Raw genomic sequence first — 119,530 nt, 5'->3', positions numbered from 1 at the left:
GTCACATATAGGCAAACTGAGTAACGTTTAACACCTTTATCATTAAAAGGGCTAAGAAAAAACATCCATATAAAGTCTGACGTGCTTAAATCAAATGCGTTATTTCCCATTATCGATATCTAACGATATTAGAACGATATATGTCGTCCGGAAGGCCAACTTGCCGAGCACACATCGATGTAGTTGGATCATAGGAATATAAATCGATACATCGATGTAGTAGATGAATCGTTACACCCCTAATGCAAACCCTTACCATCAGAGAGGCAGGCTTCTGAACCGAGTGCTGATAACAACTTGGGTTGTCCTTGTCCTCTTTAGTCCGGATGACATGGCTTCCCAGTTTTCCAAAAAGAACTTCAAATTTTGTTTTCCACATTGTAGCAGTCCATTTTAAATGAGCCTTAGTCATATAATTAGAATATCAAAAAGTTGATTTATTTTACTAATTCCATTCAAAAAGTGAAAACTTGTATATTATATTCATTCATTACACACTGATATATTTGATATATTATACTGATTTATTTTTGATACTGATATATTTCACATTTTAATTTGTTTTAATTTTAATGATTATAACTCAAAACTAAGGAAAATCCCAAATTCAATATCTCAGAAAATTAGAATATTGTAAAAAGGTTCAATATAGAAGACACCTGGTGCCACACTCTAATCAGCTAATTAACTCAAAACACCTGCAAAGGCTTTTAATGGGGGGGTTGCATGGGATTTCACTTTTTTATTTTTAGTTAGTGTGAAATGTTGCTGCTTGAGCATAAACAGTATCTGCAGTTACAGCGCTGGAAGTTCAATGCAAACGAAGATATTGTCTTTTAAAGTTACGGCAGTTTATTGCCTACAAAAAAAGGCCGGTTTGGACTACAAAGAGCTTCTTCCCGGGTTGGCGGCATTCATAAACCCTTGCTAGTCGTCGCAGATGTGACTTCTGCCCGTAATGGTAAGGGGTGTGGCGTTTCCAGACAACCTGTGCTTGGCACTTCAGCCAATAAAAATACATAAAACTACATTAGCCATCTAACAAATCTAAGAAAATTGCATTTTTTGGAGGAATGGGCTTCATAGAAGCAGGAAGCAAATGAGACGTTCAAAGGAAAGTGGAGACAGCAGTGTGAAAAAAGGTAAAATATAAGAAGAAAAAAAAGGCATTAAAAAAAGAAGTATTAAGACATGTTATACTGCGCCCTATAAACACAACCAAGCCTAGAAAAAAACACGAGACCACCCCTTTAAATTGTCTCTCAGTCAAGTTCTGTAGGCTACCCTATCATGGGGAAGACTGTTGACTTGGCAGTTGTCCAAAAGATGACCATTGACACCTTGCACAAGGAGGGCAAGACACAAAAGGTCATTGCAAAAGAGGCTGGCTGTTCACAGAGCTCTGTGTCCAAGCATATTAAAAGAGAGGCAAAGTAAAAGTAAAGATGTGGTAGAAAAAAAGTGTACAAACAATAGGGATAGCTGCACCCTGGATTGTGAAACAAAACCCATTCAAAAATGTGGGGGAGATTCACAAAGAGTGGACTGCAGCTGGAGTCAGGGCTTCAAGAGCCACTACGCACAGACATGTGCAAGACCACTCTTAAACAACAGACAGCGTCAAAAGCATCTTCACTTTCCTAAAGACAAATAGGACTGCTGAGTGGTCCAAAGTTGTTTTCTGATGAAAGTAAATTTTGCATTTCCTTTGGAAATCAGGGTTCCAGAATCTAGAGGAAGAGAGGAAAGGCACACAAATCCATGTTGCTTGAGGTCCAACTTAAATTTTCCACAGTCAGTGATGGTTTGGGGTGCCATGTTGGTCTACTATGTTTTCTGAGGTCCAAGGTCAACGCAGCCTTATTCCAGGAAGTTTTATAGCACTTCATGCTTTCTGCTGCTGACCAACTTTATAGAGATGCATATTTAATTTTCCAACCACTTTCTTAATTGGCCAGCAAACTCGCCTGACATTAACCCCATAGAAAATCTATGGGGTATTGTGAAGAGGAAGATGCAACAGGCCAGACCCAACGATGCAGAAGAGCTAAAGGCCACTATCAGAGCAACCTGGGCTCTCATAACACCTGAGCAATGCCACAGACTGATTAACTCTACATTGCGGCAGTAATTCAGGCAAAAGGAGCCCCAACTAAGTATTGAGTGCTGTACATGCTCATACTTTTCATGTTCATACTTTTCAGTTGGCCAAGATTTCTAAAAATCCTTTCTTTGTATTGGTCTTAAGTAATATTCAAATTTTCTGAGATACTGAATTTGGGATTATCCTTAGTTGTCAGTTAAAGTCATCAAAATGAAAAGAAATAAACATTTGAAATATATCAGTCTATGTGAATAATACACAATTTTCACTTTTTGAATGTAATTATTGATATAAATCAACCAACTTGTTGATGATATTCTAAATATTTGACCAGCACCTGTACAAGTTTGAAAAGCCCTGAAATAGATTATGAATTTAGAATTTGGATTTTCACAACAGATTCATAGGCATAGAGGATTTGTCATGAATACATACTCAAAATATTGTCAGCTCATACAATTACTTGTGTTTGATATTAAACATACAACAATACAAATTCAGTGTATCATTTTGTTTCTTTCCACAGGAGATGAAGAGGAAGCTGCCATGGGTACATTTCAAGGGTCTTTAAAGGGTTCACACATGGAACTTGCAGCCTGGCTCAAGAAAATGCACAAGTACGTTTATTAATTAATTAATTTGAATATATTATATATCACAGAGCCATTTCAAGTTTTGCAGAATATAAATATTATTGTTCCGTTTCTATCTGAGGTAACTAAGCCTAGAAATCTAGACGCACCCTAGAGGCAGCAAATCTAATCTGCCACGAGTATCGTCCAGCAACTCTCAATACAGTTCTGAGCTATAAAAACCAAACTCTGGTCAGGCCAATCACATTGTGTATAGAGTCGGTGGACGGGCTAAACATAATGACGGCAGAGTTGCGCTTGAGTGCTACTTAACACAGAAACTGGCGAACGGCGGTTTCGAATCAGCTTTGACCTTGACTAGGGCTGGACTGGGGCTAAAATTCGGCTCTGGCATACCCAGCACATCCGGCCCATGATTTCCCCGTGAATGTTTTTGTTGGGGTTGGGGCCTTAGATTGGAGTATATAAATAAAACTAGGACAAGGACAAATAATCGATATTATCGAATTTACTGCAAATGCATAAACATAATATTGCTTTTTTTTGTCACACAGAAATGCCCTTGGCAGTAAAGCACTGATGATTTTGAGCTAGGATGCAGTAAAGTAAATGTACTTCTTTTATATGCTGTCATCATTTACTCACTCTCGTGTCATTCCAAACCTGTATGACTTCTGTGAAACACAAAAGAAGATGTTTTGAAGAATGTTGGCAACCAAGCCATTTAGGTTAGGCTACCATTTGAATATTGTATGAACAAAAAAACAGACTCAAATTATTTTATTTTATGCTACAGAGAAATAAATTCATTTAGGTTTGGAATGACATTAGGGTGAGTAAATGATCACATTTTTGGGTTGAACAATCATATTTTTCAAGAGTTAACACATAATTTAAGTAAGACACTAATATCTATCTTTCATGAGGCTATTACATTTCATTAAATCTATAAAAAAAAGTTAATAAAACTTTTAAAGAGGAAAAAAAGCTTTGTCCTTAAATCATGGTAGTCACAGGGTAAAAACATAAGGCATCTTTACACAGCAAACGCGGCACAGAAACCGATTCTGAAGCGGCATAAAATCCCAAAAATGTGCATTTACACAGACCGTTTAATGCTTCTCTGAAGCGGCATAAATGCATTTACACAGGAATTAAAATCGCGGGAAACAATGCATTGAACATTACTAATTTAAAAGGACAGTTTTACAAATTGTTATGAATAAATAATAATAAAAATAATGAAATAATAGGCCCATATTAAAATAAAATAAAAGTAGGCTATATAATGTCCACAATAAATTATCAATGATAGTGTTTCAGGTAGGACAGCAGATTTATCAGCAAATATCAAATATAATATCAAATATCGTTAAATAAAGTGTAACAACAATGACTCATGAGTTTAATGTCTCGGGGAATAATTAACTCAAAAGGGATTTAATATTCAATATTCACGAATTTATGAATATAATTTGCCAGTCATTCATTACGTATTAAAATTTTCCGATAGGGAAAATTGTTTAATTAAATACAAGCAACCCTTTACGGAATTGCTTGAAATTATCCTACTAAGTTTGTCCTGCAAATTAAGTATAGACTTTTCAAATCAATTCTCAATAAGGGATTACTGCTTTACGAGCGCATAAGAAACATTAACTTTACTGATCAGGACAAAGTCAATATTTCAAATGGTCATACAGTTTACTTTACTAACATAGTAGCATAAGCAGTTAGGTAACGTTAGATCGTAAGTTTCATTGACTTTGTGTATGTGGCAGAATAACAGATTCAACTCATTAAATGTCTTTTGAAGGTTTAATAAACACAGACTAAAAATAACACTACAATTCACACAGAAAGTACACACTAAATATGCATCAAGAGAGTAGAAGTATAGATATTAACGAAAGAATACATAAAAGAGAATAATGAATAGACTGAAATTAGAGAGAGATAAAAGAGAGAGAGAGAGAGAGATGAGAGAGAGAGAGAGAGAGAGAGAGAGAGAGAGAGAGACAAAGAGAGTGGGGGGGGGATAAGAAGCAGCTTTCCTTCAGTTCATCAAATACGACCTTCACGGAGTTAACTTGTCCCAACGGGAAAATAACACACCCTCTTTACAGCAGTTTGAATTTGGAAGATAATACTTGCTCGAGTTGTGGCTTCTCGCGTGTGTGCGTGTTCCGATTTCAAATGCCCTGCGTGTCCGGTGGTTTTTTTTCGAGGTCGAGAGGGAGCGGCTTGTTGCTTTCTGGAGACGCTCCGTGTCCTCCTTCTGAAGAATGCCCTTGGGGCTAGTAAGTTGATGACTCAGTAGGGAAGCGAGGAGAACAGGATTGTTGAAGATCGGATTGTAGAAGAGAAGAATTTTGGAAGAGCTGAGGCCTGTTGGCCCCATAGTGTGGTGGGCCTCGGTTTCTGGTCCCACACAGCACATGGCTCTGTGTCTGGAGCCCCTCCCTGCTTGGGGGGGGGGGGGGGGGGGGGGGGACCTGGTGGTTCAGCCAGGGAGAGAAGACGAGAGCATTTCGGAAGAGACTTTCAGAAGAAGAGAGCGAAGTAAGAGAGAGGGAGGGCATCCGAGGTCCTCCTTTTATGGTCTGGGCGTAGTCCCACCCTCCAGGGTTAGACTTAACCAATGAGATTGTTGGGATTTCCAGGCGGGAAATTCCTCAGAAGATTTTATGGCCCTTTGTTTCAAAGCTCGACTCAGTGGGTCTCTGGGCATTCATCTTCAAATTAATGCAACAAACACACACTGCATTTTCTGAATAAGTGATATACATGGAAGTGTAAGTCGTGAAGTGAGCATTAATTTGATAGGAGACATGACATATATGAGGTTATCTGAACTAGTACTTTGTTAAGACAAAGACAAAAAGACAGTTATGTGTTTACATATAATGTCCTGGGGGTGCATGTTCATTTATAGATGGTTTGTCTATAATTTGAGGTAAAAGCTCTGTGTCTTAAACTCTCTGTGTCTGAAACTTCATGTGGCCAAATTCTTTTGGGCCATAAAACATCTTATCAGATGGTTTCCAGGGTAACGAAGAATCTTTCTCTGTTGTGTTGGGGGAAGGTCTGTTCCTCAGCACAACGCATTCAAAACATATTTGTTGAATGTAACTGGCGATTGTGTGTTTGATTCGCCTGAGTCGCTACAAAAGACTATTTGTGGAAAATAATGTTACAATGCACAATCACGGTGTCGCTGACTGGGTTAAGAGTATTTACCGTATCTGAGGGGAAATGTTGCAGTGTGTTGATTTCTTCAAAGGAAAATTACAAACGTGAACGCCCATGAATTACACACGACGGTGGTTTGCTTAAGTTGACGATGTGAGTATCCTACATGATTTGTTTTACTTTAATTCCTATGCTGGTTTGCCTCCTCCTTCTTGACTCGCACCACGTGAGCTGACGCTGACTGGCGCTGCGGTTGTCATGTCAACCATTTCCTTCCTTTTCAGCTACAGTGTATCACTCGCTGGGTTTGTCACAATGTTTACTTCTGTGTTATTGACCGTTATTTTCTTTTTCTTAACAAAATTGCTTCAATTGGAAAAAACACTTCAAAGAAATTATGAATTATTACATCGGGTACATCGCCGCAAAATGAAAAGAGGCCGAATTGAATTTCAAAGAGCCAGGGAAGGTCACTCTGGCGCAGACACAACAAACGAAAATTGCTAATAGCGTTGGCTTTCCAGGCGAGACAGCAGATGTCACCAGACCGTCGTGTGGGTGAAATGTCGTCCACAAGGAGATGTTTTTTGGAATGTAACGATACACAATTACAGTGACACTGATTGGGTTAGGCATTTTAGAATGACTCGAGATACTTTTATGTCCTTGGCTAATGAACTCCAACCAGCTCTGCAAAGGACGACTACAAACTGGCGAAAGCCAATTGATTACAGGCGACGACTCACTCCTGGTTTGCTACACCGTGTGAATACAGGACTGTGGCTGAATTGTTCAGCATTGGCGAGGCGACATTATGCGAGTTAATTCGTGAAGTTTGCAGTGGAATTAAATGACTGATGCTTAGAATATACATACATCTTCCATGGCCCTGAACTTGAACACACATTATCTGGTTTTGCCAACCGAGGAATGCCATACTGCGTGGGTGCTATTGACGGTACACATATCCCCATCATATCACCAAGAGAAAACCCCGCGGACTATCATAATCGCAAAGGCTGGCATTCAATAATACTACAAGGCGTAGTAGATCACAAAATGTTGCAAGTAGCCTAACTATAGAGTAGCCTAAGCTTTCTTTACTTTTGGTTAATTTGTTATTTAATTATCATAATTTGTTGCACTTTGTTTAGTTTCACAGATGTTTACGTTGGGTGGCCTGGAAGGACACACGATGCTAGGGTATTGGCAAATTCGGATATTTATAGTCTTGCTGAGCATCGACAGGGTGGTTATCTTTATGCAAGAGAGGTGAGAGAAGTGCATGTAAACATAAGCAGGGCAGGAACTAAGGAACTCTGGGCCCCCAACAAAGTTGTATATAAATTATATCCTACTGAAGAATGGTATTAAGCGATTCATATTTTTGTTTGTTATTAAACAATTATGCAAGGCAACAAAATACAATACATTTATTAAATTATATAATAGGACATGTTATATAGTGATGCGTACAAAATATTGGCCTATACCTTTAGCCAAATTAGAGAATATATATAGGCTAAATTCTATATTTGCACTGGATGCTAAACGTGTCCTAGTCTAACGCCCGTTTCACACTCCGTCTGCAGTGCGTGTGCGTTGCAGGATCCGTACGCCCTGTTGTGCTTTCACATATTCTGCGTTTGCAGTCCGCAACTGATCCGCTGTTGCATACCACAAACATAGCATTGATTCATTATTTTTTATTTATAATCCAAAAGTTTTTACTGAACATGCCTCGCCAGAATTCCAATTCTCTGTTTACTCTTTAATAGAAGTCAGGTTACGTAGCCTACTACATTTAAACATCATTTTATTAAATTAATTTATTCATATTCATATACTTTAGATTTAGCTCACACAAGTGGCAAAACATTTAAACATAGGTTATAGCCTTAAATCACAAACATTTTAAATTAGAAACGTAATAGTCTATTCAAAAACAGCCGACTCTCGTCTTTTCTTTCGTTTTTACACCCTTTTAAAAGAAATCCTGCAGGTCAAAAAGAACTTTGCTTTTCACCTCCAAGAAAGTACGAATGCTATCCATTATGGCATTTTTTTTTACCTAAATGCCTGCAGGTAAGGTCGTTTCCTTGCTTAACTTGAGAAAAAAAGCCATGTGTTGACTTTGAAACAAGAGTATATTTTAAATGATATGCATCTGTGGTGAAATTGTTAGATTTTCGCGTCAGTACATGTTTATTTTAATGCGAACAATGTTCTGTCGCTTTAATGCAGCAACGCAGCGCAGCAAAAAATAGACTCGGTACGAAAGCGATCCGTGCACTGCTGCAGACGCTCCTGGAACGGACTGACGGACCGCACCCGCGTGCAGTGTGAAAGCTGTTATCTGTTTATTATATATTTTTATATGCGTATATGTAGTAATTCATTCATTCATTAATTCATTCATTAATTCATTTTTAATTTATGCAGGGTTGGTCCTCCATATGCGTCACAGAAATTTTCAACATTTTGATAATTACCGGTTTGCTATTTCGTTATTGTGACTTGAAATTTCATTTTTTGTAAATATGAACTGAATTTAGGAATGTTTATGAAAATTATGAAATTAAAAACTTAGGGTTTAGTAAACTTTTTTTGTTTTTTTGTTTTGCGCATGCAAAGTAATCTATAGAATCCACAACCTTTGTTATTACTGTGAGTATAGACAAAAAAGTAGACAGTTTATAGTTTATAATTATGTCTTGAACTTATCTATATTGCAAAAAAACGAAAGAGTAGCCTATGAGTTTCCGCTATCATATCATCTTTGTCGGCCATGGTTTCTATGTTTAAATATTAGCCTACAATCTAATATATTAGCTATTATTATTAGTTTATTTCCTACATTGATTATGAAAAGCGAGCAGCATAAGGAAGGTTATAAGATATGTCTGGAGCTATGGAGGAGTCACACATGTTTTTTTTTTTGTGTGTGTAAATTCCAGACCAATCAAAATTCTGCTTTTCCTAATAGACTGTCATTTACTAAAATATTGCTATTTAAGCTTAATATTCTGTTATTTTTAAAATATAATATTATATCATTAAAATCCCTTCAACATCCCTCCCGTGGCGCCGGCCCTGCTGTATATAGGCCTATACATATTTATGTATTTATTATTTTTATTTATTTAATTATTTTTGTTTTGCTTTAGCACTCTGGGCGCATTAATGACTTGGAGATTCCTCTATATGTTATTGGTGACCCGGCCTATCCCTTGAAAAAATGGCTGATCAAAGCCTTCCCTAACAGCGCTGCACTCAGCCATGAAAAGCGACACTTCAACCATCGAATTGAGCTCCGCAAGGATAGTTGTGGAGAACACATTTGGGTGCCTTAAAGGAAGGTGGAGATGCTTGCTTAAGAGAAATGACATTAACACTAAAACTGTTTCAGATGTAGTTATAGCATGCTGCGTTCTTCACAATTTCTGTGAAATTCATCGTGAACAATACCTGGAAAACTGGGACTCTCCCGAAGAATGTGTGGAAAGGCCTGCAGTTGACAACAGGGAGGACAGTGCATCTGCTGTTTCTATTCGCGATGCATTGCTGACCTTCGTTTGCAGGAACTAATTGTTGTATTCATATAGTAAATACAAACTGTAAACGTGTATCATTAATTAATTCATAGAGAATGTTTAATTTAATTGTTACATTTGTTTTGTTGTTACAGACTGTTTTTAAATGTAGTAATTATTATAATTATTTTAATTTATTTTAATATACAAGATTAATACAGACAAGTACAATAGAACAGAATTCAATTAAACAAATGCTACAAATGTGATTCTAACAGAACAATAAATAATACAGAAAGATAATTGCAACATATTGTATATATATTATATATTAAATACACTATATATAAATAAATAATTATAAAACTATTAAAACATTTATTTCAATTGTTGATAACAAGTAATCAATTTTTTTATACTTTAACATTTCATTCTTCAGAACTTAACAAAACAAAAATCGGAAATTTTACCCTCATATTGTTTCAAACTGTATCTAAAATCATGCAGCTTTGTACATGACAGTGCGTAAACGACCACAGAATTTTCAGTTTTGGGTGAAATCCCACAAATTTTATAAGTAGGTCATCACCCTTTCATAAGGCTCCTCATCACTATAACTGTGTGGCACTGTGGATGGTGCAGCATCTGGTGAGGCAACATGAACTGATGATGTTCCAGACCTCCATTGGTGAGTAAAAGGATGGCGAACAGTTGACTGGGCACCACCTGGAGGAAATATACCCGTTAAGATATTGCCAAACTGGCTAATAGCCTCCTGTTGCATTGCCCGCATCTCCCTGGTCATTTCCAACACTGTTTCTCTTTGCTGGAGTTCTGCCTCCTTCTCCCACTCCCTCTGCATTTGCAACAGTTGTTCCTCTCTGGCGAAGAACTTTTCCTCTGAATCGTTGAGGTGCTTTAGGAATGCAGAGCTCATTGCCTGAACATGGTGTGGCTTTGACATTTGTCTTTTTTTCGCAGGGCGATGGCTTGTCATTTCTGGTGTGCCTGCAGAAAATTTAGACAGTGGTTGTATTAAAGTTATTTTTTTTTACTAAAAAGAATACAAATAGGCTAGAATAGCCTACATGCAAGAATATCATGAACTTGTTAGAGAGACAAAGAAAATATAATTTAATCATTGTAAAACAAACATTGATATATTACCATTTTCATATAATCGAACAGTAATAAGAGACTGAAATCAGGAAACTTACTCCTTGTTGACGGACTTTCTTCTTCATCATCCCCATCTTCAGTAGCACTGGCAGTTGGAGATTGTGCTCTTTCTTCTGTCTGTGTCAAACATCCAACGGCATTTACCGGCAAAGCACAGGGACGATGTCCCCAGATAGTTTCGCACGTATCGTAAAAAGAGAATGACTTGGGAGTCATTCCACTGGTATTGTTGTGATCTTTTATTTTAAGATAAAAACATTTTTTCAGACTTTTGAGCTTAGCCGTAACCTGTTTTTTGTCTCTGTGCACTCCGCGAAGTCGAAGTCTATCTGCAATTGTACAGTACACATTGCTATCTCTTACAGTTCCGTCAATTTGCCGGTTAATCTCTTCTTTCGATCTGATTAAAAGAAGGTCTCTTACTACTTTGTCGGACCAGTTGTTTCCTCTATTTGTAGCCATTTTATTATTATTAATGACTGTTGTTATTATTATTATTATGCTGTAATTCACGTAAAACAAACGGAGCTGTATTGTGGTTTTGGCGTGCTTTTGGTTGTCATGACAATCACATAGTTTAGGGTACAAGTATATGTATACATACCGGTATCTATGGGTACAATTTCGCATCAAAGGCTTCTCATGCCGACTGAGCTGACGCTGACAGGTGGTTGTCATGCGTCACGCTTATATGTCGCCTTTGATACTAGGGGGCGAGGTGGTCAGACCCGGCATATTTTAAGTCTGCTTTAATGCGGCATCGCGTCTTTACACAGAATTTTGAGCAGACACAGACCCGCGTTAGACCCGCCTTAACTCGGCTGTGTAAAGATGCCTTTAGACTGTAAAAACCTTGCTCCTCATTATATGGCTATATGGGCTATTATAAATAGATAAAACATATATAACAAACTATTTGTGAGTAAAAAAATGTAAACACCTGTAGAAAATACGAAAACAGACTCTATAAAAGTGATTTATATTCTGCAATATTAATTTAAGTAATATGGATGTTTCTTCCAAAACACCATATTTCTTCGCTGTTAGCTGCAATGTAAATTGTGGTTCTGCTAAAGTGAAACGTTTGTGTTGCCGTTTTCCACTTTACCTCGTCATGAATACATGCTCGCGGCTGTTTTCAGCTGATTCACCACAGAACCTGTAATGTTTCCATATCATACAATTGTATAAAACAAAATTCGGAGTCAAAGTGCCATATAGAGCAGTATTTAAACGCAGTGTACGTTGGTCAGCGGCTGCGCTGTGCGGATATTCGCCTTTGCAGTTCCATGCGCTCAAATACTAAATAAATAAATAAATAAATCGAAAAAAGCGCCTAATATGGAGGGGAGGTCTCTCTCTTGCTTCGGCTTGTCAATTCAGAAGACAAACCAATAAGCTGCTGTCGCTGCATGTTGTCAGTGGTACAAAGTGTTTAAAAAACCACTACCGGCCCCAAAGTGCGTGGGCCCAGCCCTGACCTTGACTCTGGAAGACTTGGAGTTAAGCTTTTCTCTGAGAAAAGAACAAAGAATGGCACTGAAGTCTTAGAAAGGGAAGATGTGTTCGGAGTTTTGCCGACCGGATACGGCGAAAGTTTAATCCATCAACGAGCTCCGCTTCACCTTCGTTGCTCTGGTTGGTTGTAGCGCTATCCTATCGCGTGCAGAGGGAGTTTGAAAGACAACCGTTTATCCCTGGACAAATGGACTGATTTCATCATTATAGATAAATTTATTATTGTACAGAAAAAAATTACATACAATCTTACACCTCTTGGGTCTTTAGCGACCCTATACATTTTGACAATAAACTAGTGAAAAAACAGACATTCAATTATAATTTCTTTTTTGTTTTTTGTTATATTGTTTAAAATGGATTATTTGAGGAATACTAAGAAGGTTGATGTCTAACTTTAAAAAATGAATGAGGCCCCTCCTAGTGAATGACGTTCCAGGTTGCTAAAGTCCCACAGTATGCATTTAAGGGTTAAATCATTATTTTATCGTTTGTATGCTAAAATATTTGTTCTATTTTCACATTTAGAGAACTTTAGTTCTTATTGTGTCTTAACCCTCTGTCACATGGCAAATTCATGAATTGTTTTTTTAATTTAATTTTTATTCTGGATACGTTGTATCATCATTTTATTTGTTTATGATTTATTCTCATGTATGAGGTTTAACACTATTGATTTTGAAGGATCAGCTTGGCTAAAGGTCTCAGGAAAAACATCTGAACATGATTGAGGAAGAGGTTTGTTGAAGTAGTGCATCACTAAGGTGTATCATACTCTTCGCCACTGCTGCATCACTGCCATTCAGCAAGAAAGGAGGAGAAAAAAAGATGAGAATTTGTGATAGACATGCTTTTTTCGCATTGATGAAAGCAAATTCCGCCACAAAAGAAAAGGTACAACAATGCATGCCAGATGATATTGACAAGCAAGATAAAAAAAAAAAATTTTTTATATCATGTTCTTCAAATAATGAATAACATTTTTATCATTTTGATTTGTCTATTTGTAGGACAACTGTGGACGATTTGGGAGAACCTAGGAAAGAAAACGTCTCGGTTACGTATGTAACCCTCGTTCCCTGAAGGAGGGAACGGAGACGTACGTCAGAACTGAACCGACGAATGGGATCTTACTTTAGAGACCAATCCTACTTCGAGCATCTAACAACGAGCCAATGAAATTTGGCATGCGATCACGCATTCCACGCTCCGCCCCGCAGCGCGGGTATAAAACAGGAAGTGGAATGATAGATCAGCGCTTTTCCTGCTGAGGAGCCGAAAAGGTGACCGGACTCCCAGCGGAAGCACAGCATCTGGCGACGGGACGTACGTCTCCGTTCCCTCCTTCAGGGAACGAGGGTTACATACGTAACCGAGACGTTCCCTTTCAGTCGGTCACGTTCGACGTACGTCAGAACTGAACCGACGAATGGGATCCCTATGGAAAACGCCAGGATGCTGGCCCTTCCAGCGTCCTGCTTGAGCGCACTGCACCGTCTAGTATGGTACGGAAGTCAGGGCTCCAAGCAGGGAGTACAGTCACTGCTGTTTCTGCAAGACCCACTCAGAATGACTATTGGATAACGCTGGGAAAGCATGCCTACCTCGTTCTTGAGAGAGAGGGTACGCTGCGGGGCCACGTCCTTCAGGGAAGGAGAGGTGGCAGAGTACACATAAGGACTAACCTGGCAGGGTAGTGCAACATATGGCAGTCTCTGGGGTGGTTCCAGCCTGACTGAAGGGGGGAAAGAACACGCCCAGAGATGACAGAGCGGGCTCTGTCGAGGGAAAGACACGGGGCTAGCCCGAAGGGTAGCTGATACCGTGGAAGAATACACATATGGGGTTGCCGTGAGGGAACCGCTACATATGGAACCCAGCCTACAGCCACGTTTCACAAGCATACGGGTGCAGGCCTGGCGTCAGACGGTCCGCAACGTCTGACACCGGAGGGGTGACGGAGGAGCTCGACAGGGTTAGCCGGTTTCCCGGGGAACACAACTGGAGACAATAGACGCACGTATCCGGCCCAGAGGGCGGGAGTGGCGTTTTGCAAGCCGACACTTAGAACGGGCACTTAACGCTCCTGGCCACTGGGGGCGAGGATGCGGGAAGATACCGGCTCTACACGTAAGCTATAGAATCTAGCAAACGTGTTAGGTGTCGCCCAGCCCGCAGCTCTACATATGTCTGTCAGCGAGGCGCCTTGAGCCAGCGCCCAGGAAGAAGCAACACTCCGAGTGGAGTGAGCTCTTACACCGAATGGGCAAGGCACGTCTTGGGACTGGTAGGCCAAGACTATAGCATCCACTATCCAGTGGGCTAACCTCTGCTTGGAGACAGCCTTTCCCTTCTGCTGGCCTCCATAACAGACGAAGAGTTGCTCTGAGGTCCGAAGGCTTTGGGTCCGGTCAATGTAAGCGCGAAGAGCGCGGACCGGACACAGCAAAGCCAGGGCTGGGTCTGCCTCCTCCGAAGGCAGCGCTTGCAGGTTAACCACCTGATCCCGGAAGGGAGTGGTAGGAACCTTGGGCACATATCCGGGCCGGGGTCTCAGGACAACGTGAGAGTTACCTGGCCCGAACTCTAGGCACGATTCGTTGACCGAAAGTGCATGCAGGTCCCCTACCCTCTTGATCGAGGCCAATGCGGTCAGGAGCACTGTCTTCATTGACAAGATTTTCAGCTCACAAGACGCCAAAGGCTCGAAGGGAGGGCTCTGAAGTGCTCGGAGCACTAGAGCTAAGTCCCAAGAGGGTATCGAGGATGGACAAGGAGGATTTAGTCTCCTCGCACCTCTGAGGAACCTGACGATTAGGTCGTGCTTCCCCACGGACTTACCTTCTACTACATCATGGTACGCTGCTATTGCTGCTGCATATACCCTGAGGGTGGAGGGAGACAGCCTTCTCTCCAACCCATCTTGCAGGAAGGAAAGCACGACACTGATCGAACACCTTCGGGGGTCTTCCCGGCGGGAAGCGCACCACTCAACGAACAGGTTCCACTTCAGTACATAGAGGCGCCTCGTTGAGGGGGCTCTAGCTGAAGCGATGGTGTCTACGACAGCTTGTGGTAGTCCATCTAGAACCTCCGCGTCCCGTCCAGGGACCAGACATGAAGATTCCAGAGGTCTGGACGCGGGTGCCATAGTGTGCCCCGTCCCTGAGAAAGAAGGTCCTTCCTCAGGGGAATCGGCCAAGGAGGGGCTGTCGCGAGGAGTGTGAGTTCTGGGAACCAGGTCCGGTTGGGCCAATACGGCGCAACTAACAAGACCTGCTCCTCGTCCTCCCTGACCTTGCACAGAGTCTGTGCAAGAAGGCTCACTGGGGGAAACGCATACTTGCGTAGGTCCCGGGGCCAGCTGTGCGCCAGTGCATCTCTGCCGAGGGTACCCCCGGTCAGGGAATAGTACCGCTGGCAATGGGTCGAGTCCAGAGAGGCAAACAGGTCGATATGTGCGGCTCTGAACTGGTCCCATATCAGCTGGACCGCCTGGGGGTGGAGTCGCCACTCTCCCGGAGGTGTCGGCTGACGAGAGAGCTCGTCGGCTGTCTGGTTCAGCACACCAGAGACATGAATGGCCCGAAGCGACCTCAGCTGCTTCTGACTCCACAGGAGGAGGTGGCGGGCGAGTTGGAGCAGACAACGGGAGCGTAGACCACCCTGACGGTTGATGTACGCAACGGCCGTGGTGCTGTCCGTACAGACCAGTACATGCTTGCCACGCAGCGGCCCCTTGAGGCGGCGGAGTGCCAGATGTACTGCCAGTAACTCGAGGCAATTGATATGCCAATGCAATTGCGGCCCCGTCCACAGACCAGCAACTGCATGCCCGTTGTACGTGGCCCCCCAGCCTGTGGTGGAGGCATCCGTGAATAGCACAGCATGCCTGGACACTTGTTCTAGGGGCACCCCGGCCCAGAGAAACGAAGTGCTGGACCACGGGCTGAAGGTTTGGCGGCAGTAAGGAGTCACTGGGACCCGGTACTGACCGCTCTGCCACGCCCACCTCGGGACTCGGCCATTGAGCCAGCGTTGAAGCGGTCTCATATGAAGCAATCCGAGCGGCGTGACCGCGGCTGCAGATGCCATATGCCCCAGGAGCCTCTGAAAGAATTTCAGTGGGACCGCTGTCCTGCTCTTGAACATATTCAAGCAGTTCAACACCGACTGGACTCGCTCCTCGGTGAGGCGCGCCGTCCGGTTGACCGAGTCCAGCTCCATACCGAGATAAGAGATCCTCTGTGTGGGACAGAGTTTGCTCTTCTCTCGGTTGACCCGAAGGCCCAACTGGCTGAGGTGACTGAGCACCAGGTCCCTGTGTTCGCACAACTGGTCCTTCGACTGGGCTAGGATCAGCCAATCGTCAAGGTAGTTGAGAATCCGAAAGCCGCGTTCTCTGAGTGGAACAATGGCTGCCTCCGCGACCTTCGTAAAGACGCGGGGCGACAGGGACAGCCCGAAGGGCAGGACCTTGTACTGATATGCTTTCCCCTCGAACGCAAAGCGTAGGAACGGTCTGTGTCGAGGGAGAATAGACACATGGAAGTACGCGTCCTTCAGGTCGATCGCTGCAAACCAATCCTGGGGACGGATGCATTGGAAAATGCGTTTCTGCGTCAACATCCTGAACGGGAGCTTGTGCAGGGCCCGATTCAGAACTCGCAGGTCCAGGATTGGCCGTAACCCACCCCCTTTCTTGGGCACAATGAAGTAGGGGCTGTAGAACCCCGTCTTCATATCGGCTGGAGGAACCGGCTCGATCGCGTCCTTCGCCAGTAGGACCTCGATCTCTGACCGCAAGACTTGAGCATCGCTGCTTCGCACGGAGGTGAAGAGGATGCCCTTGTACTTGGGCGGCCGGCGTGCGAACTGAATCGCGTAGCCGAGTCTGATGGTACGGATGAGCCAGCGAGACGGCCTGGGGAGACCTAGCCAGGCCCCCAGAGACCGTGCAAGCGGGACCAACGGCACCACAGACGTGCCAGGGGTGGGGCAGCGAAGCGGAGTACTCTGGCCCGACTCGGGAGGCCCGGAGGCGGCCCGTAGTGTTGCCTGAGCACTCCTGGTTTGGACAGAGAGTGGGTGAGAAGGCCCGGGGGCGTCCTCGGAGCCCACTCTGCTGTCCACTGCCCGGAGGCAGGGAAGTGAAGCACTCAGCCCCGACCCGGAAGGCCCGTGGGCGGCCCGGAGTGTTGACTGATTGCTCACGAGAGAGGCAGTGTGTGGGTGAGAAGGCCCGGGGGCGTCCTCGAGGCCCACACAGCTGCCCCCTGGCGACGGGAGGGTAGGAAAGGAGTGACAAGGCCCGTGGGCGTCGCACACTGCCAACCTGACCCTCTTGGGGCCCAGAGAGAGAGGAAATTGCTCTTTTGGTGAAAATGTGGGTACCGCTGGACTCCGGAGAGCCAGCGGCAGAGATGTTATGACCAGTGATGCCCCCCCGGTCCTCCTCCGGGGGGGTGGGAGGGATGCGGACATCATCTCCCTCAGAGCAGCTCCTCTTCTCCCTGGGCTGCCCGTCTCAGGGCCGCTTCCACTTGTGCTTGCCGGCAGGTTTCGCGGGCCCTTGGACGGGTTGGGCGGCCCCCTTGCGTCCGGCACCCTGCTTCGCGGGTGGAGGCTGCTGCTTGGGCTTGGCAGGGGCGGAGGCGGACGCTGGAGGACGCCCTCGGCGACGAGCAGACTGGGGGGCTGCCCCGGACGGCTGGGTGGAGGCAGCAGCGGGCCGCCGGGGCAGGATATTCTTGATGGCCTCCGTCTGCTTCTTGGCCACCGAGAACTGCTGGGCAAAGTCCTCGATGGCGTCGCCGAAGAGGCCGGCCTGACAGACAGGGGCGTTTAGAAACTGAACCTTGTCCGAATCCCGCATGTCTGTCAGGTTCAGCCACAGGTGGCGTTCCTGGACCACCAAAGTGGACATCGCCCGACCCAGGGAGCGTGCCGTGACTTTCGTCGCCCGGAGGGCGAGGTCCGTCGCGGCCCGCAGTTCCTGCATAACTGCCTGGTCGGAACCACCCTCGTGCAGTTCCATGAGCGCTTTGGCCTGGTGGACCTGCAGGAGCGCCATGGCGTGCAAAGCTGATGCTGCTTCTCCACAGGCTGAGTAAGCCTTGCCCGTCAAGCCGGACGAGAACTTACACGCCCGGGAGGGGAGACGCGGGGCGTGCCTCCAGTCCGCAGCGGTCTTAGGACACAGGTGCATCGCAACCGACCGCTCGACTGCAGGGATCCCCTCGTAGCCCTTAGCTGCACCACCATCGAGAGTGGTGAGGATGGAGGAGTCAGTCGATCGCTGGCGAGCGCTATACGGCGCCACCCACGACTTCGTGAGCTCCTGATGCACCTCCGGGAAGAATGGCACCGGGGCGGGACGCTGAGAACCAGCGCGACCCGTCCCGAGAAACCAATCATCCAGCCGCGAAGGTTCGGGACGTGGTGGAGGGTTCCACTCAAGCCCGACACTTGCGGCGGCCCGGGCAAGCATAGCCGTAAGTTCCGGGTCAGACTCGGGCAACGCTGTCACACCCGAAGGGGGCAACGCAGCCGAGTCTTCATCCTCGGAACCCATTAGCTCATCCCCCGATGCAGCGACCGACATCTGGTCCTCCGCCGGAGCCCCAAAAGAGACGACTGGCGCTCCACGTGGGAGGTCAGCGTGCCCTTCCGGAAGCTCCACCGGTACAGTGGAGGGGGGAGGGGCCCGAGGAGCCGTGAGACCCGTCGGGTTTACCCTGACCGACACCCTCAGGTCCCCACCAAGGTCATCAGCCAAAGTAGTAGCCCTCTGCTTTGCAGCTGGAGGACCACTAGATCGGGGGATGGACGATGGTGTTCCACCTCTTCTGAGGTACTGGAGACGGGACCGCAACACTGCAATGGACATATTCCCGCAATGGGAACATGTCTCATCCACGAACGCAGCCTCAGCGTGCTGTGCGCCCAGACACGAGAGACAACGAACGTGTCCGTCAAGCGGAGACAGAAATCGACCGCATCCAGAAACACACGGCTTGAATGACATCTTGAAAAAGACGCAGGGTCAAACCGTGTTGCTCTTTTGTGAATGGAAGTTGCTCTTTTAGTGCTGAAGCACTCAGGGAGATGACCGCGGCTCCACGCAGTTCGATAGTGCAAGCCTGCGTGAGCTCTCAGTGATATGTATGTGTAGCGCCCAGCGAACCAACTGTAATGTGTGTGTAAGGAAACGCTCAGCGAACCAACAGCTCTTTGTACACTCTATCACTGATGTGGACGGTCTCTCGCTGACGCGCCGTATCACCCGCACTGGCAAACTCTTTCACAGGAATGTGTTTTGACTCGTAGTCAGAAAGCTCTTCGTAGAAACAGCAATGAAAACTGTTCGGCTCCGAAGTAGAAAGCGCTGATCTATCATTCCACTTCCTGTTTTATACCCGCGCTGCGGGGCGGAGCGTGGAATGCGTGATCGCATGCCAAATTTCATTGGCTCGTTGTTAGATGCTCGAAGTAGGATTGGTCTCTAAAGTAAGATCCCATTCGTCGGTTCAGTTCTGACGTACGTCGAACGTGACCGACTGAAAGGGAACATTCATGGATCTTTGGAATGCTGGAGGTGAGGGCCACACGTTGTAGACCAGTATTGAAGTTGGTCTAACACCGTTCCAGAAGGTATCTGCTACCCATCATACAAAAGTATGTAAGAACTGGAAGTCAAATTCTTAGCGAATGCTGGAGGGCATACAACGCCGTGCAGCAGCAGGGTTACATTTATTACCAGGTGAACCACAGACGCTTCTTTGTCTATCCAAAATGGGGCGCCCACAACCAGCACATGGAGTGTGCATGGCGCACATATAAAGAAAATATATATCGCTACAGGGGAAATCTCACCAAACGTTCATTACAAGGGAATCTTTGTCTCATTGAATGGAACTATTGGCTTAGGAAGGATCACAGACATGGACCCATTGGCCGCTTAATTCATAACATTAAAAAAAGTATATACATTTAAATGAAACAAAATGAAAAAAGAAAAGTCTTCATAACTGGAAGAAAGTTCTTCATCCTTTTGTGATGTTCTGTTGCAATACATTCATATACTGTACAAAACTCTACTCACTCCACTTAAAATGTTCACCTATTTTATTATTATTTATTTTACTGTTATTATATTTTGACCTTTTTTTGAAGGTTTGTAAAATGGCAATTTACATAAAAGGTGTGTAAAGATCAGAATTTGAGTTTCATTTAGTAAATCATACAAACCTTCCACATATTGTGTTTTATTTCATTTTACAGTTCAGAACCGGCCAAAAAAAAACAATTGCATTGCTGTGCGATTCACACATTTGTGGGGCAGGCCTAAAGGTTGTGGGTGAACGTTTATGGGAAAACAACGAGGAGAGAAACGTTCTGCATTTTCTCATCAAAGTTAGTTTTCCAGGAGCTAGTGGTGAGGCTGTGATCCCCGTACTCAGACCCACAGATATTGAACTATTGAAAGCAGGTAAGATGTTATTTCTTCACATAACTTGTTTTATGTGCTCTGTAATTTTGCTCGATGAGAAAAAAAAGTAATGAAATACACTTATAAGTAATATATACTTTTTAGAAAAAGGCAAGCTAGCCAAGTTGTTATGCCACTGCAACAGAAGCACTTTGCGAGGCCCTGCTGGTTGACGACAATCGGTGAGTAACATAAAATGCTAGACTTATGTTACGACCCCGTCTAGGGTGAGGCCACAACATAAACTGGAATTGGAAACCAAAGATCCTTTGTACAATTTTACTTACAGGACCACAAATGAAAGCACAACTTCAGGGATGAGCAAAGGCCAAAATAACAAACAAATAACAGAATCACCTAACAGGAAAACGAAATTCCCTAACAAAAGAAAACATAAAAATACAACAAATTACCCAATCTACTTATCTAATGAAAAACAGGAGAAAATGGCATTCACCCCCTAGAGCTTCCAAAAGTGGAAAAGATATTCAAAATACTCTACAAAATATACAAAAATGACATGAGATTGAAAGCTACTTATCAACTCAGAACTAAAATTCACACTGCACACACTAGGCTAGCTAACAGTAGCAACAACACACTATAGCAAACAAACAACAGCACATGGGCAATTGAACAACAGGAAAGCACAGGTTGAGCAGAGCTCCCTCTTCTTCTTCTTTTATATTTGCAGCAGACTAGATGCATCATTGGCATATTGCTGCCCTCCTCAGTTCATTTAAGAGAATGCATAGAATTACGGTATTAAACTACAGGTGCTGGTCATTTAATTAGAATATCATCAAAAAGTTGATTCATTTCACTAGTTCCATTCAAAAAATTTAATTAATGATTAATTTATTCATACATTTAAAAGACAATTAATTTATATTAATTTTGATGATTATAACTGACAACTAAGGAAAATCCCAAATTCAGTTGGCTTGTTTGAGACGGCCTTGGCTCGCCTGAAATAAAGGCGAGACTAGGCAGCTGCAGTGAAGGGAGGAGTGAACAAAGTTCCGGCAAGATGGGCAGTTCCCTCTTCTCGTAGTGGATCAGACACCTACGAGTTCAGTTGCGGATATCGCGGGTTTTGCTCTGTGTTACTGATAAACTGGATGTAATTTAAGTTCTGTTGCTTTTATATGAAAATAAATATTATGAACAAGACACCGAAGGTTTTTGTTATTTATTTCCATTCGAAAGACATGTTTATCAATTATTTGTCCTTTAATTACATACATGTTAGTGTTGTCAAAAGTATCGACCTCGATACCAAATCAATACTGAAATGTAAAAAATGTGACGCTTCGAGCGCTGTTGAGCTGGAATCGGATGTCACAATACTCAATATATTATTGAACCGTTCGGTACGGCATTCATGGTTCCATACGCGCTTGTAAATTGCGTTTTTTTTAATTAATTTAAATAATTATTTCTATTTATCTTCGTTTGAAATATTCGCTGTTCAGTTGCTTTAGTTGTAGGCCTAGCAGATGCGCCTTAATCTGATTCAGATAAACGGGATACAGCCTCCTGCACAAGCACCTTTGATCGACACTGTTCTGTTCCCTATCTCGAGGGAACTTCGAGCTGCGTCGAAACGCTAGGGGACGCCTCTGCGTGCCATGTCATGAAGCACTTGTGTAATCAGTCCAATAGCGGGACGATACGTCACGGGCGGGTGACGTCATCGACCAGGAAGCTATAAAGCATGCCCGGACCAAACAGTCACTAGCTTCTGTGTCTTCACAAAGCGCTCTGTGTGATATTGTATGTCCATTTATTGTGTGTGTGTCAAAGAAAACGAAAAAGAATGTCGAGTCAGTTCAGGCGATGTGTCACTCCCTGCCCTCGTTACATCACGGGTGGGGATCCACACGACCTGTGTGTAATGTGTTTGGGGCTCGAGCATGCCCAGTCAGCTCTCAAGGGGGTTGGCTGTGAGCATTGCGAGAGTCTCCCAATGCGTACATTAAGATCACGCCGGGCACTCTTCGAGGAGAGTGCTTTGGCTCGCGGTCCTCAGGGCTCGGGTCCCGCTGCTGCCGAGGCACAGCGAAGGCTCGCGTCTTGGGGATCGCAGTTAGATCTAGTGGCGGGGTTAGAGACGGGTGATCCCCTATCTCTGCCCTTACCCGCTGGATCTCAAGCCTCAGCTCGCGAGTTGGAAGCACGCTCTGCGGTTTCTTCCGCTCGCGCTGAGGCACAAGATCAGCTGCAGCACTCCAGTTCCGAGGAACTGGATGTTGTAAGCATAAATGAAACTGACGAGTTACTTCCACCATTACACACACACGCACAGGAGGAGCTTATGGAGGTTGTCACTCGCGCCGTTGCCAGATTAAGTTTAGACTGGCCGGCCGAGCGCTCTGAGTCACACAAACATACAAGCAGGCTAGACGAGAGATTTTTACCGTCATATACACAACCTCCTAGGCGGGGCTTGCCATTTTTCCCGGACCTCCACACCGAGGTGTCGAGGTCCTGGGCTAGACCAGCATCAGCCAGAGTCTTTAACCCGTCCACGTCTGAATATTCCAATATAAACGGGTTGAAGGCTCATGGTTATGCGGCGATGCCGCGGGTGGAAGAGACGCTCGCGAGCTATCTCTCCCCCGAGTCGGCATCGTCGCTGCAAGCCCCGCAGCTGCCCACCAAGCCCGTGAGAACAACATCAGCGCTGGTGGGCAGGGCGTACTCGGCAGCAGGGCAGGCGGCCGCCTGTTTACATACGGTGGCCGTCCTGCAAGCATATCAAGCTGATCTGTTGGGGGATATTAATGAAGAAACAGAGGAAGTGGGGAGAGAAACGATCGCTGAAATTAGGCGGGCGGCAGATTTGTCTCTTCGTGCCACCAGGGAGACGGCCAGATCCATCGGCCGCTCTATGGCAGCCCTGGTGGCCACGGAGAGACATTTATGGTTAAATTTATCAGATATTAAAGAACGTGACAAAAAGTTCCTTATGGATTCGCCCGTCTCGCCTACTGGCCTCTTTGGTGACGCTGTAACAACAGTCGTCGACCGTTACCAGGAGGCCAGGAAGCAGGCGGCGGCATTTCAAAAATTTCTCCCCCGCAAATCATATCCCCCAGGGGCTGCCGGGCGGGGGCAGCCCCAGCCGAGTACGTCCTCCTCCGCAGCGCATCGAGCGCAACAAAAACAGACAGAAGAGAGAACGGGGGACCGGGCGATGCGCTCAGCCGGGACCTTCCCGCGGTAGGACGGATCTGAGGACCGTCCTTATCGCTAGGAAGGCCTCGGCTAAGAAGTCCTGACGCCAAGAGCGCAGGGCTTCCGATGGCAGTCCCCTCCGGGAAAGTGCGGCTCGCCGAGGCGCCCGCTCTTTCCCAGTGCCATCGGGGGGCCGGTCTGCCAACCCTGCCACCATTGGTGCTTCAGGGCGCGGCGGTCCCCGGCGAACGCATATCTCCATGTCCGCCCGGAAACGTAGCGGCTTGGGGATGTTCGCGCCCCTGGGCGGTCAGTTCGATTGCTACCTGCCGGTTATCCGTTACAGGACACCGGGCTGACCACACAGGAAAATCCAGAGACCAGCCTCGAGAGGCTGGTTCCCTTAGTAGATTTTCTGGCAGCGTGGAAACTTCTGCCGAATGTCTCAGAATGGGTCCTGCGTACAATAGAAAAAGGGTACAGAATTCAATTCGGGTTACACCCGCCCGTGTTCAACGGGGTTACTACCACGGTAGTAAGCCCCGAGCAGGCTCTGGTAATGGAACAAGAGGTACAGACTCTTCTGCGAAAAGAGGCTATAGAACGGGTCCCTCCCCACTGCAGAGAGTCGGGGTTTTACAGCCGGTACTTCATAGTTCCAAAGAAGGATGGGGGGTTAAGGCCTATCTTAGATCTGCGTCATCTAAACAGAGCAGTAAAAAGATTAAAATTCAAAATATTCACGATAAAACAGATCGTGTGTCACATCAGGTCCGAGGACTGGTGCGTCACGATAGATTTAAAAGATGCGTACTTCCACATCTCCATCCTTCCGCAGCACAGACAGTTCCTCAGGTTCGCTTTTGGGGGAAAAGCGTACCAATATCGAGTGCTGCCATTCGGTCTAGCTTTATCGCCCCGCACTTTCACGAAGTGCGTGGATGCAGCTCTGGCTCCGCTGCGACTCCAGGGCATCCGCGTGCTAAATTACATCGACGATTGGCTAGTGTTAGCACAGTCAAAACAACTGGCGGTTCAGCATCGAGATGCTGTTCTCGCCCACATGAAGGTGTTGGGGCTAAGGTTGAATGAAAAGAAAAGTATGTTGGCGCCACAGCAGAGCATTACTTTTCTGGGGGTAGTTTGGGACACGAGAACGATGTCGGCTCGGCTATCTCCGCCCAGGGTAAAAACGATCCTGAATACCGTCAGCCAGATAAAGCTAGGCCAGTCACTCACTGTCAAACACTTTCAAAGAGTGTTGGGTTTGATGGCAGCAGCGTCCAACGTGATACCTTTTGGCCTGCTGTACATGAGACCCCTGCAGTGGTGGCTCAGGACCAAGGGGTTCTCCCCGAGGGGAAACCCTTTTCGCCTAATCAAGGTCACGCGGCGCTGCCTACGTGCCTTGGTGAAGTGTAAAGATCCTTGGTTCCTTTCCCAAGGTCCAGTTCTGGGGGCTCCTTGTCGTCGCGTAATGCTAACGACGGATGCCTCCCTAACTGGCTGGGGAGCGGTCATGAGTGGCCGCTCGGCCCAAGGTCTGTGGAGGGGCCATCAGCTCTCCTGGCACATAAACCAGCTGGAGCTGATGGCTGTGTTTCAAGCACTCAAACACTTCCTCCCAGACCTACGGGGCCGCCATGTGTTAGTTCGGTCAGACAACACTTCGGTGGTCTCGTATATAAATCACCAGGGGGGATTGAGATCGCGTCGGCTGTGGAAGCTCACGCATCACATTCTAATATGGGCCCAAGGCAAGATGCTCTCGCTAAGGGCGATGTACATCCCGGGGGTCCTGAATGTAGCGGCAGACTCCCTGTCGAGGCAGGGAGTGGTGCCGGGGGAATGGAGGCTCCACCCCGAGGTGGTGGAGGAGCTGTGGATCCGCTTTGGGCGAGCCCAGGTGGATCTGTTTGCGTCTCGAGAGACGACACACTGTCCAGCATTCTTTTCCCTCACGCATCCAGCCCCACTGGGGCTGGACGCAATGGTACAGACGTGGCCGAGGCTGCGTCTGTACGCCTTTCCCCCTCTGGCGTTGCTCCCAGGAGTGCTGGAGAGAGTCCGCCGGGACGGGGTTCAGCTCTTATTGGTAGCCCCGTTCTGGCCGGGCTGAGTATGGCTCTCAGACATCATGTCTCTCCTAGAGGGTCCTCCCTGGGAAATCCCAGTCAGGAGGGATCTTCTTTCACAGGCCGGGGGGTCAGTACTGCACCCGCGCCCGGAACTGTGGAAACTGTGGGCTTGGCCCCTGAGGGGGCCCAGTTCATAAACACGGGTCTATCGACTGAGGTGATAGAGACCATGTTGCACTCCAGAGCACCATCCACAAGGAGACTTTACGCACTCAAATGGAGAGTTTTTGTCGCCTGGTGTACGCACCAGACGTTGGACCCTGTTAACTGCCCGGTCGGTTCAGTTCTCGAGTTCTTGCAAGAAAAATTCTCCGCAGGGTTATCCCCGTCGACTCTGAAAGTGTATGTGTCGGCGATATCTGCATATCATAATCCATTAGATAACGCATCATTAGGGAGACACCCGTGGGTCACGCGTTTCCTCCGTGGTACCTTGAGGCTCAGACGTGCGGCACGCTCCAGGGTGCCGACTTGGGACCTGGCCATAGTGCTGGAAGGCCTTATGTTGGCTCCCTTCGAGCCGTTAGAGGAAGTGTCAGAAAAGTTCCTCACACTTAAAACAGTGTTTCTCCTAGCGATTTCATCACTGAAAAGAGTAGGAGACCTACAGGCTCTATCAGTAGCACCTTCCTGCCTTGAATTTGCACCAGGAATGGTGAAAGCATTTCTCTTCTCGAGGGAAGGATATGTTCCTAAAGTCCCGACCAACGTGCCGGGACCAGTAATGCTGCAGGCTTTCTGTCCGCCTCCGTTCACTAGTCAAGACCAAGAGAAGCTAAATCTGCTATGTCCGGTCAGGGCCCTAGATGCATATGTCCACAGAGCTGCCCTGTGGCGAAAATCAGAACAGTTGTTCGTATGTTTTGGGTCCTCGAGTAAGGGAAAATCGGCTTCAAAGCAGACGCTTAGCAAGTGGATAGTCGAGGCTATCTCGCTCGCTTATGAGTCGGTCGGACATCCTTCACCTATGAGGGTCCGCGCCCACTCTACTAGGAGTATGGCTGCCTCTATGGCTCTTATTTCGGGAGTTTCACTGTCAGAGGTTTGTGATGCGGCTGGGTGGTCCTCTCCGCATACATTTGTGAGGTTTTACAATCTGGACGTAGCCTCTACTCCGGGGTCCCGGGTGTTTCTGGGTTAAATCACACAAACAGACATTTGGGACTCTGGGGGCGTGGGTATTGAGGTCCCCTAGCGTTTCGACGCAGCTCGAAGTTCCCTCGAGATAGGGAACGTCTCAGGTTACGTATGTAACCATGGTTCCCTGAGAGGGAACGAGACGCTGCGTCGAGATGCCATACTCCCGGCATGCCTGTGATCGATTTGTTCGACTTTTTCAGAAGCTAGTGACTGTTTGGTCCGGGCATGCTTTATAGCTTCCTGGTCGATGACGTCACCCGCCCGTGACGTATCGTCCCGCTATTGGACTGATTACACAAGTGCTTCATGACATGGCACGCAGAGGCGTCCCCTAGCGTTTCGACGCAGCGTCTCGTTCCCTCTCAGGGAACCATGGTTACATACGTAACCTGAGACGTTTTACTTCCTCAAATTTTCGCCTCGTACCTGGGATCCAGACTTGTTGCCACAACTAAGTTACTATTCTGCTCGCTTCCCTCAAACCTATCCTGCAGAGATTTCAGCAAGCGGGTTTTTATCTGCTTGATTCCATGACAGTTTGTTGTGGATATAGCGCTTCAACATCATCACAGCTGGCAGGACAGTGGATATACACACATTTTCTGCGCTTATTTCTCTAGTCAACTCCTCGAAGGGCCTGAGCACCTTGAGAACAGCCTCCATCAGAGTCCACCTCTGTGCATGAATATGTTGCATACCAATCTGTCTCCGACACGTAGATGTTTATGGCACGTTTTTGTTCTATTAAACGATCAAACATCAGATATGTCGAATTCCATCGTGTTGACACGTCCTGGATTAAATGGTGATTTGGCAGCCCAAACTCCTGCTGTAGAGCAGAAAGCCTTGATATAGCTCTTGAAGAGTGCCTAAAGTGACCAACAGTTTTCCTGGCCAATGCGATCATATCAGAGACACTTTGTCGTGGATGCATAACTGGAGCGTGTGCGCAAAACAGCCAACACTTGTAATCCCTGCCTCGGACATGGCTTTCTGCATGTTTGCAGCATTGTCGCTCAAGTCCAGGTGACCCTTACAAAAAATAACTGCAGTATATTGAAGTAAAACTGCAGTACATTGAAGTAAAACTGCAGTACTATGTAGTATAACTGCAGTACATTGAAGTAAAACTGCAGTACATTGAAGTAAAACTGCAGTACTATGTAGTATAACTGCAGTACATTGAAGTAAAACTGCAGTACATTGAAGTAAAACTGCAGTACATTGAAGTAAAACTGCAGTACATTGAAGTAAAACTGCAGTACATTGAAGTAAAACTGCAGTACATTGAAGTAAAACTGCAGTAAATTGAAGTAAAACTGCAGTACTATGTAGTATAACTGCAGCACAGTGTAGTATAACTGCAGTACATTGAAGTAAAACTGCAGTACATTGAAGTAAAACTGCAGTACAGTGTAGTATAACTGCAGTACGATGTAGTATAACTGCAGTATAGTGTTGTAAAACTGCAGTACAGTGTAGTATAACTGCAGTACGATGTAGTAAAACTGCAGTACAATGTAGTAAAACTGCAGTACAATGTAGTATAACTTGCAATACAATGTAGTATAACTGCAGTACAATGTAGTAAAAGTGCAGTACAATGTAGTAAAACTGGAGTACAATGTAGTAAAACTGCAGTACAGTGTAGTATAACTTGCAATACAATGTAGTATAACTGCAGTACAATGTAGTAAAAGTGCAGTACAATGTAGTAAAACTGCAGTACAATGTAGTAAAACTGCAGTACAGTGTAGTATAACTTGCAATACAATGTAGTATAACTGCAGTACAATGTAGTAAAAGTGCAGTACAATGAAGTACAACTGTAGATTTGCAGTATAATGAAGTATAGATGCAATATAACTGCAGTACATTGAAGTTCAACAGCAGTATAAATGCATAAAATGTGCAAATGGTGTGTGTGACGTTCTTACAATTTATAGGGTAAATATACACAAATTCTAAAATGTGTACACATTTAAAAAAAAAAAAATCTGTACAAATGATTCAACCATAAAATTATCTTCCCAAAACATTATTTTCTCCTCACATGGTATACTGAGATGCTGTCACAATAAATTGTATTCTGATTATTTGTTAATCTTGTTCATATGTATTTGGTAACTGGGCAAAATCACAAGCCCATATGAGTTATATTCTGATCAGTGGAGTGGTGTCCCATCACAAACAAACCTCTGAAAGTAAGTCTTGATTTTGTTCTGTATGAATTCCAGAATTCTGTAGTAAGATGTGACGAGACAATGGTAGCGCTTTCACCTGGCCAGAAATGAAGTGGCAACAATATAACCAATGCATACAAGATGTGTGTGTGTGTGTGTGTGTGTGTGTGTGTGTGTGTGTGTGTGTGTGTGTGTGTGTGTGTGTAAGATAGTAAGATAGTTACAATGTAGGATTTTGTAAATGTATATGAAAAATATTTACAGAGAAAGGATGTAGTTTTGAACAGGTTATAATGGTCTGGGTGTGTTTCGTTAAGACCTATGTTTGGGGCTTCCCTGAGTCTTACACTCAAGGGGAGACTGACGAAGTTGAATATAAGCTGCTGTGTTCTGTTCGACTGCATGCTCATTTATAACATGCGGGTTTCAAAATGAGCAACAACTGCACAGTGGAGGTAATGTATTATCATGATGATGACTACATGGAGATGTGACAGAGGAAGGAAGCCAACATACAAGACACAGCAGATGAGGACACAAGCTGAGTAGCTGATGTGCAGGTAGCTGATAGCTGATGTGCAGGTAGCTGAGTAGATGATGTACAGGTAGCTCACGATCATTGGAGCACAGAGAAGCATCACAGCAGATCGTTGGAGCACAGAGAAGCATCACAGCAGATCGTTGGAGCACTGAAAAGCATCACAGCAGATCGTTGGAGCACTGAGAAGCATCACAGCAGATCGTTGGAGCACAGAAAAGCATCACAGCAGATCGTTGGAGCACAGAGAAGCATCACAGCAGATCGTTGGAGCACTGATAAGCATCACAGCAGATCGTTGGAGCACTGAGAAGCATCACAGCAGATCGTTGGAGCACAGAGAAGCATCACAGCAGATCGTTGGAGCACTGAGAAGCATCAAAGCAGATCGTTGGAGCACTGAGAAGCATAACAGCAGATCGTTGGAGCACAGAGAAGCATAACAGCAGATCGTTGGAGCACTGAGAAGCATCACAGCAGATCGTTGGAGCACAGAGAAGCATCACAGTAGATCGTTGGAGCACAGAGAAGCATAACAGCAGATCGTTGGAGCACTGAGAAGCATCACAGCAGATCGTTGGAGCACTGAGAAGCATCACAGCAGATCGTTGGAGCACAGAGAAGCATCACAGCAGATCGTTGGAGCACAGAGAAGCATCACAGCAGATCGTTGGAGCACTGAGAAGCATAACAGCAGATCGTTGGAGCACAGAGAAGCATCACAGCAGATCGTTGGAGCACAGAGAAGCATCACAGTAGATCGTTGGAGCACAGAGAAGCATTACAGCAGATCGTTGGAGCACTGAGAAGCATCACAGCAGATCGTTGGAGCACAGAGAAGCATCACAGCAGATCGTTGGAGCACAGAGAAGCATCACAGCAGATCGTTGGAGCACTGAGAAGCATCACAGTAGATCGTTGGAGCACAGAGAAGCATCACAGCAGATCGTTGGACCACAGAGAAGCATCACAGCAGATCGTTGGAGCACAGAGAAGCATCACAGCAGATCGTTGGAGCACTGAGAAGCATCACAGTAGATCGTTGGAGCACAGAGAAGCATCACAGCAGATCGTTGGAGCACTGAGAAGCATCACGATCGTTGGAGCACAGAGAAGCATCACAGTAGATCGTTCGAGCACTGAGAAGCATCACAGCAGATCGTTGGAGCACTGAGAAGCATCACGATCGTTGGAGCACAGAGAAGCATCACAGCAGATCGTTGGAGGCTTGCATGGAGCACAGAGAAGTATCACTAGCGATTGTCGGGAAAATAAATTTTTAGATTATTGATGTGTGCCATGTGTTTTATGGAGTACTAATCTAAAACTGGCAATATGCTATATGCTATAATGCCTTAGTGAGCTAAATTGTGGGTAGAGTCCATTTTGCTATACAGTCCATAACTTACGAAAATGATTTAATTAAGCAAACACACATATTAATTTCAATTAATGTTTATTTGCATTGTGTTTTGTACATGTTCTCCATATATACCGGTACATTTTATTTGTCACATTCTGAGATTAAAACACAAATTAGTAGTTAGGCTGTAACCCTGGCATTTCTCCTTATACTGGTGTTCCGGGGGGTTTCTTCTTCATCATTTTCCTGAAATATTTTGTACAGGTTTCTTCTGGGTTGTTTTTTGTTTGGAATAGAGTCATCTTCTAACAAATATTTGTATTTTTTTTCGCTGGGTCATTTCACCCGCATAAATAAATACCCAGCGCTTGGTCAGATCTTTTTTCATGCCAACGCGATCGTTGCCCTGACAACGAGTCTAGAGCGTCACGCCGCGCGTGCTGCCTGTTACTTTTAACTGCCCGTCGTTTTACTTCAGGATGGATATTAAATACGTTTATTTCTTGGTTTATTTCTTCACTGACAACACCATTCTTATATGTGAACTATCACAATTAAAACACAGAGACATTACAAAACTACACCCCAAGCTGTTCACAAGTAGGATAAAAGAGAAGAAGCCTATGTTTTCTGGAAGAAAAACTCGTCAGGCGAGCTGCAGCGTTGGCCTTGTCGAGTCATCCAGTTTAGCGGTGAGTAAAACGTCTAATGTCCTCAAATCTTTAGTTATTCAATTTAGAGAAATGTAAAAAGACTTTTACTTATATCTTGGCTTATCAAACACAGTTGAGAAAACGGGGAAACGCAGCTCCCGTACTGATTTGTAGCGCGCGCACAGGTGCGTCTGGCTTGTAAAACACTGCACCTGCACAGAGACGCGCAGGGCTCATCAAAACACAGAACTGAAGCCTGACAGAAAGACAAGACAATGTTGTTTTTCAGAGCTGAAACATTCACTGTATAATCTACATCATATACACGGACCATTCTTTGGGCTGTAAAGATACTAACTTAGCATACTGATTTTAAATATAGACTGAAGTGAGACTGATTACATCATTAAAATCTCACTCCAGCCAGTTACAACCTTGTTTGTATACAATGTAATTATGCTATCGATGAAGCTAAAATATAAGTGAAAACTCATAATTCATAATAATGGAATTAAACTGAACTGCACTGAATTCAACGTGTATTTGTTTGTTTCTAGGAGAGCGTCAGGCCCTAATATGAGCGGCACTTCAGGATAAAAGCAGAGAGAGAAAGCCGAGGGAGTGGAAAGGTAAAGACATCTAGTTATACCACAACAATTAATCCACAATGCTTATTATTATACCATGTTCTGTTCGAATACTGGATTCTGATTGACTGAAACGTGCTTTAAAACAATGAATGCACAGATATTTACATTCAGTTTAATCACCATTCCAAATTAATTTGTTGCCTTTTTGTAACACACACACACACACACACACACACACACACACATGTTGGTCTATGTGGTTTACAGGGACTCTCCATAGGCGTAATTGATTTAATACTGTACAAACCGTATTTTCTATCCCCTTACACTGCCCCTGCCCCTAAACCTACCCATCACAGGAAACATTCTGCATTTTTACTTTCTCAAAAAAACATCATTTAGTATGTTTTTAAGGCTATTTGAATTATGAGGACATTTGATATGTCCTCATAAACCACATTTATAGAGTAATACCAGTGTAATACCCATGTAGTTTTACAAATTTGTGTCCTCATAAACCACAAACAGGCTCACACACACACACACGCACACGCACGCACGCACACACACACACACACACACACACACACACACACACACACACACGACAGTCACTCTCACACAGAGATCTTGCAGTGCTCTCACATATTTCTAAGCAAAGTCTTAATATTACTGTTTTGTAAAGTAATTAAACTGACAGCTTCATTATAGAGATGCTGCACAGGCAAAGGTAATTCACATACCTACAATATCTCTTTCTCAAATTGTGCACCACAAACATTAAGGACAACTTCAAAATTGTAACTTTTTATCCTAGTTTTAACAGCCAGGAATGCATTACACGATTATAATGCACTTTCAGCAGGCGGTTCTTTGCCTCCACCTCATGAAGGGTTATAAGTTACAAAAAGTATTAAATGATGGGGGGACGATTACTATGGTATACATATACTGTATTCCAATAATATATTTACAAATATTTAAACATTCAAATTCATATTTTTACCCAATTATTTTATTTTAATTTAAGGTTAAAATGTTGAATGAAAGGGTTAGGTATTTCACAATTATTTATGAAAATATATAATACATTATAATGTACTTTATGAATACCTTTATTATGCATTATACTTAAAAGTAAAGTGGTAAAACTTTATTTAAAGCCTGTATTTATAATGCATTATTAAGAGTATTCTTATGCATTATAAACAACCTTATATGTTGTATCATCTGATAAATAATCATAACAATACATAATAATATGTACATGTTTGTGGTTATAACTTTTAAGAGTACATTGCATTATAACCCCAGATGAAGCCTGCATTTATAATGCATCATAAGGGTATTCTTAATGTATTATAATACATGCATAATGCCTTATAAACAACCCTATAATGTGTTGTATCATCTCATAAATAACCATAACAACAGTAATAATTCTTGCTTATTTGTGGTTATTTATGAGATGATACAACACATCATAAGGTTGTTTATAAGGCATTATGCATGTATTATAATACATTAAGAATACCCTTTTAATGCATTGTAAATGCAGGCTTCAAAGAAAGTTTTACCCAAATGGTTATTACATTAACCATAAAAATCATGGGGGAAGTGGCCTCATTAAGATCACATACAGAACAAATCCCACATGTACATTTAATTTGGTATATATAAAACAGAAAGCATGATGAAATCATTGAAAGAGTATTTATATCACAGGAAAATTATGATTTCTGGTGTTGTAACTTTACTTTTTATTTAAATAACTGAATTTGTTGTTCTTAAGTTATCTGGGATAATGTCCTGCTTAGTGTCCGACAGTCACTGGAGAAGTATTAAAACTTAAATCAAATGCACCCGATATGGTTCATCTTTTTGATATTCAAAATATAACGTGTTTAGCATCTGAAAATGGTTAAAACAATACTAAAGCTGTTTTACATACTTATACAGTTTAATCAACAATTTAAAATGTACTTATTAAAAAATGTAAGCGTTTATTTTATTGTTTTATTAGTATTGAAATGTGAAGAATTGAAATGTAAAAGGCAAAGTGGACATATATATAGCAAGCATACTATATGCCTTTGTTGAAGACTGTAACTGAAACTGATTTTTTTCCTTCTCTTCAGACTACATCGAAAAGAAATTCAGTGTGTCCACATCTGATATAATGGCAGTCATAAGGACCAAGTTGAAGGACAATGAGGACAAGCTGTTTAAAAAACGCGACATCCCTGATTAATGTGGGAAGAAATGGGAAATAGAGGAGGCATTTGCAAATACTTTAACTACATTTAGTATAACTTCCAGTCTATTATTTATTTAAAGTTCAAATAAAAGTCTAATCACATTTATTGTTGCTTTGCTGTTGTAAAAATAAAACTTAATATTCTGGATATTCTGTTTGTATTTGTACTGTATTTACTGTATGTTGCACAGCACTTCAGTAGTATTGTAATTTTACTTTAGTTGTAGTATATTGCTACTACCAGTTATATTGCAGTATTATTGTAGTAATACTTCATATGTATTGAAGTAATACTTCAGTATTGTAGTAAAACTTCATATGTATTGCAGTAATACTGCAGTATTATTGTAGTAATACTTCATATGTATTGCAGTAATACTGCAGTATTATTGTTGTAATACTTCATATGTATTGCAGTAATACTGCAGTATTATTGTAGTAATACTTCATATGTATTGCAGTAATACTGCAGTATTATTGTAGTAATACTTCATATGTATTGCAGTAATACTGCAGTATTATTGTAGTAATACTTCATATGTATTGCAGTAATACTGCAGTATTATTGTAGTAATACTTCATATGTATTGCAGTAATACTGCAGCATTATTGTAGTAATACTTCATATGTATTGCAGTAATACTGCAGTATTATTGTAGTAATACTTCATATGTATTGCAGTAATACTGCAGTATTATTGTAGTAATACTTCATATGTATTGCAGTAATACTGCAGTATTATTGTAGTAATACTTCATATGTATTGCAGTAATACTGCAGTATTATTGTAGTAATACTTCATATGTATTGCAGTAATACTGCAGTATTATTGTAGTAATACTTCATATGTATTGCAGTAATACTGCAGTATTATTGTAGTAATACTTCATATGTATTGCAGTAATACTGCAGTATTATTGTAGTAATACTTCATATGTATTGCAGTAATACTGCAGCATTATTGTAGTAAAACGTCATATGTATTGCAGTAATACTGCAGTATTATTGTTGTAATACTTCATATGTATTGCAGTAATACTGCAGTATTATTGTAGTAATACTTCATATGTATTGCAGTAATACTGCAGTATTATTGTAGTAATACTTCATATGTATTGCAGTAATACTGCAGTATACTGCAATATTGCAGTTTTTTCGTGTCCAAAAAACTGCATTTTTCTACATGTAACAAAAACTGCAGTATTACTTTAAAAAAACTGCAGTAATTTTTTGTAAGGGGACACTTGGTAACAGGTATGTCCCACGCTCTAATAATCTCTTGCAGTGCATCTGCAATGTTTAACGCAGTGTGCCTTCCATCGAACGCTTCACATCGAAGAACAGCATGTGTGCGCTTAAAACCCTTATTAATCCAATGTGAGGTCACACTGATGTAGGACTGTGTAGTGTACTCACAAGTCCATATGTCGCATGTAAATGCAAAAGCATGTGCTTCGGCAACGTGTGCTTTTATGCGGGAAGTGATGGACTCGTGCATTTCAGGGATAATTTTGTCAGCAAAAAAGCGCCTGGATGGGATTTTGTAACGTGGCTCAAGCAGATGAAGTAGCTCGTTGAATCCATTGTCTTCCACTACACTATATGGCTGTAAGTCAATGGCTATAATTTTCCCAATTGCTGCATGAATGGCTTTCGCTCGTGTGTGATCTGAAGCCCACTGTTTGTTCTGTGTAGGGCTAGCAAAGCTGGTAATGGTCGTCTGATTAACACAAGTTTTTAGCTGTGACTGTCCTTCCTTTGCCGTACCTGAAGTTGCTGCGTTTTGGCTATTACTGTCTTCCTTCATGCACAACTCATATTCTTCAGGATGTTTTATGCGCAAATGTTTTAACAGCGGCGATGTTGATACATGACAACTATACTGTCATTTACAAACCCGATACCAGAAACGTTAGGACACAAATTATGAACAAAAAAGGAATGCAAAAATTTACAATCTCATAAACTTATTTTTATTTACAATAGAAGATAGATAACATATCAAATGTTGCAGTTGAGACATTTTGAAATATCATGCCAAATATTGGCTCATTTTGGATTTCATGAGAGCTACACATTCCCAAAACGTTGGGACAGGTAGCAATAACACACTGGAAAAGTTAAATTTCCACCAATCTGCAACTGAAGTGGCCATCAATATAAAATGGTTTATATAAGCTCATTGTGTTTGTTGGATTGTTGTTATGTACTGTCTACGTCTGTGTTGGTATGTTTAGCTGGTTTTGTTAGTTTGATTATGTGTTTTGCCCCCTCGTGGGTATTGATTTTTGTTATGTTTACTTTGTTATCAATAAATTCACATCTCTCTTGCATATGAGTTCTCACCTCATTTTTCATCAGTTAAGATGTAACAACCATCTGACCATGTCGAAGACTGAGAGAGGAGCAGAGAGAGGATTCGATCCAGGAACCACTTACAACATGTCCTCAGTACGAGAGAATTCTGCAGTTTAGAGTCCTCCAACTACTCCACCAGGAGGGGATGGCAATCAGGAGGTTTGCTGGGAGATTCCTGAAGACGGCCAAGGGGCTTAAGCTTAGTGACTCGGCTCTCAAAGACCTTTTAAATTATGCACTAAATGAGCCCATGGACTGGCTGCTCAAGAGAGCATATGATGAAGGTACTTTTGAGGCGATGGTGGATGGTATCCTCTGCCTGCCAGGGAATACCCTCCCTGCTATGGTGGTCCCGAGTTGGAGAAGGTGCTCTCTGTCGCTACTTTGGTAGTCGCTGCTCTTGTGGTCCTTGCGCCGGTGGTCCAGAGTTAAAAAAAAAGGATAGGGAAGGCACATGCTGTGCCTGGTCTTGTGGTCCCGAGTATGGTGGTCCCGACTCCCGACTGCTCCAGATGTGCCACCCCGGCAGCCTGCACTGGCCATGCCACCCCGGCGCCCTGCTCTACCATGAAGTCTCAAGAGGGCTCTACCTCCCGAACTGTGTGGGCCGCCCTGCCCTCCCAAACTGTGCAATATCATCCAACTGCGGCCACAAATGTGCGTTATCGTGCTGGTGGGGGTTACCATTTTCGCAGACCGGAACGCCCCCTTCTTCGCCTCTTCTGCTGAACTGCTAGCTGTCAACATCCGGATTATTATGTTCAACATTCGCTAGTTAGTTTTTCTCAAATAGAATCTTCAAAATAAGATCTATTATCTTCCAACATGACATCATGACTTTGCGTAAACATACATGGCACTTTCTATAGCTAAGTGGCGTGTTATCTGTACGCATTTTGAGCTATCTGTGAGTATGTCCACGCGGTGTGATTCCGTGTGTATGTCCACGCCAAAGTGAACCATTATATGTGTGTGTCCAAAATGTAAATGGGTTTATAAACGTACTAAAATATGTTTTTTTGAAAATGTAAAAATGCAGAATGTTTCCTGTGATGGGTAGGTTTAGGAGCTGTGTGTGTGTGTGATGGGTAGGTTTAAGCTTTTCACACTGCATGACTATCTGGGGTAGCATTCAGTCACTGCTGTTCACACTGCACGATAGATTGGTGACAAGAGGTTTCACACTGCGAGACTATACAAGAGGAAGAATCGCCAAAAACTCTCTCTCTCCGGTGCGTAAACTACGTTTCCCAACATTCCAAACCAAACACACGTGTGACATGTGACAAGTAAACACGCGAGATCACGTGCGTCAGACCGGAGTTCTCGCGCGAGACTTGGAATTGTTATTAAAAATGATGAACTGCACAAAGTTTGCTCCAAATTGTCTGTGCGCTGATTTGTGGAGAAAAAGACAAAAGATTATGGCGGAGGAAATTGCTGGAGAGACAGATCGAGGGAGTAAGGATTGTGTTCTGCAAAGAGAGTTTGAGGTAAATAAATAATTTTGTAGTGTGCTGCTGCTGCTGCGGCTGGATGTGCAAAGAATGTTTGGGCTTTGTTTCTGTTTGATAGAATTGTAAATATATCTATTAAAATACTAATATTCTGTCTATAACTCCTCCCTGAACCTCCCGCTGCCCTGTATCTCACTCTCTCATTGGCTGTCGGTCATCGCCTATGTAATTTTCAGTCAGAACTCATTTCACACAGCAGTATTATGAATCGCCGACAGGTCCAGATATTTAGTATGCCAAGTATCTCGCGGGTGTCAGCGACTCATCTGCGATTCTCTCTGATCGCGTCTTTGATCATTCACACTGCGAGATTTTCACTCGCATGTCCCTCCCGCATCACCCTGGTCTAGTTAACCAATCAGGAGCCTGCTTGCATGAAATAAAGCATTTAGACTAATTTCATGGGGTCTTTAATCTTCTCTGAAATTAAGATGAAGAATTCTGAAGGATTCAATTCAGAACATCCCATTCCAGCAGATTCAGGGTATTGATCTCTACGATTTAATTCCTGTAATTTAATAATCATAATAAGATTATTCCCAGCACGCACCTCAGGCTTGCATAGTATTATGAACTCTGTCATCCGACTCCTCAGCAAACTGGTTGAATCGGCTCACTCAGACGTGTTACTCTGCGTCATGCGTCATCAACCCCGGAACTAAATTTTGTCTCTGTTGTTGGGTTGCTGTGTTTGTGTACATGTGTATAGATGACACCTTATATCTCATGACTCGTCCTGAAAACTAGTTTACCTTGTTTTGTTCTTTATTTGTTTTATGAATGTGTTGAAGTGCGAATCATCAAGTTGATTTGAGACAGTGAGAAATCTGGTAAGAACCTTTTTATTCTATTTAAACCAATAATAAATAAATCTGTTTAATAAATAAATAAATCTGCCCAAAGTGTTAGAGTAATGTCGGTACACACAGGAGTTTAGAGAACATATTGGGTAACACTATGTAAAGACCTATAGTTATTCATTCTAGGTCTGGTACAAAATAACTTGACACTTGACACTGAGGGACACAACTCTTGCATACAATTTGATTTTCATTGCCGGAAGATATATTTTACTTACCGTATTTCCTCAAATTAAGACTGCCTTTATTTACCTGAACTGTAGAAGTGAACTGGCTTTTATTTGAAGCAGGCTTTTATTAGGGGCAGGCCTGTATTTCTAATTCCATCTGTTTGAAAAATAATTGCTTTAAATAAACTGCTTTAAATTAATAGTGGATAAAAACAATAACGTTTTAGTGGACGGATATAATAGATTTTTTAAAAAGTATTCAAACATAGCCTATGACCATTTAGCCTACAACAACAGCCTGAAAGGCAACAAAGCAATCTCGGTCAGAGTTACTGTAGCCTAATCATAAACACCATTGAGACTGTTTGAAAATTGTAAAATGTTTATTCTGCACTTAATTTTTATATAGGTGGCATGTGAGGTTATTTTAGCATACTAACCCAACTCTGCGCTTTCTAAAGGCTATTGGTTGCACCGCACGTGAGAGAGAAAAAAAAGCTTCCTTCCACTTAAGAGTTGTGTAGCCTACTTTTAAGTACTTTTTATTTCAATATATCTTTTACATAAATATTATTTTCTACTTTAACTTTATTTTCTAATTATTTTCTACTTTTTTTTCCTAACCCAACTAAAGACGCATCTGCGCTTTCTATAGGCTATTGGGCATGAGGTAAAAAGGTAACTTCCACTTAAGAATAGTTGTGCACTTTTAAACACTTTATTTTACTATATCTCTTTACATCGCTCAGTGCTTTCTAAATAGATTGTGAAAGAAAAAGCTTCCTTCCATTAAGAAGACTTGTGCACTTTTCAATTTAATATATTTCTTTACATAAATATTAATTTCTACTTGAAAAAAACTACAATTTCGCTATTTTTCTAACCCAAATAATGACTCTGCGCTTTCTATAGCCTGTCGTTGCACATGAGAGAAAAAAAGGTTCCCTCCACTTGAGTTATGTAGGCTACTTTTAAGCATTTTTTTATTTTAATAGCCTATGTCGCTTTACATAATAATTTTATACTTAAAAAATATAATTTTGTTACTTTTCTGACCCCTCTAATTACTCATATGCGCTTTTAATAGATTGCACGTAATTTTGCATATTGTTTTTTAAATGGTCTTTGGTGTAGCCTAGATCATATGACCACTTTACAATATTTCATCAACATAGTGATGAAACTATGTTGAAGCCTATTCTGTTTTCTTGTACAAAATAAAATATTTTAAGTTAAATGCAGAGTAAGATGTAGGCTATTAAAAAAGACGAGAGGTGAAGATCAATATTTATGTAGCCTGCCTGAAATGGTATTTTCACAGACGTCGCTCATAGACTACAGTAGCCTATTTAAAATGGCATAAATGCATCAGTTATAATCTCAATTCAATGTACAGAGCAATCCCTGCAAAGTTGTTAAGGTTAACTATAGAATAGACTAGGCTACTATAGGATTAGTGTGTTGCACTCGCAAGAACGGGCACGACATTAGGATGGTTGCGTGATGTCGGTCAGGCATTACGGCACAACCCTACTGTACAATAACAATGAACTTGAATGCACATTAAATGAAAGACATTTAAAAGATTATCCACAAATTTCCCCTCCGGCCTGAATTTGTTCGTAGTGACCACGCCCCCGACCACTATCAGAAGCCCGGCGTTTAATTGACTACAGGCTTTTATTTGAGAAATTACGGTAACTGGATTAAAGACAAACCACCATCAATTCAACAATAGTTTTAAGAGACTAAAAGTTTACTTAAATTTGAAAGAATTAACACATCACTTAAAGGGAATGTAGATACAGTACTTTTATATCCATTGTGTCTCCTTTTTTTTTGCCATCTTACCAGTCTCCACTAAAGAAACTTTAGAGCTTGGCCAGGCAGAGAAAAATATATTATAATTTTGAAATTAGTTATTTATTCCTGTTAAAAACCAATAAACATTCAGATGAATCAAAGTTGAATCAAATCAAAAATTCCTTTCTAAAGCTAGTTTAAAAAAAATGCATTTCTCATTTAATACAGCAATATATTAATTATTATTTATATAAAATTATATATATATTCATTCATTTTAATGAATTATTTTTGGGAGGTAATTATTCAGTTAAAATTAAATTATCTATCAATTATCATTACTACTTATAGTATACAAATTGAACCACATTCATTTTTACATCAGGAAACGATATAGAATGTAAGAACCTTTAAACCTTTATATTTTTATACCTGTATGAATCATAACTGTCACAGAAACAAACAAAAAATTAAGCTGTTTTTATTCATCTCATAAATTCACTTTTTACTGCAAAAAATTACTGTCCAATTAAGCCTTACATACTATAATTATTGTGGGCTTGTTACACTTTATAGACGTTTGACATGCAAAGCACATTTTCACAAACTTGTAAAAAGTACTTATAAATAAAGTTCTGCAGTGTTCCTGAGAATGAAGGATTAATTTGATATTACAGAATAACAAAGCAGATCAGAGTTTAATATCTGACTGTCATTCTTCTCACCCTCACGTCTAGTAGAAGCGAATAATTTCAGAGCTGCTGTTCACAACAGTTCTGAGGAGGGAAAAGAAAGATTATCAGATAATATTTGAGGTGAGTGTTTAATCTTTCTTTAGTTGTTTTCATGTATATATGTCATCTTATAATGTGTTAATTGCTAATTTGTGTTTCTGCGAGTGTAATGCTGTGCTGAAGTATGATGATCAACTGTCTTTGTAAATTAATCAGAGAAAGCTGTACATTCCGATATTGTCACATTGTGTAAAATCATCGTTTTCTCATTTGACTTTATTAGTTTGTGATGCCTAACACAGTATTTCTTATGCATATTGATAAGAAATGTGTATGATCAGAATTTCTTAATAATTGTTATGATTGTTGAGCATTTACAATATTTACAACATATATGGTACTTTGAAATTAAAATTTCAAATAGATAATACAGAAAGTTAAAAGAGAAACATTAAATGAACGGGAGAAATAAAAGAAATATATAAAATATAAATGTAGTATAAAAATTACTACTGAGACAATAATAATAAATGAGACAAAAAGGCAAAGAGCACTAATAACTTGTTTAAGACTTGAACTTGCTGACTTGACTCAAGAATTGAATGCAAAGATTCTTGACTTGCAAAACAATATGTAACAGACTATATATATATATATATATATATATATATATATATATATATATATATATATATATATATATATATATATATATATACAATTTAAAAAGAGAAAGGTTTTGTGTGTGTGCATTACCTGCGTTTGTGCTTTGTCTAACTACTCGTCATGCTAAAGTCTCTGCTAGGCATTGTGCTAGATTGTTAGGCTCTCTGTGAGCCTCCTTGACTACTGCTTTTACAGCAGCGGAGCATTGTTGGGCCTTCTCTCGTTATAGAGAGTCATTCTTAAGGGGGGGGGGGGTGAAACACTCAGTTTCAGTCAATCTCATGTCAATCTTGAGTACCTATAGAGTAGTATTGCATCCTTCATATCCCCGAAAAGTCTTTAGTTTTATTATATTCATAAAAGAAATATGGGCTGTACCGAGTCTTTCCGGAAAAAAACGAGCGCCTGGAGGCGTATCGTGTGGGCGGAGCTAAAGAATGACGAGAGCGCAAAGTGGTGACGTCCTCAAGCATGGAGAAACTCATGGCTATTGAGCTCAGCTAATACAGATAATGATCCACAATCATTCGGAGGCTGAAATAAATTGAACAGGAGAAACGGCTACAGCAGGACGTCCGTCTCTGTGGTATGTTCTGTATTTAGTGGCATGTCAACATTTGTGTGTCTTTACTCGCAGTTTATGAGGACATGATTCGGTTTCTGGACTATTGTACGCGACTAAACCTAGCAGTAGCAAGCAAAACGGTTTTGCACGTCAAGACTAGTGTACATAGAACAACAATAGAGTCCGTTAGCGCATTTGAATGACGAAGCACGCGATCGTGTCGTTTACTGATGTTTACTCACGCGACAACAGCATAGACATCTGAAGCAGTTTTACTCACTGGCTGCTTCCAAAGCAGGACCGAACCTTTATTGCTGGGACCGCTCTGTCAAAAACACACTTCTTTGGTATGATTTGGTGAAGTCATGACAGCAGTGAACGGTGGAGATCCACTTTGCGACGCGACTGAAGCGTAGTGAAGCTTCCCGTCATTTCTGCTTTCAAATTGGGTAAAATGCAGCGCTGCCTTCCCGGAATGCTGTGCTGAAGAGTTGAAGTCGCTCGACGTCACCCATAGGAATAAAGTGGAGCGCGGCGACTGGATCTGCACCAGCCCGAGTGTTTACGGGCGTGCATTTCCTCTCTCGCTCTTGTCACGCACGCGTGCACCCTACCGGGAGAAGAGCCCGTACGGCCCATACAAGGACCTTCCGATCTATTAACGTCAAGTTGAGCCATACTCGAAAAAAACTCTCCGAAACTTGTGAGAAACCGGAAGGAGTATTTTTAACACAGAAATACTCCATCAAACGTCCAACATTAGTTTTTGAAACTTTGTCTATGTTTAGGATGGGAATCCAAGTCTTTAACAGTGTAAAAAGCTCAATATGCATGAAACAGCATTCCCCCCTCCCCAGGACTTGGACTTGGTGCACAGAACAGAGCCCTCTCTGGACTCGGTGCACAGGACTGAGCCCTTTCTGGATTTTGCGCATAGGACAGAGCCCTCTCTGGTCTCGGTGCACTGGACGTAGCCCTTTCTGGACTCGGCACACAGGACAGAGCCCTCTCTGAACTCGGTGCACAGTACGGAACACCCTCTCTGAACTCGGTGCACGAAACACAGCCCTCACTGAACTCGGTGCACAGGATGGAGCCCTTTCTGGACTCGGTGAACAGAACAGAGCCCTCTCTGAACTCGGTGCACAGGACGGAGCCCTCTCTGAACTCGGTGCACAGGACGGAGCCCTTTCTGGACTCGGTGAACAGAACAGAGCCCTCTCTGAACTCGGTGCACAGGACGGAGCCCTCTCTGAACTCGGTGCACAGGACGGAGCCCTCTCTGGACTCTGTGCACAGAACTGAGCCCTCTCTATACTCGGTGGACGGGACGCAGCCCTCTCTGACAAACATAATAAAGACACACACCGGGATCTGGAACGAGGAGTAAGGAACAGGAGACATCAGACGACATAAAGCACAGGACTGAAAACACAAGGAGATTAACTAGGGGACAAACAAGGCAGGTAATGGGGAACACCAGGTGGGGCACACAAATCAATAATCAGATAACAAGAGGGGTGGGATCAAGAGTGAAGACAGGAACGCACATGACACCAAAACACCACTAGTGCTGCGAAGGACAAGACAGATTTGTGGCACGCAATGGGCAACAGATGATCCAGAGAAGCCTCACAGTTTCACAGCATGTGATTGGCTGTTCGCTACTGATGTCACACCTAATCTCAGGCTCAAAGCCCGAGTTGACAGAGAAAGTTGATGATCAGCATCAAGGGACCAACAAAGCCTGATAAGATTGGCTTTGTGTGTCACCTTGAAACTATCCTGTAAGCCTACCATCATGTATGGGCCCCTGAATTACAGAACAAACAACAAATTATATGCTTACTTGATTTATTATGATTTTGCACAGGTTGATTCAGATTCAGAAACAAGAATGTCTCACACTGTCATACCCATGACCTCCCAGACGCTTGTCATCCAGTTTCAACCACCAACACAAACAGCCGCTGGAACTGGGACAAATGCTCCTCTGCCTGTTAATGGACAACAGCCAGCAGGGGGTTCACCTCTTCACAGATTTCAGCCTTTTCTGAAAGGCCAACCAAAAGCCCTTGGGGTGAGAAACTGTTCATATGTTCATGCGTATGTCAATGCTAGAAAAGAAAATTACATATCATAAATTCTTAAAAAGAAAAAATACACACATTACAAAGCATACACATTTTTCTTGAAGAATGTGACTTATTCCCATGGTGACAATGTAGGAAAAACTGCAAAATAAGACAAGGTTTACAGAGTAAATTCGTAAGATTTTATATTGTTTTAGTCACAGAATATAATGTTTTAGGAGATGCAGACTATCAAAAATGTGAATGAATAACTGAAAAAAAAACAACAACAAAAAACTAATTGGAAATATTGTCCATAAAATGTAATACTGTTTTACTTGTTTTTAAAAAAGCCTATCTTGTCCCTCACAGACTGTCCAGATAATGATTGGCCTGTTGTCTTTCCTGTTTGGCATCGTGTCTGCATTTTATGCAGGATCCGTCTTTGTCTATAGTGGCATTGCTTTCTGGGGATCAATCATCGTAAGAAACAATTATACAATTAAGTGTTGTGTCTTTAATAACACAAGTTACATATTCCAGCAGTCTTGATTTTTGTCTTTCTCTGTGCTTTCAGTACATTATCGCAGGCTCACTCTCCATTGCTGCAGAAAACAAACTCAATTCACCCTCCAGTTTGTGTTTGGTATGTACACACCTTGTGTACATAATAAGTATTTGAACACCCCACTTGGTTCAAGTTCCCCCACTTACAAATTGCCATCATATGTGCATGTCCACTGTGAGAGACATAATCTAAAAAAAAAAAACAGAAATCACAATGTATGATTTTTTAACTATTTATTTGTATGCTACTGTTGCAAATAAGTATTTGAACACCTGAGCAAATCAATGTTAATATTTGGTACAGTAGCCTTTGTTTGCAATTACAGAGGTCAAACGTTTCCTGTAGTTTTTCACCAGGTTTGCACACACTCTACGAGGGATTTTGGCCAACTCCTCCACACAGATCTTCTCTAGATCAGTCAGGTTTCTGGCCTGTTGCTGAGAAACATGGAGTTTGAGCTCCCTCCAAAGATTCTCTATTGGGTTTAGGTCTAGAGACTGGCTAGGCTACGCCAGAACCTTGATATCCTTCTTACAGAGCCGCTCCTTGGTTGTCCTGGCTGTGTGCTTCGGGTCATTATCATGTTGGAAGACCAAGCCTCAACCCATCTTCAGTGTTCTAACTAAAGGAAGGAGGTGGTCCCCGAAAAGCTTGCAATACATGGCCCCGGTCAGACACCTGACTGATCTAGAGAAGATCTGTGTGGAGGAGTGGGCCAAAATCCCTCCTGCAGTGTGTGCAAACCTGGTGAAAAACTACAGGAAACGTTTGACCTCTGTAATTGCAATCAAAGGCTACTGTACTCAGGTGTTCAAATGCTTATTTGCAACTGTATCATACAATATATATATATATATATATATATATATATATATATATATATATATATATATATATATATATATATTAAGATTGTCACTCACAGTGGACATGCACCTATGATGATAATTTCAGATCCCTCCATGATTTCTAAGTGGGAGAACTTGCAAAATAGCAGGGTGTTCAAATACTTATTTTCCACACTGTATACAAAGTTAGCATATTGTGATAAAGTTCATTATCTTCCATAATGTAATGATAAAAATTAAACTTTCATACATTTTAGATTCATTGTACACCAACTGAAATATTTCAGGTCTTTTATTGTTTTAATACTGATGATTTTGGCATACAGCTCATGAAAAACCCAAATTCCCAAAACTAATCTAAAAAAATTAGCATATCATGAAAAGGTTCTCTAAACGAGCTATTAACCTAATCATCTTCAACTAATTAACTCAAAACACCTGCAAAAGATTCCTGAGGCTTTTAAAAACTCCCAGCCTTGTCCATTATTCAAAACTGCAATCATGGGTAAGACTGCCGACCTGACTGCTGTCCAGAAGGCCATCATTGACACCCTCAAGCGAGAGGGTAAGACACAGAAAGAAATTTCTGAACGAATAGGCTGTTCCCAGAGTGCTGTATCAAGGCACCTCAGTGGGAAGTCTGTGGGAAGGAAAAAGTGTGGCAAAAAACGCTGCACAACGAGAAGAGGTGACCGGACCCTGAGGAAGATAGTGGAGAAGGACCGATTCCAGACCTTGGGGGACCTGCGGAAGCAGTGGACTGAGTCTGGAGTAGAAACATCCAGAGCCACTGTGCACAGGCGTGTGCAGGAAATGGGCTACAGGTGCCGCATTCCCCAGGTCAAGCCACTTTTGGGCTACAGAGAAGCAGCACTGGACGGTTGTTCAGTGGTCCAAAGTACTTTTTTCGGATGAAAGCAAATTTTGCATGTTATTCGGAAATCAAGGTGCCAGATTCTGGAGGAAGACTGGGGAGAAGGAAATGCCAAAATGCCTGAAGTCCAGTGTCAAGAACCCACAGTCAGTGATGGTCTGGGGTGCCATGTCAGCTGCTGGTGTTGGTCCACTGTGTTTTATCAAGGGCAGGGTCAATGCAGCTAGCTATCAGGAGATTTTGGAGCACTTCATGCTTCCATCTGCTGAAAAGCTTTATGGAGATGAAGATTTCGTTTTTCAGCACGACCTGGCATCTGCTCACAGTGCCAAAACCACTGGTAAATGGTTTACTGACCATGGTATTACTGTGCTCAATTGGCCTGCCAACTCTCCTGACGTGAACCCTATATAGAATCTGTGGGATATTGTGAAGAGAAAGTTGAGAGACGCAAGACCCAACACTCTGGATGAGCTTAAGGCCGCTATCGAAGCATCCTGGGCCTCCATAACACCTCAGCAGTGCCACAGGCTGATTGCCTCCATGCCATGCCGCATTGAAGCAGTCATTTCTGCAAAAGGATTCCCGACCAAGTATTGAGTGCATAACTGAATTATTTGAAGGTTGACTTTTTTTGTATTAAAAACACTTTTCTTTTATTGGTCGTTTGAAATATGCTAATTTTTTGAGATTGAATTTGGGGTTTTCATGAGCTGTATGCCAAAATCATCAGTATTAAAACAATCAAAGACCTGAAATATTTCAGTTGGTGTGCAATGAATCTAAAATATATAAATGTTTAATTTTTTATCATTACATTATGGAAAATAATGAACTTTATCACAATATACTAATTTTTTGAGAAGGACCTATATATATACATACATATATATATACAGTCCCTGACAAAAGTCTTGTCGCTTATCTATTTTCTAGAAATACCTGATATTAACCTGACTTTTAATTAATTCATTGGTGTTAGAAATAGCTCATATGAAAAGCTAAAACCCTCCCAAATGATGTTTAATGCACTGAAATAAATAATTTTCACAGAAAAAATATTTATCATTTAATCAAGACAGAAAGGTCAAATTTTGGCAAGACAAAAGTTTTGTCGCCTATACAGAAATTGAACAAATTTACTGCAAATACAAAAATATGTCAGCAAATTAAGTTGTGGTGCTGTGAGATCCAAATTTAATATCTTGTATGACTTCCATGAGCTTGAAGGACTGCATCCATGCAGTTCCAAGTCATCAGGAATAGCTAAGAAAGCAGTCTTGCATGCCTCCCAGAGTTCATCAATATTCTTTGGTTTCGTCTTCCATGCGTCCTCTTTCATCCTACCCCACATATGCTCAATGATGTTCATGTCTGGTGACTGGGCTGGCCAATCCTGGAGCATCTTGATCTTCTTCGCCTTGAGGAACTTTGATGTGGAGATGGAAGTATGCGATGGAGCACCGTCCTGCTGCAGAATTTGGCCTCTTTTATGGTTGGGAATATAAGAGGTAGCTAAGATTTCTTGGTATTTTAGACTATTGATGTTGCCTTCCACCCTGCAGATCTCTCGCACACGCCCATACTAGATGTAACCCCAGACCATGATTTTTCCGCCACCAAACTTCACTGTTTTCTGGGTGAATCTCGGACCCATTCGGGCACCAGTAGGTCTCCTGCAATATTTGCGGCGACTGTGGTGTAATTCAACAGAAGATTCATCTGAAAAATCCACCTTCTGCCACTTTTCCTGCGTCCATCCTTTTAGCAGGCTGTGGGCCTTGGCAAATGCCACACGGTTTTTCAATTGTCTTTTGTTTAGTGCTGGCTTCTGGGCACTGATTCGACCATGGAGGCCATTTCGAGACAGAATCCTACAAACTGTTCTGGTTGACACAGGGACTTCACGTGACCAGGTCTCGTGGAGCTCTGCTGCAGTGGAAAATGGGCTGGCCTTGGATTTTCGAGCCAACAAACGGTCCTCTCGAGCAGTTGTCTTGCGGGGTCTGCCTGACCTGGGTCTCCAGTCTCTTCAGATCTTTTTTTTATCCTCTGTACTTGACGCTGAGACACATTGAAGGTGTCTGCCACATCAGCAGTGGATCTGGTCTTCAGCCTCTTGATAATCAAAACTTTAGCCTCAGGGTGAATCTTAGGCATGTTTGCAGAGGTCTAGTTGCAGTTGATGTGAAGGTCTAGAGTACTGGGGTTCTTTTTATACACACTTGAGATCTAATTGATCCATTATTAGTCACAGGTAAAGCTCATATGACAAGGTGACAACACTTATGTCTTTGCAAAAATTGACTCAATGGGCTTTACCAAGCTGTGAATATTAGAATACTTTTTGAAAGTTTAGTTTTTCAATGAAACATTATCACAATAGCTGGTGGGATTAAAATGAGCCATTTCTTGTAAAAAAATCTTGATTAGAAATATATTTCAGCGGCACTTTAGGTCAATTTGTACACAAGCGACAAGACTTTTGTCAGGGACTGTATATATATATATATATATATATATATATATATATATATATATATATATATATATATATATATACAATCATATACCTTTCAATCTACATTAACAAGCACAATTTTTTGTTAATTTATTAATAGATTTCTTTTTTTTCCCCCACCTATAGGTGAAAGGTTCACTTGTAATGAACATTTTCAGTGCAATAACTGCAGGCACTTCCTTTATCATAATTGCAGTGGATTTGGGTATAGGGCCATTGGACATCATGAATGGTTACTGCAACAATTATGATTGTTATAATACTTATTTCACTGAAATGAGAAAGTATAAGGTATGTCACCAACTTTTATATTCAAATTTATTTAGTAATTTATAAACTTGTCAAAAATCAAGCTTTAATCTGCACTCATCTGTCCAATCTTTTTTTTAAATATTTCAGAAGTAGTTTATAGATCTCTTACTATTACTGATCATTCACAATTCAAGAAAGCTTTATACCTCATCTCAGTCAAGTTTGACCTATAATATGTTGTATTCCTCAATGATGGTAGATTCTGAACTGCTGATAAATTATTTCATCATTAGTATTATTTGTGCTAATATTGAACTCTCTCTCAGACTCTCTTCTCAGGAACCGGTATTGTATTGTTGCTATTCGCCTTCGTTGAATTCATCGTCTCCATCTGTCTGTCAGCATATGCATGTAAAGTCGTGTGCTGCTGTGCTCCACAGGTGAGTGATGTCAGGGGTTCCCAAATGTTTTTTGTCAGCTGAACCCCTCTGATGTGCATATAGAATGGAAATACATCATGCCTCTTTTATATATTCAAAATCTCAAATTATTAACTTGTACAATTCTCACGTTTTAAACTCTTCACAACAAAAATTTTGGAAATTATGTGAATGTAAATAAATTGAACTTAGAGCATATTAGGGTGTCGAACGATTACACAAGATTACTTGAAAGGTCACCTCTTATGCAAAATATTATGTTTGGATATAAATGTGTGTTGACAGTGTGTGAACACCCTACAATGAAAAAAATCCACTGCATGAAAAGTGGGATTTTCGTCAGTAAGCGGCACTGTAGATTGTCGTGGAAGATCAGGTTTACGACTGCACACGGCAGTTTGCAGGCGACACCGAAAACTGCCGTGAATTGTCAGAAATTGACGTGGGCCTTGCTTGGCAGTTGTCCCCCCCAAGACCCCCCTTCCCTTAACTCCAGGGGAGGCTTTAACATGTAAATGAACATGCTGTGAGCTATACAAATGCAAATCAGGGTAGCGGAATTTTAACCCATGTGACATTTTTCTAAAAGGTATTAACTTCCTTTTAAGAAAATCTCTTAGATAGATCAGGCTCAGTATAGCCTAATTGTAAAATCTTAAACTTAACCTTGAATTTACATATTTGATGAAAGTATTCTAGATTATTTATTGTGTGTCATTTGCAATCAGTCCCCGTGAATTCAGTGCGACTCGCAATTTTGACCAATCACCGCAACTTTGACCAATCATTGCGGTCTCCTGCTAATAAGCGGCGTCATACATCAGCAAACTTTATATATCATATATCATTGCCTGTCAAAATTAACGTGTTAACGCAAATTAATTTTAACGGCACTACATATATATATATATATATATATATATATATATATATATATATATATATATAAGCAGGGGTTGACATTAACTTTTTTGCTCACCGGCCACCGTGGCTAGTGGTTTTCCAAAGTTACTAGCCACTCAGCATTTTCACCGGCCACAATTTTGCTGTTTGGAAATTACATTGGCATGTAATTATGACTTTGGCATGCGTAAATTACTTGATTTTCAGTCATTTTACTTTATTTAGAAGATTTAAAACCCTTTCAAACTTTCAAATGCATAATGACCCCCCAAATCTTGTGTATCAGCTGGGATGTGCAGGTGGGCAATATAATAGATTATAATAGAATATAATAGGCTAATATGAGAAAGGTAATATGACAGGCTATGAGTTATTTTAGTTAGGATATAATATATATATATATATATATATATATATATATATATATATATATATATATATATATATATATATATATATATATATATATATATAATAAAAATAATTTAAAAAAAATACCCTAAGCAAATTACAAAAACAATAGTTATTAAAAATAAAATAAAAATTCAGATACTAATACATATTTATTTTATATGTATACATTTATTTAACATCTGTAGTCGTTTGATTAATATTAATGACAGACAGGTATTTAATTGGGCTGCTGAATGCATGGATGTAATATTTGTGACACATATCCAGTTATTACCCACCTGTTTACGTACACTTAAAGGCACAATATGTAATGTTTCAGCATTAAAAATATAAAAGATCACTATATCTATGTTATATATTTTTTAAAGTTGTGTGTTTACATTATCCCGACAGTTCCAATTAACTTCTAAATCCAGAGAAATTAATATTTTAATTCGAAGACACGGACCGTGTCTTTATTTCCGTTATGTCGCCAGTCTTTCACGTCATATCCACGTTTGCGTCTTGCTTCCTGCGGAACTCGGCGGAACCATAGATATCTATGGGCGGAACCGCCAAACTCAAAGAGGATCACTGACAGTATAAGGGGAACACCCGTATAAAAAAGTCTGTATGATAATGGATCATGACTACTCTTTGCCAGCTCAACAAAGCGCAAACGTACGGGTGAAAAAAAATGACCCGAGAAGATTTTGGGACAGTAGAAGAAGCAAGAGACGTGTAAACCTTGGAGAAGCCTTTGAAAGATGGCGAAATCTTCGTGACAAGCTCGGACTGCAGAGAGATATGCTGATCTCGCTTTCGTTTTAATAAACAGGTAATTTAAGTAACCATTCAGCTAACATAATAATCATATAATCATAACATGCTGTATGTTTGCATATTGCATAGCGATCTTGACCACATTGAGACGCGTTTAGCTGAATACGTATAACGTTACATTTTGTATTGCATCGGCTTTTCAAACAGGCGGATTCTGTGTTTTTGGAGACTGAAACTGAGACTTTTTAAAACTGATTCAAAAGTATATTTCTATCCGTATATTTTGTGACACGATGATGTCGTGTAAAACGCAGATGGACTAGCTATTATTGGTTTTATATGTAGCTGGAGAAGGTAACGTTAGCTTCATAAGGTAATATGCCACTATCTTGGTCAATTAATATAAGGTGACCGTCACTTTTATCATATGTTAATACTAGCTACATATAATATCGATTTAATAATGATCTACTTATTCATATATCTCTGAGTTCCAAAATAAATGTTTATTAGATTGATGAATGTGGGGAGCGACACACCGCGTGTTCCAATGAACAACGTGTTGCTGGTCCTGGTTCTCTCATTTACTGTTTTATGTTGGTAATGATAAACTAAATTGAAATGTATTTCCTTATTGAACAGTTGATATACAGAATGTTCGACAATCGCGGATGCCATGTCAACATATCTATAATTTGAGTAACTCAAATTATGATGCACGGTTAATATGTCAACATAGCCTACCAACTTATAGGTATGTTGGCATAGCGACCGCCCGCACAACATTCTGACTCACACATTAGCTAACGTTACTGATAAGTTTGTTAAGTAACGGTAGCTCGCTGCTATTTCATTAGATTGGCATTACATAACGTGAAAAGCCGTAACTAAACTTAACAATAATAGAGATGTAATATAACAATTACCTTGTCAGTGAACATGTTTTCTGCTGGAGATGCCAGATTCGCTGGTTGACAGTGGCAATAATGACAACAACTCCCATGAGCACACGCACTTTCCCGACGTCATTAAAGTACGTCTGTTGTTATTATTTTGAATGAGTGACCCCTAGTGGCCAAAAGTTGCATACTGCACGTTTAAGCCATAACCAACTGTCTTCATGCGATGGAAATTTTGATGAATATATATTGTTAGCATCTTAATTTAATCTTTGTTTTATTATTTTATTAGTTCATTAACTAATTGTTATTGCTTCACTCTGCTTCTTAGCAAGGCTTTCCTCCTCTTCAGTCACATACTCCTCCTATGGAAATGTTAAGTACACATTTAAAACTCATGCAATGCCCATACTCATCACCTCAAACGGCCATACTTAGCGCATGAATATGTCCATTTGAGTATGAAGATTAGCCATCATTAAGAATGGCAGTCTTAATATGGCCATTTAAGTATGAAAAGATTTTAAAACTGTAGTTTTATAGGCACACTGTGCTTTATTTCATAAACATGCGAGCTCTGAGTTCTTCCATCTTGCCCATGACCTCACATGTGATTGGAGGAGCCCGTCGAGCCTTCTAGCCCCCGTCCAATCACGTGGGAATGGACATGACGACTCATACAGCAGTAGTTGCAAGACGAGCATAAACAGACGTTTTCACTCCTGTACTCAAACCCTTTCCTCCATTCCCTGTGTTTTTGCTACTTTGCTGTTTTGTGATCTACAATGGCTGGACGGCGTCTCCCCTTCAACTCCTCTGCAGACCGGCAGGAAGAAACAGCTGAATGCTATCATTGAGCTATCTCGTCAGCTTGCTCAGTTTGCTGCCGATTTTAATGAGCAGTTCACTTTAGTAATCTCCAGGTTGCTGTCCATAGACGATAGGTTGCTTGCTTTGGAGTCGAAAAACTGTGTGGAAGATACTAACTTTAAGAAGAGAAGACGAGTGCCCAGTCCTAAGATTGCGGTAAGACTGTTATCTAAGCTAAATTAACCTAAAGCAAAGCTTTTTAAGTAGCACAAGCTGAAATTAGCCTTGTAAAAGAACAAATGTAAGTTGCTTTATAAAAGTGTTTTCTTTTTCTGGTCATTTTACTGGAAGCAGTACGCCGTCTTCACAACTTCGTCATAACACTCATTTAATTGTTTTCCAGCTGCATGTAAGACATAGAGACAGTACACAGGAGCTTCAGGTACAAACATCCAGTTCTTGCATCGCAAGCAGAAGCTGTGAAGAGTTCAGCTCGGAGTCGATTGAGAAGAAAGAGGGTAAGATTTATTAGATTAGATCCGTTTTTGGTCAGTGTGACTATTTGTCAGGTGCATTTTATGCAGTACATCGCGCAATACTGATTGTCTTTATTGGTTGTTTTTACAGCTGCTACAAGCAAGAAAGAGTGTGTTAGCTGAGGATATGAGGTGGGCCTTTGGAAGTGCACTACCATAGACCTGATGTCTGATGAGGAAGACGGCATTGTTGGCGCGGTGTCTGGATGGACTGTTTGACCAGCCAGGAGCTCGCCGAGCTCTGTGCCACGCTGCAATCGAGATTAGAGGCGATTCCAAAGAACAGGGCAACGCACGACAGACGTCTGAAAAATGGACTGAAATCAGAAAGAATGGCGCTAGTTACCTACAGCTCTGAAGCGGAAAAAAGAGACTTCATGGTGCTGTAGGATTTTGGGCTTCTCGTGAGCTTCCTATTGTTGTGTGGGCAGATCTCAAACGGTTTGCATTTGGTTGTGTGTTTGTGTTTGTTGTAATAAAGCTCTTTCTTTGAATAAACTGCACGTCCCTGGCATATTTTCCTTTCCTCAATAAATGAATGTCCTTGATGGTTATAATAGCATAGTCCATAGGATAACGATGACATGAATATAAAACATAATAGCATATCACATGAATATGAATATATAAGATTAAAAAATATGCAAATCATAATTTTACATACATATATATGTGTGTGTGTGTGTGTGTGTAAAATTATTATAATTTCGGGGTTTAAATTTATTAATTTATTACCCAGGTTGACCAATAGTAACAGATCTGCCAACCAATCACGAGTGATATTTCTTGTTTCAATGTAGTAGTTTCAACCTAGCCTGACAAGCCAGACCCACATCAAGATGTTTGGTCTGGAAACTCACCATAGACAGGGCTCAGTCCGAGGGGCGGGATAAACGGTTGTCTTTCAAACTCCCTCTGCACGCGATAGGATAGCGGTCCACCAACCGGAGCAACGACGGTGAAGGGGAGCTTGCTCACTGACTGATTAAACATTCGCCGTATCCGGTCGGCTAAACTCCGAACACATCTTCCCTTTTTAAGAATGACTTCAGTGCCGCTCTTTGTTCTTTTCTCAGAGGAAAGCTTAACTCCAAGTCTTCCGGAGGCGCGGGCAGAGCTGATTCGAAAGACCGCCGCCGTTCGCCAGTTTCTGTGTTTACTAGAAGACTGTGCTACTAGAAGCACGCAAACGCAACTCGGCCGTCGTCATTATGGCCGCGCCCGCCGACTCTATAGCCTACCTACACGATGTGATTGGGCCGTCCAGATTCTGAGGAATACAGCTCAGATAGGAATTGAGAGTTGCTAGACCACACTTGCGGGCAAATTAAATTTGCTGCCGCTAGGGTGCGTCTAGATTTCTAGGCTAGTTTCAACCAATACTGAGTGAGGAAATTCAAGCCATTCCGGCAAGGCGCCGCCCAGAGCTGCTATTCATATGCTAATTAGAGCCATTAGCGCCGGCGGCAGCATGCCTCCGCAAGCTCCACATACGTCATGGTTCGTTTCCGTCAATATGTGGCACAGACGAACGCGATGTTCACAGGCTGTAAACTGATGTTAATTGTCGAAAATCAGGGAGATTTCCGGCCGTTTACGGGGACGAAAATCCCACTTTTCATGCAGTGATCCACCCACTCCTTATTTTTGAATCCTCAAACCAAAGCAGTCTCATTAGACAAGCCGTTTTGATTATCTGAGGAATGTAACATCACATTCCTCATGCCCTGCCCACGGCCACTGACTGACAGCCCTGCATTACCATAGTTTCTGAAAACAACAGGCCAATTGGAATAGAGGCTCATGAATATATTAGACAGGCCAAAATCAACCTGTTCATATCAGAGCTCCTGAGAAAGGAGCTGTAAAAAATATTGCAATGGTTTTTAGTACTTTTAGTCGCAAATATATATTCTTAAGAGCATCAACATCTAAAATAAAACTCTAGAAAGGTGTACAATATGAGATCTTGAAGTTGAGCGTTATGATATTAAAGTCGAGTTGATGTCGACTAATCATGACATCATTAATAAAAACACATGAGATGGGATGTTTTTCAACATGCCACAATTTGCAACAAGAGCCTCTCAAGCCAAGACTCAATCTTGAATCGCCTTGCTAAACACAACTATTAAAAAAGATCCAAACATTCATCGATGCTTCAGAAGGAAACACATTTATTTAAATGCATTCGTGAGAGAGCAATTGCGTGTGAATTAATCCTACCTATGCAGTTTCCCTCGACTTATAGCGAAGCTGTGGATTTTAGTTACTTCAAAAACAGGAAGATATAGGTAGAACTGTTTTTAAGCTGTTTTATGAATAAATCACAGAACAGCGTTGACAATAGTTTCTTCACTACTGATGTTTCTTTATTTGTCATTTTAAGTGTAAAAGTGGAATTCAAAGATGTATTATTCTGTGGGTCCCTCTATAGGATCGCATTAGTATTACATCCAATGTAATAAACATTTGGAGTTCTGTAATTTGTACAGTCAGGTCAGTTAGAAAATATACTTCAAGTCAGAAATGCCTGAAGGTCTTCTGCAAGGTGGCCATGTTGTTAGTGTCAAAATCACATGATCAACGTCCAGTCGACATTATCCTTAAAGCTGCTGTCCGTAAATTTGTGTGTGTTCAAGATTTACAAAAATTATACATTGAGAATGTACAACATGACTCCATTTTCCAAATCTTTTTTTGTCTTACCCTGAATCATTATTGTACACTTATAATAAGTGTTTATATTGGGACTATTTCAGACCAGTTAGGTAGGAGCACTGCGGAGGAGCACCGTCCCTGTTAGACTTGCCATAGACATGAACAGAGAAAATGTTCTTTTGCAAGACACATGCAGTTCTTTTTCATAACCGCTAGAGCGCAAAAATTTACGGACTGCAGCTTTAAGGATAGGGTAGGCAATTTGTTTTAAAACACTTTTTGTTACACTAGTTCACATCCAGATAGAAGTCACATGTTAAAACCAAAAAACCAAAAATGTTCATCCAATCGACATTAAATATACATATCAGTATATGCTTTAAGCCAGCATAATTCAATGGAGTAAATTTTTCCATCCTTAAAACATTATTTCAAGACATTTGTCAGATTTTTGTCATTCTAAGCACATTTCTTGCAACTACTTTCTTACATAAAGCTCATTCCAAAACATAGTTTTAGAGCTAGTAATTGAGATTTGAGGAAATTGTGTATGAATTACTATGGTGTTCAGCAGCAACGAATCTACTAATAGCAAAAATTCAAGTTTAACTGCTTCAAAAACAGCAAAAACATTCCCATCTACATCTCATGGTTTTTCAGTTTTGAAATTATTTTAAGAAATTCAAATGAAAGCATAAGTTGCCAGGACATTACAGAAGGATTTCTGTCTTTTGTTTTTTCCTACTACACTGATCTGTCTAGAATCCTGTAATACTGAAACTGTCTGCCAATGTCATTGCATGTGTGGCATAAAATTCGACATGTGTTTTTCCAAAGGTGCCGATTGTTCCACAAGTTATAATTCCACAGCCCTATGGTTTTAGGCCCAATCATTTCCAAGATCTTAACAACACAGAGGTAAGACTTGTACTTACAACTCTCATTAATGCACCCCTCATTAATGTAGTGCAAATATATATGAATGAACTGTGTGTAAATCGTTAATTATTGGGTGCATTAATTGTTTAAAAGTATTCATCTGTAAGTAAGGAAGCTGCTCATGTAGATGTTTCTCTTGCAGATACCTGTGCTCAGCAACCCTGCCATGTATCACAATCCTGCCGAAAATCCTCCACAATACAGTGAATTTAAAAAGATATGAATATTAAAAGTCAGCACAGTTCAGGTGGGACACATGGGTTTTCCAGTGATTTCCTGTCCATTATCTTCAATCTCCTTTCATTAACAAGAGAACATGGAAAATTAATTTATTAAATAACAATTATCTGTCACAAATGTTTAAACAATCAAAAAAACTTGACTAGATACTATTTAATGATTTACTTTCTTTAGTTAAGTCGAGAAAGTTGCCCAATCATTGGGAAACTTTATAGATTGTTCTGAATAGATTGTTTTGAACAACTAATTGCTTACAGTAAAAAATAAAATATACCAAATAATAAAAAAGGCTTATTTATGTCTCTTTTTTTGTCACTACTCTGTTAAAGGGATTGAATCTATTCAAAGTGTCCATCATCCCATTGATTGTGTTTCTATAGTGTCCAGAGGTTTCCACTCAAAGAAAAACAATGTGCTCTTTTCTTTTCTTTTTTGCAAATTACATTTTAAACTTCACAGACTTTGCTGAATAAGTGCCGATGTGCATCAAACTGATGGAGCGCAATAGAATGACAATGCAATAATTCTGAAAGAAATATACATTTTGCTACATTAAATATGCCTTTATTGGCGGTTAGGAATCAGCCTGAAACACTACATTTGAATTTTTATGAAAGCAGTAAATGTAATGCGACTTTTGAAATAAAAAATAAAAAGTAATATAAAAATAATAATATAATTATTATTTCCTTATAAATAAATGCGTGTGTATAGTCTGTCCTTTTGTGTTTCTGTTAATGTCCTTTTTGCATTTAATGTTTAGCATTGCCAGTATAGATGTTCACTATATTTGTTTTCATAGGCTTTGGGTAAATGACATACCCAAAATGAAAAGGCTGCTGCTCATAAGTCATTCTGAATAGAAAAACATAACTAACATATATCTAGAAAGCCAACACTTCGTTTTACAGTTCAATTACTCCAACAGTTATTAATATGGAGATATAGGCTCAAACATTACAACTAAAATAAAAATATTAAGGTATACATGGAATATATACGTTTTTAAATGTGTAAAAACATTATGTGAATTTAGTATAACAACTAAAGTGAAGCCACAAGTGTGGTCATGCTTCATTTCAAATTTTAGGATAACTATCCTTGAAAATTATGCATTTTATGAAGCATCTTGCAAGGCATGTCTAACGTTTTAGAGAACGTTAGAGACACCAATATATTTTTGCCCTGTAAAACACATACTTGCAGTCTTCTAACGGCTCAATTCTCTATTGTTTTCACTCAATTAACATTTCACATGTCTGCCACGAATGACTTAATCCTTAATTCTTTTATAGTAGTTATTTTTTTTGTATTATATCCATTATAGCATATTCAGGCTATTCATAGCCTATCCACATTCATCCCACTTCACAGTAAAACATATTACCTGAAGTCTTTCTAGCAAACAGACAAACAAAAAAAAGCATGCTTTTGGTACCTTATGTGAAATAAAATATAGCTCCTGGCGTGACGGGTGCAATAGAGCTACAGTTAGCATCAACCTACATAACACAAAATAAAAGATTAATATTAAGCTTTAACTCCAAACTCCCTTTAAACAGCCAGCAAGTGTTTATTTACTTCCAATTGCCATATAATGTGGGTTTCAATGATGTTCAATGATGATGGTAATATGTCATATTTAGCATTTTATTGGGAGATAATCACTACACCCGTGTTACGTAATTGTACGTATTCTTGTAAAGGTGGGGGCCTGTTGTCTTTTCTTTTCTCCCCCTCTGCTCTCTTAGGATGAGTAGCGACACCTGTTGTTAATCAGTGCCCTGAGTGTCTCCCGTTGCTGATTTGCTCCTACAACCCTGTGATCTGCTATATAAAGATGTCCAGCTCTGCAATACACCAGAGGCAGGAGGTTTTTATCCTCCGTCTCTCTTGCGAAGAATCCCTGTCTCCTGTTGCAGACTTTAAGCTCTGGTTTCTGCATTGTTAGTGATGTTCAATGTAAGAGATCTCACTAGTGTTTGAGATGAGTGTATAGTAATTCTGATTATATTAGGATTCTTTTCCTGTTCCTTTTAGTCCCTGAGTGCAGGGCAAGTTACATTTGTTTTGTTTCACCATCACTTAAATATGTTTCTAGTTTAAGTTAAGGAGGCTGTAGGGACTTGGGTGCCATTTATTTTGTATATCGTTTTCTACTGTTTATGTTGAGAGAGGAAGTTAGGTTTAGATATATGTTATTTGTTAACATCATTATTTTGTGTATAGGATATTTTGTTGGTTAAAAATAGTTAGATTGGTTTTGGTTATTTTTAGCATACACCCTCTCCTGAAGAAAAGCCCCTAAATAAGATCTTTGGTCTTTATTATTGTTTTCCTATGTTCTTTAAATAAATCTTTTTGGCTTGGTTTATTGTGTTGGTGTTAAATCAGTGCTGGGACGGGAGACGGGGGTTCTGAACTAAGCATTTATTTATAATTCTGTTCTTTCTTCTTTACCCTGGAGTTCTACAGGGGAGTTCGTAACAACCTGCTTAGCATGTTACTGGACACATTCTTTATTCATATAAAAATACCCCAAAGTGCATGCAAAATACACACAAAACATTCCATCGTAATCGTGTGTTTATCGCTTCGATCTTGTTTCACATCTGCAGCTCAACAGTGGATGAGAAAGCTCTGAGATCATAAGTTCAGCTCTTCAGATCAGATAATTCAGTGAGAAATTAATAGGAATGTGATTCTGTATGACAAAATATTTGGCAAACACATGATAAGTCAATATTTGTCCAAATATGCACACTCTTGGACTTGGAGCCCTAACGGATGAGTTTAGTGCATGGATGAGCACTAATAAACTTTTTAATGTTCAAAAGTGTTTAAATATTGAAGCTTTAATGAGCTTCTATCGGAGTCTTTAATGTTTCTAATGATACTGAATTTGTCCAGATAAGGGTCGATAAGCTGATCTACGGTCCTTGACCCTAAGGGGGTTCAAACATAAATATTGTTGTGCTGCACACAAGTTATTAAATGAAATAATGAACTGTATAGGTCTCCACAAGTACACACTGATCCATTCACCTTAACAATTAACAATGAGACTGTCAAAATGACAATGTAAGAATGGATTTCACCTGAGAACAAACTAAAGGGATTAAAGCTGCAATAAAGACAATAAAGACAATAAAACTTCACTATCTGAATGCAAGAGTAAACAAGACTGCATCTGGCCCAATCCTATTTCCTCACCCCTGCCGAGGTATGACCCTCTCACCCTCTGGGTCACATGCAAATATCACAGATACTGCCACAAGCTGTTTCTGTATGGTCAATACAAAGACTTTTGGTGTGATTGGTAAACAGGTTTCATTCTCACATCAGGGGAACTGGTGACATTCCAGCTCTAGAAAAACAGGTCGTAAAAGAAGGACAAGCGGGTTTGTTCCTCTGGTGTAGGAGATGCTCATAAAGATCTTTTGATAAACATTTGCTGTCAGGCCTCCAGGATAGGTGGGACCATTTGGGTCTGAGAAAAGAACCAAGATCTGCATAAATATTTGGGTGCTAAATGTTTATTGTTCTTTGATCTGGTGGAGTATTTAAGGGAAAGGAGCAAACCGCTCAAGGAAGCATCTGTAATCAGAACTTCCCACACTGTTCCCGTGTGTTTCTAGAAGCCAGGTAAATGATGACTCTTTGAAACTATGTATATACTATTTTATACTTGAGTAACATTGTATGCTGATCAGTTGTGTATCATTGTCTTTTAATTTGACTATATTTTGATGATTTTGCCTGGCTAAATAAACATTTACTTTGATTAATCTTGTATTATTCTAAGGCCGCTTCTTTTAGTACGATCAAAACGGAGTCTGGTATTTCCGCAAACGTTGTCTCGGCGATAGATCAAACAGCAGGACGCAATGGAGGGAGCATGGAGCACCACATTAGCGATAATCTGATTTCTGACTATCACTGTATTAGCAAGTTGTAGTCCCTGTGATTATTATTCCCATTACGCTTTAAGATGAGTAAGCAGGCGCAACCACTTAAAGGTAAAATATTCACTCTGCAATCCTCTGACTAATATCAGAACCGGCTCGTCTGTGTTTGAGAATGTAATTCGCGAAACATATCTCTAAGAGATATCGGGTCCCTTGATGAACGAAGATAGTGAGAAGTAGAGATACTCAGAGAGATCAAAGATCTAAATTAAATCACAACTAATCATACGATCAGCCGTAATTTATAAATGTAACAAACTCAAGGAAACTACATACAATTAGAGTCAGATTAAATTAAAACATGGAGTCAGATTTAAAATTGGATCTTCACACTTTAATAAATTACAGTGTCCTTTATAGAAGCGCCCGAAAAGACGAACACGCAGGATTCCTTCGACCAGCTGTTGGATTCCTTCCTTGGGCCAAACAGGTGGAGTTTACAACAACTACATTTCAATGTTGAACTCCTGTAAAACACGACAGGGACGACGGCTCATGGACAAACTGGAAGATGGAAACAAAGCTGAAGCAACTGGATGATATCGGTAATATATGAATACTCCACGATACACGGAATATTCTACCTTGCACAGTTCCTGCCCACAGCAAGAACAGCATGGCACGTGCCTCATAATCATATTTTATCTCTTCACTGTTATGTCTCTTATTGCAAATAAACGAAGATGAGGCTTTCCTTCCATTTTTGTATTATTTTTCTTTTATTTGTCCTTTTAAGAGTCTCCTGTTGTGTTAAGATGGCTCTTTAGCGTTCTTTTTATGCTGAAGCAAGACAGACAGAGGTCAACAAACACTTTTTATTTCTCCCCCGCTCCCCACTAGGGGGCGGTATTTAATCATATCACTGCATCTTCCAAGTGAGCATAAGTGCTATATGAAAAATCCCATCAAACCAATGAATAACTAATTACTCAAATTACAGACAGGTGTGCTGGAACTGAACCCTACAGGGCAGTACCCCTCCACGATCTCTCTTGAATATCCCTGTATGTGCTCTAGAAGCCAGATCATATAAAACAAAATATGTTTTAAAGTGTTTGTTTTTTGTGTACATTACACCAGTCATTAACACAATATTCATCTCTTTATAAATATTAAAATTAACTAATGACTGATATCATTATTTCAAAGTATCACCAAATGTACATAATGTACTGTGAGTGCCTAGGTATTTATTTATTTTGTTACATCTTATTTTGTGGCAATTACTTCCAGAAGACGAAGGAATCTGTTATCTCTTTCCTTTGTATTCCTTTCCTCTCTAACACTTCCTGGTGCCATCACTCTTCTCTCTTTCTCTCTCTCTTGCTTCACATTGTTGTCTCTCCTCTCTCTCAATCTCTCCGTTCTTCCTTCTACATTTCTCTCAGTCGCTTCCCGCTCTTTCGCCGCTTCCATCACCTCCATCTCTCTAATCAAATCTGTGATCGCTTTTGTCCTTTTTCTTCCTCTCGCTGGCTCTGTCGTTGCTGAGGAGGAAGAGGCCACAGTAACCTCTGGTCTAGATGGGGAAACAAGGGCAGGTGGAGTGATGGAGGGTCTCATCCTTGGCACTGTACCACTTCCAGGAGCTGCTGTAGCTCCCCGTCCTCAGTGCTGACACCAATCTGCAGGCATTTCAGATTCTATAAAAATCAAAAATATAATACAAAAGCAGTCATTTTAACACCACACTGTCATTTGATTTCTGTATTAGAAGTAACAAAATAATCTTACTTTATATTTTTTAGTTTTTTTGCTTTAACGCCACCGTCACCCTGTCTTGCCGGCCCTGATCCACCACAAAAGCTCTGCAGCAAATGCACAGACATCAAGAGTCCAGTGTTGGGCAGTAGCGAGCTACAAGTAGCGACGCTACTAGCTGGTTGTGGGTGAGAGGGTATTGGGCTATTGGACTTTTTGTTTGATGACATTTGTGGTGGAGAGGATGATGAAGGTCAGCCAACTTTGGATGCTGGCTTATTGACTTGAGCCAAAGTGTGTGCGACTGCAAGAAGCGACATTTTGAGAGGCAGCAGAGCTTCTTTCCAGAGTTTGCAGTCCCGCTTGTAGACAAGCAAGGCATTTCAGATCCAGAGGTCTAGGATGAATCCAAAAAGGGGAAGGTACCATCACCTGGATTTCCCAGGGACTTATACATGTGTACCAGCATGTCAGATAGATCAATGTCTCCCAAATGCTGATAGTAGGCAGGGATGAGTGATGGCCACGGGACAGCAACCTTTGCTTTGGCCTCTTTGCTCCACCGTTTGACAGAGGAAAGAGGTGTTATCCCATAGGCACTACTAAGAAGGCTCACACATTTATTATCGAACCATTTCACTGCGAGCAGCCCTTCAGCAGAAATAAAGTCAAAAGCTCCACGTCCTTCCTTCATCAGCTCTTTGTCCGTCTTTAAGGCTGCTCCACCCATGCGGTTTGGTCGTGCCAATGCACCTGATGCCCAGGTTCTCTTGCAGGTTCTGAACCAAGTCCAAACTGGTGAAGCCAGATGAGCTGGCCCGGCAGAACAGTTTAAAGCCCCACTTGTCTGGCTTTTTCGCAATATACTGGCAGAGAGAGACAGAGCCGTTACAGACTTTTGTTCATTGTAAATATCTCATTTTACCAACATTAACTAATTTTACCAACATTAGCTAGCTTCTCTACCATAAAATGACAACTCAACTGTTTGGTAGAGCATGTTTCGAAAAAATTATTTGACCATTATAGATTCATTTTTGAATAATTAATTTACATAATTCTGTTGAACAACTCCTCTGAAAAGATAATGGCTGCGTCCGAAAACCTAGCCAGCTGACTCGTTGCCTCGCTGCCTTATCAGACAATGGCTTGTAAGGCAGTGTTTTTGTGCATGAAGGCACCTCACAAAACTAATTTCAGACAGACTTCTAAGGCAGTGTAATATTTTAATGATTTACAGCAAAATAGAGAGAGCTTTGGTGAGAACTAGGGCTGGGATAAACGATTATTTTTTAAACGATTAATCTAGCGATTATTTTTTCGATGCATCGATTAATCTAACGATTAATTTTTCCTGACCGATTCGATTTCGATTCGATTCTCGATTATCTCCCCATTTATTGCCTAATAATAGCAATTTATACATGTTGATTTACATATCTGAATGGAAAAAAACATGAATTCCTTATTAACATTTGCAATATATGTTTATTGCTCTTAAAATGAAAAAATAAAAGACTAAACAAGTGCAAACTAATAGTCTTTTACATTCTTAGTCAGAGGTAGCATTCAATAAAACCTGAAGCCCTGAAAACACATTGGCCTAGCTTACTGAAAAAAGTGGGAGCTAGCAGCCTGTCATGGCATCCCTCCTGAACCAACATAATTGAACATTTATGTTGAAAAAACATTCCTAGCTTACTGAAAAAAGTGCATCTTTTAAGTTCTTCATTCACATAAAAATAAAAATGTAGTACACTCTGCGACTCACATTTTTCTTAAACTCAAAATTCAAAAATAAAATTCAATTCAAGTAAGAGTGTACAAGACCAAAATAATGCAAAAAATAAAAAAGGTCACCCAGCCACCCCTTTCTTAGAGTTATTGCAAGAATATACAGTAACCATTGTAAACTTGGGGGCTTTAATACAGATAGTGCTTTTCCAACAAAAAATAAATAATGAAAATAAACATTCCGTTTTAGAAAATAGTTGAACATTGGCCTTCTGAAAAATAGACTATCTTTTCATCTTAAGAATACTGTGCGTGTGTCTGTGTCTGTGTCTGTCAGTCAGTGTGTGTGGGTGTCTGTGTCTGTCTGTCTGTGTGTGTGTGTGTGTGTGTGTGTGTCAGTCAGTGTTTGTGTCTGTCATTCAAGACAAAAAGTTATATATTGGAGTGGAGGAATGTGAGCATTTCAACATGCTCAGGAGTCAGGCTTGCCCTTTTTTTAGTAACAATGTTCCCAGCAGCTGAGAAAAGCCTCTCAGATGGCGTTGATGTGGCAGGTATAGACAAATATGATTTGGCTAGTGCAGCCAGGGTGGGGAACCTTATGGCGTTATCCTTCCACCATGTAAGGGGGTTGTTCTCCCTTGGGATAGGGTTTTCCCCAAAATACAAAAGCACCTCTTTCCTGACTGCCTCACGGTCCCCATCACCCATCACACCCCAAGACCTCTTCTTTGTTGGGGAGCTTGCTGAGGCTTCCTGCCCCACAGTTGCCTTTAACAATCTCTGCTTCCTTGTGATATCAAGAGCAACGGTCTGTATTTGTACTTGTAGTTTAAGTGCATCATCTGCTGGAAGGAACTTCAATTTCCGAAAACGAGGATCAAGTGCAGCAGCAATGAGAGACACATTTTTCCCATCCTCTTGAAATACAAACACCTCCCGCCACCGTGACAATATCTCCTCTTCTGCTTTGGTCTGAAAAAAGGTCATGGCAGCAGAATCAAATGATTTATTTCGGGTGGATTTCAGGAGACCCTTCAGCAGGGGGGGGAGAACAGAGGCTGTGACATAAGATTGACCACTAAGGAAAACCGTGGCTTGTTCATAGGGCTGGAGCACTTCTTTCAGTTCCTCCAGAAGAATCCATTGATCATTTTTCAGATCAAGATGGTGCTTTCCGCGCTGTGTGATTTCTGGATCTGATAGCGTCGCAACCACTGGCCATTGCTGCTCTAAAAGACGTTCAATCATATGGTATGAACTGTTCCAACGGACTGCTACATCGTGTATCAGTTTATGTTCAACTGTTCCCATCTGTTTTTGTTTTAGCTTCAGCTTAGTGGTAGCTGGCTCACTTTTCTTTATGTGTTTTACAAGGCACCGCGTAGCTGAGAGTGCTTTGTTTATCACAGGGTTGTCCATTGCGTGGTTGACTACCAGTTGTAGTGTATGCCCAGCACACCGATGGGATACCACCCCAAATCTCTCTTCCAAGATTCTGAGAGCTGCCACCATATTACGTGCATTGTCATGGACAATAGCAAGGACATTCTCAAAAGAAATGTCAAATTTTTCTGCCACATTCTCCAGCCAGGAGGCAATGTTTTCTGCTGTGTGGCGTTCTTCAAGTGGCAGTGTTGTCAAATTGTAGGAGACAAGATCCCAACTGTCATCAATAAAATGACATGTTACCCCTAAGTAGGCTTCTGTGACCAGACTTGTCCAGGCATCAGTGCTAAGTAGGGATGGGTATCGTTAAGATTTTAACGGTATTACTACTCTTACCGATACTGCTTATCGGTCCGGTACTTTAATGGTATTCTTATCGGTACTTTTTGAGATTATATATATACACACACACACACACACACAATTAACAAAAATACACATTATATAGGCCTATACAGTGCTTTAATTTCAGGAAGAATTCTAGTAAAATAACACTGCATAGTTTATCATAAATAGCCAAAATAATGCATAATAAAGCTGAAGTTATTAATTCAAGAGCTGTGAGTGATTTTCTCTTTGCATTTGGTTGTTTAATTCGTAGTAATTCATCAGCATGTTTATTAACACCACTGCCTCTTTAAGACAAATGTGCAGCTCTAGGCGACTGATAATAGGCAGATACACTACACTTTCTCCTGACTATATCCATAATAACTATGTCCATTTTAGACACAAACTAAAACTGTTAAACTGTTGTGTTTAAGAGACTCTCCAAGCCGGGATTTTGACATAGATGTTTGTGTACATTTGATCGTTTAGACGCGAGTGTGAAACCGAAAGTGTAATTTGCTCGTCTCGTTGCGGGCTGTTTCGGTGGGCGCGCGCCGACTTGGGAACATCCTCTTGCGCACATTTTTGTGCTTAATCGCTCTTTTTATTATTAAAACGCACCCCACAATTTACCAACAGTAGCTAGACTGTATTTTACAACAATCCCTGATCGTGCTGATTCTGTCATTGCGTTTGAGTTTTATGGAGAAATGACAGCGTGGGCTACTGCTGCAAAGGGAATTAGCCTACATAAGTTGCGCTAGACATAAATATTAATTATAATCTTTGGAAGCCAAAATCTAAAATAAAATCAGACTATCACAGATCTAAAGTGTAACCAGGCTATGTTTGACTGTTTAGTTCTTTCCTCTGTCGTTGCTCGTGGTCTCTCTCTTTCTCTCTCTCTCAGGTCACGTGTATTTTCAAAAGTACCGACAGCAGAACCGATAACGTCCGAGCTAATCGATACAACGGTCTTTCAAAATTCACCCCCGGGGCCCGTTTAATACCGGTTTTCGGTACCCATCCCTAGTGCTAAGGGAGATTTTGGATGTGGCCCTTTTAAGTTTTTCTTTAAGTTTCTCCACTGAAGTTTCGTACTTGCTCTCCATCATAGTTGTGAAATGGCGCCTAGAGGGCAGAGTGTAACCTGATTTAAAGGTGGTCAGCATTTCTTTGAATCCCTGGCCCTCAACCACAGAAATCGGCCTCATGTCTTTAACAATCATTGTTAAGATGCTCTCAGTAAGTATGGCAGCCTCCTGGGGGGTGCAGGGGGTTGTATTTTTCTTGTGAAAGTAATTTTCCACACTATTTTTCTCATCCCTGAAAACATAAAGTACACATACGCATTAAAATAAATATAATAAACCAAACAAAGAAACACAATATATGATTTGTCTATGCATCCACCTCAGCCTACAGGCTATGCCCATTGATTACATAAACGTCACTTGGGCAGTCAAGGAATGACAGTGAACACAGTTACATGTAGGGAGCATTGCGGGCGCCAATATTCTGTTTAAAACCGTAATAGTCCTGGGATGAAAGAAACTGTGCTCACTTAGAGGATGGATACCCGACTGGAGTCACATCAGCGCGATAAGTCAATGAACATTTTAAATTTAATAGGTTGCCAATGTGCCTGATGTTTTTACTTGATGCAAACGTTCGTTTTTGTGATTAAAATACATAAAATAGTACCACAACATCTGTCGTCCTATTTGTTTATGTAGCCGTGACAACGAAACACATGCATGCGCGCCTGTGTTAAGAGCGCTAGTTGCTCCATGCACTCATGCGCGCATTCTGTTGACATTTCCGAATGCCTTCCTTCCTACATTTGCCTAATAAAAGCACGTATTCCCCACAAACAAACGTACATGTGTCATTGCTTAGTACTAGCAGAAAAGGGATTTGAACTGTCTCTGACATATACGTTATCTTCATGCCTATTCGGGTCGGATTCGGTTACAGCTCTGTCGGACGCGGGCCATAACATTATAAGTTTTTTGACTTAGGTTACTTAAGCGTGTCATTTCACACATTTAATACACGATATAGTAATTGATTACACAGAAAAGATAGCTTAAAACTTTAACTTGGGTGTCAACAACGTATTATAGCCTACTCCAACATCGAGAGTGCAAAGTGGGGAGTTGAAAAAAAAACTTACGGTGCTCTGTCATCTGCAGCTGCTCCTGGGTGGCGCCTCTTCAGGTGCTGGTGCATTGCCGTGGTGCTAGAATGGAAAGCCATCTCCATTTTGCAAAGACGACATTTCACGGAATTGTTTCCTTTTAAATTAAAGAATTCCCATACTTTAGAGGAACGCGTCCGTGCCGCCTTGCACTTCTGAAAGTCTGTTCCACTCGTAGTGCTATTCTCCGGCGCCACCATCTTTGTTTTGGGTCTGACGAATCGACGCGCATATTTTGCGTCGACGTATTTTTTGCGTCGACGTCATCGATGACGTCGACGCGTTGTCCCAGCCCTAGTGAGAACTAAACACATTTAATTACTACATTAGTCATTTCGCGCTAGAAATGACATCAGAAGTGAAAAATATTCATAAAAAAAACATTTACACACAAACTGACCAGCAAACGCAACTTTCGGACGCCATCTTTTCCCCCCCAGCTCAACTGTCACTGAATGGAAAGCACAGGATTGTGGGATATCAAAGGCAGCCAAGTATGCATGTATGCTGCCTTCAAAAATCGATCAGATGAAGGTATCAGGAGACAGGAAGTGAAGCTAACATTAGATTCGGACATTGCTTGATGCCTTCCTGCCTTCAAATGTGTCCTCCGAAGGCAGCATTTTCCAGGTTTCCGACGCACCCAATATGTCAACAAAATAGCCTTACCTTTAAAAGTCCCGCAGATATCCGTAGAGCTAATTTTCGCTGTGTCACGTGCTGTTAAAAGAAACACTGAAAAGGCATGCTGCTCAAAGACACAGTGTCATCTAGTGGATTTTTTTAGCATTGCACAACTACACCAAACAATAGAAATGGCTCATTCAGGTTGAGTTAGGCTTGAAGTGTGGTCTACCAAGTGGTTGAGTAGTACCTTAAAGGGGTTAATCCATTTCTGTAGTATAAGATGTATATGTTTTCGAATGTGTGTAAATCCACTTTAGAGATGTGCGTGTCACTGAAGTTCCCCTGTTAGCTATACACAATAATACATGTTTTTACAGTAATCACAACTATACTATACTGTCTGTTGTCTTTACATCTTCAACAATTAACTCTATAGTAGCTCAAGAAATGCATTTTTAAAACAAGGGGCCCAAGGTTATGGTTTGTAATACTCACATTTGAAAACACCTGCGTTGCTTTTCTCCAGTATTCTCTTATTTATTTGTTATTTGCTAATGACCTGATGAACTTATCCCTATAGTTCATGGCAGTTGAGTGCACTTTAAGCAAAGAGTGACCGAAATAAAACAAGGAAATCGGACACAGACTTAGTATAGAGCAGGCTTGTGCACAATTCAGAATTGAATTGAGAATGACTCCCAAATTTCAATGAATTTGATGTCAAAACAGGATTTAGAATTACAAATCGAATTTGAATTAAAGGAAGCAGAATTGAAATTCAAGAGAAATTCAAAGAAATTCATATACATGTCCATCTTGCCAACTGCGTTCATTACTGCTTCGTGAACCATCCAGACGCAGCTCCCGGACCAGTACCTGATATTCTTCCTGCTGTCGGCGCTTTTTTAGGATTGAATATACCCAACAGCTTCGAGCACCTGTGCAGTGCACTGACAACAACTGCACAGGCAATCGCATTCGCACATACAACCAAATCGGCACAACACAAAAAACTCCTTTTTTGACAGTTAGTCTGTGAGATAAAATGGATGCCGATCAGAGTTGCTATGGGAGTTTTGCATTGGAATTAATGATAACTGCAGTTACAACAAAGTTGTGTTATTTGATTACTTTGAAATTAAAATAACTTAGGAACAAAACTGATTAACCCTTGTGTGGTGTTCATATTTTTGTTACTCAGCCAGTGTTCGTGGGTCTGGTGGACCCGCTGCATTTTTGGGTTTTTAATTCAACTCAATCTAAAATGTTATGTTAAAATACTCAACAGATGTTTACTTCATCCCAATTACAAGCAATACAGAATATATGTTTAATATTTTTTCTTTACCTTAACTTACACACAATCTCTCTCACACGCACACACACACACTTGGATATGTGGTGTATGGTTACTCTCCAGGGATAATGTTTTTTCTAATGTACAAACTGTATAATCTACCCCCTACCCCTAAACCTACCGATCACATAACACTTTTGGCATTTTTTGAATTTAAAAAAAACACCATTTAGTGTGTTTTAGTGTGAGGACACAGATATCGTCATAAACCATGTTTAGGTTGTAATACCCATGTCATTATACACATTTGTGTCCTCATAAACCATATACAAGAACACACACAGACTAACAGCAGGCCCTGACAGGAGGAGGACAGAGTAAAGGTACACAGGACCTACAATTTCCACACTTTTATTAGCCCCGGGTCCAGTGGACCCGAACATCCTGTGTGTAATATAAATGTGTAGAGGGGGGTGTACAGTGTGTGGTCATTGAAAATGTGTTCTGATAAATATTCCTCACAGAAAATGAGCCAAGGCCAAGTCTCAGTTTGAAAAAATAATTTATCGTATCATTTTTCTTTCGATAAAAAATGAAAACGGGTCCAACGGACCCGAACACCATACAAGGGTTAAACAACATTGAGGGGGGGTCCTTTATTTCAATTGATCATTATCTATATTTTAGAACAAAACGTATGCAGGGTTGAGGAGTGACACTGTAAAAAATGAATCGTTGGTCTTGTAATTTTCACACCAAAAAAATGAAGGTGATAATTAAAAATAGTCTGAATATTTTTATATATTATTTATAAGAAAATTGAGATTCAGTGTTGTATAAAAATAAAACCAAGAGATACACTTTTCCTTTTTTGCAAGCAATTTTGAGGCTTGAATGATTAAGCTGATAAAATTAAGGAAAAAAGTAAGCTTCCTACACTGAACGTATGTGAGATTCAACACATTCTTCCTGTCGTGTGACTGTGGAATTTCTTTGAATTGTCATGAATTTAATTCTACTTCCTGTCATTCAAATTCAACTTCCTGTGGGGCGAAGTCAAGTCATTTTTCACACGCCTGGTACAGAGAGTTGTTGCAGAAATCGCCACATACATTTATCCTACTTGTACTATAGCTCACTTGGATGTATATAACAGTCACAGTGACTTAAGTTTGTAATTATACATAGGCTTCCTCCATGCTAGCGTTAGTTTAATTGATGGTATTTTAATGCTATAAATAGGTATAGATTTGTTAGTTTTTTCATGGTTAACCTTGTGTTCATAATCATTAAACTAACCATAAATCATTAAAAAACTCATCAAGAATAAACACGTCAATAAGTGCACAATATTGCATGTATTGTTTTTGTATTTAGTATATTTAACTCACCTTTTAAGACAATGATCATGTGCGTTTAGTGGCATCACTCTACAGCTAGGTAGAAACCTTGAATTGAACTAATTTTGACGGTCACGCTAAAAGTGTGCTGTTTTAATAAGGGGATTTTAAGGCTTCGTTTCAGGGTGAAATACATTAAGTGTGTAACAACTACAATTTTGTCTTGTACTCTTGTATTCGACTACTGTTTTCATGTACTGTTTTCTCCTACTGTATAGTAGGTAAGTAGGCATATTCGAACACAACATTAGTATACGCACATCCGAATTTTGCCAGAGATAGTCTCAAACCTACTCTTTAATGAACACTAAGGAGTTTATTGAATAATCTTAGTTGTGTATATTTCAATGTTACACTTTGTCTGATTAATACAATTCTGACAAGTGTTCCTTTACCAAATGAAAAACAATGGACAAATGATGCTTCACAACATCATAACTGTGACGATCCAAACATCTTTTAACAATAGAAAATAAACAATAAGTAATATAAAATATTAAAACATTAAATGACTAAATAAATCAATTATAATTCAAATAAATATTCAAATAATTATACAATTAAATATAAAAACAGAGAAAATACATGTATTTATTTATTTTTACTCTCATTGTGAACTGTACGATTAACTCAACAGTGCGTTAGTACATGTATTCCACCAATACGTTCAACTCTGAATGTTGTCATTTTCTCTACGTAAATTTCTATGCACTATTGGGACTTTGGGACTTTTATTTTGTTTTTGGTATATGACATCATAAGGTCGTGCCGCGCTCCTGCCTGTTGGGATTCGGCTGAAGGAAGGTTGGTGTTTTAAGCGTTTAAAGTGTTTTAAGCGATAACTGTTTAAAGCGAAGCAGAATGAATGGTGTATTATTAAATGTAACACTGCGTTGCTTTATCGAACATTGATCATCGCTGTGTGAGTAAAGTAACATAATGAAACTCCTGAGTAACAGAAGGAGGGTCTCATTTCGCTCTTTATCATTATTCAGTTCAAACATGAATTCAGAGTGCGTCTCAATCAGCTCCCTAGTTCATTAGTCAGGGCACTGATGAGGGAGTCACCCCTTTGACTTATGTCCTGATCAGTGCCCTGTACTAAATATTATTAATAAATAAATATTAATATTAATAAATATTATTGATTTTTTCGCCCAAAAATGTCTGAAATGAATGTATCATGTTTGTGATGCCCTTTAATTTTAAGTTCAACTTTTTATTTGTTACATTTGATTTGTTTCAATTTATACAAAATGGGGAAATGTGTCAAGAACTTGCTGTTGAATTGCAATTTTGAAAGCTATCGTGCTCTTGTCACTGCGCTGAACTACTCAACTAGGAGAGATTTAGATTTATTTTTCTTTCTGTTAATTATTCTTATCTTTAACAGGATAAACACACAATAAAAGCTCCTGTGGAAGCAACTGAGATCCATGTGACACTATTATAAAGATGGCGTTTATTAAAGAGGAGAGTAAAGAAATGAAGATTGAAGAAACATTCATAGTGAAACATGAAGAAACTGAGGAACAAACAGGTTGGTTTCATTCTCAAAGCTGAACTATGACCTAATATTGTGTTGGTCCCCCTTTTGCTACAAAACAGCTCTGACCCGTCGAGGTATGGACTCCACTAGACCACTGAAGGTGTGCTGTGGTATCTAGATGTTAGTAGCAGACCCTTTAAGTCCTGTAAGTTGCAAGGTGGAGCCTCCATGGATCTGACCACATCTCACAGATGCTTGATTGTATTGAGATCTGGGGAATTTGAAATCCAATACATTCACATAACATCCACATGGATGGCAGGACCCAAAGTTTCCCAGCAGAACATTACCCAAAGCATCACACTGCCTCTGCCTGCTTGCCTTCTTCCCATAGTGCATCATGGTGCCATGTTTTCTCTAGGTAAGCCACGCAGACGCACTTGGCCCTCCACGTGATGTAAAAAAAAAATTGGATTCATCAGACCAGGTCACCTTTGTCCATTGCTCCGTGATCCAGTTCTGATGCTCACATGCCAATTGTTGGTGCTTTCGATGGTGGGGGGGTCATCATGGGCACCCTGACTGGTCTGTAGCCATGCAGCCACAAACACAACCAATTGTGATGCACTGTGTATTCTGACACCTTTCAATCAGAACCAGCATTAATTTCGAGCAATTTACAGTAGCTCATCTGTTTGATCAGATCACGTGGGCCGGCCTTCGCTTCCCATGTGCATTAATGTTGTTCCACATACTGTTCTTGAGCTAATTTAAAGGCCACAATAAGTTTGGAGGTCTGTAGCTTTTGACTCTGCAGAATGTTGGTGACTTCTGCGCACGGTGACCCTCAGCATGTGCTGACCGAACACTGATTTTACGAGTTCCTGTTGTTCCCAATTGCTTCCACTTTGTTATAATACAGCAGTTGACCTTGGAATATTTAGTATTGAAGAAATTTCTTGAATGGACTTATTGCACAGGGCGGCATCCTAGCATGGTATCACGCTTCAGTTCACTGAGCTCCTGTGAGCGACCCATTCTTTCACAAATGTTTGAAGAAGGGTCTTGATTTTATACACCTGTGGCCATTGAAGTGATTAGAATGAACTCAATGAATCCTGAATTCAATGATTTACAATATAGTATTTATTTCTCAATTCGGATGTTTCTTTTTTTTGCAACAGGATGTTTTCTATACTAAAATGTAAGTACAATGTATAAGCTATTTTAACGTTTTTTGAAAAGATTGCAACTTGTTTGGGTTGGTTGTTGTTGTAATGCAAATTGATTGGGAAAGCTTTATAGGTTTATTCAAACCCTCTCTTTAGAAGACACCCTTAAGTACAGTGTGGCTAAGCTAGTCGTACTCAAAGGTTATGAGTTAGTCCCAGAGGCCTACAGGCAGCAGTTTCTCTGATTATAATTTCACCAACAGTAATTCTGGATTGCCTCCACCAAACAGTAAATATGAGCTATGTAAATCCTAACACTGAGCGTGATCCGCTAGTGTTTCTTCTGGCTGCATATATTTTATGGTATCTGCCACTGCAACATAGTTCTCTCTGAGACCAGAGTTTGGTGCCGGCCTTCCCATCTTACTGGCAAAATTCTGGTAAGATCACTGGAGGTTAGGATAATGTTATATAGGGTTTTTCCTGCATGGAGAATTACGAGACTGAAGCCTCTGTCTGTTGACAAAACTCCTGTCGTGATGATTAAAAAATAATATCGTCACATGATCCTGCAGCAATTAGGGGTGGGAATCTTAAGGCACTTAAAGATCCGATTCCAATTCTGGGAGTAAAGATCCGATTCCCAAAACAATTCTTAACATGCTTTTTTGGTAACTAATTATCCTGCTGTGCAAATACATTAACTTTACATTTTTTACCAAAATTGGAGTTACTATGCTTTTTGTTTATAGTTAGAATATCTGTTTGGCAGTATTGCCATATTAAAAATTATTATGAAGATTTCTTTCAATATTATTTATTTTATTAACAAAGTTATATCAGGATTAACAAGCTCTGAATGAAACAGAGTAAGCCATACAATTGCAAAGAACAATCATTAAGAATAAACAGTTCTAAATTTACTAGTGTCTTTAAAGGGGGGGTGAAACACTCAGTTTCAGTCAATCTCATGTCAATCTTGAGTACCTATAGAGTAGTATTGCATCCTTCATATCTCCGAAAAGTCTTTAGTTTTATCATATTTATAAAAGAAATATAGGCTGTACCGAGTCTTTCCGGAAAAAACCGAGCGCCTGGAGGCGTATCGTGTGGGCGGAGCTAAAGAATGACAAGCGGGCAAAGCGGTGACGTCCTCAAGCGTGGAGAAACCCATCGCTATCTCAGCTAATACAGATAATGATCCACAATCAAATCTGAGGCAGAAATCAATTGAACAGGAGAAACGGCAACATCAGGATGTTGGTCTCTGTGGTATGTACTGTATTTAGGGACCGGTCAACATTTCTGTGTCTTTACAAGCAGTTTATGAGGACATGATTCGGTTTATGTACTATTGTATGCGACTAGACCTTAGATGTAGCAAGCAAAACGGTTTTGCACGTCAGAGTCAGACTAGTGTAACGTTATACATAGAACAACAATGGAGTAACCGTTAGCGCATTTGAATGACGAAGCACGCGATCGTGTCGTTTACTGATGTTTACTCACACGCCGAGCCAACAGCAGAGACATCTGAAGCAGTTTTACTCACCGGCTGCTTCCAAAGCAGGACCGAACCTTTATCGCTGGGACCGCTCCGTCAAAAACACTTCTTTGGTATGATTTGATGAAGTCCTGTGACAAATGTAGCGCTACCTTCCCGGAATGCTGTGCTGAAGCGTTGAAGTCGCTTGACGTCACCCATAGGAATAAAGTGGAGCGCGGCGCGCGACATAAGTCTTCACGGAGGACTGGATCTGCAGCTGAGAGACTGTTTACAGCGTGCATTTCCTCTCTCTCGCTCTAGTGACGCGCGCGCGCACCCTACCGGGAGAAGAGCCCGTACGGCCCATACAAGGACCTTCCATTCTATTAACGTCAAGTAGACCCATACTCGAAAAAAACTCTCCGAAACTTGTGAGAAACCGGAAGGAGTATTTTTGACACAGAAATACTCTATCAAACGTCCAACCTTAGTTTTTGAAACTTTGTCTATGTTTAGGATGGGAATCCAAGATTTAACAGTGTAAAAAGCTCATTATGCATGAAACAGCATTTCACCCCCCCTTTAAGTCTTTAAACAAAAAAAGTTATTTCAAGTCAAATTTTATTTATATATCACATTTAAAAGCAACAGAGTTACACCAGGTAATCAGGTCTAAGTTTGTCCATTTTATCTTCAAATTCACTCTTCACCACGAGTTTGACTGACAGGTGATCTGACCAATCACATTGCTGAATCTGCCAATTTGTTCGACAAAGCAGTCAGGTGAGATTAACGTTGGTGGACTTGAAAACGGTGTGTACTGACGTTTTTCTGCCGTTGAAATAACGTTATTTTAGTGTACATTCATGTTTATTTTATGCTTATCAATGAACTAGAAGGAAGAGATAATCGGTTCATGAGTAGCTTTAGCTGAGGCTCTAGTGATCACGACATACTAAAAAGACCCGCACAAAACACTATTTGTGGTTTACATTTCTTTAAAAAAGACAACATTTTAAAGTTTAGACTTTTTCATGTCGACAGTAACTTGCTCTGTCCTGTCTGTCGGCGTGTTGTCATTATCCTCTTTGCTCCGCGATGTATTTTCTCTATGTGAGAACGTGTACGTGGACATAGCAACAGTAACTATAGAGGTGGGGCTTTGCAAACGGTCAGCATGCGAATGTTCGTCTATCAACGTGTTTTTCTGTTTGGCCAGTGACCGCGCGCTTGCAGTGGTGAAGCCACAGTTTGATTTGAACACAGAATCGATTCTGAATTTTTGAGAATTGATTCTGAATCGATAGAAAAAGAATCGCAATGCATCGAGCTTTTCTCCCAACCCTAGCAGCAATCACTCCAATATTATAGACCGTTATAGACCATTAAATTAAATTTGACGGAAACTCGTCTTCCCTCCACTGCTTTTGTTCAGCATTCAAACGTAGTTCGGCTACGACAGTCAGCATGTAAAACTCTCCAAGATCATATATTCTCATTATAATAATTTATAAAAGTATTTACACCAAAAGATTTTTCACTCAGCAGGTGTTGATAAGAGTTCTTTGATGCAAGAATGAAATGTTATAGTATATATTACAGAGTGTTTGTCAATGAAGTGTGAGCAGCAGGTCCCAAACGAAAGATTGCTTTTGTGAATGCAGTTTATCAGTGTGCATTTTGAAGTCGACAGTGTCTAGCTACCATTTCTTTTTAAAGGATATGTATCGCTTTTAGGTAAGGATCAGGTAGAAGGGCAGCTGTTAAGGGATAGGGGTGCTGCCCAGTTTTTCGTGTGTGCGGTTGTTTCGCCTTTTTCAGATGAAACATAGGTTGGATCCTTTAGACTTGAACAGAGTTTCAGCATGGAGGTCACGAGAGTAAAAGTTCACCGTATTCATCTGACAGACTTTGTGTCTGGTGTAACGTCCACCCGTCATCCAAAAACTAATTTAATTAAAAAATGTAATTGTTAACTTTGAAATTCACTTAAGCATATGATGTATAGCTTAATTATCCACAATTTAGGATACAGTATTAAAAAAAAAAATCTATCATGTAATCATGCACAAACTGAACGTGACTTGACCATCTCTGAGGAAAGCTAGGTGAGATTTTGCTACAGCAAGAGAGAAGACATTGATGACATGCTTTTCATTTATTTGGCAAAAAAGGAGATTGTGTATTGCTATATCTACAGGATCTTATGTGCCTATTTACCACACAAAGATTGAACTGAAGAATTACCTTGCATTTATGAACTCAATGCGGAGTGCGCGATACCCCATTCCGCGTGCACGTCAAATTTTGTAACTTTGCGTGCGACTCCGCAACTGAAGAAGCACAAGTTCCAGGCGAATCTGGCTGAGCAGGACGTCTCATCACCAGTCCGCTCCCACAACACCTCCACAAATGGACGAGGCGTGCATGCAGTCATTGAGAGAGACGAGGAAAACAAGTGTGCAAATGGAAATGATTGCCTAATTAAACTCTTTTCTTTACTTGGAAACTGATGCATCCTCCTTACCCATCGAAACCCTCACTGAGGTGAAAGTGTCCGTGTGATTACCCCGCCCACTGGATGTCATGACAACAATGTCACGCAGAAAAACGTTAATGTCTCACCCTCACTTTTATTTTAAACCATATCCAAAAAGACATTTAAAAACTAAACTAATGAGTTATAAATTCGACATGCGTTAATCAAAGTAGGAAATCCACATTTTGAATCCCTTACACAACTAGTGCTCTTGAAGTACGAAATGGAGGCGGTCTGGATTAAATTCACTCCAGATCCGGACCGGAGTCCAGACTTTGTCAACACTAGCCTTTATGACAGTGCTTCTCTATGCTACAGAGCACTGTTCCATGTTACCCCATTCTGTTTCAGCATCATTGTTAACCCATGCCACTATTCGGTAACCAGTTTTTACTGACGATTATATGCACAGCTATCAGATACCGGAAGCAGTTCCACTCTGTAAAATCACATTCCGAGCAGTTGTTAAACAATTAACAAAATTCTTTACCACTGTTGGTCTACTGAGAATTGTCCAGACTGATAAAGGGGCTAATTTTCTAACTAAATTGTGTGCTCAAGTTTTTTAAATCACTCAGTATCATTCAACATTGCATATCCAGTGCTTATCACCCAGAGAGTAAGGGGTCATTGAAAAGGTTCCATCAGATCTTAAAAGCAATGCTTAGTAAATACTGCATCGAGACATGGTCTGAGTGTGACAAAGGTGTTCCTTTGCTTTTATTGTCAATCTGTTAAATGGTGCAGGAGTCTCTTAAGTTCAGCCCATCAGAGCTGGTCTTTGGCCATACTGTGAGATGACCACTGAAAATTATAAAAGAGAGAATGTTAGGCATTGAGGACTCTAAGAAAACAAATGTGTTAGATTATGTCAGTAAATTCCATGATTGGCCTCAGAAAATGTGTGCTAGCTTGTGAGATATTGGCTAAAACTCAGAGGGAGATGTAAATGTGGGCCTCCGCACTTTGTGCCATTTTCCCTTCCCGTCCCCTTTTCCCTCCCTGTGCGATGTCCATGGGAATAGGTTCTAGTTGTATGTTGGTTTTGATACTGTACATGTCTAATTGTTTTGTTGTCTGTTGCTTTGTGCCATTAAACTCGTGTTAATTGCCATTTGTCTCTTTTTGCCTTAGACCTGATGGTACTGAAAAAGGAGAGTGAAGTACTGAATCAAATGGAAGAGAGAGATCAATTTAACAATAATTATTTCATAATAAGGGAAAAAACTTTTAGTTGCTCACAGGCTGGAAAGACTTTGTCACGAAAAAAGTCTAAAAATAAGGGAACTAGAAGTAATTTCATCTGCCAACAGTGTGGAAACGGATTCCCTATAAAAAGCAGCCTTAACATCCATATGAGAATTCATACTGGAGAGAAGCCTTTTGCCTGCCAACAGTGTGGAAAGAGATTCACTATGAAAGGAAACCTTACTAAACACATGAAAGTTCATACTGGAGAGAAGCCTTACACATGCCCTCAGTGTGGAAAGAGTTTTCCTGAAAAAGGAACCCTTGATAGGCACATACGAATTCACACTGGAGAGAAGCCATTCACCTGCCAACATTGTGGAATAAGTTTCAACCTAAAAGGAAACCTAACAATGCATATGAGAGTTCACACTGGAGAGAAGCCGTTCACCTGCCAGCAGTGTGGAATAAGTTTCACTCAAAAAGTAAGCCTTAACAGGCACATTGGAATTCACACTGGAGAGTGCCCATTCACCTGCCAAAAGTGTGGAAAGAGTTTTGATCAACATGAAAACTTTCAAGTCCACATGGAAAGTCACATTGGAGAGAAATGCTACACATGCCCTCAGTGTGAAAAGAGTTTCACTCAAAAAGTAAACCTTAAAAGACACATGAGTCTTCACTCTGGAGAGACACTCTACGCATGCTCTCAGTGTGAAAAGAGTTTCAAACGAAAACAACACTTTGAAGACCACATTAGAGTTCACACTGGAGAGAAGCCGTTCACCTGCCAACAATGTGGAATAAGTTTCAAGCAAAAAGGAAGTCTTAATCGGCACATGAGAGTTCACACTGGAGAGAAGCCATTTATATGTGGTCACTGTGGGATCAGTTTTAGATATAAAAAATTGCTTAAATACCACATGAGTATTCATGAATGAGAGAACTGGTTTTATATGTCATGAGCGTGGAATTCATTTCACAGAGAGGAAACACCTCATGTTTGAGAGACTGTATAATGTGCTGATTATTGTGGTATTAAATCACCTTAGACGGCTGAATTCCTAAATAATGTCCAGTGATTTGAGAGGAGTAAAGAAGCCAGCGTCAGAATGTGTCGATTAGCCAAATGAAGAATGAACTAGTTACAATTTTACATGTCAACAGAAGTATACATTTGTATCAACTAAAATACATAAAACTGTGTAGGTCTGCTCAAAATAATAAACAAAATGTAATTTAACAAACAGTCTTTTTGATTCAAAAGATACAGAGATGTGGAGATCTGGTGATAGCAGCTTATCCACAGTCGGGCCAGTGTGAGCCAGGGGATCAACGGGCCGGACAGGGCTAATAGTGCTTTACTAAACCCTCCCTTAACTCTTCTATCTGAAAAAACGTCACTCAACCCCATTATTTCGCCAACAAAGGGAAGAGTTATCAGACTGTAAACTAGAATGATTGCAAAATTAACATTGTAAATGTTTTCATTTTTGTTTTATACTTGATTTAAATTTTGAATTTAAAACCCAAGTGTAAGTTTAACCACAATTTTACAATAAAAATTATTCATTGATAATAATTAATTAATTTGTGTCACTGCACAGTAATCGTACAGAAATAGTGTTCTACCAATATTTCACAAAAGAGGAAGGACACGTACTTATCCAGTCACGTCTGTTTCTATTTATTTGTAGTCACAGGACAGCACAAAACTGGGGCTTTAGTCCAAAAGCACATTAAAACATTATCATATGTTTACTTCACATTTCCTTAGAAAGAATGGTAATTCTCTAATTTTCCAACCATCTGAGGAGCTTTGAGTGCTCTCTCCAGTCCCAGTTTAGTGTTATCTTTTCAGCCAGAGAATCAGAGGGAGCTCTCAAAAGAAAAAACAAGAGTTACAACGGAGGAGGCTATATTTTATGACTTATGCACAGCAAAATATGCATATCAGGCAGTCAGGTATAAACAGACAAGGTTTGTTGACAGATAAAATTGGGAACCAAATAAATACACAATTGTGATATTAGTGTTTTGTATTGCATATCAATATATTTTTGTCTTTTACGGTGATCCACATATCGGTGGATCCAGAATCCACATCAGATCACAAAGTTATTTCACACTCTCACTGTTGAGTTTTGGGTTCAAATGACTTTAAAAATCAAGCTCCGGAACTTTTTCAATTTCCTTATGTTCTCTACTGTCTCAATTCAAGCCGTTCGACTGTGTGATGTCACACGTTCGGACACCCCTCCCACGATTGTTAATTGACATCAGCGTTTCAACACCTGCCCTGAGCGTCCGCTCGTGACCCTCATAATAGTCCGCCATTGTTGATACGCTGGAGCAGAATGCCGTCCAAGCAATTGTTGTGTTCTGTTCTTGGGTGTAAATCTGAACCGTTGAAGACGCAGTGGCTGAGTTTTGTTTTCTTCGATGCTTTTATGTTTGCGTGAACCGCAAAGCATTTCTCACCAGACTGTTTATAACCGAGGGTCAGAATAAAGCAGGTTTTGCTAAGAAGCTGCTCCTGAAATACGGATCGGTACCAGCATTTCATGTTCCTGCTGCACCTCCAGAAGAAGTGAGTGTAGTTTGAAACGCTTGCATGCTTCATGATGAATGCAGCTTAAATTTACAGGGTAAGTTAATTTACATTACGGCATGCTTTCTTTGTATGACGTTCTCAATATAATTCAGAATCCCATGTTTATAATGGTTATGTAAGGGATAATGCAACCTAGCCGGTTGTTATCGCAGAATAAACCCAGACAGAGTGATCAGGATGCGAAGCGGAGGGGTCTCACTTCACTCTGAAAGGCTTTATTCTGCGATAACAAATGGCTGGGTGTACATTATCCCACTTATTACATGGCTAATTGTCTCACGTAAATTAGACACAAAATATTGTCTTGAGTTTAAATATTTTATTAGTACTTACGCAAAGCTTCCGCCAAGAAAAATGGTTCCAAACTGCTATAAGCCTTTATCTATGGCTGAAAAGATGTTTTTTTTGTTGTTTTTTTAACATATATGTTGAAATTAATGCTGAAATGCATAATTTACCCATAATTTAAAATTAGCCAATGATTTACCCACCCTCACATCATCCTAGGTGTAGGAGTCATATTTAAAAAGTCCTGGCTAATCCAAGCTTTGGCAATAGTTGTAGCTTTTTTTGAAGCCCATAAAAAATGCATCTGTTCGTCAAATAACGTGCTCCACGCGGCTTTGGGGGCTTCTAAAGCGAAAAGAGTTGAAAGTGCCTTCTCGCAATTCCAGATATACGTCCTTTAAACTGCAAAGCTGAAAAAAAAGTTTTTATTGCCATTAGCTGTAACACCAATCTGTCAATGAACTAAAGTATACATCAGTAAACACATAGCATTCGTATCTCACTACGCTAACATTACCCTGTCAGTACATACAAAGTGACATTACATACACCAACCATTCAGAAACGTCCTGTTTGAGCCTTTAATTGTCGAATTTCGTTGGAGCTGTCATCTTGTTCCGGGTCCGACTCCAGTTCAAATTGATACGGTTGCACATATGGGTCCTCAGAGACTCCCATCGCCATTCTTTCCCCTCTACTGTTGTCGCCCCCACAGAACAGAGGGGCGGAGTGAGCAAAGCTCATTAGCATTAAAGACAAATGCACTGAAATGGCTAGCTGAAAAAAAGAGCTGTTTTTTACCAGGTGAAATGAGTGTTTTCTCACAATAACAATAGATTTTAATTAAAGTATATTACAAAGTTTTAATTTAGACCCTAAAAAATGTACAAAAATGGGACCTTTTGACCCCTTTAAAGTTGGTATGAAATGTAAGTCGATATTGTGCTTTTCTCCTTATGTTGGCATATCCGAGTGAAACGGCTTCTGAAATGAGAAAAAATGTCGTATGGGGCTTGATTTCTTCCTTCGAAATCATTTGATTAGATCATTTGATTAGGAATTAGGAATTGATTAGATCGTTGGGAGTTGCTAACAAAATGGAGGCAGATTGGGATTGCACTCAGCTGTGGAGGATTACTCTCCACTGCCCAACGATGTGAAAGATGATGAGCATGTACATTTTCCAGAAAAAAATCACCCCACATTTATATGAACCACTGACTCCCTCGAACCAAGAGAAGGAGCGAGATCAGATGGCTGATAGTCAAGTTCACTCTTGAGAGCATCTCGATGTTTCCAAATGGTAACATTTATTTTCTAAATCTAGTTATTTACCTTGACTGTCATAACAATAACCAGGATTAATCGGCTTTACAGTTACCAACAAAAAGGTACTACTGGTATTTGTTTGCAATATTGTTGAATGACCATTTTAATTACCACTTATACTGTCCTTTAGGTGTTCCTGTGGCTTCTAAAAGAATATGGCCACTGGTCCAGAAAAACTGTTGTAGGGAGATTAGGCAGGTTTGTGCAGGATCACCTACAGTACTCTTTGTGTACTATTTATTTCTGTGTGTGTGTGTGTGTGTGTATATATATATATATATATATATATATATATATATAGGCTGAACGATTAATCGAAATCTAACCACATTTGTGATTTAGCTTGTGTGCGATTATGAAAGCTCAAAGGCTTGCGATTTTAATTAAATGCCCAGTGTGTCAGTGAAGAGCGGCTCTGTGTTCAGGAGGAAACGATGCTCCATCTGAAAGCACTGCGAGTTTAAGTCACTTATAACGTGCGTTTGAAAGAGCAACACGTGTCAAATATCTTCACAAACTAGAAATTCGAAGCTTCGTATCCCACAGATGCAAATGGAAGTGAAAAACTTATTGAAGCTCAAAACTATGACGCTTCACTTGTAAAATGCTTTAATTTGGCTTGCAAGCCTGCACTAAACAATTTGTCAGTTTGTGGTCCCTTCTTTTTTTCCAACGTGATCTCATGAAAATACGTGAGTATTTTTACGTTAAGTGTGATTCTACTACACGTACATTTACTAACGTTTTCACACACAATAAAACGTACAATACTGACTTATTAACAGCACTAAAATGTACATTATTGACGTATTGACAGCACTAAAATGTAAATTATCGACGTATCTGTTAACGTGTAAGCAGCCAGCCACCGGCTCCCATAAATCGTGGCATTAATATTGTTTATTTTATATCCAATAGTCACATCAATACATGTTTTCAGTCACATTTATTAAATGCATTTTACTAAGTTAATCAACCTAATATAAAGTAACAGAAATATAAAATAACATTTTGTCACTCTCGTGACATCACTACAAACTCATTTCGGGTGACTAGATAATGTTAAAAGAAGACTGAATTTTAAAACCGTCAGATGAATAACATTCTTGCCAACCATTTTGTAGTATTTAGCTTGTTGTTTGCTGTCAGACATAAAAAGGCATTTTCTCCTATTCAGCAACTGGCGATCACAATATACACCAAAACACAACATCAATTCACAAAACGCAACACTTTATTCGTTTGCTGTAATCCAAATCGTTAGAATCCATATGTTTGCGAGAAACAAATCTAAAATTGAGCCCGGTGATCTTCATCTCCATTAGTCTTCATCTCCTCTCAGTAGCGCGACGGCAAACATCAAATCTCGCGCTCGTAAATTCAAATTTAAAAAACGCGCCCTCATGAAGCGTTACGACATGATTTACGGCAGTGGCATCGAACGCTCATTGGCTCTCGCCTGCTTCGTCACAGATTTTGACATGTCGTGTTTCAGTCGATTGTATTTGAAATGGGAAACGCGCAACTTCACGGAGAGAAGCCGGATTAATATTTTCATTGATTAATAGCTAACATTCTGCTCTGTACCTCATACAAAACTATTAACGTTATATACCACCAGAGAGGACTGCGACTGCAACACATCTTCATTTGAACTACTTTTGGTACCGCTTTTGACATTTTTGCAATAAATAAATTATTGTGAGTACACTGGTCTGTCTGTTATGCTTTGATTTATAACAGTACGTTGATTTAATAAATGCAAATGGGTAGGTTTAGGGGTAAGTGTAGGATTAGCCGTTCAAAATATTTTTTTTAATGCTATATTGTTACCAAAATCGTCATTTTCCAACGTTTTACCTTTTATTTTCTTTATATTCTGTATTAAATTGGTAGGTTTAGGTTTTGGGTAGTGTTAAGGGATCGTAGATTAATCAATAAAATGGTCAAAGGGAAATTATATAGATATCTTAATGATATAACAAAACAAAAAAAAAAAATGTTTTTACCAGAATAAAGTTTTGTATTCTTAAAAAAAAAGATTTCATGATGGATTCGTAAATATTTCACGTTTTTTTAGCTGTAAAAATGTAATAATACTACGTTTAAATGTTGCAAATACGTCTATATTTTACATTTTAGCACTTCTCCAAACGTACTAAGACGTACGTTTAGTCTCTTTGAAAGTAACGTGTTAATACCTACGTATTAAGGATGAGACCAGGCTGTTTTTTCATGAGCAGGTACTGTCATTGGAATACAATCATTTGCTGTTGTCGGGACACTTAGGGGTGATAAAAACGTACAACCTTGTTTTACAGCATTTTTTTTTTTTTGGTATGGTTTGAAGTGTAATGTGGTACAGTATTGCAAGACTTGTCATTGTTTGACAGTATGCTGGGAAACTAAACCCAAGTTAATCCCAGTTCTTGTCATAGGCAAACCTTTTGAGCATGTGATATTGAATTGCGTTTTGTTAGTTCATTGTTTGTAATTTGTTTTGTGACATCAAAACAAATCACAAACAATGAACCAATCATTCCTTGACAACAGCATTGACTCAATTAAAGAAGGAAATATAGTACATAAGTAAAAAGAGTGGAAAGAAAACACAGCATTATGTGAAAATCAAACAATACAAAAGCAAATAAGTAAAAAGTTCAGTACTGATCAATTAGTTTTTAATGCATCCAGATATATGCTAACAGGTGTTCAACTTTGTAAGATGTCCACTTTCAGTTGGAGTTAATTCCATATTCCATCATAAATAGATGCAAGTTTGCTATCCACTGGGCCATTGTTGTAGAATGTGGCTTCGAACAATTAATTGTTAATGTTTTTTGTGCACTTAATTTGAGAACATGCAAAATATCTCTTATTTTTGCTGCACCAATCCTGGGTTATATCCCTTCAAGCAATCTCAGAATATATTTGTGTGGTCTTTTGCCTTCCCACTCTCTTCAGCTTCCAGACCATTAAGATTTTGATATCATCAATTATGTACAAAAAAAAATGTTTTCCAGCCAAACTCTTTCCAGTAGTGACTATTGATTTCTTTATGACATTCTGCACATATACTTTTTCATGCCTCGTCCTCAATAACAGTTCAGACCCCACTTTGTGTATTTATGTAGTGTGTTATCTGTTGAGTCAAGCAGATTTCTGCTATATATGTGCGACATGTCTTTTATGTAAAAGATATTGCTTCTTTATAGCAATGAAATGCTGTGCTACTGGGACTTCCATAATAATTTCCTTGTCTTTATGAGTTGCAATATAATTGACGATTATCTGCTCAGCAACCAGATACCCGAAAGTAGTTCCACCCCATAAAATAACATCCTGAGCAGTTGATAAAGTTCTTTACCCCTTTTGGTCTACCGAGAATTGTCCAGACTGTTTCGGGGGCTACTTTGTGTGCTTTTTAATTTGTTAAGTTTTAAGTTTTAAATTAAGTTTTAAATTTGCTTAATTAAACAGCGCATATCCAGTTCTTATCACTCAGGGTCATTGGAAAGGTTCTGTCGGATCTTAAAAGCAATGCTTAGGAAATGCTGCATTGAGATATGGTCTAAATGTGGGATGAAGGTGTTCCTTTGCTTTTATTCTCAATCTGTGAAATAGTGCAGGAGTCTCACAATTGCCCATGGGAATAGGATCTAGTTGTACGTTGGTTTCAGGGTTTCTGCAAGTCAAATTTAAGACTTAGTAAGACCGTTATGAATCAAATTTAAAACGTATATCACAATAAAACATTAAAGAAAAGGAAAAAAAAAGAGAAAAAAATATATATATTGCACACACACACAAAGCCCACAAAGTATTGTATTACCAAGCTGTTGCCAATAAAATTAAATCATTTGCACTGCAAAATTACAACTGCAAAAAATAATGTTATGAGATTAATGTTTTACATTTTAATAAACCTATACACACATAATAAATGTTTAAACACATACTTTAAATACACTAAACCACCAGTAGGTTGCGGTAAGTCACTTTTTATTGGTTAAAAGCGCTGTAAAGAAACAAAATGCAAAGAGTTGCTTGGAAAACGCTGAATAGCTTACCTCTGTTGTGATATTTGTTTGCAACTATTTTCGTTGGTGAAACTGAACAAAAAAGTCAATATTGTGTTTAAAATGTAAATAACTACATTTATACATTGAAAATAATGTATCTCCCTTGTCGTGGTATATTATTTAACTATAGGCCTATATCAGAAATAAACTAAGATGTTGAATTTTTGTGAATTTCTTTACTTTTGCCGATACGCTCATTTTATATCTCAATGAAAGTTTCTCAGTCAGGCAGCGTGAGCCTCAAAAACAGCATTGATACCACAAATACACTATCCGTTATCTATCGCTGAATTGTGCTGAATGCAATAAAATCAGAAGAATCATTCTTGTGATCTGATGCTGCCATTTTGTGTAAAACTTGCATGAACCCATTTAAACTAGTTAGGAGGCTGGTCACCGCTCTCTGATGACTACGAGAGTGACTAAAGTTAATGCGGGGGGAAATCTGCGGTTTCTCTAATGATAACAGTCACTGTGTCCGTCAGACTGGACAAATTTTCCCAGTAATGAGAGCAAAAATATTTAAGACCTGAAATTAAATCTGAAATTAAGACTTTTTAAGGACCTGCAGACAGCCTGTGGTTTTGATAGTTTACATGTCTAAATGTTTTGTTGTCTGTTGCTTTGTGCCATTAAACTCGTGTTAATTTGCATTTGTATCTTTTTGCCCTAGACCCGACGGTGGTGCAAAAGGAGAGTGAAGTACTGAATAAAATGGAAGAGAAAGATCAATTTAAGAATAATTATTTTATAACAAGGGGGAAATCTTTTAGTTGCTCACAGGCTGAAAAGACTTTGTCACGAAAAAAGTCTAAATATAAGGGAACTAGAAGTAATTTCATCTGCCAACATTGTGGAAATGGATTCTTTCTAAAAAGCAGCCTTAAAAGGCACATGAGAGTTCACAATGGAGAGAAGACTTACACGTGCCCTCAGTGCGGAAGGATTTTCTGTAATAAAGGACATTTTAACGTCCATGTGAGAATTCACACTGGAGAGAGCCCTTTCACCTGCCAACAGTGTGGAAACAGATTCGCTCTAAAAGGAAACCTTAACCGGCACATGAGAATTCACACTGGAGAGAAACCCTACACCTGCCAAAAGTGTGGAAAGAGTTTTGCTGAAAAAGGAAGCCTTGAAAGGCACATGAATATTCACTCTAGAGAGAAGCCTTACACCTGCCAGCACTGTGGAAGGAGTTTCAACCTAAAAGGAAACCTTAATAAACACATGAGAGTTCACACGGGAGAGAAGCCGTTCACCTGCCAGCAGTGTGGAAGAAGTTTCACTCAAAAAGTAAGCCTTAACAGGCACATTGGAATTCACAATGGAGAGTGCCCATTCACCTGCAAACAGTGTGGAAAGAGTTTTGATCAACATGAAAACTTTCAAGTCCACATGGGAAGTCACATTGGAGAGAAACGCTACACATGCCCTCAGTGTGAAAAGAGTTTCAAACGAAAACAACACTTTGAAGACCACATTAGGATTCACACTGGAGAGAAGCCATTCACCTGCCAACAATGTGGAATAAGTTTCAAGCGAAAAGGAAGTCTTAACAGACACATGAGAGTTCACACTGGAGAGAAGCCATTTACATTGGTCACCCGGTGAATAAAAAAGTGCTTAATACCGCATGAGTATTCAGGAATGAGAGAACTGTTTTTTTATATGTCATCAGCGTGGAATCTGAATCTTACAGACAGGAAACACCTCATGTTTGAGAGACTATAATGTGCTGATTATTTTTACGGTATTAAATCACCTTAGACGACTGAATTCTCAAATTATGTTGTGATTTGAGAGCAGTAAAGAAGCCAGCGTCAGAATGTGTTGATCAGCCGAATAAAGGATGTTACAATTTTACATGTAAACAGAAGTAAAAATCAGTATCCCATTACATACATAAAACTGTTTAGGCCTGCCCAAAAGAATAAACAAAATATAAAATAACAAGCCGGCTTTTTGATTCGAAACATCGTACATAATTAAAGTGGTTTTACCAATATTTCACAGAGGAAGGACACATTTTATCCAGTCACGTCTGTTTCTGTTTATTTGTAGTCACAGGACAGCACAAAACTTTGGGGCTTTAGTCCAAAAGCATGCACATTAAACAGTTCCCATATGTAAACGTCACATTTCCTTAGAAATAATAATAATTTCTGTCATTTTTCCATCATCTGAGGAGCTTTGAGTGCTCTCTCCAGTCCCAGTTTAGTGTTATCATTTCAGCCAGAGAAACAGAAGGAGCTCTCAAATTAAAAACAGGAGTTATGATGGAGGAGGCAGGAAAATATGGATGTCAGGCAGTCCGGTATAAACTACTGAGACAGACTGTATTGTCAGATCAAATATGAAACCAAATAAATACACAATTGTGACTTGAATGTTTTGAATTGCATTTATTTCTGTCTTATACGGTGATCAGAATCCACATTGGATCTCAGTAAGTTATTTCAAACCCTCGCTGCTGTCTGAGTTTTGAGTTCAAATGACTTTAAATGTCTTTCTATCAAGCTCCGGAACTAGCATGCCTGTTTTTGACCTGTCAGTGGAAACAGCTAATGATGAGCGGGAAAGAAGGTTCTCAGTCCTAATAAGACCAATAGTTTCAGGGAAAAGTCCACTTAATGAAGGGGAAGCGAGATGATAGATGATGATCCACAGATGCTGTGTGATCTTTACACTGGAGCTTGAACTGGAACTTGAACTCTGGGGTAATGATCTGCTGGATTTGATGCGATGACAACACTAGTTTAATCCGTGAGGCGTTTAGCTTGGTGTGTTCAGCTTGTGTAAGTGTGTGCGGTAAGCATGGTTAGCGTGATGAACATCATTCTATAATAAAACAAGGTTCAATTATTCTCTGATAATGTGTGTATAATTTGTTATAGTCATTATCACTTAACATGGCTAAATGTGAACACTGCAAATAGGGCTGTATACCTTGGAGAACCTGGCGATACGATACATATCTCGATACACAGGTCACGATTCGATACATACCTCGATACAGAGCTGTCTCGATACGATTTAATACAATGTGAAAATTCGATACGATTCAATAAAAATACAAGGGCCAGAGTTAATTAGTTAATGCTGAACACATTTACTCAACAAACAGAACTCTGCATTTTTCTTCAATTTATGGAAGACAAAAGTGCATTATAACAGTGCATTTTGCTTAAATATTTGCAACTTTAAGTGCTCTGATTAATTGTACACAAATTGTATTAATCTGGAAATTACCACAAGTCAACATTTAACTTTCCAATGGTAACAGTCTGAGCTCACACAAGCACAACATCTTATTATTTCGCTTATTCTTGTTATATCTTCTTATAATTCATTTGTTGTGACACCATGTACTGCCATAAAATATTTCACTATGAAATCACTTAAATGCTACATCTTGCTTTAACATTTGGCACAACAACAAATCTAATCTACCTCATAACTGGATGGATTTTTAAAAATCTTAAGGCTAAACCAGGTTTGTCCTCAAAAAGGCAGGTTGAGAAAAGGATAATCTTGGTACTGCTAGCTTTGTCCTATGATGACGGATAGGATAACTCACGAGCACCTCCCGACCTTAAGACACTGCTGTCAACATTGAACATTGAAAATAAGGGAGATTTCCCGGAATCCATCCCCAAAATAAGGGATTTTTTTTTTTACACGATTCTTGTCCACAAACTAAAAAAAAGAAAAAAAAAAAAAGAAGCACTAATCATAACAGTCTAAAGAGTTTATAACTACACAATATATATTAAGCACAATGTTATTGACATTATGCCAGAGCTGCCTTGGTCTATTGTCTGTGATGTTTGTTTACTGTAATATTTACCAGTAAAGAGTATAGCTTTTTTTTATACATGATTCTTATACATGATCCCACAAACAAAACAAAAAAAGCACTGATCATTAACAGTCTAGAGTTTATATCTATTAAAGAATGACAGACCAATGTATATGTTTGAAGTGCTTTATTTAGGAACAAATTAACATTACTTACACATTTTCATTTGCTACATGTTTTAGCTTAATGTTGGGGGACAGAATGAGAAAGTATGGTGGCCCAGTAGTGCAGCCGTACCAAATTAAACCACAGCACAACGGAAATGCTCCCGACCACTAGGGGGCTCTCAGAGTGCGGTAAAGTTAGTTTTCCCTGCCATTGTTCTATAGATTGGCCAGTCTTACAAAGATATAAACACTACGATCAGTTTCAAGTGTGTATATCGACATGAAATATCAATTCAAAATCACCTACAGGCATTATAGCTGCATATTTATACTCGTGAACGCTTTTTCACGCTGTCAGGCGCTTGATGCCCAAGGGAACGTCTGCCAATTCCACCATGCAGTTGAAACATATTTGTATGAATTAAAATTACTTTAACATTTAAAAACAGACATGTTAAAATTCCACAGCTTGGTTGTATTGTAAAAAAAAACTGACTCAAAAATGCACAACATTGGAATTTGAACATTTAAACAAAAGTAATTTCAATTCATAAAATTATACGTTTCAACCACTTGGAATTGGCGGACGTTTTCTTGGGCATCAAGCGCCGTGATAGCGAGTAAAAGCGTTTTCGAGTATACATATGCAGCTATAATTCATGTATGTGATTTTGAATTGATATTTCATGTCGATATACAATGGTTACACACTTGAAACTGATCATAGTGTTTATATCTTTGTAAGACTGGCCAATCTATAGAACAATGGCAGGGAAAACTAACTTTACCGCACTCTGAGAGCACATCACACTCATTTATTTACTCTACTACTCTAACTTGAAGTTTTCCCGCCTTAGATTGTAAAAAAAATACTGATTTTTTTTTCCTCACTACTTACCTTTTCCCTCTTTCTCCCGCCCGCCGCTGCAACTGTCTTCTTCTTCGATAGTAAGCTACTGTCTGTATACTGCCACCTGCTTGACTGGAGGTCTAGCAACCCAAGTGCAAAAGCCACTTCACACAGCATAGACCGTTAAAAGCTTCAGACACAGATGTAGTTGCGTGTTCTGAGTTAACACAATCAGAGCGTAAAAAACGGGATATTTTACGGGAAAATACTAAAACGGGAAGACAGCGGGAAAAGAGCTAAAATACGTGAGAAACCCGGGAAAAACGGGAGGGTTGACAGCTATGCCTTACGATCATTTTTAAACATGTTTAAAAAGTTCGGGGAGTCGGCCCGATTTTTTCCGGCTGATATATTTTTATATGGCTGTCCCCTATTGCCAAATCATGCACAAGCACTTCACATAGGCTCAATCTATGAGTATTATTAGCTCAGTGGCTGCAAACATAGGCTACAGCGTTCACACACACACACACACACTTTCTCTCTCTCACGTGCACCCTTCTCTCTCCCTCTGGTTGTTTCGGGTAAAGGGAATGGCTACTGTTGTCTGCTTTTCAACAAATCATTTGCACACATATTTTTTCTTTATTTTTTTTGTATCTGAAGCTATAGCAGCAACATTGAAAGCTCCGGTGTCTGTGTTTAACACAAAAACTCGTGTGATCGCGGCCAGCTCGCGGTGCAAACTGTCGTGCCGTGTACCAGCTGATTTGATGCGATGATCAAATTGAATGACTCGTAGCGTCTGCAATATCTCACGACCTCCCGAGTGTCCGAATTCGCACAGTGTACGCTCGCTGTATTACCGGTGTAGCATATAGAAGCCTGGCAATGCTTGCAGATTGCATTTGTTTTATCGATCCCTTGGTTTCCTTCCTTTGCGTGTGTCCAAGCATCTGCCTTTAGGGACAACTGCGCTTCTAAAATCTTCAACATTTTCCATGAGTTTTTTTTAACTCGCGGGTGTCGCTGCGCCCCCTAATGGCTGGGGGGAGTATCGATACTAAAGGCTATAATATCGATACTGTATCCTTTTTCATTATATCGGTATGTGGGTCAATGACGAATAAGGTTTTCAAGATCATTTTTTATTTTTTTTAAGCAAAATGGTTTTAAAATGCATTTTTATGTCCAAACAAATGTTTGATGTTGCTTCATATTGGTTTTACAGCTTTTTAGGCAGCATTTATTCATTATTAAACAAGATTTCTGATTTTACCACCCAGAAAATGTCAGGTGGTGCGACCATATATTAATTTAAATAAATATACATTTAATGTACTTAGCACTACTGAGAACTTGTAAATATCAGTCCTTGTAGTGTCTTAAATGCATATTGCATTATAAATTCCCCTTTCATTTCTTTATTTGTTGTCTTTTTTATTCCAATTCATATAAATGGCTACTTTTCTATGTGTTCAAACACCAATTTTTCGATAAGGAGTTTTTATTTTTGTTTTTAATTGTTAAAATGATTTGTATATGTTATATAAAGTTTTATAGTTATATTTCTTACTTTACTTTACAATTGCAGTGGAAATTGATACATTTAAATGAAAATATGCTGGTTGCACCACCTGACCATGACCGGTCGCACCACCTGACGTTGTGATCAATAATGATTGATATTCACAAGATAAAAGTAAAAATGTCAATGCATTTTATTCTGGTTTCAATTGCCTTTATTTTAATCCTCAGACCAATTTATGTAACTCAGTAATATAATAATATTTCATTAACAAGAAGTGCAAAACAATACAGACAAAACCTCAGGGAACAAGTTAAATAAATGAAAACATCTTTTATATGGAACTAGTGCAAATATTGGGCCCAGAATCTATCAATCTATTGTTCATTCAAATAGATACATTAGTAACAGTAAGTCAAGATAAAAATAAATAAATTAAAACATTTGATTATCGATTCTTTAGAACGTCTCCGTTACGTATGTAACCCTCGTTCCCTGAAGGAGGGAATGGAGACGTACGTCGAACGTGACCAATTGAAAGGGAACTAGAAATTTAAAACATTTCTATTATTAACATGTAATAACTGTGTAATTACCACAAAACATAACATCTTAACTTGAGTTGTAATCTATCTAGATATACACAAAACCTTGCTTTTCTTTTGGCAAGGTACTCTGCCCTTGCAACTGGATCACTTTTTAAAGGTGTCATGAACTGGCTTTTTTATTTTTATTTATACTGTTGTCTGAGGTCAACTAATGATGTTCGTGTCCGATCGATGGATAGAAGCACAAACTGCACACACACACACACACATGGATGTGCTTATTATTCTGTAGAGGCGTGTTTCATCAGTCGATGATGTCATGATGAAGCACAAGACCGTTTGCTGGGCCTGGTGTTTATAAAAGCTTTTCTTTGACTAACAAGGAAGTTTTTAGCTCTGAAACTTACAGGATATTCTTATATTATCTTATTCTTATATCTTATATCTTTTATATATCAAAGGCTCAAGGGAAAGCTGATTTCTCAGTTCATCACCCCTTTAAATGAGCTCTATGTTGTGCTCTTTTCTCCTTGCTTGATAATGGCATCTACAAAAACAAATGAAAAAAAATATTAATTTAAAGATGCATTATGCAATTGTTTTATTATCAGTGTTGGTTATTCTTGAAGAATATGATTTTTAGATGGACAATGTGCTTAAATGGTTACCCATACCATCATAAAATAATATATATATATATATATATATATATATATATATATATATATATATATATATATATATATATGTAGATTGCACCGTTAAACAACTTACTATCTTACAGAAAGCTTTATACATTTATTCAAATGTATTTAATATATTCAAAAACATGAATTAACATGACTTTTTTCAGTTCGTTTAACTCCTATTCTGGTCGCGACACCTGACATATTGGTCGCACCACCTGACATTTCAAACTCAATTCAAATCTAACAGGCATTAGTTTGGACACCTATAAAAATGTTTGACCATGTGCTCAAGGTTATACATAATTTTTTTTAATCAAATACACATTTTAATAATAACAACACATTTTCAAAGTTTTCCAGGGGTCATACCGCCTGACATGATAAGTTGAATCAACCTCATCATTACTCAAAAATGTCAAATTATCTAATATTTATGGGAGGGTGACTAACCTTGTTACTGCATCAAATGGGTCCTCTGGGGTCTTTTGTGTAATGTCATATGCTGTCACATGGTTTTCTTAAAGGAACATTGTATAAAATTGCGTTTTTATGTCGGTCGCCCTCCCTGACATTTGGAGAAGTCAATTTTTCGGACAAAAGTTTTTTAAGTGTTAAAATAGTTTTGAAATAGGACTGATACACCATTTTCGCTCATTTATAATGACTTTAACATAAAATCATGCCAAACTATTTAATTAAGAATTTTAATGACAAAATTAACCTTTTTATTGCAGTTTTGTTCTCTGGTTGCAGGTTCGGACGGTCGCACCGCCTGACATTTTTGGTCTTTCAAACACCAAAACTCAAAAACATCAATTGAATATCAATAAAATGAAAAAGGTTTCTTATAAAGGAGATATTGTAGATCAGTTTGATATATGACATGTATTTATTAAAATTATGTTTAGAAAAATAAATCATTTGGACACAAAAAATACATGTCATGTCATTGACCCATGTATCTAAGAATCGATATTTTGAGCACACCCCTAACTGCAAATGTGTAATAAATACAGAATATTACTGCTATTCTTGTACAACCAAATAAACATTTTAATAATATATCTAATAGCGTCTCCATGCCCTAGGCCAGTAATATACATAAAACACACCCAAACTCACTGCCCTTACAAATGATTCCTTCAGTTTTTTTAAAATGCTGCATTCACACAAAATGCGAATTAAGCATCTAAATTGCATCTATCGAGTCTAGTTGGGCACTTGAACATTTCTAATCCATTCGCGTGAATAAATCGGCCATTTGAAGCGAAATAGACGCGCGTTCGAGGCGCTCCAGGAGCTGTGCTTGGATGACGGCCGCTTTCAGCAATACTTCTGCCGGTCCAGTGCTCATGTTCAGACTTACCAAGTTCAAGGACGGGAGGACACAAGTCCGGTGTTTCTTAACGCAGCACGAACAGACGCCAAAGTTTCGATTTTTCAACTCGGGCGTCAGACGCAAATTCACTTTAAACGTGCAAATGCACAAAAAGCACCAACTCGATGCGCGAATGAGGCGAAAAGGCTTCCTTCACGCCACAGGACTTCCAGACACTATTCACATTTGGTATGAACGCAGCATTAGAAGTAATACAGCAGTTTTTGCTATGTAGAAAATTTCTCTATTACGGCAATACAGCTGAAGTATAACTAAAATAATACTTCAACATAGCTGTGGTAGTACTACATTATACAACTAAAATACAATTACAATGAATTAAGGTATAAACTAACAGTAAATGTCTTAAACTGCAATGAAACAAATGTATTTTTACATTTCTTTAAACTTTAAATAACAGGCTGAGAGTTTAACAAAAAGTATGTGTTTAATTACAAATCATGCATTTTTTCCCTTTCCCCATTTTATTCAGGGATGTTTAATGTTTACTGTTACACATCGGTTTCAATGTTGACAGAAGTTTTGTGTTTTGTGATCTCATAGAGCGAGATGGATTGTAGGTCGATAGTAGATCATTTAAATACACAGGAGCTAAACCGTTTAGGAACTTATGAGCAATACTTTATGATTGATATGGAACTAGGTGGACTCTGGAAATAGGTAACCAGTTTAGAAATGTTTGTGTTTTATGATCATATTTTCTTGAACGATTAAGAACTCTAGCAGCTAATTTTGGACTAATTGTAGCTTATTTATTGCAGATGCAGGACAGCCAGTTAGTAATGCATTACAGTAATCTAGTCATGAATGCAAGAACTAACTTTTCTGCATTAAAGACAGAGAACATGTTCTGTAGCTTAGCAATGTTTCTGGAGTGGAAGAAGGCGGTTATTGTAACATTTGAAATATGAATTTTGAAAGACAATTTGCTGTCTAAAATAACAGCCATTTCCAAAACCTTCTTAACACTACATCATTCTTCCTTAAGGTGCACCTTAATGTTAAAATGTGTTTCCCAAATTTTATTTTTTATGCAAGGATTACACTGGTTGTTAGCTTTTATATTATATTATTCAAAGGTACATCAGCTGGCAAACCATTAGACAGGAAAAGCCTAGGAGCCTAATTAAAGGGAATGATTGTGGAGGGGAGTTTGATCAATCTATGGCAGCGAGACAGCGAATAGTTGTGCTAAGTCACAGATGGCGCTGTCTGCAGAGCCATTTTGTGTATATGTGCACTATTTCATACATGAAAACTTTAGTTGTCTGGCTATCATGTCACAAGCTGCTATTCAAAATTAATTTTGCCTGTCATGACAGCCAATTCAGCAGCTTTTAGATCTTGTTGGTCCAACTTAGTTGAGACAAATTGGACAGAGCTACCCACTCAGCCCTGAAATCCAGCTGCTGGCGGCTCTCCTCTTTCTTTCTTTTTAGCTGATTATATGTTTCGTGTGGGTTAGGGTTAAAATTGAAAATTTTGTTTGCAATTTTGTATGATAAATACAAAAGTTCAACTGTTTCTGAAGTGCTTCTTTTATAAAGAACATGTTTTCAGTGAAACAGCCCCTGCATAGAGTAAATAATTAATTCTTGAGCCATCGATATAAGCCAATTCAGCACCAGGGAACATGCCTAGAAATGGATGTAAATAACATTGATAACAATAATATAGATAAATAACATAGGCCTTCATGGAGCTAAACCGGATCAAGCTTCCCTCAGATTCCAATATTAGCAATGCATGGTTGAACTTTATTTTTAATGAAGATCCAGCTCGTGTGGGGAAGACATTGCATTTGTTCCTTCATTTCACTGTGGATTCATTTGTAAACGAGACTGGATTTGCAGACAGGATTAGATTAAAAAACTATGCTGTGCCGAATATTGGATCCAACAGGAATGATGTAGCACAATTATGTGAGTAACATGTTTTATTTTTTAAATATTTGTGATAGTATTGCATTGTTACATTTGATATATGTACGTGTTTAACAAAACATCATTTTCTTAACTTTTTCCCAGTCTACATTTAAAAAAAATTGCCGGCCACCACCAGCGTTTTTGAACATTTTCACAAAAAATTCTTGGCCCCCATAATATTTTCTTTTATGAATATAAGGACATACAATATATAAATTGAAAGAACTAAAGAAAAAAACCCAATTGTATTCTGTCTTCGTTTGTTCATATTTATCATCTCTTGAATGTGGGTAAGTTTCATCATTTCTTTTTTCTTTACCACCAACATGCTCTTATCCATGATTTTATAACACTGAATGAATGAGAGATTATTTACAATTGCCATGGGTTTTTTCGCTTTATAAATGACAAGTGTTGAACAAACTGATCTCAAACAGATATGTGACAAAAATCCTTGTCCACTTGTGTGACTTTCTGACAAATGGGTAGTACACAATGTTTTGGACAAATTTGTCAACTCCATTCATTGCATTATTTTATTCCACAATGCATTCTGGTTTTTGCTTTGCAACCTTTGCTTGGTGGCATCTGCCATACCTCAGTGTTTTTCATGTTGCTTTGATTGAATGTGTGACGCATGATTGTTTCTCCAATCCTTAGGTAATTTCTATCTCAAATGACCAGAGGTGGCCGTGGCCTGAGTTTGTCCACCATGCTCACAACTGCTGCAAGAACTGTTTATTTAAACGAAGAACCGTATCTTTAAGACCACAAAAAATGGTAGACTTTTCAGACACAAGTCAAATGATTGCAGAAAGATACCCTTGCAGTTAGGAGTTTTTGGAGCAAAAAGGTTGGGAACCACTGACCTAGACAAATGTTATATCTGGGATCTATATCACAACTTTTTGGAGCGAGTTGCAGCCATCTAAATTAAAGTTAGTTTGATTTAAGTTGGTCAGTGAAAACATCTTGAAAATCTTTTCTTTGTACTTTTTGTCATTTGAATAAATGTTCATGAAAATGAACAAAACGACAAAATGTCAAACTTTCCTGGAAATTAAGTTACATATTATTAGTAGTACCAATTAATTACTCACTGTAATAAATTAATTCAAATCCATCCATCAGTTGCACTACACAGCTCTTCATCTTCTGTTCTTTTTTTATTTAAAATGGGAAAAAAAGAAAATGTTTTGTAGCTGTTAAATTATTTCCTGCTAGATTCATAAATGTATACAAAAATATAATTGTATTATTATATATATATTTTAACAGCAAAAGTAAAATAACAAAAATAATTATATTAGGATGTAGTTATGAAATAAAATTGAAATATGATTTTGGTCATATCACCCACTCTAAAATGACACTTAATGTGCTTTATGATGTTTATGTGTTTATTAGTTTTTTAACAAAACACAACATAAAGTCTTCCTGGTCTTCTCTCGTCCTTAACTGTCGCTGCTCCTCCGTTTATGCATACGTAGCTCCAGTAATTTAACAAAACCTTTGCTTATTGCATCTTAAATTATATGCACATTTGTTAATGTTCTCCTGCATTGTTATAAAAGATTTACTGCTAAAGTAAGATGGCCATGGCCTGGCAGCGGGGCGGGGGACCGCGAGAGCGGGCCGGTGATTAATGTTGACGAGTGCCAGCTGCGTGGCACACCGGTCTCATCTCGCGGCCATGTGATGGGAGCATAAAAGGAGTAGCAAGGGTTGCGGAAGACGAGAGAGGACCAGGCCTGGAGTTTATGTTTAGTTTTGGTTTACGTGTTATTATGTGTTTGTGGGCAGTCGTCTGTGAGGGGCTGCCCACGTTTTATTTTGTGTGTTTGCGGGCAGTCGTCCGTGAGGGGCTGCCTGCGGTTTTACTTTCGTTTTGTTTATTTATTTTGAATTAAAAAGTGTTTGAACGTTCGCCGGTTCCCGCCTCATTCCTTCCCATCTACGAACTGTATTACAGTCTCCATTTTCAATCTTGATTGCCCTCTTTTCAGTTATGGGTCCTGCACACTGTGTGATTTTTCAAAATCCTTTGCAAATGTCTCTTGTCAGACCGTACGAACATGATCCCCGATGTAAGCCATGTCACACTGTAAGATCTCAGTTGGCATTAATGTCAGACTGCACGATAGTGAAGCCGCGCTAAAAACGGACGCGCAAAAAAACTCTTCCGGAGTTTTATATCATCAATGAATGACGCGTTCAGTGACGGTGAGCTGCATTACACGCGGGACTGAAATGCTGGCTACAAAGAAATCTCTAGCTCTCGTTTTGGTCATAGTTTGTCTTGAAAAACGGAGATATTTGACTGTCGTCGTAGTTGAAGTCACACTGCAGGATTGTGTGCCAAATCTTCTGACACTGCCAGAATTTAATCTGAGGTAAAAATTTGATCGCAGCGCTCATTAATCGGCTGCCGGTGAACATGTCAAACTAACGATCAAAGACGTCAGATTTTAGCCTAGGATCAGAAGAATCTTTTAGGATTTGCTAAATTTGTCTCAGACGGCCAAGTCGTGGGCAAAATCGCACAGTGTGCACCCGGCTTTAGTTGTTTGGGGATCGACGTCATTGCCATTTGTTTTTTATTGTAGTTATACAGCCCCATAAGAAACAAGTGGCAGGGTTCCATGAACAATGGTGCAGGAGTATGACATATCCAAATAATATGTCCATCTTTCTCCTCATCATTGGTGATCTCACAGTTATGGTCATCGTCTAGGATGAATGCTCTATCCTTGCTGTTCTTTGTTGTTTTTCAATTGTGGATGCACGTCTTTCCTTATTCCTGTTGGCAGTCTGGCTAAGAGGGTGTGTTCCACTTCATCCCATCTTCTTGATTGAATCTAGGTATGTTTCAAACTTAAATGCACTGCAGTTGTCCAGACCATTGAATTTGTACAGCGTCATCAGTGACGTGAAGCATTGAGTGGATGTTGTACATTTTGAACTCATTTCCATAGAGCTCTTGCCCTCGGCTGACAAAGTAGCTCAGCATCTTGCATCATGCTTTTTGACCAGTGTTGGGGAAACTAAAAAGCATATTGCAACACTGAATGCCAAGAAATGTAGGCACATGCCATGCCCAATAATTCCTTTCTACACAAGCTTTCCTGTATAGAGCATGTATTGATGGAATTACCTTGCCCTCAATCTCTCAAGCTCATCCAGGCCTCGACGGGTGTGTGAAAGGATGAAAGGTATTTGACTCTGTAGTTGAAGTAGCTTGCTTCTTGTTTTTTGTGTGGTGGAGAAGCCTTTCTCTTCTTTCTCCATGGGTCTTGCAGACGAGAAGCCTCTTCATCACCCCCAAGCATACCTGATGTATGTAGTGGATTGGGAAGCTTTTTACCATCTCAATGGGCCGCTGAGTGAGAGTATTGGCATTATGATGCTCAGGGTGAACTTGGCTCCTAAATGAAGCATCTGTGCACAAGGCGAGGTCTTGTGTGGCTGAAAATGCTACTTTACTAAACAATTAGCCTTTTTGGTCACATTTATCACATCCATAGTACACAGAACACTTGTGCCTTGATTTGTGGCTTGTATAAAGGCTTTTGTCAGAGCATCACACTTAATGCAGAGAACATTAACAGTGAAATTTCTCTTCGAAGGCCACTAGACATCAGATCTTTGAGGTCTTCATCATTTAGAAGGTCAGATTGGTGGGTTTCTTGTTTCCACACTTTAGCGTTGCTGGAAAAATTTAGGTGGACAGCACAGATCACAGGCCACTCAACTTTAACTGAGCTCTTGAACAATGGCAGGCCATTCATGCTGAATGACAGGTTAATTGTTTTGTGGTCCAGAATCTCTTCATTGGGTAACTTCTCCAGGTTTTCCATGTTCACCAACTGTTGATGCATTGGGTAATGCAAATACTCCATGCCGCATTTCTGCATTGTGGTTATTTTCCTAGGTGTTTTGAGCAGATGATGGAATATAAGTGTGGCCATGTTTCACAGAGCATTGTTCTTTACTTGGAACTGAGGAGACCAGGTGTGTTGCCAGGGATAATCTGGCCATGTTGTCTCCCTGGTCAGATGTACCATCTTTATTTTCCCCAAGGTCCATGACCTTCTCCAAGTCATCCTCCTAGTCAGTTTCTTCCAAAGGGCAGGGAGCTTCTGAGGAAATTGAGAATGCTTCAAGGTACATTTTGCATCCCATTGACCTTCTGTGACTGTTTCATCTTGAGTCATCTTCTAGACGGTCCAATTCAGTGTTATTTTTTGAAGATATCTTTTGAAGAAGACGTTTAGTTGCTGTCCAGGATCTGAGATGTTACCTTAAACATTTTCTTTTAATAATAATAATTATAGTTAATAATAATAATAATTAATAATAATTGTAATAATAATGGCCGCTTACCTTTATCAGGCTGCAGAGGCTGGAATAGAGGCTGCCAGAGAAATTCGAACAGCAAATACTGGGATATAGTGTGCCAGTCAGAGCATAGAAATCCATTTATTTTGGGAAATTTCCGTGAAATCTGGATCATTCCCAACATCTGACTTATCATTTTTTATTGGCAGAAGCTATTTGCACAAATAACAACAAAAAGTGAATTATTTAATTGCAAATAGTGAGAGAAAGTGGAAATAGTTACTAGATGCTATTGTATTTAAAATATATAAATACTTGTTTTTACTTCTTTAAGCATTTTCTTAATGTTTATTTAAAATAAAAGCTTTCAAAGCTGATATTGCTAATATCATCTAACAGCATATGGCAGATGAACTCAAGTGCAGTTTATTGAAAATATGATCAGATACAAAATAAGCAAAAGACTTGACACTACATGAACTAAACTTAAAGGGTTAGTTCACCCTAAAATGAAAATGATGTCATCAATGACTCACCCTAATGTTGTTCCACACCCGTAAGACCTCCATTCATCTTAGGAACACAGTTTAAAATATTTTATATTTAGTCTGAGAGCTTTCTGTCTCCATTGAAAACGTATGCACAGTGTATGTCGCGAAGATGGATTGAAAACAAACCCGGGAGAGATGATTATGCTGAATAAAGCTTTTGTTATTTTGGGACCAAAAGGTGTTTTCGATGCTTTTTTGGTCCTTCTGGAAAGGGACAGTATACTGTGCATACATTTTCAAGCCCACAGGACTGCCGCATACTGGATGTTTTTCCCTTTTCACACCATTCTTTGTAAACCCTAGAAATGGTTGTGTGTGAAAATCCCAGTAACTGAGCAGATTGTGAAATACTCAGACCTGCCCGTCTGGCACAACAACCATGGCACGCTCAAAATTGCTTAAATCACCCCTAAATGCATTGAAGCAAATGCTATGTGATTGGTTGACTATGTGATTGACTATATGATCGCGCCAGTTTGACCTTACCAGACGGAAGTAATAGTGGATGGGAACACTAGATGAGATTCGTCTGGATATGACAATGTGTAATTAAAGGGACTAAACAAAGCTTTAAGGCAAAGGATTTTGATTTTTTTTAATTCAAGTTACTCAAGGAATCATTTCAGCCCTAAAGTGAATACTCACTGGACATTTCCTTGTGCTGAGAACTGGCAGCACATTTCTCCGGCCTGGAGAAGGCTTCTACAAAGCCATCCAAGGTTTGACTTGCAGAGCCTGAAAGACATCAGTCAGCCTGTAAGAAGTCATTTTGCATATATTGCAGTGGTTGGTGTAAGGGGAAAAGTAAATACTCACTAGGAGTGGACATTTCATGGCCCCGGGGACTGTCTGTACACTCCACTTGGCCAGACATGGCTTCATCTTCATGGGCTAAAACACACAAATGAGCCTGTTACTAATGTTATCATTAGTACACAACACATTATCATGCTTCTTAAAGGCCCGCTAAAGTGATTTGAAACAAAATATTTTTCAATAATGTTGTTCCACACCCGTAAGACCTCTGTTCATCTTTGGGACACAGTTTAAGATATTTAATATTTAGTCTGAGAGCTTTCTGTTGCTCCATTGAAAATGTATGTATGGTATACTGTCCTTGTCCAGAAAGGTAATGAAAACATCAAAGTAGTCCATATGTGACATCAGTGGGTTAGTTAGAATGTTAGAATCAAGCAACACAAACCCATTTTGGTCCAAAAATAACAAAACCTACGATTCTATTCAGCATCGTCTTCTCTTCTGGCTCTCTTGTCAATGCGCGTTCACGACTCAGCAGTGACGTAAGACGCTGCTGACGTGTTATCTAGTGCGCCAGAGCTTCTGTTTACAGCATGCGTCTTCCTCAGACTATAAATGAAGCACGGGCGCACTAGATAACACATCAGCAGCGTCTTACGTCAGCAGCGTCACTGTGGAGTCTTAAGCGCAGATTGACAACAGACCAGGAAGAGAAGAGTTGTAAGTCTGAGTTGTAAGTCGCTTTGGATAAAAGCGTCTGCTAAATGCATAAATGTAAATGTAAGACAATGCTGAATAAAGTTGTAGTTTTCGTTATTTTTGGACCAAAATGTGTTTTCAATGTTTCAAAACATTCTGTGTTCTGAAGATGAACAGAGGTCTTAAGGGCTTAGAACGACACGAGGGTGAGTCATTAATGACAATTTTCATTTTTGGGTGAACAAACCAACCCTTTAAAACAAACCAACAACAACAAAAAAAAAATCAGCAATGTTTAGACATGGTAATGTATTTAATTTTCTATTAATCTACGCAAAACTTGCCTGAAGTAATTTTTATCTTGATTAAGGAGAATGTCATCCAGTCATCCTTGGGGTTAATTTTGTCCTTTATAGCTTCTATTTTTGTAACACATTTTTTGTGACCATCTGTTTTTAACATTTTCATTTTTCAAAGGTTGAGAAGGTTTGGACTAGGGCTGGGCGATATTGCCAAAAAAATTATCTCTCTATATCTGCACTTCTCACTGGATCTCACAGCTCTGTTTAGAGCTTGCGTGACCGATCAGAGTACATGGATCTGCTGTGATTGGGTGTTAGATTAATTATCTAATTATCTGCTGTGATTGGGTGTTAAGTAAAAATGCCCATGAATTGAAGAGAAATGAGGGTTACATTGGGAGTAGGATATTGTGGCAAGAGGACAGAGAGAGGCCCGGGGAGGTTTATAGATGCAGTGAGAAAAGACATGCAGGAGTCACCGAGGAAGATACAGAAAACAAACAGATGGAAACATGCGATCAGCTATGATGATTCCTGATGGAATCTAGCTAAAAGAATAAGAAAATGTAACCTTAATATGTATGTTCCAGACCATGCCAAAGGGGTATTAGGACAAAACCACCAGCTTCTTGTGGGAGGCAGGCCACCTTCCAGAACAGATCCCTTTCTTGCAGCAGAGCATTTTTTATCTTGACACGGCCATTTCCTATGCACACTACGTTCAGAAGTCCAGAGCTACACGGTTGGTGAAGAGTATGACGCTGCTGCATAATTTCACAAGCAAAAGTCCCATCTGCCTTTTTGCGTTTGACAAAAACAAAGCTGTTGTCCCTCAAAAGAAAACAACTTTCCTTTTCTTTAACAGAGGCAAACATTTTAGGGCATACCTGTCAAGTATCCCGTTTTGTCCGGGAAAGTCCCGTATTTTACCATACTTTCCCGGCGTCCTCCCGTATTAGTATTTTCCTGTAAATATCCCGTATTTTAACCTGCGTTATTAAAAAATAATAATACCGCAGGAAAAAAACAAAAACATTTCCAATCTGAGCTCTGTAACTAGCCTCGCGATAACTGGCATCTGCACTAGCCTAAAGTACTGTAGGTGGCCGTTGCCGCAAGGTTAGTGTGTGAGCTCAGATGACGAGTGACAATGCGGGGATCTCTCCCGGATTTTGATACCCAAATGTGACAGGTATGTTTTAGGGTGTCTTTGGGTATTGTCCACTTTTGATTGCTCGATTTCAGACAAACGCCTAGTCACTTGTTCCAAGGGACTTCTCCCGCTCCTCACGTGTTTCTTGACTTTTGCAAGTAGTTTTCAAATGGAAAACAGCAAATGTAATTTAAGGAACAGTTGAAGTGGCTGGCATCCTCTTGGAGATGAATTAGTCCATGTACATTGTATACAGGAAAGGTCTTGCCATACAAGTCAGCACAGCACATGACAAAATGTTTGATCACTTCTTGAGAAAACTGGAGATAGGCATTTAAAATAAGCTCATCTGATTCCAGCATTATCAACATGGATACTGTCAAGGACAAGAAATGTTTATACTTTTCAGGGGACAATACCGTTTTCAGAACCACAGGACCTGTGTACAGCAAAAACTGCCTTAGATCAGTGGCTTTCCACCTATCAATTTCATGCAAACCCTGCGGTTGTCGAGCAAATTCACTGGGCATCTTCCCTCTCAGTGCAATTCGTTTTTGAGAAATTGCATTTTTTTGCCTCACAGATAAACGACAGAATTTTGGGCCACGAGTCAAGTAAATTGAACCAGGAGCCTAACTACTCCCAAACAGACGATATGCATATAATCTAGGACAAAGACGCTAACACAAGGAATTCCTGCAGCAATGAAGAGGCTGATACCAGTTTGGTGGTCCCTGTACTCCACTCTGCATAAACCCGTCTGTTCGAGAAGTGGCTTCCTGTTCACTAAAAACTATTCTTCTCTCAACACGAGTACCTCTGATTGAACATCTTTCACAACTCTCATAGGCAGTATGACCCTTAATACATTTCAGATATGCCCTTGCTAGCGCATCACAGATCAAAGCATTAATACTGACAGCGTAAGTTTGGCCTTTAAAAACTAGTCCATTGTCCTTGAGATGTTTGTACTCAGTCACAAAGTCTTCCAAATACTCCTCAAGAGGACTTGGCTTGCTTTGTCCACTAAACATGGCTACAATGAATGGATCAAAATAGCCACACTTCACCAGTATTGGCCAGAATTGGACACCACTACTTCTGAAATGTGGTATGGCATCAACGTTTACGCTGAGGTGCACATCATTACTCCCCACCTGACTTACACAACGACAGATACCCTTTTCTAAACTGTAGTACTTTTAATGCCCACCACATTTAGGCTCTGTTGTGTTGTGCCGTGGTGTAGCAAGGAGTGTCCGGCAATCCATAGGCAATACCATTAAGACCTTAATTAAGACCATTAAGCGCTCTGTGTCAATTTGTACTCTAAGGCCCACTGTCTTAGTTCGTCCTCAAAGCTGCTCACTTCAGCTTTATTGGGTTTCTGTTCAGAGTCAGTAGAAAAATAGTCCACACTAGTGTCAAAGTCAAAATCATCTGTTGTCTTCACTGCTGAAACTACTTTGAATCCCAGGCACACTGTTGCAATTCTTTTCAATGCCCTCTTCATCACTGTCAGAATAACATAGCAGTTGCTCCAGTTCTCTGTGGCGTTTTTGCCACTGTCTTACTCTGAAAGTCTTCTGTAAAGCTTTAATCCAAATTAGTTTTACTGTTTATTTGACTGGGACCTGTACAAAAGGAGAGGATGAGATAACAACACATACCTTGTTTAGGTGGTTTATCTCTAGGGTTGGGCATCGTTTTGATTTGAACGATTCTGATTCCGATTCCGATTCTTACTTTCGATTCCGGTTCTTTTCGATTCTCGATTCCGATTCTTTGAGGGGTGGAGTCAAAATATGTCACATCGATATTCAATGCTATTTTCAATACAACGGGGAAAAACGCTGCATATACTGTCAATTAGACATTTTTTATATAATTTTTTTTTTTTGTCTGTGATCTAGGCAATCAAACATTTCTTCTGAAGAAATCACTTTATATGATAAAGCTTTTAAGCTTTTTCTCATATATAAACATTGATCAATTACTATTAAAATTCTCACAAATATTTGTTAACTCAATGTATTTTTTACAATGGGGTAATTGTGTTGCAATAGCTTACACACAGCACAAGTAAGCTTGATTTTGAATGGTAAATTGAATAAACAAAGATACATATTACATAAAATAGCACAAATAAATACAATAGAATAAAAGATATAAATGAAATAGACTGCTTTATTTTTTTCAGGTAGGTCTAACATTCAGGTAAGAAACTGAATAAAAAAACGCAAAGTGGCTAATTAAATTTAAAATAACATTGGATAATGTTTTTGCAAAAAAATAAATAGTTTCATATAAAACCATTAAAGTTAGACAAGTTGATCAGTCAAGAGCAGTGTGATCGTTTGTCTTTTTGTAGTTTGACTTTGAATAACAAATGACTGCTGTCCCTTTAAGAACTGCCGCACTCATTGATCCTGAACACTGTTCCTGTTACTCATTCTTCATTTCTTCCTGAATTGTTTACGACTGTGTTTACATACTGTTCAAAATGTGCACTGAGAATTTGTTTGAGTGTATTTGACCAATAATAAGCTGTAAAAAGAAGCGAATATTTGCACTTGTATGTCAGGGGCGGCTTTATTACGGTAGGCTATGTGTGTGTGTGCGCTTCAGATGTAAGCTTGAAATCTGCGGGGATTCGTAGAATTATGTGCAATCCCGCGCGAAATTCAGACCGATCACACACACTAACATTAACACGCTTTCGTAAGGAAAAGTCCAGCAGAACGCGCGTTCGTCGTGTTCAGAGGTTAACCGGGCTGAGTGAGAATATGCGGCTGCGTGTCAACTCGCTGTCGGTCAGAGAGGAGAGGAGAGGAGAGCAGCTGGGATCAATACTGTAGGCTGAGCAGGCTATCGTATCTTTTCAGATATTTCAGTATCAATATTTTTGACAACACAAGTTGCACTGTGCCGACCCAGGCTTTTAAAAGTGAAATAAATACACACTTCAGAGCCGCTTACCGGGCTTCCATGACTAAAAGAACAAGCGGGCGCGCAAGCTCCGGAAATCAGGTGGCCACGGAAACCAAAACTTGCGCGCTTGGAACCGATGATCGGAACCAAAAATACATTTTCTAAACGATTCCAATGGAATCGTTATTTTTTAAACGGTTCCAAGTTAGAACCGGTTCTCGATGCCCAACCCTATTTATCTCCAAACAGGGAAGGACACCTCACTCCTTACAGCACAAAAAGAAAAAGAAAAACCTTTCACAACTTTCAAAAACAGGACAAAATTCCTGTGGTCCTTCAGAAATCATCCTAATATGATTTACTGCTCAAGAAACATTGAAATTCATTCAGAAAGGGATAGTTCACCCCCCCAAAAAATTATCCCATGATTTACTCACCTTCATGTCATCCTCCTGGGTGTATATGGCATTCATCTTTCAAAAAAATTTAATCTGAGTTATATTAATAAACAAAGTCCTGGCTAATCCAAGCTGTATAGTAGCAGTAAATGTAGCTGTTTTTTAAAGTCCATAAAAATGCAGCTGTTCGTCAAAACGTGCTCCACACTGCTCTGGGGTGGCAGTGAAGTGTTTCTTCTCAGTCACAAGATGGCGCCAGACAGTCAATGACAGCGGAGTTACGTTAAGCATATAAACACCTCCTGTCAAGATAAATCGTAGTACACGGATGAGTGGTGTTACTCAACACCCTTTTGGTGGTTTTTATCTGGGAATTACATACCGCTGGAATGCGCCATTGACCAATCAGAATCAAGTATTCCACAGAGTTGTGTAATAAATGGTAGTACAATGTTACAAAAGCTTTTTATTTCAGATAAATACTGTTCTTTAATAAAAAGCATTGTACTACCATTTAAATGTTTTGGGTCGGTAAGAATTGTAATTTTACCTTCAACTTAGAGAAGAAAAAATGGACTCACCAACAAAAGCGATGCAGGCTGAATGTGCTGTCTTGCTAGGCATTGACTGGCTTTATCCAACAAAAACCACGGGCATGTTGACTGACGGATTTAACACCCAGTAACACGCTCCGTTTATCATGTGTCATCAGAGAAACTGTGATTGAAGAAGAGAGACCTGGAGGGGTTTAATATGAGAGGTACAGTCCACAGTACAAGAGAGATCGTCAGAATAATGATTATAATCGATATTTCATTGAAAATGGACATGATTGATTACAAAATGCTCATGCAAACAACAAAGGAATTTTAGTTTTTTTCCCCTTATTTTTCCATTGTTTTGGATTAAAAAGTGGGATGCATTTCGAAGAGTGTACTACGCAGACATGTATGCTGTTGTTTCGTGGATTCGTCCGATCTGATCTGCACAAGGAGATGAAAGATGAGTACCGCGTTTATTATACTAATGTTTAAATTATAACCCTTTCCTCTCTGGATCATACCATTAGAGGACCATTAGAGGACTCAGCAGAAGATGGAAGGCTTCCTTTTCCCATCTCCCTGCCCCTCTGCTTTACCGATGGCAGGACGACGCCGCAAGCTCCTCTCCCTCTGGCAGGAGGGAACCAGCATGAAGGAGTTTGCACACCGGTTCGTCTTTGCAGCAGAGGGGCTCAACATCAGCGCGACAGACATCAAGGACATCTTTAACAACGGACTAAATGAGCCTGTTAGCGCTTGGGAGATGTGAATGCTGGGGATTTTATCATTTTGGCAGTTTGTGGGATTTATGTACAATCCTGGTGGTGGAGGAGAGTTATGAAAGGGTGGTCTTCCTCCGCTTGGTCCTTCTCCACTTATCCTCACAGACTGCCAGGTCCCCTGTCCTCCGATGACCCCTTCAGAGAGAGGGAGGAGGAAGAGAAGGAGGGCTCCTTCGGTGATGGATCCTGTGGTCCCAGTTCCAATGGATCGTATTCCGGTGGTCCCTGTTCCAGTGAATTTTATTCCGGTGGTCCCTGTGCCGGTAGACCGTGGTCCGGTGGATTGCATTCCGTGGGTGCCAGTTCCCGTGGTCCCAGTTCCCGTGGATCCTGTGCCGGTGGACTCAGTTCCAGTGGTCCGTGTTCCGGTGGACTCCGTTCCGGTGGTCCCTGTGCTGGTGGATTGTGTGCCGGTGATCCCTGTGCCAGTGGAATCGTGTGCCGGTGGACTCTGCTCTGACCGCGCCGGCACAGCTTCCTGCTCTGACCGGGCCGACCCGGCACCCTGCTCTGACCTTGCCGACCCCACACCCTGCTCTGCCCGCGCCGCCCTGGGCGCCTGAACTCTGCAGGCCATCATGGCCCATTGAACATTTTATTTTCCCTATTCCTCCCTTGTTTAACCCTCCCTTGTCAGTTCCTTCCTCGTCTGTTTCCCCTGTGCCCCCTTGGTCTGTTCCTCCCGTGGCCCACTGGTCCGCCCCTCCCTTCCCCGTCCGCCCCTCGCTTCCCGCCCTGGTCTGTCCCTAGTGGAGCATCTGGTAGCTGCTCCTTAAGGAGGGGGTAATGTCACATGCCTGTCCTGTCTTGTGTGCACATGTGGGTTTTGTCTGTATGACCATTTGTGCTCATGTAATTGTCTGATCCCTCCCCCCTTGTTATCTGATTAGTGTTTGATTTCTCCCACCTGTTTCCTCTTGATATCTTCCCTTTATAAGCTCCTTGTGTTTGTCAGTCTGTGTCTGATCCTTGCTATGTCTACGTCTCCTGTCTTCCACGTGATTCCTTTTGGTATGTTTGAGTCTTTGGTTTATGTTTTATGATTGTGTTTTCCCCCCCCATGGGTTTTTTGTATTTGTTTTATTTTTATAATAAATTATAATTTATCTGCACTTGAGTCCTCGCACCATTTTCCTTTGTGTTTAACGTGACACTTAAGTGGCGGAGATGATGTTAGCTGGATCGAGTGAGCGATCTGTTTGCAACTAAACTAATATAGTTAGCTGAGTTCTGTGTTGTTGATGAAAATAGCCTATCAGCTAAATTATAATTCTATCCGACAAAAGGGATTGCCATATATATCTATGGTTGTATTTTGTAAATTTGCAAGACAACACTAGGAGTAAATAATATTAACTTTTTATTAACATTTGTCATACTGATACTACTTGGAGTTTCCTATTGTTACTGTACTAGCATCTTGCGTTGGCTCTAGTCAACACAGGGGATATTATCGGTAATGTTATCTCACTATGAAACTTCCAGTTTAATCAGAAATTGTTTAGATAGTCAATAAGTAGACAAAATCACTACTTACTGCTTGCGGGATATAGTTTAAATTGTGCCTTCTCCAGTATCGGACGCTGAGTGAAGCCTGCTATTGTCCAGTTTAGAAAAACTGTCCGTGGTGAAATGGGCCGAGCAAACGAACAACTTTTAGTTCAATTGTTGAGGTATTACGGTTATAGATAAACTTGCCTGTTGACAGTTTTGATCAATGGGAAGGGTATGAAAAGTCCTCACATCCTCTGCACAGCCTGGAACATAACATCTATTTCCATGATCTGCAATTTTCGCTATCCTCACGTGACGCATGCTGTATACAAATGTTGGGGCCTACATATTAATGATCCCCAGTGATTGCGTCAAAGGTGGCATTATGTTGAGAATCGCCTGTTTTTCCGTGGTGTTTTTCACAAACAAGATTTACTTATGAAGAAAGAAATAATGGTGTTTGAGACTCACTGTATGTGATGTCCATGTACTAAACTCTTGTTACACATCTGTGCCATGGTTAATTAAATTTTTCATTCTAGGGCACCTTTAAACTTACAAAAACTATTATTCAACTATATTTATTTTAAGACTTTTAACATATATTAAGTAAAATCACAATATTTCTACAAATCACCTGTTGACTTTATTAGTTTGTTTAATAAACTCAACAGTTATCCAAGACAAAAAAGAGTAAGTATTGCTCTTCTGTCAGCACATTCCTGGGCCTGTGTGTCTTGAACCAAACTCTTCTCAGGCTTTCATTCAAGTTCACAGTTAAACGTGTTTACAAATGCGTTCGTCCACTGGTTTGGTCTGCAGTGTTTGACCTGGAGGACCTGTACTCTCATGTCTCCTTTTTCCCCGACCCAGACCGCCTCTTTGACGTTTTTCTTTCTAGTTCATTCAAATGAGATTAATGAGTCTTTTTGTGACTGTTTTGCTTCCCCTTTAGACTGGCATCAGGAAGATCTCCATATTCTCGCCCCCCTCCCACTCATGTTCTTTGTGTATGACCAGGGCATTCTCACAAAAATGCGTATAAATAGTACGAGTGTGCAATGTCGTGGAATGTATACGCCAAAACTCATTTTGGCGTGTCTATGGCATGCTGTTTTCCGGTGCATATGATACGCATTTTATGGCGTATTATACATACGAACCCCCCACCCCACCCCACTACCCTAAACCTACCCAAGCGCGTGTCATATATATACGCCATAAAGTGCGTATCATATGCACGCGAAAAACAGCGTTATCATATGCACGCCAAAATGAGTTTTGGCGTATACATTCCACGACATTGCACACTCGTACTATTTATACGCATTTATGTGTGATCGGGTTACACCTATGAGATGGCTTGTCAAAATAGAGAAAAAAACTTGATGGAAAAAAAAGAGTACCTGTCGCCAGTAGAAGGGGAAAAAACAGGCTTCTGCAAATGGGCTTACATATATTAATAAAAACTTATCTCTGTAAAGTATGGCAGAGAGTGCATTTACTTATTTGTCACTTTAATTCCTTTCCCTCTTTTTTTGTTTTTTTGTTTAAGTTGCCATCTTTCAAGATTTTTAGAAATTTCATGGCACGCAGAATATTTTGTTGCATGAATCCCCCTTTAATATACACACTAGTTGCTAAACACTTTAACTGCCATGATAAATTGTTACATTTTTTAAGATGCTTCCTATTCAGAGGTTCTGTTCTTTATTTGGATATATATTATATGTAATTGTTTCACATGTATTGCATTAGCAACAGTGTGTTATTAAACTGTAGTTATAGATGGTCCGAATGACTACTATTAAAGATGGAAATGTCCCAATTCTTGACATGTCTTTAAAATGTGGACAGAGAATCGCTAATGTCTCTCTATCTGGCAGGAAGCCTTAGCTGAGCTTTATTTGTGAGCCCAAGTTGAGGTGTCCCATCTCAGGGCCACAATCAGTCCAAAACAGATATAGCAAGTTCATTTTGTCCACCTTTTCAGCCATGAAGGTATACTTAGAGTGGAATCTGTTTATTAGTGATTATTGGGTTAAATAATGACATTTTTGTCAGTATTTGTTGTGGAGCTCCGATTCGTGTATACTCAGCACCGTGCCATAACCGGAAATCTCTCGTGAATTTTTGAAATAAATCACCCAGCATACCCTGGTAAAAAAAAAAATCACCATTTGCCACTAAAATATACATACCTATGGGTATTGCACTGTGCCCAGGATTAGATTAACATTAGTATTAGATTAATATGTATTCGTATTTAACACAGATATATATATATTCTTTGGTAATTACAGTGGAAAACATAAGCTTAATTTACCATATAATGCCATAATAGTTGTATTGTAAAAATTAAGGGAGGCCGTTCAGTTCATATCACGGTTTTAAGGTCACAGTTTTCGGTTCGTTTTTTTTCTTTTAATTGTTAACTCTCCAGAAATGTACTTCAGCATATGATATATAGTTTAATTAGCCACAATTTAGGATACAGTATTTAAAAAAAGTTATATCATGTAGAAGTTGTTTCCTAACTGGCTGTCACCTGGGCCCGGTTTTTCAAAAGGTTTAATCCGGATAAAATTTATCCGGATTTAGTCATCTTTTTTTTTTTTTTTTAAATCCGTGATCACGTAATCCATCTTACTTTTGGAGACAGTTTTTTAAAGCAACATCGGATTGGATCAATCGGATCCGGATAGGAACTTTTCAGGATTACCAAATCTGGATAACCAGTGCTCAAACCGCATAGGAAATCACAATGTAGAACTATAGATATGTAAAGAGCAACAAGTAGAATAGCCAGTGTGGGGTCAATATAAGTTTTTTTTATTTGAAATTAAAACACACATTTAAAAAAAACTAAAAACAAGAAAAACCCCACCCCATCCTCTTCCAGCAGTCCGCTCATCTGAGACCTACAACACAAACACTGTACATTGAGGATATTTATAAGAAGTATCAAGTATAGATGTACTGTAAACATTTTGATGTATATATATATATATATATATATCAATTGGTGACTGAATAAAATGTATTGTTTTTGGTCAATTTTGACAGCTGTTTGGGGGATTATTTTATGAGGCCAAACTCTTTCTACTTTGCTGTAGACCTATACTGCGCTAAGCACTGTAGCCTGACGGATGAACAAATCAAATTAAAACCTTATGATGAATAAATAGGATATGTTGTAAGATACTGCATGATCCAAATTTTTAAGTTTTCATTACATTTTGGGCATGAAATTCACACTGAATTCACCCTTCAGGGCCCAGTTTTTCAAAAGTAATCCACTAGGATTTTGAAAAACGGATTGAAAGGCAGATTAAATTATTTCTTTAACCCACGGCAGATGAAGGCGTTTTTTCTTCTTCCGACAGCGGAAAAAACTCAGAATAGCCTACTCCGACATTTTTAGCCATACAGATAAGTTCAAAAGATAATTATAAACTATAAACTGTCTACTATTATTTGTGGACTATTTTGCATGCAGTGCTCTCCAAACGCTGTCTTCATTTCAAAAATGTATTTTATTTATAAAACGCAAAAAATTTCATTTTGAAAACATTTCTAAATTCAGTGCATATTTCCAACCAGGGCTTGACATTAACTTTTTTACTCACCAGCCACTATGGCTAGTGGTTTTCCAAAGTTACTAGCCACTCAGCATTTTCACTGGCCACAATTTTGCGGTTTGGAAATTAAATTTTATATGATTAAAGTTGACTTTGGCATGCCTAAATTACTTGATTTTGAAGATTTAAAAACCTTTCAAACTTCCACATGCAGAGTGACCACCCAAATCAAGACTACATTGTATATCAGCTGGGATGTGCAGATGGGCAAGGGCTGGACAGTTACAGCAAATTACAAAAAAAATCTAGGGCCTAAATAAATAACTTTTTTCAGATAACAGTAGATTGATTATATAATTATACATTTATTTAACATCTGTAGTTGTTTGATTAACATGACAGACAGGTATTTAATTTGGCTGCTGAATGCATGGATGTAATATTCCGACACACATCCAGTAATTACCCACCTGTTTACAAGCCATAACTGACTGTGTTTATGCAAGATACTTCACACAAGATGGACATTTGTGTGTGCATGTGTATTTGATTAATCAGGCACAAGGAGCAGTGTTGGGCAAGCTACTTGGAAAATGTAGTGAGCTAAGATACTCTACACTAAATTAAGCTTCACTACACTGAAGCTATGCCCCAAGGAAATGTAGCAAGCTAAGCTACAGCAACTTGGCAAAAGTAGTTTACTTTATTTATTTTAATTTTTATATTGAACCAACTTCATTCCAATCAATGCTATCTCAGTGATCAATAAAATCCAAGCAGATAGACATGCATACTTTTTCAGTTATTCAAAAATTGTCTAAATCAATTTGGCAACAAAAACATGTGATCCATTATATTAAAGGGGGGTGAAATGCTGTTTCATGCATACTGAGCTTTTTACACTGTTAAAGACTTGGATTCCCATCCTAAATATAGACAAAGTTTCAGATGTAGATCCAGTCGTCCGTGAACACTTATGTGGCGCCGCGCTTCTCTTTATTCCTATGGGTGACGTCGAGTGACTTCAACGCTTCAGCACAGCATTCCGGGAAGGCAGCGCTGCATTTGAACCGATTTGAACGCAGAAATGACAGGAAGCTTCACAACATCGTTTCAGTTGCGTCTCAAAATGGAT

General features: G+C 39.9%; 3 protein-coding genes and 2 long non-coding RNA genes across 5 annotated transcripts; 4 read left to right on the top strand and 1 right to left on the bottom strand.

Moving 5' to 3' along the window:
* The first annotated feature begins 31,264 nt into the window (after positions 1-31,264).
* Positions 31,265-34,783, top strand: LOC137049431 (uncharacterized). Its single transcript, XR_010899591.1, has 3 exons — positions 31,265-31,844; positions 32,363-32,434; positions 34,534-34,783. It is a non-coding gene; the product is annotated as an uncharacterized lncRNA (long non-coding RNA).
* Positions 34,784-39,302: 4,519 nt separating this feature from the next.
* Positions 39,303-59,304, top strand: LOC137049366 (membrane-spanning 4-domains subfamily A member 15-like). Its single transcript, XM_067427913.1, has 9 exons — positions 39,303-39,357; positions 42,101-42,175; positions 45,199-45,405; positions 45,770-45,880; positions 45,975-46,043; positions 50,335-50,499; positions 50,787-50,900; positions 58,723-58,803; positions 58,967-59,304. The coding sequence occupies exons 3-9, from the start codon at positions 45,223-45,225 to the stop codon at positions 59,045-59,047; spliced, it is 804 nt and encodes a 267-aa protein (XP_067284014.1). The 5' UTR covers positions 39,303-39,357; positions 42,101-42,175; positions 45,199-45,222; the 3' UTR covers positions 59,048-59,304.
* LOC137049452 (uncharacterized) lies at positions 54,750-55,625 on the top strand. The gene is made up of 3 exons (XR_010899612.1): positions 54,750-54,904; positions 55,092-55,206; positions 55,316-55,625. It is a non-coding gene; the product is annotated as an uncharacterized lncRNA (long non-coding RNA).
* A 5,157-nt stretch (positions 59,305-64,461) lies between the features above and the next one.
* Positions 64,462-70,646, bottom strand: LOC137049053 (E3 SUMO-protein ligase ZBED1-like). The gene is made up of 7 exons (XM_067427445.1): positions 70,423-70,646; positions 69,348-69,572; positions 66,957-68,133; positions 65,487-65,599; positions 64,807-64,840; positions 64,610-64,675; positions 64,462-64,551 (listed from the first exon to the last, which is right to left on the bottom strand). Exons 1-7 carry the CDS (start codon positions 70,644-70,646, stop codon positions 64,462-64,464), a joined length of 1,929 nt encoding a protein of 642 aa, XP_067283546.1.
* A 3,858-nt stretch (positions 70,647-74,504) lies between these two features.
* Positions 74,505-91,686, top strand: LOC137049052 (zinc finger protein 845-like). Its single transcript, XM_067427444.1, has 4 exons — positions 74,505-74,574; positions 75,164-75,310; positions 81,591-82,580; positions 90,610-91,686. Exons 2-4 carry the CDS (start codon positions 75,226-75,228, stop codon positions 91,569-91,571), a joined length of 2,037 nt encoding a protein of 678 aa, XP_067283545.1. The 5' UTR covers positions 74,505-74,574; positions 75,164-75,225; the 3' UTR covers positions 91,572-91,686.
* Positions 91,687-119,530: the final 27,844 nt, after the last annotated feature.

This window comes from Pseudorasbora parva, chromosome 20, assembly GCF_024679245.1.
Source record: "Pseudorasbora parva isolate DD20220531a chromosome 20, ASM2467924v1, whole genome shotgun sequence".
NCBI classification, from domain to species: Eukaryota; Metazoa; Chordata; class Actinopteri; order Cypriniformes; family Gobionidae; genus Pseudorasbora; species Pseudorasbora parva.
The sequence above is the reverse complement of the archived record's forward strand: the minus strand, read 5'-3'. Positions and strand labels throughout refer to the sequence as shown.

Bases quoted from the DNA above. Each gene is read 5' to 3' on its own strand.
- LOC137049366 (XM_067427913.1), top strand. From the start codon at position 45,223: ATGTCTCACACTGTCATACCCATGACCTCCCAGACGCTTGTCATCCAG. The intron at 45,881-45,974 runs GTAAGAAACAAT...CTGTGCTTTCAG, and splicing joins CTTTCTGGGGATCAATCATC to TACATTATCGCAGGCTCACT. The intron at 50,901-58,722 runs GTGAGTGATGTC...GTTTTTCCAAAG, and splicing joins TGTGCTGCTGTGCTCCACAG to GTGCCGATTGTTCCACAAGT.
- LOC137049052 (XM_067427444.1), top strand. From the start codon at position 75,226: ATGGCGTTTATTAAAGAGGAGAGTAAAGAAATGAAGATTGAAGAAACA. The intron at 75,311-81,590 runs GTTGGTTTCATT...TTTTTGCCTTAG, and splicing joins AGAAACTGAGGAACAAACAG to ACCTGATGGTACTGAAAAAG. The intron at 82,581-90,609 runs AATGAGAGAACT...GTGTTAATTTGC, and splicing joins ATACCACATGAGTATTCATG to ATTTGTATCTTTTTGCCCTA.
- LOC137049053 (XM_067427445.1), bottom strand. From the start codon at position 70,646: ATGGTGGCGCCGGAGAATAGCACTACGAGTGGAACAGACTTTCAGAAG. The intron at 69,573-70,422 runs GTAAGTTTTTTT...TTATGTTTTCAG, and splicing joins GCTGCAGATGACAGAGCACC to GGATGAGAAAAATAGTGTGG. The intron at 64,552-64,609 runs GTACAGTGCCAA...TTCCCCATCTAG, and splicing joins TACAGCAGCTCCTGGAAGTG to ACCAGAGGTTACTGTGGCCT.